Here is a 144,179-nt window from a genome sequence, read left to right on the forward strand (position 1 = left end):
AAATATCTTTGGTGATTTACAAAACTAACTTTATTTTTGTCTAATTTGTATTCAGTTTCTCTTGACTTTAGCCAATAATCAATTAATCAACAATAATTAAAAAGTAAATGACTCCAAAATATTACCTTAATTCTAACACAATTCTCAATACTTCAGACCACCAATAGACATCACTGGATTTTACACAAACCTGGCCAAATTGTTTCTTTGCTTCCAAGAATACTTTAGTTTTAAATAGGGCTTTCAAAATTTCAAAACACTTCCCACCATATCTTTCCCTTATGATGCTCCTTAGAAGCAAAGATGGTTGTTTTAATAAGAAAAAGGAACCACAAGGAGGTTGCATGTCTTGCTTGTAGTAATATATTTACTCTCAGAATTAGAATCTGTAGAATTCAATCTTACAAGAAATTTTCTTTTTTAGTTATTTTAGATTAAAAAATAAAATATTTAAAAGTACAGAAAGTAAAATGTAGAGGATAAAGCAATAATTGCCAATACCCAGCTTTATAAAATCTTAACAGTTGCCATATTTGCTTCAGTTTTTTTTAAGTGAATATTATACAAACAACTGAAGCCCAATTATCCCTTCTCAAACCGGCTCCCTTTCCTCCCATTCCAGAGCTAATTAATATCCCGAAAGCAATCACCATCCTGCATTGAGTCTTCATTTCTCTTGTGCGAGTTTTATAATTTCATGCTTGTATTACTAAATTGTATGGATTTTGTTATAATATCGTGTTATTTGTATGGTTCTGCAATTTTCATCTACATAACATAGTCTGTGAATTTTATTCAAGTTCATACATATACCTCTGTTTTCTCGTTTTAGGTAATCATAAAATTTCCTTTTACACTTATACCATTATTATCTACATTATTGTAGATGTTCTTGTTAATGGTTACTTGGCATGATTTCTGTTTTATAGAAATACTGCAACTCATATTGCTGTGAATATTTACTTGCAAACACATGTAAGAGTTTGTTCCTGCGGTTGCTTTGAGTAAATATTTAGAATTGGTATTTCTGGTTCAAAGGGTAAGTGGATTTTCTCTTTAATATATATTCCAAAATTTTTCTAAAACACATGCACTTGTATTAAACTTGCTATCATTTGATATTAGGAAGCTTAAAATCTTGTCAATGAGGTTGTTTTGTTTTAGTCATGGATTTCTTTCTTTAACTAAATACAGTTGGAAATCCAACATAAAAACTAGATGTTTTGGGGTGAGTTGTGTCCCCCCCAAAAAGATATGTTGAAGTTTTAACCCCTAGTAACTCAGAATGTGGCCTTATTTGGAAATAGGGTCGTTATAGAGGTAATTACATTAAAATGAGGTCATTGGGGTGGGATCTAATATGACTGGTGTCCTTATACAAAGCAGAAATTTCGACTTGGAGACAGACGTGCCCAGAAGGAAGAAGAGAAGATGTAAAGAGACACAGAGATAATGGTATGTGGAGATGGACAATTGGAGAGATACATCTACAAGTCAATGAATGCCAATGATTGACAGCAAACTGTCAAAAAGGAGGAGGCAAGAAAAGATTCCCCTAGAGGTTGCAGAGGGATAATGGCCCTACCAAAACCTTGATTTTGGACTTCTGGCCTCCAGAACTGCAAGACAATAAACTTCTGTTGTTCAAAACCGATAGGTTTATGGTATTTTGTTGCTACAGCCCTAGGAAACTAATAGAGTACCTGAAGTTTCCAGCTCCTTGTATACACACAGCTCCCAATTAGGCTATGGAACACTAATCCAGGGACTGCTGTAAAGGGACTTGGCAGATGTAGTTAATGCCCCAAATCAATTGACCTTAAAACAGGGAGATTATCTGGACCTAATTTATCACATGAACCCACTGTGTGAATGCACAGGATTGGAGGGGTGTGTCTACAATCCGTGGAATGCCAGAGATAGCAGACAAATCATCGGAAACTTGGAGAGAGAGGGAACGGATTCTCTCCCGCAGCCCGCCTAAGGAATCCTCTCTGCCAACATCTTCATTTCAGACTTCTAGCCTCCAGAATGGTGACCGAATAAATTTATTCATTGAAGTAATAAGTTAATAAATAAATAAAATAAATTTATTCAAAACAGTTTGTGCTACTTTGTCATAGCAGCCCTAGGAAATTAATACACTACATAGATGTGGATCTGTTTTTGCAAAAGTTTGTTCTGGGCTCAGCAGCCTAAGCACTCTTGTTCCTTCCTGTCCTCACTTCCAACCTCTGTGCTCTCAGTTTCTCAGAACTTGCATTTGAGAAACACTGTACTAAACCATGTATCTTGACAGACTTGAAATTTGGGGGGGACAAAAAGTGTTATCTTAGATGAAATATCTTTAATGAGATCCTTCATTTGTAAAGTTTCTGCTCTGGAAATCAACATGAAACACTGTAGCGCAAGAGCTTTCTATAATCTATCGTACAGCTTTACAGTGTTATCCAAACTAGATGAGCCAAAATGCTATGCAAAAAATTGTGTGTACATTAACAGAAAATATGTGTACACTTGCAAATGGTACTATGAGCCATGGTGCTGGGAAAGGGGAAAAATCAGATTATTATTTCTCAGTCTTTTTAAACATTATCTATCACTGGCAAATTACTCTCTTAGAATCATTAGTCACAGCTTCCTACACTTCCTTGCCCCAAAATTGATCAGTTGTTTGATCCAGAATGTCTTCTGTCCTGTTTGCCATTGAATTCAACATTAAAACTGGTAAAAAGGCAATATGTTTCAGTATGAAGAGCTTGGACTCAAAAATCGTACTCTGTGCAATCTTGGACAAATTACCTTAAAGTCATAAATTCCTTATTTGAAAAACGAAGGTAATATGTCTACCTCTTGGACTAAATGGCTTCACATATGTCTATACCCTAAGAAAAATCTGCAACACGTTGTTTGGTGAATATTGGTTATTTTTATTTGTGCCATGTAAACATAAAATTTATATGTTTAGTACTTTTAAACTTATATGTGGGGTCATACTACATATATATTTAACAATATATATTATTCTACAAATTTATTTCAAGTATCACTATTAGAAACTAAAATACAGCATGGTTCCCTATTTCCACAAAATTCATTTAATAATTAAAATCCTGTAAAATTTTTTCTTACTGTAAGTTTGTTACTGAAATGAAAATTGGATGAAATATATCATTAGGTATTAAAGATTATATTATAATCCTTTAAAACATGCACACACACTGGCAAATCTGTAAGAAGCTTACAGAGATAAGACATAAACTGCAGCAAATATATATTTCCAAATGGCAGAAACAGTTCTTAAAAAGGAAAGTAAAACTGAGATGAGAAATCATCTAAAAACTTGTTGTTTGAATTTTCTTATCCATAAAAAAAAAAGTAGAACCAGAGATTTTTATGCTCCTTTCCAGTTCTGAAACTCTATTTCTTTATTTCAGTGCCTAACTGAAGTTCAAAATAATTATATTCCCAACATTTATAAGTCTTTCTCTTAGTAAAGGCATATTTTATATATAATGTGTACTCTCTAATATTTGTCTTGGCTTACTAGACAAAAATATAGAAATATTTGAGTCAATATTTGTGCTAGGTTGCTCTATGATAAACACGAATAAAGCTTTATATAAAAGTTGTTGTTCTATTTCAGCCCTGAATTTAAATTTTGATATTTTTGCTATGTTTATTAACCAAACTTCTTATAGAAAGACGAAGTTTGCTCAGTTCCTCATATCTTTATCTGTCAAGAACTAGATAAGTCTCTTAAATCAGAAAGTTTATGGTCTACATCACAACACAGCTTTGGGAAATATCCAATGACAGCAAGAGGAAAGGGCCTTTTCGGGCAGAAAGGGAGATTTTCAGAGGACAAATGAGTTGAAATCCTTCTGAGAGAACCCATTGCCAAGCTCACCCGGCCCGCAGTCTCGGGGGGGAGAAAAGGAGCAGTGTAGCTGGATAGGCGGAAGGTCTGTGGAAACTAGCAAAGCTTGAGAAATAGGCAGAGAACACGCTCAGAACATCTGTCTACGTTCTGTCTCTCAGCTACATACAATTCCACACAAGCACAGACGAGGCGGGGGAGGGTTTCTAGGTGGATGATCGACCACAGAATAGTGGAATAGAAAAAGAGAAGGAAAGTTCCCCATGCCTAGAAGGAGGGGGTAGGGAAGATTTGAACTTGTTGAAAGGACTTGTAGGTTAGGAGAGGCCAGTGTTTGAAGGAAGCATCAGAGTGTAGAAAACGAGAGATTTGAGTGGACTAAGAAGTCTCTCTTTTTTTTTTTTTAGGAAGATTAGCCCTGAGTTAACTGCTGCCAATCCTCCTCTTTTTGCTGAGGAAGCCTGGCCCTGAGCTAACATCAGTGCCCATCTTCCTCTACTTTATATGTGGGATGCCTACCACAGCATGGCGTGCCAAGCGGTGCCATGTCTGCACCCGGGATCTGAACCGGCGAACCCCAGGCTGCCAAAGCGGAACGTGTGTGCTTAACCTCTGAGCCACCGGGCTGGCCCATGAGTGGACTAAAAAGTTTCAAGTCTCCACAGGAAAGTAAGATAGCAACTCCCCCTCCTCAAGCAAACAGACATTGAGGAACCAGATCACTTCAGCCTCACTTCCTCGGCATTCACAGAGGACCAAAGGATTTGTTATGTATTTGGTCTTAACACATTCATGGACATACTGCAGCTAATATCATAATATAAGTGGGGAAAATAAAATTATGCAAACCTAAGATTTGGCTGAATCAGTGTACAGTTGTTAGAACAGAATTAACTTTTGCTTCTGGATAGGAGGGCGTAGTTTCTTCAGGCCGTTGGTCCCAGAGAGAAGAAATAGAATAGGTAAATAAAATGCAAACATCATATTTTCCAATATATCATATTGCTCAGGAAGTAACAAGGGCTGAAGCGGCTAGGATTTTCAATAGACAGGACTTTTTTATGTTTGAGCTAGGAAAGCTCACCTCTTTTTTCCCCTGTGAGCAGTTTATTGATTCTTGGCGTGGCCCGAAGGCTGCAAATGGAGGCTTGAATGAGAAAAGGGCCACTGCTGGAGGGTAAAGTACCCAGAAAGCCTTCAGCCAGTTTCATGGCGCTTCGGTGACATTTTGGAAACTTCAGATGCCACAAACACATGGTCAGTTTCCACCCAAATCCTTTGCTGAAATCTGCATTTGTAGGAGGTCAGACACTAAAGAGTCAGGCTGAAAACCTCTGAAAAGTGTAGTTGATTTTCCTTCATTCCCAGTTACTGCTGTGGAAACAAGTATCTGCTGGAGAGAGGGGCCCCAGAGAGACACCACATGAGAGTTGAAAATCCTGGTAGAAAAGGTGACCCAGCTAGGAGCCTCCATAGCCATCATTCCCTGGACGTGTACTGAGAGCAGAGTCCAGGGCTTGTCCCCAGGGGGTCTGAAAGCAGCAGGGCTTCTGCTTGTGGCAGACCACGAGGGCCTGCAAAAATGACCAGTTTTCCCCTCCAGATGTTTGATGAGTTCAGAAACTACACAGAAAAGCATGAGAATTTAAAGAATAAACCTCTGAAAATCAGAGTGAAATTTCCTCCAACCTATCAATACGGAGATCTAAATAATTTGCCAGGTCCTGAACTGAAAGCCATGGAGAGTCCTACCTCAGGAACAGGGACAAACCAGAAGTGCGCTAGGGAACCAGCACGGACCCAGCTCTCACTCCTGCCTGCTGTGGTGGAAGATGCCATTGTTCTGGGGCACTCCCTGCAGTGTAATCGCAGACCATGCAAATGTACTATGAATGCTGAAAGATAGCCTCTTACAGACAAAAACCAAGACAAAACCTTAGGATAGAAGCAAGACAAGAGGTGATATACATAGTGATGTTAGTAGACAAGGGTGTTAATTAGTTAACTTAAATGTGATTAACATATTAAAAAGTATAGAGAAAGATAAAGAATATAGAGAAAAATGCAAACTACATGAAAGAATGGGGAAATTTAGCTAGATAATTGAAATTCTTAGAAATATAATGACTATTAAAAATCTGGAAGTTGCAAAATACAATATCTAAAATTGAGAAATCAGTGGATGGGCCTAACTACTGATAGTGTACTATAGAATTCAAGATCAATAAAATGGAAAGGTTATCCAGAGAAAATATCCAAACTAAGTATTGATGGAAAATATACATATATTAAATACAGATAGAAATACAGATAGAGAAAAGTACATAAAATAGACAAAAATCGTAACAGTCATGTGAGTTCCTCTGAAAAGTAATAATATAAATAAAATTGAAACCCCAGAAGAAGAAAGAATAGACCAGAAAAATAGTTGAAAAATGAATTGGTAAGAATTATCCACAACAAATGAATGACATCAACTCACCAAGTCAAAGCAAACAAACGAAAAATGTCTGAGAATTCCAGGGAGAAATATTCAAATGGTATTTCTAAAAACATAGAAAGGAAAGCAGAAAGGGAGGAAGGAGGAAGGAAGAAAGGGAAAAAGATAAAATTCTAAAAAGTAAGTAGATATTTTAAAAAAAAATAGAACTACCATATGATCCAGAAATTCTGCTTCTGGGTACAAATCCAAAGGAATTGAAATCAATCTGGAAGAGACAGCTGCATTTGCATGTTTATAGCAGCTTTATTCACAATAGCCAAGATATGGAAACAGTCTAAACATCCACTGATAAATGAATGGGTAAAGAAAATGTTATATATACATAGAGTGGAATATTTTTCAGTCTTAAAAATGATAGAGGCTGGACCAGTGGCGCAGCGGTTAATTGTGTACGTTCCGCTTTGGTGTCTTGGGTTCACCAGTTCAGACGTGGCACTGATTGGCAAGTCATGCTGTGGCAGGCATCCCACATATAGGGTGGAGGAAGATGGGCACCGATGTTAGCTCAGGGCCAGTCTTCCTCAGCAAAAGGGAGGAGGATTGGCAGTAGATATTGGCTCAGGGCTAATCTTCCTCAAAAAAAAAAAAAAAAAGAATCCAGCCATTTGGAGAAACATGGATGGATCTGGAGGACGTTATACTAAGTGAAGTAAGCCAGACAGAGAAAGACAACTACTGTGTGATCTCACCCACATATAGAATCTAAAATAGTCAAGTTCACAGAAGCAGAGAGTAGAATGATGGTTGCCAGGGGCTGGGGGAGGGGGAAATGGGGGCGTCATGGTCCAAGGGTAGAAAGTTTCGGATATACAAGATAAACTCTGAAGGCCTGCTATACAGCATAGTGCCTCTAGCTAACAATACTTTATTATATACTTCAAATTTGCTAAGATGGTAGACCTTATTTAAGCGTTCTCACCACTAACACTAATAATAATAATTAAAGGGGCAGAAGAAAACTTTGAGAAGTGATGGATATGTTTATGGCTTTGATGGTGGTTTTGGTGTCACAAGTGTGTGATTACCCCAAAATCATCAAATCATCAAGAATATACAACTTCTTATATGACAATCATACCTCAATAAAGTGGTTTAAAAAATAATCAATACCTGTGAATTTTATGATTCAACAATGTCAGACTGCTTACATCACAAAAGAAATGATAGAAGACAGAACACAGAAATATGGTAACTTTACAGTGCTGAAAGAAAACAGCTGCCAACCTAGAATTCTATGTATAACGGCTTCTTTAAAAATTAAGAGAAATATGGATATACTCTAACAAACAAAACGGAGACTATTCGTTATGAGCAGTATAGATCAAGAAATGTACAAAAGGGAATCCTGGAGGCAAAAGAAAAATGAATCCTGATGGGAGCATAAAAATTCAGGGAGGAGTAAATAGGACTAAACAGGTAACAATGTGGCAAAATATACATATATATATGAGTTATTAATTGTGAAGTTTAAAATATGTTATTCACAAAAATTATATGTAAAATTAAATGCATGGCAAAATAAATAGGAATAAGGTAAAACAAGTTAAAATGCCCAGGGTATCTATCATTATCAGGGGAAAGGTAAGATAGTAAGTCAAGGATGAATATTATAATTTATAGAGTGATCGCAAAATAATAGTGAAGGTATGTACACATAACAAGAAAGTAGAGGGAAATAGAGTAACTTTTAAAAGATTTGGTTAATCAAAAATTAAGCAAGAAAGAAGTAACAAAGCAATATAAAAGAATCCTAGAATAAAAGATAAACAGTAAAATAGTTAATAAAAATTCAAATAAATCAGTGATTGCATTACAGTTAAATGGGCTAAATTAGAGGAACAGATTTTGAGATTATATAAAAATATACTGTATGCTACTGAAAAGAGACACTTCTTTAATACAAATGCAGAAAGGGGTTGAAAGTAACAAGATGAAATAACAGATATGCAACATTAACCCAAAACAAGCTGATGTAGTTTATTAATAGCATAAAATGAAGACTTTAAGGAAGAAATTGTTATTTGAGGTAAAAATGTGTATGTCGGTGATAAAGGGATAATTAACTAGGAAATTTTCACAAGACTAAAATTACACCTTCAAAATATATAAGCAAAATATAAAGAAGACAATTAAAAGGAGAAAAATGAGATCTTCATATCTGTTAGGAAAACAAAGCAGATAGCAAATCATTGATCTAAAAACACATTTCAAAAATTTGACCTAACTACCAATAATTTCACAGTATACAATCTTTAAAATGCACGTGGACTATCTAGCTTTATCTGACATTTGTTGGTGCATAGTACAAGTATCAGTATATTTGAAAAGGCTGGAATTATTCAAAATATATTATGCTACCACTGAGTAATTAAGCTTGATAGCATAATAAAAATATCAATAGAAAATACCTGACTGTCCAGACATTAAGTAATATAGTTGTAAATAATCCTTTAATCAAAGAAAAAATGAGAAAGGAATTATAAAGTATTTTCAACTGATTGGAAATGATGATACAATTGATTAAAACTTCTGAAAAATGCAGACCAAACAGCGTTTAAAGGTTATTCGACAGCGTCATTTGCACGTGTGAAAAGAGTTCTCAATTGCCATAAAGAAGAATAGACTCTAATCTGTGTTTTTAATTAGAGATGCTCTACTTGGTTAGTAAACACAATGTTTTTACATAGAAACAAGCACTGATCCAAATTCTTCACCACTCTGCAACCACATCCTTTGCCCCGTAACGTTGACGTTCCTCCCATTAGAGGCAGAGAATTCCTGCCCCTTGACTATAAGCTTGCTCACATGACTTGCTTTAAATAATGGAATTTTAACAGTTGTGACAGGAGCAGAAGCACCAAGTGTGCTCATATGATTGAGATTGCTGTCTTGAGCGTTAGCCACTGTCAGTAGAAGGGCTTTCCTCTGACAATCACTGCTCCTTCACTCTGAGGTCCGAGTAAACACACACGAGCAGACCTGAACCCAAACCACAGCAAGAAACCAAGCTCTGGACCAGCAGCTTGAAGCATGAAGCTGCTCTGAGCCCCAGCTGACCTACAGACACATGACGAGACTAAATGAGTGTTCCTCTTCCTTACAGCCACTGAGTTTTGGGATAATTTGTTATAAGGCAAATTTGACTGATACACTCTGTAAAAAATATCTTGTAACAATAAACGTATGTGAATAATATTAGTTGATTACAAATATGTGGAAGGAGCACCAGGCAATGACCTATCTACTTTTTTGGTTCATCAATATAGTTACCAATGTATAATTTCCTTCAGTTCTAGAGCAAGTGTGAATATTTAGATTGAGGTTACATGAATAATTTATGTGTATACATTTATTGCAATCTTATTTTAAAATATTAAATAACATCTAAATTTATCTTTTTCCTTTTAGAACTAAGGGGTTTTTTTAGTGAGATATTAATAAAACATTGCACTTCCATACTTAAAATAGTCTTGAAAAATAAGGTTTGGGGCCAGCCTGGTGGTGTAGTGATTAAGTTCACACACTCTGTTTCAGTGGCCCAGTTTTTGCAGGTTCAGACCCTGGGCACAGACCTAGCACCACTCGTCAAGCCATGCTGTGGCAGCATCCCGCATAAAATAGAGGAAGCCTGCCATAGATGTTAGCTCAGGGACAATATTCCTCACAAAAAAAAAAAAAGATTCATGTGCTAACATTTTCTATGGCAAAGAATTTACACTTAAGTGAAATAATAGCTTGAATGTTTACTAAGTCCAGTAATTCATTTTAGATGCAATGGTAGCAATCTTATCATGCTGACACGAGGTCACCATTTTCTGTTATGGTCTTCAACTGAAAAGTAATTTATTTGTTTATATTTCTGGTAGTAAGTTCTGTCATTTGTCCTGCAGCACAACCTACGCCAGACAGGTTTTCAGTTTGTTTTACTAATAAGACACATTGCTGGCACGTTCTCAGATTTTGTCTGACAAATGAGCTTCGTGAGAACAGGAGCAGAACGCAGAGCCAATACTATTTTTCTTTCTTATTAGCTTCCAAACATCTCAGGATACAAACTCGAAGTCAACTGCAAACTGTTCGACATACCCCTAATTGCTTTTGTGATGCTAGTCAAGTAACGCCAGTAGGAGCTACAGCACCTGGCTTTCTTTGGCCCCTGACTGCAATTGTGTAAGGCTGGAAACCACAGAATCAATAACTGCTAGACTTGTTTTTCTTTTAAATGAAGCACAAGAGGGAGATAGAGTGCCTCTCTTCAAAAAGTGCCTTTTTTTTTCTTTTTGCTATTGTTACAATTTTTCGTTGGAAATCAACCTCTTGGACCAGCATAAGTTCAAGACGTGACCATGATCAAAATTAAGAACTTTTCATTCAGCCTTCTAAAATAAAAATAAAAGGGACACTTCATTTCTATTTAAGGCTTAAATATGAAAATTCATAAGGGTGTACGTAGTCTATGTAATCATGTCCTCCACAGAGAACAGGTTGGAAACAGATGGTCTGAATAATATTTGAGTTTTATTCTTTTGAATTATCTGAAATAGCAATTGAGTGCAAGTATTCAAAGTGAGTTTATAAAAATTGAAAAAAAAAACAGATTTAACAATAAAACAATCTAAATTTGGTCTAACTTACCATTTTGCAAAAGGAGTCTTTTAATTTCAGTGAAAAGTAGATATTACTATTCAGGGCTTTTTAAAAAAATATTTCCATTAAGCTGTTAGTTGTGTTGCGTGGAACACAATGCTTGAATTTGTTTCATATTTGAAGAACATTTTTTTTTTTTTAAGATTTTATTTTTTCCTTTTTCTCCTCAAAGCCCCCTGGTACATAGTTGTATATTCTTTGTTGTGGGTCCTTCTAGTTGTGGCATGTGGGACGCTGCCTCAGCATGGTTTGATGAGCAGTGCCATGTCTGCGCCCAGGATTCGAACCCACGAAACACTAGGCCGCCTGCAGCAGAAAGCGTGAACTTAACCACTCAGCCACAGGGCCAGCCCCATATTTGAAGAACATTTAACCTTTAAATTATTTGTCTTTTTACTTGAAAGAAAATCATAAGACCTAAAATTACTTTTATAGACGCAAATGCCACCTTAAAACTAAAAAAGTTTGGCACTCCTAAGAAAACAAAATTGTGATATATTAGTCTTATTATGGCTTTCCATCAAAATATCTGCATTATTTAAAAAATTTACTTAATACTCAAATTCTTTACAAATCTGTCACGTGTATTTTATTAAACTTTGACAATACTATGTTGTGCATTTAAAATCATTTAAGTAAGGAATTATTTTATCGTTTTATAATGTTTCAGATTTAGTATGTCTTTATGTTTTTTACATTAAATGAACCTACATTTTAAGGTATTGTATCATCATATTACATGTTCTATACTTACAGATTTCTTTTATTTTTTAACTCTTGACCATATTAGCACCACAGCCAATTGCCTGAATACAGTCCAGAGACGGTTGGGGGACGTTAGTTAACTCTATGTGCCCACATATTTAGAGAGCATAGATAACAAGTGCTTCTGCTGACTCACAACTCTTTCCTTTCCGAAACAACACTGGACAGCCTGGATCATTTTGACTTTTTAAAAGCACTGTGTAAGTGATTGCTTTAGGAGTTTTGTTGTTCTTACCACTGATTATAAATCTTCAAAGCATAGCTTCAGCCAATTTGTTTAATCTTGGAAAGAATAGATAAAAAACAAATCATTAGGTTGTCTAACAGTTAAACAATTTGCCATTCAAAAAGCCTTTTTTTAATTCTTAACAAATTCAGGATTTACTTTATCAAAATACTTAGTTTGACTCCCCTTGCTCAATTGAGAGGCCTAGTTTTCCAATATTACTCCTTCTACACGATAAGGAAGTAAGATTCCTACTTAAATGGAATTATGTGTTTCAAAGTCCAAGTAACCAATATAAATGATAAAAAATAGTCATTTCGAAGTATTATGAATCAGCTCTAGTCAAGTATTCCCCATTTAACACCCTCATCACCTGCTTTAAGGGCAGCATAGGAGTTTAAATCCCTTTTATTTGTTTAGGATCTGGAAAACTTTCTTTACTTAATGGTTATCATATTTTGGGGGTATGACCTTATGGGGGATCAGACTTTGCCACCCCAAAATGTGTCTCTTTGTCTTGATTATTTTTAAGAACAAAAGACTCTGAAATAAACTTTGACCTTCCACCTAACTGCCTAAAAGAATTTCAGATAGAAGGCTGATTCCAGAAAGAAGCTAATACCAGAAGGTAACTATAATGGAACATAAACTAGGTGTGATAGACAGGGAGGAACCTATCAAGGGCCTTTTAATCAAAGTCCTCTTCCTCTCCCATTGTCTTTACAAGACGTGGTCAACATTTGTTTATCAAACATTTGCTTTTCCATTTCCGTGTAATTTGCCTTCCTCCCCTTTGAAGTTTCAAACCAGTACCCCCAACATCCTCCTTTGTCTTTAGCTGAAGATGATATTTGAGGTTGTGGCTTCCACCATTTTGGGGAGTTACTCAGAGCTCCTGGGTTTCTCCATGTATAAATGTTATTAAACTGTGTTTGATTTCCTACTGTTATTCTGTCTCATGTCAATTTAATTCTTAGATCAGCCAGAAGGACCGAGAGGGTAGAGGAATAGTTCTTCCTTCTCTACAACGTTTTGCAAGTTCTTGGTAGATTATGGGGAGAAGCACTTTTCCCTTTGCTTTCCTTCTTCTTGTCACTGCTAGCCAAGGAGATGTGTGCATGCACACAGGAAATCTTCCTTTTCCAAGGAGAATTAAGTAGGACTGGAAGTGCCCCTAACAAGAGAGTTTCTCCAGGTATTTTTCTACTCTTTTCCCTTTTTTTGTCTTCTTTCCCTTTTTCTGAGCTTCTCTTTTCTATTGTAAATGAAGATTGAGTTGGAAACTTTGATGCCGCCTCTTGTTGAGCAAACATCTGACTTTGTGACCTGGGATGATGGCTCCACTCTATGCAGTTGGGCAAATCTCTCTTCTTTCTGTCTTGTTTCTGTCTCTTGACATTGGTGTGTGTGACTATTGTCCTTTCCTGCAAAAAGATTCAACACTTTTTTTTATATTACATTGAACATAAAAATTATAGACCTTTAGCTTGTCTTAATTTAATGTTACTTGAATGTATGTGACAGACAGTACAAAGAGCCCACTATTTGATGTGGTCCAGGCTGTTTCATTGTAGTTCTGCGCATAGAGTAGAAAGCCACTTACAGCTTTCCCTTTGAGCTCTAAACCAATTGAGAAAAAAATGAGAGTCATACAGAGTTTAAAATACCATCTTGGTTGCTGTAAAAAATGGATCAGATAACTCTACTTGTACCCAGGGTCAAAATAGACTTTTCACTCTTTGCCATCTCAATTGATCTTATTCAATGAAAGATCCAGCTAGAAGCAAAATGTTTCTCAGCTTTTTCTCTTGTGTTTAAATTTTCCCCAGGGAGTTGATTGAGAAGAGCATTTTGTCAAGGGAGTTTTGATCCATTAAAAGGACCATTATCTAAATATCATCTTCTATTACTATTATCTCATTATTAACACAAATCATTAATAACCATTTTCTTTCCTTCTAGACAACATTAGCATATTTGTCATACTATATACACAGTATATACAGAAAAGTATATACAGTATATAAGTAATTGATTTCGTGGAAATTTCTAGGTGAGCATATCTGTCCCTCTATGCCCTTTGACCCTTGGAAATGTCCTAAATAATAAAGAAGCATACTTACTAAAGATAGAGATTTAGATACTGTATTAACAAAGCATATAGTACATCACATATATCCAAAACTATGTGAGAGATTGTACACAGGCACTAAAATTTCCCAGATATTCTCAGTCTTTAAGAAACTTTCATTTTGCTATTTCATTTTACTGATATTTTTGGGTCTTAATTCAGAGTGGGTGGTGACAGCAGTATTTTTTAAAGTCAATATATAAAGCAAAAATCCCTTCTAGACAAAATTACGTTTGAAAACCTATTAAATCACCCAGAATTCATGTCACAAAATCCATCAGCTAGCAATAATTCCAAGTACTGTACAGTCAAATTTGTCTCCAGAACAGGTCATTATTTCTTTAATTAGGCCTGAATGATACACTTGACTGGGGTTTAAAGGACATATTGTACACATGGAGTTGTATTTTGTGCAATATTTTTAGACAGAGAGCAACCTTCACATTATAGGAGACAGAAAAGAAATTAAGTCCTCAGAGGTATAGTGTATTAAATTATCCATTTCTCTCTCACTTTGGGTCACGACGAACTTGAATAACCCAAAGTAATGGATTAGTCTCTCTCTCACACATGCATACACACACATACAGTGTTTTACTGGTATGTAGAGTGTGTGTGTGTATATGTGTGTGTGTAATGTGCCTGCACTGTCGGTCCTCTCCAGATTTCTGCTTTTGCTTATGTTTCAAGTACACATCCTCTTAGCTTTCCCGGAACTCAATCACATGTATTTTTCTTCATCAAGTCTATGTTGGATGTATTTTTATTGAACTATGTGCATTACTCCATTGCTACTGCTAATTAAAGGTGGAGTCTACAGAGAAACTTATAAATGTGTATGAAATTTGTTTCAGGTATATTCCAACTCAACTGCTAATTTCCCCTTACCTTTTCTGAGGACTACAGATAGAATTCATTCATGACAAATGTTCTGGGGAATCCACAGATTACAGGAATCTTGCTATACATATGTCCAGTTTTCCTTTGACTTGACATTCTCTTGTTACTGGAAGTTTTGATTAATTTCCCATGGAGAAGATAATTTGATTTCTGATGACAACCATCCCTTTTCTCTGTTCAAAAGTCATCGCTGTGACATCTATGATTTTCTTCCCATGTTTTCACATCATTCATCCAAGAAACTCTCTTAAATAAATTCTTCTCTGATATTGCCTTTCTATATGGTACATTACTAAAGTACATTCTTGAGAACAGACATGTTTTACGAGATGGTGTTCATGAAAACTTCTCATGGTGCATGAAAGCATGTGTGCATGTCTCTGTGTTGAAGAGAAGTCTAGTTTTTGACAAGCAGAACTAAATGTCAGAATAAATATCTCTTTTGAAACTGATGTGGCATAAATGATTGACATTTTGTTCTTAGAAAAGAAGAAGACTCTATCTTTTGTCACAGAATAGAAGGTTTCTCATAAATTATCATTTTTGATATGTTTGCATAGGACTTATGTATGAGAAGCTTACTGCAAATACTTGCTTTTTACCATTAATATAAGTATTAATAGAATTCTAAATCATTCCATTGATCTTTTTTCTTCTTAATTCAAATGAATTAATTCCTGAAATGCTGATCTATCTCAAACTTCCTCATCCTCCTGGGTCTCTGCAACTATATTCACTTCTATCATCAAGCAATTTAAATGACTATTAAAGAGAAAAATAACTTGGGCTTCCCATATACCAAATAATTCATAGCACAACTTGCTGTCATTTCTGTTTTATGAATTTATCTTTCAAGTTTCATAGTACATTTTAGGTGCAGACTTAATGTGGAAATACTGTAAGCTCAGCCCAGTGCATTTATTAAAATTAAATTATTATTAGAAAAGCAGTGTATAATAGAATGATTATTATTAATAAAGTAAATTAAATTCTCCAATATTATGATTAACTTTAGAATGTCTACTATCTATTAAAACCTTTGTGCCAAAAGCTGTACAAATTATCTTAATTTTCTAAATTAGCCTCTTAGGAATCCTTCAAAAATGCATTATTTACTGTGTCTTAAAGATTAGAAAACTAAGGTTCAGAGGTCACACTACTAGTAACACTTGTTAAGTGATTTAATGATGCAACATCTGCATATGTATTATTTCAATATATGACATAAGTATATATAAGTGACCTGGAGATTCTACAGATTAAACATCATTTAAAAGGATCACATTCATGTAACAATAACGACTACTGTTATTACTAACTTATAAATTTGTTGACAACAGTGAGTCTGAATCCATACTACATTCCCCAAAATAGGTATTGCATAAAGGTGTTTGGTATTTAACAATAATGGTCATTGAATAATTTGTGGGGTGGCTGGCCTGAAGATTGCAAGTCCTACACGTTACTAGCCTGGAGTGTTTCAAGAAGTAGTCACTCAACAACTTTTCTGAATTCTATTCAAAAATAAATTCTATTTATCTTTATTGTTGACAATTGTTCTATATTAAAGAAAGGGAAATCATAAACCCTACCAATGCTATAAGGCTCAATTTTCTTTCTAGAAAAATGCAAGGAAAAAATATTTACATATTATCTTCCTTCTAAAAGAAAATTAACCCTCTAAAGGCTCTTTAATGATGACCAAAAAAACTAGGAAAGCCAAGAACTCCTTTACCAGATTATGCATCACAAATGGTAAGAGCTTTACTTGAAATTATAAGCTGAGTCTCAAAAGGTGAGAAGGATTTGGCATTTGGAGCTGGACCCACCAACATCTATATCTTGTCTTCTATCAACCACCTACTAATCCACAGGAATCTCAAGTAGGGTATCCATATTCAGGACGTAGTTAGGCAAAGTTGCTGGTTGTCTCTTTGGCCCTAAATTCTCATAAAACTTTATTTCTGGTAAGCAGAGCTAGATTACCTGGAGAGAGGAGAACCTCTTTGGTCTTCATTAGATTAGTTGGCTAAACCTTTATCCCAACCTTAATTCATGGACTTATAATAAATTGGAGATGTGCACCACTTAACAACCAAGCAAATCTCCCAAACAGCATCTTCGATTTTCATGGAGGCAGGGTCAGACGATGGACGATGGCTTTCTAAATGAAAGTCACAGGTAGAAACTGTGTGAAGATTCCATTCCCAACACAAGTGACCTTATTACTGTCTTGCTATAATCAAGCTGAACCAAAATTCCTCCTACGTGAGAGTGAGCATGGGAAGCATTGGAGGAGGGTAATTTAATCTTATCATTGATGACAGTTCACCACTTTTCTTTTCTTTTAATTCAGTGAGTTTAATAGCCAAACATTAAGAGAGCAGAGACATTGATGTCTCTGAGGAGAAATGTAAGAGATGCTTTGTTACCTTTATAGAATCAATTACATAATTATCTTTACTACTCTCATGTAATTTTTCTGAGAAGAGTAAAATGGGAAGTCCTGCACCTTATTATCTTTATAAATGTCATACCGATGCTGGCCAAAGAAAGTCTGATTTCCACCTGGATGATCCTTAAATTTCTTTAAAATTATCTTGCATATAATACACCAGAAGAATAACAAATCCCATTATTTTTGTTCTTTAATCAAATTGACCTTAATTATTTTAACAGTTTTATTGGATATTTCAATGTGTAACTCATGATAGCATAGCTTACATTATTTGGTTCCTGTTAAATGTCCATATTCTGCTACTGCACTGTAACCCTTAGTAAATAAACATCCATGCATCTTTAACTAGACCCGAACTATAGAGAAATTAAAGTTCTCCATGTTATTTCCCCCCCTTCCCCTTTCATACAGGGAAATTAAAGTCCCAGTAAATATTCTTCTCTAAAGATTATATAAATGTCAGGTGAAGATTTGCTCTCAAGCTCCAAATCAGTACACATAAAAGGCCAGTAAAACCACATAGGGATGGTTAAGCTTAAGCTGTAGTGACCTGGGACTTAGACACAAAACAGTGAATTAACTCCCTTAATTCTTTCTCTAGAAGCTCACTACTGAATTCTAGATGTAACCACTTACAGGGAACATGATAGATTAAAGGTAGAAGCTAGTGATAAGAACAGAGAATAATCTCCACTACACGTTGACTTGATAGCTCTCATTATGTCTATACTACTAGAAAATTATGCTTACTATCTTAGCAATCTATTTTCCTTTTTGAAGGTTGATAAACTGAAAAGGAACTGTGACCTGTTCTATAGAATTCTCATGTACAAAAATAAATCTAGCATTGGAGTCTATCTTTGTATATACACCTAAGTATATCTACATCACAGGATGAGAGGATAAAGGACAGGACAATGATGGAAAGCAGGCTGCGGTGAGTCAACCATCAAATGTCTTGGAACGCAAGTGCAGTTGTTTGGTTATTTGAAGTCAACATTTCTTAATTGTTTAAGCATTTGTAACAAAGAGATTGATTGGCTGGACTTGATAGTTTTGTGAATTATCCTTGCAGGTTTAACATGCAATAAACATACTTTTCAGTTACAAATAATGTCTCCAAGATATGAAAACTAAAATTAGATTCAAACAAGACATCGTGCTACATCTATAAGCTAAAGTAAGTCATTTACAATAAAGGACACTTGCTTCTTCTAAAGAAAAAAATCTTGAAAATTGTCCCTGAGAGTAAAATTCTTGAAGAAGTTTCCAGAATAGATTTGAGATTAAAACTCACAAATTTCTTGTGCAATCTAAACGTAACTAAGCACTATGATTCACCCAAGCAGTGAGGCATATTACCTTTGAACGTCATACATTGCTTTGTGTTTCACATTGTATTTAACCAAATTATAGTGACAGAAATTGGCATAAAAATAACTTAAATGACGTCAACCATTGGCAAAAATTACATAAGGAAATTATTAGAAGAAAGCATATCATATTTTCTAATATTCCAAGCATGGATTCATACGATTAGGCAATGTTAGTTTCCAAAACAAGTTGATTTTTAAGACCCTTGTGAAACTCAACAGGACTGATGATAGCTGCTTTTGACCTAAAGAGCTTCTTCTAATGAGACCCCTTCTCTCTCTCCTTGTCTCTTTTCTTTCTCTCTCTCTCTGTCTCTCTCTCCTACTCTATGCACAGTGTACGAGGGGGAATATTTCTCTACCTTCCCATAAGGTTTGCTCCCAGAGGAAGACCCAGTCCTGCAAGGTGATGCCTGCAGTTCTGCAGGTAGTTTCAACTTGGCAGCAGTATATAGTGAAGCCCAAAATGACTGTACATCTAATCATATCCTGCAATCCATATTTTTATATTAGTAAATTAAAAACTAATACCCATAAGCTGATTGCCTTATCTGTTTCTCATGCAATTCTGAACTCAGAGGAAGGGATGGAAGATGCTACTAAACCCTAAAAACTCCAACACTTTCCTAAATTGTAATTTGAACCAGACTCCATTCTTGTTAAATGTTTTACATGATCTCTTGTAGCCCAAGAAAGCATAAATTGTTACTATAGGCTAAACACAGTTCAAATTATTTGACTGGATTAGTTATTATTGCAAATAAGTAAGGTAGACATAATTTTTCCAGTTTTATATATGAGGTCACTGAAGGTCATAGAAAAGGACTAAGATGTTGAGAAGCTCCAAGCCCTGCAAAGATTTGTGTATCCTTCCACATACGATTAATTGTCCCTTTGCTTGAAGCTCATTACGTGTGATCAGACCCTCAATTAGGCTGCAGCACAGGGAGGTCAGAAAGGTTAGCTAACTGGTCAGTGGCTGAGCCAAGAGTCTGAAGCCAGAGCTCAGTCTTCTGCACTCTGACATTATCGTGCTCGTTTAGCCTGAAAATTCAGTCCTGCTGTCTTCCTTGTCTCATAATTTCCTATAATGCAGGAGTTGAATTCCTTTCAAATCTCTAGACTGCACTGTTTGTTTTCATTACGACTTATCAAAGTTTTACTATAAATATACTCAGTTAGATCACTCTTTCTTGTAACATTAAAATATTCTAATAAATGATCTATATTTTCATCCCTTGGCAACCTAAAGGATTTCCCAAATGTTTGCCATCTGATTCCCATCTAAAGAAGGGAATACAATCATAGTCGTCCTACCCAGTTTGAATCCTTTCCAAAATATGTTCTCTTTTCTTAATGGTTGTCATCATTACTTCCATGTTCTTCCTAAACTTTTATTCTGTATTTTTCAGGTTTCTTCCAAGTCACTTTGGCCACTGGATGAGATGGGAATAGCATATAAAACATGGTCCCAAATATTGGAGATGAGAGACAGGCATATGATGGCAGAGTGTAGAAATGAATCTTTATTGTAATTTACCTATTTAGTTCTTCATGAGCTTTATTTTATAAAATGAGGAAAGACAAAAGTGGAAAAATTATGAGGAAAGACTTACTGCGGCAGATTTCAGTGAAGGCTGTGGTTGAATAGAGGCAAGGCTTAAATGCAGTTAACAGCATTTTTCCTTAACCTTGTCCATGACATTGAGAACAACCTAGGATATGGCTGTCAGTGCACAGTATAACACAGTATAACCCATACGTAAGTTTCCCTTGTTAAATTCTTTAATATATATGTTTTTCGTGCTTGTAACACCTTTATAGCATATATTTATGGACACCCTTATAGGCATCTTTTTCTAACAGCAAGTTGGAAGGTGCTACATAGTACTCAAACTCTCCAAGGGCCTTTGAATACCCATGAGAACAATGAGATATGTGAATGAATGGGATCTAGAACAGAGGCAGAATTACTGTTTGTTTTCGCAGTCGAGTGTCTTGTTACCATAAGCGCTATGTCTAAATGCTACATATTAGCTGTATCAGTAGTTGCCCAATACACAATGAAAGAGAAAATTTACACCAAATCATTTTGAAAGTGCCATATGTATCATTATGCTTCTGATTTTAGAAAAGCGGTAAATTAAAGGTTCATATGGAAACATCAGTTAATTAGGTAGGTAAATATCTCTTATAAAATAGCCTAGTTATAAAATAAATAGTCAATATTTTGAGTATATTTCCAAGAAGTTAAAATGCCTGAAACACTAGCTAGGATAAGAAGTAGTTGGACTAATTTTTATGCCTTTTAATTTTTAAATACAGAGCCAATAAAACATATTTTCATATCTAAAAATATTCATGTAAAAGTAATGAAAGCTATAGCTTCCATTATGAGTGGTGGTGTTTTTTTTCTAAGTGTTATTGTTTTTACTACGCTTATAGAAAATTGTGAACTGTTACCTATATTTTGTATTGCTTGCTTTCTTAAAAAATTGATTTGTATTCCAGAAATATCATACCAAATATATTTTATCAGTTTTCTCATTTTCATAAAGAGGTTTGCTATTGTTGACAGATGATAAAATATGAATATTTAAAAATTATGTAGTTTAATGGTTGAGCAAGTACTTATATGAATATAAAAATAGTAAACAAAATTAGCAAAGTATTAACAATTGTAGAATCTAGGTGGTGAGTAAACAGATATCGTTCTACCATTCTTTCAGCTTTTCTCTATGCTTAATAATATATAGTTATAAAATTATTTCATTTAATGGTTTATTGCTTAACTCTGAGTGCTTGAAAGGTAACGACTGAGTTTTTACTTCACGTTTTATCACCCAAATTCAGTAGAATGCCTAACACATGTACAGCATTCAATGGATGGATATGAAGAAAGTGAACACAAATAAAAATAAAGTTGAATAAATGAATCAATAAAGATTCTAGGGGTAGGAATTGTGAATGATTCACTATATTGTGTTTTATTTCATATTAAAGAGAATAAATGAAAGAACCCAAGGTGGACAGAAACTGATAATGAGACTGATGAAATGATAGCAGCTGGAACAGAGGGCAAGAGAAAATTAAATCAATTCACTCCACCTAATCCACCGTTGCTTACCGTTCCACAGTAAGTGCAAGTGTAAGATCTTGGCATCCTAGTGCTTTGAGCCACGTTTTGCCAATGAGGGAGCTGCAGCAGAAGGAAAGTTGAAATTACTGATCCCAGTGGAGTCTGAGTGTCTCCTTAAGTGAGAATGCTTTCAAGTTCCCGACACCGATTCTATCTCTGTCAGCACTTTCATCGTGCTTGACATGGTTACCTCTCAAAATATTTTTTTTTCTTTTGATTTGTTTATAGGTACTAAATTCTACCATGGTCCATTAACAGACTTTTTAATATGCAGATGAATAAGCACTACTACTTAGTGCTAATTGGTTAATCAATCAAAGAATTTTTTACTTATTTCCCATAGTCTCAAGATAATGAAGGTCATTTTTGTGTTTGAAAAATGCCTTTCAGTAAAGCCTGGAGCCAAGTAAAAACAGAGGAGATGAATAGCAATAATGATCTTTGTAGTATTATATAGCTCGTTTATTTTCCCATTAACAGAGCTTATTTTTGTGGGCTTATTATAAGGCAGTGAAGAAACACTACACAGACTGACATGTCATTACCACACATGAGCGTATAAAAATTAGTGTTTGAAAGTACAATTAGAGTTGCAGTTGCATTATCACTATATCCCTTGTGAATTAACTTGGTGCTAAACTACTGATACATAAATAACTGTCACTGTCCTTAATCGTATGTGTTAAAGTTTTGACTTTTATATTCAAATCATCGTTTATAAAAATAGTCTGCCAACTGAGGAACATATTCAAAATCCTGTCTATATTATGTTGCTGATTTGGTAAACTTTGTGATTTGTCCTTTACTTGGCACTTATTAAGTTCTCACTGGGCGAAGGTGCTGCATTGTGAACTGACAGGAAGAGGAGAATTCAGTGTAAGATGCTGCTGAACACAGTGCATGTAGCTATAATTTGTTTGAAAGGCAGCTGTCATCCACCAATGCCATAAATGACAAAAAGGGCCCAAGACTCGTGGTAGACGTCATGCTTCACTAGCTAGGCTACACACAGTGCCTAAGCATCTGTCTAGCACCAAACCTCCCAGAGCTTTTAGGCTAGCCTACATTCCCTGTACTTGCGACACTACAGTCAAAACACAGTCCACGTCATCTCCTCCCTGAATCTTAATATAAAATGGTCAGACGCTTAAGAGAAAACCAGCTCCCCCAGGGCCCAGTTACTTCCTTTTTAAAATGAGGGGGCTGACTTAGGTGATCTTCCCTATTCATTTTAGTGCTAATAGTATACAGACAGGTATTTTCAGAAGCATTTCATCTCTGGCTTCCCTGCTCTGATGGCTGTTACCCATAATCAAGCAGTTATTCAATAGTAAGGGGGTCAGCGTGATGGAACATCTTGTTGAGGATGTACCAGTGAGTGGACGTGAGGACAGACAAATCTGGGTGATGCTTTAATCATTTCTCCCGTTAGAAAAGACAAGGAAGGGAACGGCACTTCACTTTATCTTTCCAGTGATGTATCTTACATGGGAGTAAATGAGTGGACAAACTTTAAATATTTCATAAATATGTTTATCCTTATATACATGGAAGTGAAAAATGAACAATTTGAGTTTCTTGTGGTGCCAGGAACTGAGAATCAGAGAAAGGGAGCAAGAGTAGGAGTATATATTTAGGGCCTTTCAACAGGTTTACTTACTGACTTAGAAGGGTTGTGCTATGGGTCTGGCTGCCTCTGTAAAGTTGGCAGGTACAGATTTGAAAAGATGCAACAGCTTCATCCCAGCTCACTCAGCTCAGCACTGAGGGTTCCAAGTCACAAAGCAGCCCACCATAGAGCTGAACGAAACGGTGAAAAGGCAGGTGAACGTCATCCTATATAGTGTTCTGTTTGGGATATTGTAGCTCAGCATTTAGTGTCATGTTAGAAGGCCTAGGGTGAAGAGTGAGTTGATCCTACAAAGGATGTCAGGGGCCAAACCCACTTGCCAGCCCTGGACCTACTACATCAGGATCAGATGACTCAGGGTGGGGATGCTAGGTGCCAGAAGTCACCAGTAAGTCATGGATCCTCTTCATTTCATACACAGGGAGTACTTATTAATCCAATAAAAATTAATTGTTCTTTTTAAATGCCTAATCTGACTGGTAGCAAAGGAGGCTATGATAAACAATTATAGCCTCTAGGGGAGCCTCTATTTCAACTAAGGAAGTGTGAGATAGTTGTAGGAGAGATAACTTATTAAAATGACACTATTTCTGAGTGCTGTTCGATAACAGGAACCATTTTCACAAGTCCCGAGAGCCAATTTGTTTGATGTCTTAATGGTCAATGATAAATCCAGCATTCAATTATCAGACTTCATTTCAGCTGGCGTATGAGCAGCATTTGACATTATTGACATCTCCCTCCTGGCAGACACACTGTCTTTTCTTGGTATCCAGGATACCAAACTTTCTCTGTTTCCCTCCTCACTCATGAGTAGCCCCGTTTTTCAGTCTTGTGTGCTGATTTAACCCTTTCCATATGACCACTTAATGTTGTCCCTGCGCCAGAACTCAGTCCTTCATCTTTTTCTCATTGGTGTCTGCACTTGTATTTTTAGTGTTCTCACACAGTCTCAAGGCTTCTCACCTGTTTGTACACTATTCCTAAACATAAATCTCTGACTCCCCCTATTTTAAACTCCAGACTTGTATACCCAACTGCACACTTAACTTCTCTACTTGTAAAGGTAAAGGACGTTCAAAATTCACATGTTCAAAACTCAGCTGAACCTTCCCCAGCTCATTTGAAATTAAATTCTTATTTCCATTTGCTCAGACTAACATCCTTAGAGTTATTATTGATTCACATTTGTTTTTTATCTCCCGACCTACATATGCTTTTCCAACATGAAATCCTGCTGGCTATAGCTGTGTGTAGAATCTGATCTCTTCTTTCCGCATTAACTGCTGTAACATTGTCCCAGAGTAATATCAGCTTTTGCCATCCAAAATGTTTATAATATCAGAATATTATGAACAATTTATGAATACTATAATTATTTTTCCATGTGTGTAGTGACAATATCTGGGGTTTTTTTCTGGGACACAGCCCTTGGCACTTCTAGGAGCTCACTGATTAGATAGATAGATAGATAGATGAAATAATAAATAGAAATAATTAGTTGCTTCATATTAAGTTACAAAACTTAGATTTTAAAAAATTTAATTTGTAAAGTTGGAGAGAGAAGACAGAGTTTCTTCCGCAAAATGTAACCATAAAATTTGAGATTGATCAAGTATGGGAAGCAAATTTTAATTTTCAATCTCAGACCCATTGTAGGAGGAGAAATAATGGCCCTGCAAAGATGTGCATGTCCTAATCCTCAGGACCTGTTACATGGCAAGGGGGAACTATGGCTGCGCATGGAATTAGTTGCTAATCAGCTGACCTTAACATAAAGAAATTATCCTAGACTATCTGTGTGGGCCCAATGTCATTGCAAAGGTCCTGGAAAGTGGACTAGGGAGGCAGGGAAGGAGATCACTGACAGAGATTTGAAGATGCTAAACCCCTGACTTTGAAGGTGGAATCAGGGGCATGAGCTAAGGAATGCAGGGAGTGCCTAAAAGCTGGAAAAGAAAGAAAACAAATTTTCCCCTAGAGCCTGAAAAAAGAGACACAGCTCGGTTATTCCCTTGGTTTTAACCAAGGGAGACCCATTGCAGCCTTGCGACTTCCAGAATCGTAAGATAGTAAATTTGCGTTCTTTGAAGCCACTAAATTTGTCATCATTTATTGCAGCACTATCAGGAAATGACCTTATCCACTCAAATCCTAAAATCATACTTTTTTCTTTTTAACAATTCATCTTTTTTTTACCTGCATAAAATACGTGGATAAACTTTAAATGTTTATCTTTACGGAGCCTCACAATGTTATCTTTCACATTATTTTGATGATTTATCTTGCTTTGTAACTATTTCCTGACACTTAGTCATTTATTCTTATTACTCTGCAGTTTTGTGCACTTTATTGTCCAACATGCTGCTTCCTGCCCACTGTTTCTCCAGGGTTTTGGCTTCGTATCTCTTTTATTCCACAGCTCCTGCATTAATCTTTTGCTGACCCTGCTGGTACTGTGTCACAGATATCTTCCACTTAATGTACCTCCCACTGGCACGGTTCTCAAACAACATTTATCAGTCTTGCCTGATAGGAAGTGAAAATCAGTTTCCAGAGTCATGTGGAAATTTGACAACTATTTTACAAAGGAAAATTATCTTAGTACACTTAAGAAATATAGCCATGTATGATTACCCTTTGTATTAGAATATATTTTGAAATATGTAAGCATAAATGAGTAAATGAAAGAGAAATGTGTGCGTGTTCTGGTTTAATATAAGGAAGCTTTTAGACATCATTTTTTGATGTATCACTTCATTCACTTTGTCATGTACCTCAAGTTTTTCAGCTGTGCAACTTCTAAAACTTATTTCCCTCTTCTTAAACCCCAATTCTTGCTTTCTGGTATTACTGTAAAGCCATGTCAGTAAATATTCCTAAGTAAATAACAGTAAATTATACAAAATAATCCAAAAGCCAGATTTAGATATAGATGTATAGATATAGATATGGCTTCACTATTTTAGAAAAAATGAGTTTATTATTTTTAGAGAAATAATTCATAATGTAAAATTCCAGTAAGAAAGAACAAAAGGCTGAAAGTAAATAAATCAAAATTTATCAAAACCAATGTTAAATAATCATAAATATTAAGTGACTATAATTTAAAATCTGTCAGTCCTATATAATAGAAAAATTAAATTGATTAAATTATGGTATCAAAAAATCTTATATATATATATATATAACTAGAGTTGGTAGCATGATATTTATATTTTCCCTTAGAGAAAAATAAAACATGAAAATATTCTTTTAGAGCTGAAAGCTTTGCTAAACTTCCAGACAAATGTTTTACTGATACAAGAAATTTGTTTCTAAAGTTCTCCTCTGAATAAAGAGTACGCAAAAGTATTAGGAGGCTGAAATAACATGGATTTGTAAATGTATGCTTCAGTTGTAGGAGTCCTACAAATAGATCTTTGTCAGGCATGATGAAGTCTGCACTCCCAGGCAACATTCCACATCCATTCACTGACTAGGTGAGCGTATCATTATTTGTATTCTGTCAAGCTTTATAATATTTATAATGTGTCACAGTAATCCCCTTAGTTTATTCTTATTTCTCTAATTGATTGAATGCTCATTATATTCTATACGTATCTTCTCTATTAACAAATAATTTATTTTTATTTCTTGATGAACTGAATTTATTGCCAATAATTTATTTTTAAAAGAAGAGATTACAGGGGCTGGCCCCGTGGTGCAGTGGTTAAGTGCACGCATTCCACTTTGGTGGCCCGGGGTTCACTGATTCGGATCCTGGATGAGGACATGGCACCGCTCGGCAAACCATGCTGTGGTAGGCGTCCCACATATAAAGTAGAGGAAGATGGGCACGGATGTTAGCTCAGGGCCAGTCTTCCTCAGCAAAAAAGAGGAGGATTGGCAGCAGATATTAGCTCAGGGCTAAACTTATCCCCCCCAAAAAAAAACAAAAAACAAAAAGAAAAGAGAAGAGATCATAATTGTAATATTTCTAAGAGTTCAGGCAATTGACAATAACAGCTGATTGCTTTTACATTCGAGGGTGAAACTGGCTGGCTGTAACATTACTGTATCCCACATTCCTTCCTTTAGGACTTTGATAATTGCTCTGCCCTCTTTTTGCACTGAGATTCCTGTAGTTAATTACAGCAATTAATTTGAGCCTAGCTCAACTTCTTCCTCTTGTGGATGACTCACTTTTGCTATTTGAATCCCTAAGGATTTGTTTCTTTTTCCTAGAGGGTAAATAACTGTAAATTATAGTTGACATAATTGTTCTATATCAAATTTTCCTAGAATATGAAATGCACGTTTTCTTAAAATTCAATTATTCCTCCACTCCAGGGAATTTTTCATGAATTATATCTTTGAATATCTTTTCTCTTCCATTTGTTCAATTCTGCAAGTAGAAGCCATAAAATATCTATATGTTCAATTTTTTAAAAGTTTGTTATGTATCTCGTCATTAACAGCTATAAAATTTGTCATTTTCTTCTGTATTCAATTATTGCTAGATATTCAATTTTCATTCATGCTTATTTATTCTCTTGCTGATTCTACTAAATTTATTAAGTCTGCAAAGATGTATTTTTAATTCTCAAATTTTGTCCTCAACTCTCAAAGTCCCTTTTTTATTATTTGTAAGAAATCATTTGAAGTATAACATAAAAGATGAAAGTTTTATCTTTACCTCCATAATTTTATATTTATATTTAAAATTTAAAAACTCCTACAAATTAGTAATAAAATAGACAGAAAAATGGCTAATGTCTTGAACAGCCACTTAAAAAGGAATTCCAAATGCCCAATAAACATATGAAAAGACATTCGATTTTATTCGGCCTCAGCATTACAACCGACCGCATTTGGATTTCAGTATACTCCTATCAGGAGGGCCAAATTACGGATGGAAAAGGCCAGGTGTTGTCAAGTCTGTGGACTAACTGGAACCTAATACAGAGTTTGTGCAACTGTAAATTAATATAACCATTTGGAAAATTGTAGCAGTGTCTTTAAACATGAACATTAGCCTACGCTATGACTCAGCAACTCCACTTCACAGTAGTGTATGCATATGATTACCATGAAGCAATTTTTTACCCTCTTACTGTTCTTTTTTTTTTGAGGAAGATTAGCCCTGAGCTAACACCTGTCACCAATTCTCTTCTTTTTTTCTGAGGAAGACTGGCCCTGAGCTTACATTCTTGCCACCTTCCCCTACTTTATACATGGGACGCTTGCCATAGCATGGCTTGACAAGTAGTACATAGGTCCGCACCCGGGATCCGAACCAGCGAACCTGGGGCTGCTGAAATGGAATGTGCAAACTTAACTGGTATGCCACTGGGCCAGCCCCTGACTGTTCTTTTTAATGCTTCCTTAGCTATTCATGGTCTACTTGTTGTCAAATATTGCTGTTTACTGGAAAGTAGAATGAAAAGGGAAAAGAAAAAATAAAGGTCATGCTTCTTATCGCTGTTGCTTTTTTTTTTTTTATTAATGTTATGATGGATTACAACCTTGTGAGATTTCAGTTGTACATTTTTGTTAGTCATGTTGTGGGTACACCACTTCCCCCTCTGTGCCCTCCCCCCACTCCCCCTTTTCCCTGGTAACCACCGATCAGATCTCCATATCAATATACTAAATTCCACCTATGAGTGGAATCATATAGAGTTCGTCTTTGTCTGACTGGCTTATTTCGCTTAGCATAATACCCTCGAGGTCCATCCACGTTGTTGTGAATGGGCCAATTTTGTCTTTTTTTATGGCTGAGTAGCATTCCATTGTGTATATATACCACATCTTCTTTATCGAATCATCAGTTTCTGGGCATGTAGGCTGGTTCCACGTCTTGGCTATTGTAAATAATGCTGCGATGAACATAGGGGTGCAACGGACTCTTGAGATTTCTGATATCAGGTTCTTAGGATAGATACCCAGTAATGGGATGGCTGGGTCATAGGGTATTTCTATTTTTAACTTTTTGAGAAATCTCCATACTGTTTTCCATAGTGGTTGTACCAGTTTGCATTCCCACCAACAGTGTATGAGGGTTCCTTTTTCTCCACAACCTCTCCAACATTTGTCACTCTTGGTTTTGGATGTTTTTGCCAATCTAACGGGGGTAAGGTGATATCTTAGTGTAGTTTTGATTTGCATTTCCCTGATGATTAGCGATGATGAACATCTTTTCATGTGTCTATTGGCCATATTCATATCTTCTTTTGAGAAATGTCTGTTCATGTCCTCTGCCCATTTTTTGATCGGGTTGTTTGTTTTTTGGCTGTTAAGCCGTGTGAGTTCTTTGTATATTATGGAGATTAACCCTTTGTCGGATAAGTGGCTTGTGAATATTTTTTCCCAATTAGTGAGCTGTTTTTTTGTTTCAATCCTGTTTTCCCTTGCCTTGAAGAAGCTCTTTAGTCTGATGAAGTCCCATTTGTTTATTCTTTCTATTGTTTCCCTCAACTGAGGAGTTACAGTGTCCGAAAAGATTCTTTTGAAACTGATGTCAAAGAGTGTACTGCCTATATTCTCTTCCAAAAGACTTATTGTCTCAGGTCTAATCTTTAGGTCTTTGATCCATTTTGAGTTTATTTAGGTGTGTGGTGAAAAAGACTGGTCAATTTTCAATCTTTTGCATGTGGCTGTCCAGTTTTCCCAGCACCATTTGTTGAAGAGACTTTCTTTTCTCCATTGTAGGCCCTCTGCTCCTTTGTCGAAGATTAGCTGTCCATAGATGTGTGGTTTTATCTCTGGGCTTTCAATTCTGTTCCATTGATCTGTGGACCTGTTTTTGTACCAGCACCATGCTGTTTTGATCACTGTAGCTTTGTAGTATGTTTCGAAATCTGGGATTGTGATTCCGCCGGCTTTGTTTTTCTTGCTCAGGATTGCTTTAGCAATTCGCGGTCTTTGGTTGCCCCATATGAATTTTAGGATTGTTTGTTCAATATCTGTGAAGAATGTTCTTGGGATTCTGATTGGGATAGCATTGAATCTGTATATTGCTTTAGGTAGTATGGACATTTTAACTATGTTTATTCTTCCAATCCATGTGCAAGGAATGTCTTTCCATCTCTTTATGTCATCGTCAATTTCTTTCAAGAAAGTCTTGTAGTTTTCATTGTATAGATCCTTCACTTCCTTGGTTAAGTTTATCCCAAGGTATTTTATTCTTTTCGTTGTGATTGTGAATGGGATTGAGTTCTTGAGTTCTTTTTCTGTTAGTTCATTGTTAGTGTATAGAAATGCTACTGATTTATGCACGTTAATTTTATACCCTGCTACTTTGCTGTAGTTGTTGATTATTTCTAATAGTTTTTCTGTGGATTCTTTGGGGTTTTCTATATATAAGATCATGTCGTCTGCAAACAACGAGAGTTTTACTTCTTCGTTACCTATTTGGATTCCTTTTATTTCTTTTTCCTGCCGAATTGCTCTGGCCAGCACCTCCAGTACTATGTTGAATAGGAGTGGTGAAAGTGGGCACCCTTGTCTTGTTCCTGTCCTCAGAGGGATGGCTTTCAGTTTTTGTCCATTGAGTATGATGTTGGCTGTGGGTCTATCATATATGGCTTTTATTATGTTGAGGTACTTTCCTTCTATACCCATTTTACTGAGGGTTTTTATCATAAATGGGTGTTGGATCTTGTGGAATGCTTTCTCTGCATCTATTGAAATGATCATGTGGTTTTTGTTTTTCATTTTGTTGATGTAGTGTATCACGTTGATTGACTTGCGGATGTTGAACCATCCCTGTGTCCCTGGTATAAATCCCACTTGATCATGGTGTATAATCTTTTTGATGTATTGCTGTAATCGGTTTGCCAAAATTTTGTTGAGGATTTTTGCATCTATGTTCATCAGTGATATCGGCCTGTAGTTCTCCTTCTTTGTGTTGTCCTTGTCAGGTTTGGGGATCAGGGTGATGTTGGCTTCATAGAATGTGTTAGGGAGTTCTCCATCTTTCTCAATTTTCTGGAACAGTTTGAGGAGAATAGGTATTAAGTCTTCTTTGAATGTTTGGTAGAATTCTCCAGAGAAGCCGTCTGGTCCTGGACTCTTATTTTTGGGGAGATTTTTGATTACTGTTTCTATTTCCTTACTTGTGATTGGCCTATTCAGATTCTCCGTTTCTTCCTGATTCAGTCTGGGGAGATTGTAGGAGTCTAGGAATTTGTCCATTTCTTCCAGGTTGTTCAATTTGTTGGCATATAGTTTTTCATAGTATTCTCTTATGATCTCTTGTATTTCATTGGTATCTGTTGTGATTTCTCCTCTGTCATTCCTAATTTTATTAATTTGCGATTTCTCTCTTCTTTTCTTGGTGAGTCTGGCTAGGGGTTTGTCAATTTTGTTAATTCTTTCAAAGAACCAACTCTTTGTTTCATTGATCCTTTCTATTGTCTTTTTTGTTTCAATATCGTTTATTTCTGCTCTTATTTTTATTATTTCCCTCCTTCTACTGACTCTGGGCTTTGTTTGTTCTTCTTTTTCTAGTTCTGTTAGGTGTCGTTTGAGGTTGCTTATGTGAGCTTTTTCTTGTTTAGTGAGGTGGGCCTGTATTGCGATGAATTTCCCTCTTAGGACTGCTTTTGCTGCATCCCAAATGTTTTGGTATGTCGTGTTCTCATTTTCATTAGTCTCCAGATAAAATTTGATTTCTTCTTTAATTTCTTCAATGATCCATTGTTTGTTGAGAAGCGTGTTGTTTAGTCTCCACATTTTTGCACCTTTCTCTGCTTTTTGCTTGTAGTTGATTTCTAGTTTAATAGCATTATGATCAGAAAAGATGCTTGATATTATTTCAACTCTCTTGCATTTATTGATGTTTGCTTTGGTTCCCAAAATATGGTCAATCCTTGAGAATATTCCATGTGCACTTGAGAAGAATGTGTAACCTGCTGTTTTTGGATGAAGTGTTCTATATATATCTATTAAGTCCATCTGGTCTAATTTTTCATTTAATTCTATTATTTCCTTGTTGATTTTCTGTCTGGATGTTCTGTCCATTGGTGTTAATGGTGTGTTGAGGTCCCCTACTATTATTGTATTGTTGTTGATGTCTTCTTTTAGTTCTATTAAGAGTTGCTTTACAAATTTTGGTGCTCCTGTGTTGGGTGCGTATATATTTATAAGTGTTATGTCTTCTTGGTGGAGAGTCCCTTTTATCATTATATACTGTCCCTCTTTATCTTTCTTTATCTGTTTTGCTTTGAAATCTACCTTGTCTGATATTAGTATAGCGACACCTGCTTTCTTTTGTTCATTATTAGCTTGGAGTATTGTTCTCCATCCCTTCACTCTGAGTCTGTGTTTGTCTTTGGGGCTGAGGTGTGTTTCCTGGAGGCAGCATATTGTTGGATCTTGTTCTTTGATCCATCCTGCCACTCTGTGTCTTTTGATTGGGGAGTTCAATCCATTTACATTTAGAGTGATTATTGAGATGTGGGGGCCTACCACTACCATTTTGTGTCTTGTTTTCCGCTTTTCTTCAGTTTCTTTTGTTTCTCGTCCCATGGTTTAATCTGTTCTGATGTAGAGCTGCTACTCTCTGTTGTTGTCCTTCTACTTATCTCCTCTGCTCTTGGTTTTGTAGCCCCTTTCCTTTTTTGGATTTTTCAGGAATGAGGGTTTTCCTGAGGATTTCCTGAAGAGGAGGTTTTGTGGCAATGAACTCCCTTAATTTTTGTCTATCTGCGAAAGTTTTTACTTCTCCATCGTATTTGAAGGATATTTTCGCTGGGTAGAGAATTCTCGGCTGTAGATTTTTGTCCTTCAGATTTTTGAATATATCATTCCACTCTCTTCTAGCCTGTAAAGTTTCTGCTGAGAAATCTGCTGATAGCCTGATGGGGGTTCCTTTGTAGGTTAGTTTCTTTTGCCTGGCTGTCCTTAGTATTTTCTCCTTGTCATTGACTTTTGCTAGCTTCACTACTATATGGCGTGGAGTTGGTCTTCTTGCATTGATAAAGTTTGGAGATCTATTGGCTTCTGTCACCTGAAGATCCATCTCCCTCACCAGATTTGGGAAGTTCTCAGCCATTATTTCTTTGAATAGGTTTTCTACCCCTTTCTCCTTCTCTTCTCCCTCTGGTATACCTATAATCCTTACGTTGCATCTCCTAATTGTGTCTGATAATTCTCGGAGAGTTTCTTCATTTCCTTTTAGTCTTGCTTCTCTCTCCTCCTCTGCCTGCAGCAATTCTATATTGCCATCTTCCAAATTGCTAATTCTTTCCTCCATATTATCGGCCCTACTGTTCAGAGCATCTAGATTTTTCTTAATCTCCTCTATTGTGTTCTTCATTTCCAATATGTCTGTTTGGTTCTTCTTTATCGTATCAAACTCTTTTGTGACATAGCTCCTGAACTCGTTGAGTTGACGGTCAGAACTCTCTCTTAACTCATTGAGAATTTTAATGATGGCTGTTTTGAAGTCATCATCATTTAGGTTATATATCTCATTTTCTTTGGGATTGTTTTCTGTGTATTTGTTACTTTCTTTCTGTTCTGGAGATTTAATGTATTTTTTCATATTGCTTGATGTTGTTGATTTGTGCCTCCGCATGGAGATAGAGTTTAGTTGCTCCTTTCACTTGTTTCAGCTGCTGCGGTGGGGGAGCAGCTGTTTATACAGCACCAACCAGGAACCCTGTCTGCAGTTGCTAACTGGGCCTGGGCCCCTCCTCGTAGCCACAGTGGTCCTTTGGATTCCCTCCTCTGCTGTGGGGGCCGTCACAGGGGGGCTTCAGGCTGCTGGTGCCTACTGTTGCAGCCCACCTAGATGTGCTCTCTCCTTGGGGTCTGCAACGGTGTTATGGGCTTTTCCAGCGGCCAGGGGTGGGATCACTTATATTTGTCGCTCCATTGCTGTCGGCACCCACAAAATCTCACTTGTCCTCTATGGGTCGTAGGAGAGCTATTGGCATCTTCTACAGTCTGTGGTTAGTTCACCTAGCTATGCTGCTTTTGCCCTGGGGTCTTCCAGCCTTGTGGCTGGTGGCTGGGTGCCTTCTACTGGTGCTGTGCAGAGGCTTTCCCTAAGGCTGCTGTGAGCCTGTAGGGTTTCCCCCTAGGCTACGAAGCTGGGTCTCTGGAACTCCCCCCAGCCCCAGTCCTCTCCGAGATCTCCGGCTATCCCTAGACCCACAGGGCGGGCAACGGCAGCTGGGGGTCGCCCCGCCCTCTGGGATTCTCTCCGGGCCTCTCCCGGAGCCGTGAATGCTCGGCGTGGCCCCTCTGCTAATGGCAGACAGAGAGTTTTGTCTGCTGCCCGGGCGGAACTTTGGCACTTCCCGTCCGGGTCGCAGAGCCGGCCTTTGAAACTTCCCCCAGCCCCGGTCCTCTCCGAGATCTCTGGCAATCCCTAGTCCCACGGGGCCGGCAACGGCAGCTGGGAGACCTCCGTACCCTCAGCGACTCTCTCTGGGACCCTCCGGGCGCCGCGAATCCCCAGCGGGGACTCCCCGCCAATGGCGGGGAGAGACTCTCCCCGCTGGCTCAGGTGTGCAACTCCAAAGTTTCCCTCTGCGTTTAGGAGTAATTGCGGGGGGTTTAGGTAGGGTTCTGGTCACCTGTTTCCACCGTCGCTCCTCTGTTGTGTGCTCGCTCCTGCCCTAGATGTGTGTAGATCCTCTGGGAGCGTCCGTTGGAAGAAAGCCGCTTGCGGGTACTAGGCTGCTCGTCAGGGTCGGAGAGTTTTCACCTATTTCCACATCCTCCCAGAGGAAAGTCCATCCGCCTTCCGATGTATAGTCGCGTGGGTCTCTCAGACGTCCTGAGATGCTGTCTGGATATCCTTTGTCAAGCGATAAGTGTCCAAATAATTGTAGACTCGAAGGGGGAGAGACAAAGAGGACTATTCACGGCGCCATCTTGGATCTCCCTCAAGTACACGTCTTATCGCTGTTGCTTTTTGAGGTAAGCACATTTCTTGTGCAGTCAAAGCCTGAGGTTGTCTGTCTTTGCCGCTGCCTCCTTTTGATGCTCTTCTTCCATTCTCTCACTCATCCTCTTGCCAAAATCAAAAAGTACCCTTCAGTACTCATGCCAAGATTGTCCATAAGAAACTTACTTTCCTGAGGCCATATTCTTGAACTTTCACTTTTCTTTCAAAAATTGTATGATGATGTAATAAATCTCATTAATAAAAAAGACTTCCCTGGGGGCCAGCCTCATGGCATAATAGGTAAGTTCACTTGCTCCATTTTGGAGGCTGGGGCTTTGCTGGTTGGGATCCCGGGTGCAGACCTATGCACCACTTATCAAGCCATGCTATGTCAGGCATCTCACATATAAAGGAAGATGGACAAAGATGTAAACTCAGGGCCAATCTTCCTCAGCAAAAAGAAGAGGATTGACGGTGCCTGTTAGCTCAGGGCTAACCTTCCTGAAAAAAAACTTCCCTGATATGAAGCTTCCCGTTTTGCGTTATATTGTACCATTATCTGCTCTTGTCATTAGTGTGCCCTCGACTTCCTCTGGTTGATCATTAATGAAGATGTTTAATATGGCCAGTGTTTGCACCAAATCCTCTTGCTCTGGTACTGCCATTTATGATAATTTATTTCATTCATTGAATGGCTGTAGTTTAGTACCCCTGGGTTTATTTTTGGGCAACAAGAAGAGACTGTTACTGGATACATAGTAAAATAACAGAAAACATATTATAAGATGGCTTATTCTTTCATACGAGTTAAAATCCTTTAGCCAGTCCTCCTTTGAAATATCTGTACTATTTTCTAAGTAAATTTATCCACATTTTTCAAGTAAAAGCTTCACATTAAATCCTGTTTCCACTGTGAATTTTTGCTAAGTTTCCTGCCGCACCTTGTTAAGTCTGTTGTTCTGTCTGTGCATTGTTGTCTAGAATGTAACGTGTGATCAGCCAAGCGACTTCAATTTAGATGTTTTCTATGTACTATTTATGGAATAATAATGATCAGCATTATGTTTTAAAATATTTGCATTTGAAATATTCAATAAATCCTGAAGTATTTACTTCATCCTCTGCATATCCCATTGTTATTCTATAGAAGAAGCAAGGCATACTGATTGGGACAATGGACTGTGGTGTCTTACTGCCAGGCCTTGATTCAAGCTCTTACTGTCTGGTGGCCACAGGCAAATTAACTACCCTCCATATCTCCGCCTCTTCATGGGGAAAGGGGGGAATAATAATAGATTCCAATTTATAAGAAATGAGAAAAAATATAAAAACTTAGAAAACACACTGGTACACAGTAAGTGTTTAAATGAATAAAACTGTGTTGAATAATTTGAAGACCATACAAAATTATTGCAAGAGTCTTTTAATGTTGCTGTAATCCGGAAAACTTATCCAATAGTTCCTTATGTGAAATTTCAGGCCAATAATTTCTTATCTGATTAATTATAGGGATCCAAAAAACAATGCAATTATTTTGAACAAATAATGACGTAACTGTATGTTTCAATAACAAGTTTGCAATGGCTTCCTGAAAATCAACCTCTATTTAGCATCGTTGAGATTGTGGTAACTAGTGATGGTGGATTTGTTTTTGAAGCTGAGCCAAAGTCAGATTGTAATAGGATAGATAGAGGTGGAGTGTGAGTGGATGATGAGGAGATGAACAAACCTTTAAAGAATTTGTATATAAAGAGGATGCAAAAGAACAGTATTTGCAGAAGGAATCAGTTAAGTAGTAGATTCTTAAAAAAGAAAAACATGAGAAATATGGCCATATTTAACTCTAGATGGTTAAGAAAGAATAGAAAGTGAGGAAATTCATAGAGGAGAGAAGAGAGTGTTGATGGCTGGAGAGTGAAGAGGAGGTAAGGAGAAATGGTACACAGCACAAAGGGGGAACTTTGGTGATTCAAGGAAAGCAAAATTAGTGTGGATATTTTGGGTATGTTTTTGAGAGGCCAAAAGACTTATTACCTAATTAATTGTCTTTTCTTTATGAAGCAGAAGGTAAAATCATCAATTCTCACTCAACTAGGTCTCATTGTAATAGTTGATGCCAGCATCAATTTCTTCTTTATTTACCTATGTTGTTTCTCATTATCAAATGGGGTATATGCTTATTATAAATATAAAAGAACAATAAAGAAACATGTAGGAGCACACCATGATGAATTAGTTTCTATTAAATGTTGCTTAAGAACATAATGTTAACACTTGTTATAAAACTAAAAATATATGTTATTAAATGTTCTTAAGAATATGACTTTTAAATTACATTGGCTTACTTTGGCCCTCTGTTCACTCCGGCTATCAGACATCCATACGTGTTGGCTCTCAGATAGGATACATGTATATGTTATGAAGGAACCTTATAGGTCTTTCAAGCGGCAAAGTTATCTAATTTGGGGCATTTGTCACCACATAAACCTTTTCCTCTACCTCAGATTCTGTCACCAGAAGTTTTCCCTAGAGTCTCTTGCTGGTAGCATCCCCTCTCCCAGGGTGACTTACTCTTGAATTACCAGCAGGGCTGGAGACCAGGCACTTTGCGATGGGGAAGACTTACCCTTGGCGTGCCACTTGGTAAGACTGCAGGGCACTTTACTGTCAGGGAGAACCTCCACCACCACCGGCCACCGCCACAATAACTCTCCAATTTTCTTCCCCTTTATTCTTGTAGAACCGAGCCACACCATACAGCTCATTAAGTCCACTGCTTAATCAAAATTTGGTAGGCGAAAAAGTTATCAGTCTTCTTTTTTCATATATTGCAAGTGATTATCTTGAAGGCTCTTCTGTCAGCGATCATTGCTGGGGTGTGGGAGAATTCTTCACCAGAAACATTACCTTCTGCTTTATAAAGAAAAGAGAATTAATTAGGTAATAAGTATTTTGGCCTCTTGGAAACATACCCAAAATATCCACACTAATTTTGCTTTCCTTGAATCACCAAAGTTCCCCCTTTGTGCTGTGTACCGTTTCTCCTTACCTCCTCTTCACTCTCCAGCCATCAACACTCTCTTCTCTCCTCTATGAATTTCCTCACTTTCTTAACCATCTAGAGTTAAATATGGCCATATTTCTCATCATCGGGATGACTCTCTTCTTTCCTTTTACCCACGCTTTTGTGTAGCAAATCAATTTCAATAATTCTCCATGAATTAATACGTATACATTATATAGTCATACTTTCTTCCCATTTAAGTTGCTAGCATATTATTTACTTTTTATTTTATGATATTATGTACCAAATAGAAATATTAAATGTATATCATTAAAATTATTAATGCTTTCAATATAGGATTCGGAGTAATATATTCCCTCTCAATTTCAGACTAATAAACATTTAATTATGTTTTCTTTTATCAGTTTAGTAGAAATTAATGTATTTATTGGTTCATATATTTTGAAGCATTGATATCAATAACTAATTTATATTCTTTATCATTCTTTTTAACAGTGGAAATTATGATTCTACATTTTGAGCTCTTGTTGCATCATTTGACCCAATTGTAATTATCATCACAACATTTTTATTTAAACCATCATTTTCACTACATGAAATTTTAATAACTAAGATTGCTTTTGCTACTCTCAACCCAAACACAGGGGCAATGTTTCTGAATCATTTGTAATATCACTTTTGTGGTATTACTAAGTTTTTCTTTATGATTTTTTTCAAGCATGTGTTCTTAACAGATTTCAGAGTGCAATGATTACCATCAGCCGTTCTAATTAACACATGCATTTTCTTGGTTCAGTTTATTGTGTGTGTGTGTTTTTTTTAACACTACTTATGTTCTCTTTTCTGGGATCCTGTTGTCTGTTTAAATCTCTTTTATACAGAATATTTCCTTGTAAACCTTCCAAAGACACGGTAAATAGATAATGCAGTTGAAGAATCTTGGTGTGCCCAACAATGCTTTTTTTCAAACTACTACATAAAATATATATTTTCTGGATATACGAGTTTTGGTTTATAGACCTTTTTTGTACACATTTTATAGAGTGATTTCTGGTATCAAATAAATTCCCCGGTTGCAGTTGAAAATTATATTGTCTGCTTTTCTTTATTTTGTAAACTGTTCCCTTGATGTAAATGTGGTAAAAAAGAAGTCCTCCTTTTGAGTTCAAGTGTGTATATTTGTTTCAATTTTCTCTCATTAATTAGTCTGACTTGACACTCATTATGCTATTTCGATTGGTAGCTCCAAGTGATTATTCAGCCAAGGGATGTTTATATCTAATTTTTATTTGTTAATTGCATCTCTGCCATCTGTCTCTGTCTGTCATTCAGGTACTCATGTTTCTCACACATTAGAAATCCAGACTGTGTCACCGTTACACTCACGTTTTTCATTTATTTGTTGTCTTCTTTTGTATTGAAAGATATTGCTCTCATTTGAAGTACATTCTAGAAGATACAGTTTTCAGCCCTGTATGTTCCATTTGTCATCTTATCTGTTGATTTTTAAAAAATGCTTTACTTATTTAGACTTCAAATGCCTTAGAATAACAATTATTTTCCTGACTATATATTTATTATGCTCAGAAATTAAAATTATATAAAAAGATGTGCCATCCAATTATCTGCATCCAAAGCATCCACACATCTGGTATCACATTTATTGTTTTTTGTTTATTTCCTTATAGTAATACATATAAATATATCTTATCATTTCATAATCTTTCTGATTTAGTTTCCGCATCTTAAACTTTTCACTTAACATCATAATATGGAAATCATTCCATTCTGATATAAAGACTGTTACCTGGAAATTTATCAATATTTTCTACAGCTGCATATACATTTAAATATATATAAATATTTAATGAGCCACTCATAGGTGAACTTTATATTGTTTCCAACATTCTCCTGTCATAAACCATACTCCAAATTACAAACGTTTTATATGCTTTAGTTTAAAAGTGTACTGTCATTGAGTTGTGTGAGTTCTTTATATATTATGGATTTTAAGCATTTATCGGATAACTCACACAACTCAACAACAAAAATTCAAACAACCCAGTCAAAAAATGGGCAGGAGACATGAATAGACATTTCTCCAAAGAAGATATAGGGATGGCCAATAGGCACAAGAAAAGATGTTCATCATCGCTGATCATCAGGGAAATGCAAATCAAAACTACACTAAGATACCACCTTACACCCATTATAATGACAAAAATCACTAAAACAAATAGTTACAAATGTTGGAGAGGTTGTGGAGAAAAAGGAACCCTCATAGACTGCTGGTGGGAATGCAAACTGCTGCAGCCACTATGGAAAACAGAATGGAAATTCCTCCAAAAATTAAAAATAGAACTACCATACGATCCAGCTATCCCACTACTGGGTATCTATCCAAAGAGCTTGAAGTCAGCAATTCCAAAAGTCCCATGCACCCCAATGTTCACTGCAGCATTATTTACAATAGCCAAGACGTGGAACCAACCTAAGTGCCAATCAACAGATGATTGGATAAAGAAGATGTGGTATATATATACAATGGAATACTACTCGGCCATGAAAAAGAAAAAAATCATCCCATTTGCAGCAACATGAATGGACCTTGAGGGAATTATGTTAAGTGAAATAATCCAGATAGAGAAGGACAATCTCTGTATGACTCCACTCATATAAGGAATTTAAAAATGTAGACAAAGAGAACAGATTAGTGGCTACCAGGGGAAAGGTGTGGTGGAGGGTGGGCACAAAGGGTGAAGGGGTGCACCTACAACACGACTGACAGACAATGATGTACAACTGAAATTTCACAAGATTTTAACCTATCATTAACTCAGTGAAAAAAGAAAAAGTGTACTGTCCAGTTATACAGAATTTAATGCCAGTAGTTGGATTGCTGGGTCAAAGTACAAAACTTCCAAATGATCCCTAAAAGATTTTTTTCATTTTGCAATTCCAGCACCAACATATCCTAGCACCTGTTTCACTACAGAGTGTTGTCAACATTGAAAAGTTAGAGATGATGGCAGTATGCTTCTAATCAGCACTTATCTTATCTTCACTGGGATTGAAGATATTTTCATGTATTTAAGGCCATTTGTTTTGTTTTTCTGTGAACTCTCAGTTCATTTTTTTGCAATTACTTTTCTTTGGTGTTACCACATTTCAACCCATTCTCCAAGCTCTGTGTCTTCAAACGTTTTTCTTGTCTTTCAAGAGTCATTTTTAGAAAATACTCAAGTTTTTGTCTACATTTCTTTTTAGGTTATTCCAAGACAATATATAAGTTTTGATGCTATTTAAAATGAAATCTCTTATATTAAATGTTAACTGTTTTGTTGTTGTTTAAATATATCCTGTTGATGTATGTATTACTTTTATTTCTTACTATTGTTTTCAATTGTCTCATTGATTTCAATAATTTCGATTTGATTATTCTTATTTCCTAAGCATACAATTACATTATCTGCTATCTGCAACTAGTGATATTAATTCCAAATTATTTTAGCTATAATTCCCTCCAGTAGAATATTAATTTTAACCTTTTTTCTGACTATAGTGGGACTTCTTCCATTATGTTCCATTTAAGTTAGATGATGATATGGGATCAATATAGATTTATATACATTATTCTGTTAAGAAGTAACCATTAATTGTTATTGTATTGTGTTTTTACCAAAATTGTCTGCTAAATTTTTGAAATTCTTTTTAACATTAAGCAATTGGCTCAGATAGTTATATCCCTTAAATTTATGAGGCTGTTCATTTAAATTAATAGATTTCAGAATTACATTCTTAGGGGTCTAGGATTGAGTAAGTCTCCCTATCACATACTGTTAATGTAATACTGGATGGTGATTTTTTTAATGATTTTCACATCAATATTGATAGAGATTATTCTTTTCTCTTTTTACTCTACATATCTCTGGAGTGGGTATTAATATAGCTTTACTTCATGAACGAATTTGGAAATTTTTCTTCTGGTTTAAATAGAACATTTTAATATTCGATGTTGTCTGCCCTTTAAAAAACAGCAGATTCCATCCTTCATTGATTCCTGACTTTGGAGAAGAATAATTATTTTACATCTCTTCATTTTTTTTTCTTCTATATAGGTCAGTCTGTCTGGATTATCTATATCTGGGTTGGTTTTGAAAATTAAATATTTCTACTGAATTTTTATTTTATGTGTATTTTATTTGCATAAATAGAGTTGATAAAAGTAGTGCAAAAAGGTACAAAATTGTTCAGAGTTCTTTTGAAAACTAGATATATTAGTTATTTCTTTGTGGTTAGTCATCATAACAATTCGTACTTTATATAATTGTGATTTCTCCTTTTTTCTTTATTTAGTTAGATAAAACTTCATAAACTTTATCAAACATTACAAAGAACTATCTTATATATTGACTTATTTGGGTGGGTTACATGGATTTTTTAAATTACATTAACGTCTTATCAGTTTTGTTTTTATTAATTTCTCTTATCCATTGCTTTTGTTGCATTGATCTCTATTATTCCCATGTGCTTAATACTTTCTTTTTTTTAATAATTTTTTTATTAAGATTATGATAGATTACAACCTTGTGAGATTTCAGTTGTACATTAATGTTAGTCATGTTGTGGGTGCACCACTTCACCCTTTGTGCCCTCCCCCCACCCCCCCTTTTCCCTGGTAACCACCGATCAGTTCTCCTTGTCTATAAGTTAACTTCCACCTATGAGTGGAGTCATGTAGAGTTCGTCTTTCTCTGTCTGGCTTATTTCGCTTAACATAATACCCTCAAGGTCCATCCATGTTGATGCTAATGGAACAATTTTGTCCTTTTTTTTTTGGCTGAGTAGTATTCCATTGTGTATATATACCATGTCTTCTTTATCCAATCATCAGTTTCTGGGCATTTAGGTTGGTTCCACATCTTGGCTATTGTAAATAATGCTGCGATGAACATAGGGGTGCATTGGACTGTTGGGATTGTTGATTTCAGGTTCTTAGGAATTACTTTCATTTTTAATAATATTGAAAATTCATATTATGATTTATTTTTACTTTGTGTTCCACTTTAGCTCCATTGCATTGGTATTTTCATTAATATTGTTTAAATATTTTCTTCTTTTGTGGGAGGAATACACTTTTAAAATTTTGATATCAATTTTTTGGATTATTTATTCATTCAAATATTCAAGGAGATCCTGTTGGCTTCTAATTTTTGACAATTATGAATAAAACTGATATTAAAAAACAAACAAAAAATTGCATTATATTTCAACATGTCCTGTAATTTTTAGTCATTAATTTATTGTTGGCAATTTAAATTTTCTAATTTCTCCCTGTTTTACTTATTAATTTGATATTTATGTTCCTAAATGTTTGTATGCTTCCCTCTATTTCCTTATAATAGACATTTGAGAGTGAACTAAAACATAAACTTATGAAATTTCTTAAACTGTATTTTCAACTTGCCTTCTAAGGAAGTCAAATGCAATTTACAAGTAATACACAAGACAACCCATTTCTATAAATCCTCAGCACAATCTGATATAATCTTATAAACAGTGAGTTTATTTTTTAATTTACTGTATCTGTCTTACTTTTCTATTTTAGTGCTATTGATTTAAGAACCATTTAGATAGAAAAATTTTATCCTTTGCCTATTAATCATTCTTTTATGAGTTTCTTAATTCGTTTCATGCTTAAAATTCCATACTCCATACAATGATCTTTTGAATGTAAATTTGCATTTATCCAGTTAATTTAACTTTTCATAGAGGTCTTCATGCCTCTGGAATAAATTTTAAGTTGTAAATTAGCAAAGTCTACTGACTATAAATATATTTTTCCAAACAGTGAACTTTTCTTTAAATATTTACATCAAATGTTTAAAATTTTATTTTTTAGTTACATATACTGTAATCTATTCACTTTTCTTTTTTTAACAATTTTGGGGAAAATTTTATTTCTTTTTGTTAGACTGTTCAAAAATGTCCCCATTTTAAAAGGTATAAATTCTAAACTCCAGGAAGATATCTTATGTTTGTCATAATCTGACCTCTCATATATTTGAGTCCAAGATTTCAGCTTCATCTCCTGCTATTCACACCACTTGCACAATATAGTCATTGGACAGACTACTCATCTTTCCTATACAACTTACATATATTATATAGAGAGACACCTTTTCTTAACTTATTAGCGTTCTCATAGACTGCCTGTTTCCAAAAACTATGTGGAAAATCTGATCCTTCAATGCACAATTCAAGTGTCATTTCTGCGCAGATATTTCAATCACCAGACATTCTGGTCACACAGACTCTTTGTCAGCCCTTCAAGTTCCAGAAGAAAGGTTTATTACTCTTGTGATCCTAAAGAATTTTCTTTATATCACTAACCTGCTACTTTTCCCATTATATTATTGCTAATTCTTTGGAGAGTTTATTAATCTACTGTATTTGAGAACCTTATGACAATTCACCTTTGTATACATTTACATATAGTATTAGCATTATATCTAGTACATAAATGCATAATCAAACAATATGTGTTTAATTGAATTGAATAACATATGAACTACCTCCATTGGAAATAGATTCAAGGAAAGAACTTAGAATAAAATTTAAATACTGAGCAGTAGAATGTAGCGTAGAAAGTGTGAACTCTCTCTGAGGAATTAACAACAACAAAAAAATATATTATATCCTTCACTGAAAACCTTCACTATGAAAATACCTCATATTTAATCATTAGAGGGTTTAACTTGATAAATATACTATCATAATAAGAATCAGGGGAACTGTCATGCTCAATATACAAGGAAGTCTTTGATATCCACTTAGTGGGTAAGCAGTATCTTTGTAAATATTAGGAAGATATTGCCTTTGGGCATGTTTTTCAAATGTAATGACTGAATGTGACCTCCATTTATTAAACTTAAATGCTAAGTGATAGAAAAGTAGAAAAGAGTGACTTCACAAATATAAAGCTGAGATTCAGTTAGATTCCATTTACTTCTGTTGGTACTATGGGTAAGTAGACAGATAGAACACGTAAAGATGAATTGTCCCATCTTAATATTTGCCAAATTCGTGAGATGAAAGAAAAATGGGGTATAAAATTGACAATTCTGGCAATAAAGTGATTGAAATAATTGACTCTATAATTCAAGGCTCAGATAATTGAAAGGACTCAAAGATTCCCCTGTCAGGTAAGGCTTTAGTAAAGGTACGTGGTCAGTTGAGCAGAAGAAATAAAGCACAGGCAATCATTGAGAAACCCAAGACTTCTAAGGGCAGCCTTCCATCCTTTCTCGAACATACGGGACTCAATGTATCATCAGATTATGAACTATCAAGAAATATGTAGGTACCTTGGTTTCAAGGAAGCTAAAGCACAGTTTACTGGGGGTTCTTTATTCCTCACTAATTGCAAAGCTAAAATCAGACAGTCTAACAAGTTAAGGAGGTTCAAACCATCAGTCCATACATTTTCTCTACATAATGTAGACAAACTAGCACAAAGGGCCTGTAGAGTAGTCTGAACATTAAATAGCACATTATGAATCACTAGACAGCACATTTCATCCTTACCTTAGCCAAATGTCAAGACCATACTTTCAGAAGTCCCTGGAGATAAGCATACTGCTCCCCCACGTCAGCTGCAAGTTAACCTTATCCTTACACACCTGGATTGGGAAATAATTAGAAATCTGAGGAGGTTATTAGAGAGGGAGAAAGTTTAAGTATTTGAAGATTGTAAGAGAGCAAGGAAGCGTCAACAACTGTAAATGTCTGAGATTTTGTTCTACTTACAAGCTAGCAAGTTAGCCTGTCCTGTCTGATGGATGCTAGCAGAGGACACAAGAGGCCTGACTCAGAGACAAAGACAAAAGACAAAAGATTTATTTCTCTTTATTTATTAGTTATTGCACAGCAGATAGCATGAACTTCAAGTTTGAGTTACTTCCCCTTGTCCCCAAGTCTCTTGGGTCAATGTGGAGCATTCCAGGTGAATGCTGCATCCACCGTGGATCTGAATTATAGCTAAGAACTCCAAGTTTAGGAAGCTTTCAAGTGTAAAAGGGAGCTAGGAAGAAATGTGGAGAAAATATTATTTTTATTATACTGACATGCAAAAAATCAGCCTTCTGCCCCAAGGGAGACATAATGTCTATCCCCAATCCTGTTATACAAACATTCCTAAAGAGATAATCTGGAATAAAAATTGTCAAACACGTGCAGAAACATGAGAGACCCACAAAGAATTTTTTCCCAAGAGAAAGATGTGAAAATATGGCTAGAGAGGAGACTTTTCTATTGAAGTATTTTCCAGGTGAAGCAGTTCTCTGTAATGCTGACTTCTAGGGTGTGGCAATGGAACGAGAGGCTGAAGTGGAGTCCAGTGACAGTAGCTGGATATAAGGAGATAAAAAAATTGAGAGTCCAAGATATTAGATATGTCATGCATGTGGCCTTTGAGAGCTTTTGTATTATTGGCAGGGTGATAGTATAGACTAGAATTTAGTGCCTAAGTCTGCAATTAATAAAGGAGAGTTATAAGGAAGTGAAAAAAATGACAGTAACAAGAATAGGTAAGCTTGGCATTCCTGGATGTTCCTGTAAGGATCTTGAAGAAACAGTGTAGTATGAAGATATCCACTTCAATTCTAAATCTGTGGCTGAACAGAGTCTATTAGCTGCTGCCATAACAAATTACCACCACCACCACCCATTTATCATCTCACTGTTCTGTAAATCAAAAGTCTGGGTACAGCATGACTCAACTGAGTCCTCTGTAGTGGTTCCCACAAGGCTGAAATCAAGGTATCAATTGGCATGGCTTTCCTTCCTTCTGGAAGCTCTGAGTTTGAATCTGCCCCTAAGCTTATTCAGGGTGTTGGCCAAATGCATTTCCTTGAATTGTAGAACTGAGGTCCTCCTAGGACTGAGATCCCTATTCCTTTGCTGGTTGTTGGCAGAGGGCTAGCTTTTGCTCCTACAAGCTGCCTACATTCCTTTCCACGCTCTCCGTGTGGCTGTGGCCCCTCTAGAAGTAGTGGGTGGACTAAATGTGTGCATCAAGTCTCTCCTTTCTGCTGCATCTCTTTGATTCCACTGGAGAAAGTTCTGCCTTTAAGAGGTCATGTGATTAGACTGGGTCCACCCAGATAATCTAGGACAATCCATTTCAAGGCCCCTAATATTAACTATATCTGCAAAGTCCCTCTTTTTGTCATGTAACACAATGTATTCATGGGTTCTGGTGATTAAGATGTGACGAGCAGGAAGGGATAATGAGCAACTTTTGCTTGAGATGACTACAGGGAAAGTATTACTTTAAGAGGATGAGGGTGTATGGATAGATTTTGATCCACCACTGGGGTTTTTCGTAATGTGCAGAGCAAGGATGTGAATGGGAGGAGGGAGAAAGAATTCTGGTGTTGGAGAATGGAAACTCAGAATCATAGGGGTATATAAAACCAGGTTAGGACATAAGGGTTATCTAACTTTCTGCACTCCATTAAAATTAATATTTCACAATATTTTTTAAATTTGAAAAACATACCAATATTACAAAGTACTTAATAAATTTTGAGGTCTTGGAAAGGAAATAAAGGGAACATAATAATAAACTGAAGACTGAGTAAAGCTAATGTTAAGACAAAGAGAAGAGTTATCTTGCAGCTCTGGTGTTATATTATTCAAACTGGTGTTCCAGCATAGCAGAGCATTTCTTTTCAGCAGGTTAAATAGTTAAGAGAAATGTTCTTGGAACTGCTAATCTGATTTGCTCATGTGGTTTGTCTTTTCCAAGTTGGGGTATGTTCCACTTTCATAAGATGATTGCTCTGTAACTTTCATTCTCTTTGCCTCCATTATTTGGCATCTTGCTTGAATGGGAACAATTTGCCCTTGTATGTAGGTGTATACTGTTGAATTATTTGAGTCATATTGGAGTGCTATTCTTATTTATGATATGTCCCTCAACATAATGCCCTATCTAGAAGCTGTGAACATGTCACCTACGGGTGACGGAGAGCTCCAAATAGTCACTTTCTGAAATTGTAACTGGCACTCGCTTTCAATTGGTGTGATTATGTCTCAGCCATGCGGTTTGAAAGGATGATGCTGACATGCACAGACCCTTTCTATTGCTTTAATGTCTTTCTTCCTATCACAGATCCAAACAACATTTTTATCTCTTGACTGAATATGACAGCTGTGTGATTCCTTTTTCTCCGTGAATCCAATTAATCTGTCTATGCTTCTGGTCCTTTTAATTTTTTTGGCATGTCTTTTCTATCTTTCTTTTTTTTCTAAACAAGTTGTTTACATTCTCAGCATGTTTATCTTTAGATCTTCATGGTTGTCTGCTTTTCAAATTACCTACCCATTTATCTCAGCTTCCGGTTATGGGTTTACTTATCATCACCCTCGTCTCTCTATACTCAGCTTTGATTAGGTTCTTCTCTTCCCTCATGCACTGAAATTCTTTGAGGTGCATTCAATAGCTCCCTTAAAAGAAGCAGACAAAATAATCCTGACGAAGTCTCAACATTGATTTTGTACTCTGCAAAGGTTTACAAGAGCTTAATGTGAATGTTTTGAAGACCAAGGACTTCAGATGACTAATTGTTTCAACCAATACTTTTTAAGGAAGACAGAAAAACAGATACAAAGAAGACAATCAAAAGTCATTTGTAAGCATATAAGAAACCTACTGAGGTAGCAGTTGAAGAAAATAACTTGGTGAAACACAGAACGCTTCATCCCCATGATGAAACCCATTTACAAAAACCAAGTGAAATAATTTAGATAAGCTGACATGCAGGCAACCCCTAATAAAAGTAAATTGCACACTTACCTTTGCTTTACAAATTGAGAAATCAACCAAGTGTAACAACTATTCGTTTAGTAAAACTTTTTTGAATATTTTCTCCTTGCCACAAGATACATTTAAGTCAATTCTCCAAGTTGCATGTAATCTGATAGTTTAACCACAGTGACAATACCCTTACTTCCAATGCAGTGACATCCTTACTTCCAATGTACTCTTTACAAGAAATTTAGACATTGAACCACGTCTAGTCTGAAACGTCTCACAGGTTATGCTGAAATATCTCTTAGGGAACCATAACTCTCATTATTTCATATTAAAAATAATTAAACTAAGAACAACTACATTTTGTTGGTTAAGAATTTAATGGCATATTGTTTAGAGGTATTTCTCCCCTCCATAGTTCTGGAAATTAGTTGAGAAATAAAACATCAATAATATAATTGTATTATTGATTTCCAAGACTTTGGTATCTCATCCGAACATTCATTTACTAAAAATATGCCCTACATGTGAGAAATAGTTTATTCACTTTTCTTTTGACAATTCAAAATTAGAAAAGCATGTTTTTAAGCATTAGAAGAGTTAAAGAATGATAAATGGAGTTCCTTTATCAAAGTGTTAAGGGACTTCATCTTGCAGGAAGATGGAATACGTGCACTTTTCCCTATTCTTCCCATTAAGTATAACTAAAACTCCTGGGCATTGTATCTAAAACAAATGTAAGAAGACTCTGAAAGTTGGAGAGAAGAAGGCAGACCAGCTATGGCCTTGGAACCTGAGGAATGACACAGTGGTAAGCATTCTACCTCATATATTCCAAACCTTGAGTTGGAGAAGCCAGCAACCCAGAAATGTCAATGGGCAGAACAAAAGAATGCTTCAACAAAAGTCTACTTGTTCCAGTCAAACGACTAAGAAAGGGAAAACCTTTCAGGACAGAAACTGTAGGCAATAATTGCTCTACTCCAGTCAAATTCTATAGAAAAATTGTGACCACATCCCCCAAATTTCCTCCTATTGTGGAAATAATCAATGAAGTTTAAAATAGAACAACAAAAATACTCATCTGAACACGATACAGAAAATAGAATGGGAAAAACAAACAAACAAACATAACCTAAGGGACTGGGGATACTTTAAGAAAAGATCTAAATTCTGCTTATCAGAGTCTCAGAATAAGAGGAGAAAGAGGGAAAAATTGAAAAAGTACTTGAAGAAATAATAGCTGAAAAATTCCCTTATGTTTAAACAGATACAAACTATAGACTCAAGAAGTTAAGTAATCTTCAAACTGAATAAAACCAAGGAACGATACAGCAACTTTTAAGAAAAAGTGAGAAGGAAAAACATCTTGAAAGCAGCCAAGCAAAAATTGTATCTATAAAAGAAATACAAGTTGAATGACAGTGAACATCTCATCAGAAACCATGGAGACCAGAAGGAGTGGCACAGTACTTTTCAGGTGCTAAAAGAAAGAGTCCTGGAGATTGCCGGGAAGATGGCCACGTAGGAGGACTCTGAACTCACCTCTACCCATGGACACAAAAAATTTACTACTGTTCTCGGAACAATTACCCTGAGAGAGAACTGAACACTGGAGAAAAAGAACCCCCACAACAAGGGACGGTGCTGATTGAGGTAGAAGAGGCAGAAATTCCTTTCTAGAGAGGAAAAAGTCACCTTCTAACCATGTCACTTCAGGGATAGGAGCAATCTTAAGGTCTGAAACTTTTCCTGGAGGAGTGGGGGATGTGAGCAGGAGAACTTTACCACAATAAGCAGCTTTTGGACTCAGCACAACTAAGATGAATGTCATAATATCTGACTTTGCTGGCTATTAACAGCAGTGGGGAATACCCCCAGAAAAGACATTGGATCTAAAAGAAGGAAAATCCTGCTATTAAATGGCCCACACACAAACTCACCCATTTCGGAAAGCAACTTAAAATCACCGGAAAGTTTTGTACAGTCCTTTGGTGAAGAGAGACTCATTGATAAGCTCTGGGTGCATCTTGGCAAGAGATGAGACCTCCCCAGGCTGGGACCACCTCCCCAGGAACTGAGACATTGATGGCAGTCATTATTGTGATCTAGTACAGGGGTGCTGACACAGACACTGGCAGATGCCATTGGAGTTCTTCCCCTGGCCTGTTAGCTCAGGGGTCTGCCCCACACACTAGAACACCAATTTAATCCAGCTCAGCCAGGGCAGGCAGGCTGCCCTAGGGACTGGCCCCACCCAACAGCAAGCACTAGGGAAACTTGTAGGCCTGCATAGGTAGGGTGTGTGGGACCTGTGCAGCAGAGTGAGTAGGCCTGCCTCTGAGGGGCAGGGCGTGTGCAAGGGGCAGGGTGTGAGTGAGGGGTAAGCTTGCATTGGCAGAGTGTATGGGGCCTCTGCAGTAGGGTGAACGAGTCTGCTTCAGTGGGTCTGGGCATACACATAGGGCAGGACTGTGTTGACAGTGTATGTGGGCCTGCGGGTGGTAAGGCTTGTCAGCTACAGTAGCCTTGGGCTTCTCAAACAGCTATGCAGGGGATGGGCTACACCTTCCAATGCCTGAAACAATTGCATGCTGCCACACCTGGGGTCATCCCACCCAGCTGCACATCTGAGAGAGTTGACAACAGCCTCTCAAGCCAGAGGCCTACAGCAATTGTAAGCCCCTGAGCCTAGCAACCAACCTACTCACTTAACAGAAAAACTGGAAGAAGAATGTGCTTTTAGACCTTGCAGCCAATTGTGCTGGTGCTCCCCATGCCTGATAAAGTGACTGTAGGGACCATAGCAGCCACATACAACTGAGTATTACAACTAGGTGGCCAGGGGAACAGCTTAGCTTCACCAGCCACCTGCAACATGAGTAACCCTGCCACAACAAAAGGACACATGTAGCCCACACAGGGGACACTCTTGGAACATTCGGAACTGGTGACAAGATGGAAGCATACTGCTGGGCCTCATAAGACATCTCTTACATACGGCCACTTCACCAAGATTGGGAGATGCAGTTGATCTACCTAGTACATAGATATAAGCACAGAGAAAGAGGTAAAATGAGGAGACAAAGGAATATGTTCCAAATACGGGAACAGGAAAAATCCACAGAAAAAGAACTAAACAAAACAGACAAAAACAATCCACCTGATAAAGAGTACAAACTAATAGTTGTAAGGATGCTCACTGATCTTGCGAGAAGACTGGATGAATTCAGTGAGAACTTCAACAAAGAATTAAGAAAATATAAAAGAGAATTGATCAGAAATAAAAAATACAGTAAGGGAAGTGAAAAATTCATTCAATAGCAGACTAGATGATGCAGAAGAATGGATCAGTGAACTGGACGGAAGACTAGAGGAAAAACTGAAGCTGAACGGATAAAAGAAAAAAGAATTTAAAAGAATGAGGACAGTCTAAGGGATCTCAGGACAACATCAAGTACAAAAATGTCTGTATTATATGTGTCCCAGAAGGAGAAGAGAGAGAAAAAGGGGCAGAGAATCTATTTGAATCTATTTGAAGAAATAATAGCTTAAAACGTTCTTAACCTAAGGAAGAAAACAGACACCCAGGTACACATAGAATACCAAACAAGATAAACCCAAAGAGGCCAACCCCAAGACACATTATAATAAAATGTCAAGAATTAAAGATAAAGACAGCATCCTAAAAGCTGAAAGAGCAAGGCAACAAGTGATATACAAAGGAAACCCCATAAGACTATCAGCTGACTTTTCAGCAGAAACCTTATAGGCCAGAAGGGAGTGGCATGACATATGTAAAGTGCTGAAAGGAAAAACCCTACAGCCAAGAATACTCTACTTGGCAAGGTTAACATTCAGAATGGAAGGAGAGGGAAAGAGCTTTCCAGACAAAACTAAAGTAGTTTATCACCAAGAAACCAGACTTACAAGAAATATTACAGGAACTTATTTAAGTGGAAAAGAAAAGACCACAAATAGGAATAAGAGAATTATCAAAAAAAGAACCCCAATAAACTCACTGGTACAGTCAAATATACAGTAAAGGTAGTAAGTCAACCACCTATGAAGCTAATATGAAGATAAAAAAAACAAAAGTACTAAAGTTATCCATTTCCATGATAAAAGGGTAATGGATACACACACACAAAAAAAAGAATTTAAACACGACATCAAGAACATAAAATGTGGAAAGAGGAGAGTAAAAGAGTAGAGCTTTTAGCCAATGGTCAAACTTAAGAGACCATCAACTTAATATAGTTTGCTATATATGTAGGGTATTATACATGAACCTCAAGGTAATCACAAAACAAAACCTATAATAAATACACAAAAAATTAAGACAACGGAACCCAAACATAATACTAAAGAAAGTCATCAAACCACGAGGGAAAAGAGCAAAAGAAGAAGAAAGGAACAGAGAAGAACTACTAAAACACTCAGAAAGAAAGTAACAAAATGGCAACAAGTACATACTTATCAATAGCTACTTTCAACATCAGGGGACTAAATGCTTGATGCAAAAGGTTTAGGGTGGCTGATTGGATAGAAAACAAGACCCATATCTTGCTGCATACAAGAGACACACTTCAGACCTAAAGACACTCACGAACTGAAAGTGAAGAGATAGAAAAAGATACTCCATGCAAATGGCAATGAAATGAAAGCTGGGGTAACAATACTTAGACAAAATAGATTTAAAACAATAACTAATAAGAGACAAAGAAAGGCACTAAGTAATGATAAAGGGAACAATCCAACAAAAGGATATAATACTTGTAAATATATGTGCAACCAACATAAGAGTGCCTAAATATATAAAGCAATTAATAACAGACATAAAAGGAGAAATAGACAGTAATACAATAATAGTAAGGGACTTTAACACTCTATTTACTCCAATGGATAGATCATCCAAACAGAAGATGAATAAGGAAACACTGGACATAAATGACACATTAGACCAGATGGACGTAGTAGATATATATAGAACATTCCATTCAAAAACCACAGAATACATATGCTTTTCAAATTCACATGGAACATTCTCCCAGGATAGATCACATATTAGGCCACAAAACAAGTCTCAATAAATTTAAAAAGATTGAAATAATACCAAGCATATTTTCTGACTAGAAATGATATGATACTAGAAATCAACTACAGGAAAAAGTCAGAAAAGTTACAAATATGTGGAAATTAAACAAAAGACTACAGAACAGTGGTTGGGTCAATGAAGAAATCAAAACAGAAATAAAAAAAATACCTGGAGACATGGACAAGCCCAGTGACATAGGGGTTAAGTTCATGCCCTCCACTTTGGTGGCCTGGGGTTTGCAGGTTCAGATCTCAGGTGCAGACCTCTGCACCACTTATCAAGTCATGCTGTGGCAGGTGTCTGACATATAAAGTAGAGGAAGATAGGCAACAATGTTAGCTCAGGGACAATCTTCCTCAGCAAAAAAGAGGAGGATTGGTGGCAGATGTTAGCTCAGGGCTAATCTTCCACAAAATAAAAAATATACCTAGAGACAAATGAAAATACAACATGGCAAAATTTATTGGATACAGCAAAAGCAGTTCTAAGAGGGAAGTTTATAGCAATACAGGCCTACCTCAACAAACAACAAAAGTCTCAAATAAACAATATAACAATGCACCTAAAGGAACTGGAAAAAGAAAAACAAACAAAGCCCAAAATCAGTAGAAGGGAGGAAATAATAAAAATCAGAGCAGAAATAAATGAAATAGAGACAAAAAAAAAAAAAAAAAACCAGAAAAAATCAAGGAAATGAAGAGCTGGTTCTTTGAAAAGATAAACAAAATTGACAAACCCTTAGCTAGACTCACCATGAAAAGAAGAGAGAAGGCTGAAATAAATAAAGTCAAAAATGTCAAAATGAAAGACAAGTTACAATGGACACCTCAGTAAAACAAAAGATCATAAGAGAATACTATGAAAAACTATGTGCCAACAAACTAGATAATCTAGAAGAAATGGATAAATGCTTAGAACAATACCATCTTCCAAAACTGAATCAATAAAAAAATAGAGAATTTGAATAGACCAATCAGCAGTAAGGAGATCAAAACAGTAATCAAAAACCTCCCCCAAAATAAAAGTCCAGGACCAGGCAGCTTCCCTGGTAAATTCTACCAAACATTCAAAGAAGACTTAATATCTATCTTTCTTAAACTCTTCCAAAAAATTAAAGAGGGGAAGCTCCCTAACTAATTGTACAAGGCCAACATTACCCTGATACCAAAACCAGATAAGGACAGCACAAAAAAAGAAAATTTCAGGCCAATATCACTGATGAACATCAATGCAAAAATCCTCAACAAAATACCAGCAAACCAAATACAACAATACATTAAAAAGATCATACATCACGATCAAGTGGGATTTATTCAGGGATGCAACGATGGTTCAACATCTGCAAATCAATCAACATGATACACCACATTAACAAAATGAAGAATAAAATTCACATGATTATCTCAATAGATGCAGAGAAAGCAATTGACAAGATACAGCAGCCATTTATGATAAAAACTCTGAATAAATGGGTATAGAAGGAAAATACCTCAACATAATAAAGACCATATATGACAAACCCACAGCTAATATCATTGTCAATGGAGAAAAAACTGAAAGCTATCCCTCTAAGAACAAGAACCAAACAAGGATGCCCACTTTCACCACTCTTATTTAACGTAGTATCAGAAGTCCTAGCCAGGGCAATCAGGCAAGAAAAAGAAATAAAAGGGATCCAAATTGGAAAAGAAGAATTGAAACTGTCACTATTTGCAAATGACATAATTTTATATAGAGAAAACCCTAAAGAATTCACCAGAAAACATTTAGAAATAATAAATGAATACAGTAAAGTTGCAGGATACAAAATCAACATACAAAAATCACTTACATTTCTATACACTAACAATAAGGTAGTAGAAAGAGAAATTCAGAATACAACTCCATTTACAATTGCAACAAAAAGAATAAAATACCTAGGAATAAACTTAACCAAAGAGGTGAAAGATCTGTACACTGAAAACTATAAAACATTATTGAAAGAAATTGAAGAAGACACAAAGAAATGGAAAGATATTCCATGCTCTTAGATTGGAAAAATTAACATAGTTGAAATGTCCATACTTTCTAAAACAATCTACAGATTCAATGCACTCCCTATGAAAGTCCAAATGACATTTTTCATGGAAATAGAACAAATAATCCTAAAATTTGTATGGAACAACAAAAGACCACAAACAGCAAAGTAATCCTGAGAGAAAAGAACAAATCTGGGGGTATCACATTGCCTGATTTCAAAATACACTACAAAGCTATAGTAATCAAAACAGCACAGTACTGGCAGAAATACAGACACCCATATCGGTGGAACAGAATCAAGAAGCCAGAAATAAACCCATACTTCTATTGACAGCTAATTTTTGACAAGGGAGCCAAGAACATACAATGGAGAAAGAAAAATCTTCTTAATAAACGGTGTTGGGAAAACTGGATAGCCATAGGCAAAAGAATTAAAATAGACCATTATCTTACACCATGCACAAAAATTAACTCAAAGTGTATTAAAGACTTGAATGGAAGACCTGAAATCATACAACCTCTAGAAGAACACTCTTCCATAGTGGGCTTAATGGCATATTTTCAAGTACCATGTCTGACTAGGCAAGGGAAACAATAGAAAAAAATTAACAAATGAGACTACATCAAACTAAAAGTTTCTGCACAGCAAAGAAAACCATCAACAAAGTGAAAAGACAATTGGGAGAAGATATTTGCAAACCATATATCTGATAAGGGATTAATACCTAAAATATATAAAGAACTCATATGTCTCAACAATGAAAAATTAACAACCCAATTAAAAAATGGGCAAAAGATCTGAACAGGTATTTTTCCAAAGAAGATATACAGATGTACAACAGGCACATGAAAAGATGTTCAACATCAATAATTATTAGGGAAATGCAAATCAAAACTACCATGAGGTGTCACCTCATGCCTGTCAGAATAACTATAATTAACAAGACAAGAAATAAGTGTTGGAGAGGATGTGGAGAAAAGGGAACTCTCATACACTGCTGGTGGGAATGTAAACTTACAAAGCCACTGTTGAAACAGTATGGAGATTCCTCAAAAAAATAAGAATAAAACTACTATATGATCTGGCTATTCCACTGCTGTGTATTTATCCAAACAACAGGAAAATATGAATGCACAAAGATACATGCATCTCTATGTTCACTGCAGCAGTATTCACAATAGCCAAGACTTGGAAGCATGCTAGGTGCCCATTAAGGAACGAATGGATAAGGGAGATGTGGTACATACGCAATGGAATACTACTCAGCCATATAACAAGATGAAATCTTGCCATTTGTGACAACATGGCTGGACCTTGAGCGTATAATGCTAAGTGAAATAAGTCAGAGGGAGAAAGTCAAATACTTTATGATCTCACATAAATAGAAGACAAAAACAACAACAAACTAACAACATATAGAGACAGAGATTGGATTGGTGGTTACCAGAGGGAAAAGGAGGAGGGAAGAGGGCAAAAGGGGTGATTAGGCACATATGTATGGAGCTGGCTGGTAATTAGTCTTCGGGTGGTGAACATGATGTAATCTACACAGAAACTGAAATTGATGTACACCTGAAATTTATATAATGTTATAAACCGACATTACCTCAACTAAGAAACAAAACAGCCCCCTACACAGCTAATATATCCTTCAGAAAGAACAGGGAAATCAAGATGTTCTCTGATGAAGGAAAACTAAGATAATGTGTCACCCACAGACCCACTTTAAAACATGGCTAAATGAAATTCTCTAAACTGGAAAGAAAGGATAACAAAAGGAATCTTGGAATGCTAGGAAGGACGAAAGAACAGAGTAATAAAAATGTGAATAAATTCAACAGGCTTTCCTTCTCCTCTTGAGTTTTCTAACTTATGTTTGATGATTGAAGCAAAATCATAACACTGTCTGACATGGTTAGAAATGTATGGAGATGAAATATTTAAGAAAATTATAAGCTGGGGAGAGTAGAGAGACAAAAGGGAGATAAGATTTCTCTACTTTACTCAAACTGGTAAAAATATGAGTCTAACAGACTGTGATTGTGCAAAAGCATGACCCATAAATGGAGACATTGGAAAAATTGAATTTCATCAAAACTGAAAATGTTTGCTAGGCAAAAGTCTGTGTTAAGTGAATGAAAAGATAAGCTCCATAGCGGGTAAATATTTGCAGAGCATATACTTAACCAAGGACTAGTATATAGAGTATATGAATAACTTTCAAAACTCAACAGTAAAAATAAAAAATCCAATTAAAAAATGGGAAAAAGATATGAGAAGATATTTCACCAATATGTACAGATGGCAAATAAACACATGAAACAATGTTTAACATCATTAGCTGTTAGGAGAATGCAAGTTTTAAAACTACATTTAGATAACCCTACACACTTAGCAGAACAGCTAAAATAAAAAATGATGACAATATCATGCTGGTGAGAATACAGAGAAACTAGATCACTCACATATTATTGGCGGGAATATTAAATTATATAGCCAGTCTGGAAAACAGTTTGGCAGTTTCTTAAATAACTAAACATGCAACTATCACACAACCCATTAATTGCACCTCTGGCCATTTAATCCAGAGAAATAAAGACTTATGTTCTCACAAAAACATGTGTATGAATGTTTATAGCAGCTTGATTAATAATAACCCAAAACGTGATACAGCCCAGATGTCCTCCACTGGGTGAATGGTTAAACAAAATGGTATATTCATCATGGAACACTCCAGAGCAAGAAAAATAAACGGACTATTATTACACCCAACAACTTGGAGGAATCTCTAGAGAATTGTGTCAAGTTAACAAGTCAGTCCAAAATGTTACATACGCTATGATGCCATTTATGTAACATGTGCGATATAACTAAATTATAGAAGTGTAGAGGACATTATTGTTACAAGTAATTAATGATAGTGTGTAGTGGAAGGGAAGTAGACGTGGCTATAAAAGGGCAACATGAGGGATTCTTGAGGGGGTAGAAACGTCCTCTATCTTGACTCTATTGATGTCAGCATACTAGTTGTGATATTTACTCTAGTTAGGCAAGACTTTACCATTAAGGAGTATCGGGTAAAGGGTATAAGGTATCTCTGAGTATTAATTATTACAGCTGCCTGATAATCTACAAATATCTTCAAATAAAATTTCTAATAAAATTTATAACTCAAATAAAGAACTCGTATTTCTTTATCTCAATTTTAATGTATGGAGCGACATTTCTATTCATCATATTCACATATCCTAGATTCAGAAAATATTTAAAAATTGAAGGATAGAACATGTAGAAGAAAAAGTAAAATAAATCAATTTTGGAGCTATTTGATAAAATGAGGGGTGTGTGTGTGATAACAACAATAATAGCAATAAATAAAACTTATTGAGAACTGTTCCAAACACTTCCCACGTTATCTGAGTCCATCCTCATTGTAACCCCACAAGAACTAAAGCATAGAGTAGCCAAAGCCACCCAGTGCTGCAAATGTAGCACAAAGTAGAGGTAAGATTTATGTCTAGGCTAAATAATTGCAAATAGCAGTAATTTTAAAGTGAATCATTAGCAATTTAATTAATTTATTCTTACCTAAATTTCACAAACTTTGTTGTTTAGTTGCAAATATTCTAATTCCTCGGAAGAGATGGCTCCTGTTGAGAAAATTTCCCTTACAGTACACAATTTTAAACGAGGTAATTTAATTTCAAATGGATTTCCTCTTATACTCTAGAACAGCATTACCCTTAGAACCTTTTATGGTGAACAAAATGTTTTATAAATCTTCAGTCTCCAATATGATAGCCACTTGCTACGTGTGGCTATTGAGCACTTGAAATGTGGTATGACTGAGGAATTAAGTTTTTAACTTTACTTAGTTCAAATTAATTTAAATGTAAATAGCCACACGTGGCTGGTGGCTACCATGCTTTACGGGGTGGCTCCTTCACGTACAATCCATGAGGTCACAGCTGTTTCTATCCTATTACAGCTGGGACTCCCCCGTGCAGAATAGTGCCTGGCAGTTCACAGGATCTCAATTAATTCTTATACGCATCAAGAAAATTAGGCATTATGTGCCAAATCTGAAAACATGGAAAAATTGATCTAACTCATCAGATTTGGAAATTAAAAGCAACGGCTCTCAAAAATGTATAATAAACACATTTAAAGGGTTTCATATTTAAAGCGTGATTAGTTATTATATAGAGCTGTTCTAGAATCTTAATATTAAGCATAATCAATGACTCCCACATCCATGGACATGCTAAAACGTCAAAATACAAACATCCCCAAAGAGTAATAATTTCTTTTTTTAATTCATTCAGTTTTAAAAAACCTTAAAGATAGACACAAGTTTTAATAAATTTCTAGGCTTTATGTTTATATATGTGAGGTTAATAACGAGAGTATTTGTGGAATAAATTAAAATGTTGAATGATCTCTGATCAGGAAACTCAGGTGCATTCAGGTCTCTTCCCACCTGTCTGTCAACCTGCAATGAGGGCTGCGATAGCTGCTTCGTGCGGTCCTACCAAATTACTGACTTCTTTCCGTGACTCTCTCAGGCAGCTGTCCCTTATGCTATTTAATCATCTTTTAAACCGATGTTAAGTGTGGATCAGAAAAGGCTGACATAATAGTACTTTATCTAAGTACTTCTCCAATTTAAAATTCTCATTTTCATCTAAACTTAAGTGCATTTTTCTTTTTTATATCTAAGCTCTTTTTTGACTACAGACCCAGAGCATGGGTTCAATAAGAGACATTTATATAATAACCACATATTTTGCAGTTTTCTTTTTTGGTAGCGTTTCTTTTCCTGAATAACTATTTATTTTTTCCCGCTTAGAGGAGAAAGCATTCATTCACTCTCCCATTCATTCATTCACGTATTATTCGCAAGACTTTAGTAAATGCAAACTCTCCTTTAGGATCTATGCTAAATCTTAGGGGTTAAGAAAATTGAGTGAGCCCAATTCTTTTCAGTAGAAGAGTTTATAAACTTGCAAGGATGAAGACAAGAATTAGACTATCTGGAGGAATACTGTCTGATCTCTTCACTCTCACCTGTGTGACCAGCCCAGAACTTTGTGACTTGTACAATTTTTCTCCTAGTCATTCACATCCTGCAAACAATGAACTATTATACACTCTTGATTCTTCTTTCTCTCCAATGTCACTAATTCTGTCCTCACAGTGTCTGACCAGGACAGTTTGTGTAGCCTGTTTATTATCTATTTTGTATCAGATTTGTCCTACTCACAGTATAGTCTTCCACATTCCAGCCCTGATTGTACATTTAGCAAATAATCCATATCTTCTCTTTCCTCACCTCAAAATTCCCTCAGGCTACCCTTGGAAAACTCTAAAGCCCCCAGGCCAAAGGTAGCCCCTAGCTTATTGCAGATCCTAGGACTTAAGGATGTTTTTTACAGTCTTAAAGGGAAGAAGAAGAAAGATGAGGAGGAAGAGGGGGAGGAGGAGGAAGAGGAGATTCTACAACTTGAATTTACAAATGGAGGACCCATATGCAACTGACAAAACCTAAATTACTTACTATATGGCCTACATTTGCCTACTTAATTGTCATACAAGAACTTTTATGATTCAAGTTAGTGTATAAAGACTCTGACATCTGGCAATTTGAATTCAAACAGCGATTCTACTATTAGGGGAGACATGAAACATTTCAGCCTTTTTCCCCTACTGCAAAATGGAGTGAAGATAGGGCCTATTTCATATAGTTGTTGTTAGAATTAAAGGGGATAATGCGTGCAAACTGGGTAGCAAGGTACCTATATAAATAGGACTCGGTTGCTGTCTCCTCCTCTACCACTCACCCATCTCACCACACTCTCTTAAGCAGTGCCTGCCATCTCCCATCTCTGTGCATTTGCACACATGGCTCCTGCTGTACAGAAAACATTCCTATAATGCATGCTGCTGGAAATGCCCACACAGCTCAGATACCATTTCCTATCCATAGCCTCAATACTTTCCTTCCTTTAACCCAACATAGTGATCCTTTTCTCGTGGTCATACCAGTTTGCCCGTTCCACGTAGAAATGATCCTATTTCAGTGTGGTTGCGTTAGCAAGACTAACCACTTGACTCAAATTCTTTTGGTTAGGAATTAACTCCTTTTATATTGTGTCCTGAGTGCCAATCTGACCCACTATAAACCTAGTTAGCCCCCAAGAAGCATTTATTTATTTAATGCATTGACAGGAGGCAATACTCAATTTTAAATCTCTCTTTCTGAGAATTATCTTTCTTCTTATCAATTGTTGCATTCATTCCATCTCCAACGCCAACTAAATGTCACAGATTTAGGACATGATACGGAGCCTAGTTATTAATTTATTTTATACTTGCTTCCCAAATGTTTCCTCTTCATTTAATCACTAAATTGGTATTTGTCCCCTTGTGAACATTTTTCTGAAAATAGAGTAAGAATTTCCTGGCTTAGTAATGTTCATCTTCAGAACAATTTACTACATAAAACCAATGAAGCCATCCGATTGTGTTATGCACTAATTTTTTACTTCTCCATTTAGGTAATAAAACACAACAGCATGAGCATTAGAATCTAATAAAGACACACCTTGGTGGTTGTTAGAAAGATAAGGAAGTGTTAGTGGCCCTTAACAGCTCTGATTTGTCATTATCAGACCATAAAAAATTCCCAGGGTGAATTATTATGGGTATGAAAAATAAATATAAATGACAAAGAACATAAAAGTAATATATTTAAATGAGAATATTTATAAATGAGGGATATTATCATGAGCAGGTAATAGTTTAAAGGCCCTTAAAGGTTTTAAAAAGAATTTTTTATTTAGAAAGTTGAAAACTTTCAAGAACAACAATAAAAGATACACAGGGGCCAGAATCCTGTACTGTATCCTGGGGATTTTTTTAGATTTACAGAAAATCAACATTTTACTATCTGTTAGTGTCCCCAAAACCTTGAAGTAGTATGTCTCTGGCCCTTTGGGGAAAATCCTAGAGGGTTATTGCTTAGCATTCTTTCCCTACTCAGCCTCTTTTGCCCCTCACCAGCTATCCAGAACTTTCTGGCAAGGTCACACTCCAAGATTCTCAAGTACGGATCCTCCCAAGACTGATATGAAATCTGTAGACTATGTTGAAAAAAAAGCAAGAAAGCCACAGATAAAAGACACAGGCATGCTTGTTTATTGACAGTTGATATGTAAAGTATTTTGTTAACATTTTTATTTGATGTAGAGTAAACAAGGTCATTTTCCCCTATTGTCCCACAGAGGAAAACATAACAATTGAATTTAATTAAGGTCTTTTTCAGATGCAATTTGCATAACAAGCATCAGCATATATTTTAAAGTAAAATAGATTATAAAGTGACAATTTCATTTACTAACCAAATAGCTGATCTGTGTTTTCCTGAAGTCTTCCTTTGGAATTAGTAGTTAAAAGTTATTAACATATTCAACTACTTTGGTTCACAAAAATGACAATTTGATATGGTTTGACCTATATTGTTATTGTAGGTATTAATAGGTATTATGATAAAATCAAATTACTAAATTATAGGTTTAACATTGTGCAAGTATAAAATTCTTTCTCTTTGGTCCCAGTTAAAAACCTATTGACCTTAATGTAGGAGCTAATGTTTGCATTATAAACAGTGAAGAGGAGTAAAAAAGAGAAAAGGTCATGTAACTAAAGACACAAAACGTGGAAGAGCTGCTCGAAAAGCCCTGACTCGAAGGAATGTAGTTATCACCAGTTAACATGCACTGCACCAATCTTTGCATACTATTTATGATCTTGTTCTTATTAGCTACTTATTTTATGAATGAAATCGCAGTTTTCTACCCAGAGAAAGGCAACAGATCAAGTCTTCTTTTGGATTCTCAATACTGATAAAAGTAATAGTAATGTTACCAAGTTCTATGTGACTGGTGACTCCTAAGTCGGTCCTTTTCCCAGGAGTCACTCACACCAATAGACCAAGAATGGGTTCGGAGCAGCAGAGCAGAAACTTTATTCATTGATCAGTAACTGGAAGAGGCAGAGTTGGTGCTCTAAAATACCCTGTCCCAGGAGGTAGGGAAGGTCAGCAGGGGTCTTAAGGGATGTGAAGGGGGAGGGGTCTCTGATTCATTGTTCAGGGTGGGGCATTTGGGGCATGCAAAGTTTTTCCTTTCTTACACATGGCACCTTTTGCACATGTTTTCTTCTGTACATGGCACCCCATCACCATCTTGGAGCTTTTTTTTTTGAGGAAGATTAGCCCTGAGCTAACAGCTGCCAATCCTCCTCTTTTTGCTGAGGAAGAATGGCCCTGAGCTAACATCCGTGCCCATCTTCCTCTACTTTATATGTGGGACACCTACCACAGCATGGCTTGCCAAGCAGTGCCATGTCCGCACCTGGGATGGAACTGGTGAAACCCGGGCCGCCAAAGCAGAACGTGCACACTTAACTACTGTGCCACTGGGCAGGCCCCATCTTGGACCTTTTTGGTTTCAACTGGTTCTGTGGTTTGACTATCTAACAATGTTCTGCCTTGGTTCCTGTAAGCAAGCACAAGTTAAAAATAAAGCATTAGACATGCTAAATGTTTTAGGGACTTCCCTGGGCGACAGTACTATTATTGTAAAGTATTAGGAGGAAGATCAATGTCTTAAGTCTATTAGAGGAAACATAGTTTCAGTAAATATGTAAAGAGGATAATCTGCTCCCATGATTGCATTTCATTTCTGAACATACAATATATTTATGAAAATAAAAAAATATTGTAAAGAACATTCTCTTTACTTTCTTTTTTTTTTAATTTTTATTTTTTTCGGATGTACATCATATTTCAAATTCTGGATACATTACATCACGTTCACCACCCGAACACTAATTATAGTGCATCCCCTCACATGTGACCCTAATCACCCCTTTTGCCCTCCCCCCTTCCCAAATGGTAACCACCAGTCCAATCTCCAATGCTATGCGTTTTCCTTTTTTTGTCGTTTTTATCTTCTACTTATGAATGACATCATATGGTATTTGACTTTCTCTCTTTGACTTATTTCACTCAGCATAATACCCTCAAGGCCCATCCATGTTGTCACAATGGCTGGATTTCGTCATTTCTTATGGCTGAGTAGTAGTCTATCGTGTATAAATACCACATCTTCTTTATCCATTCGTCCCTTGATGGGCACCTAGGTTGCTTCCAAGTCTTGGCTGTTGTGTATAATGCCGCAATGAACATAGGGGTGCAAGTATCCTTATGCTTTTGTGTTATCAAGTTCTTTGGATAAATACCCAGCAGTGGAATAGCTGGATCATATGGTAGATCTATCCTTAATTTTCTGAGGATACTCCAAACTGCTTTCCATAGTGGCTGCACCAGTTTGCGCTGCCACCTTCAGTGAACAAGTGTTCCCTTCTCTCCACACCCTCTCCAACATTTGTTGTTTCCTGTCTTGTTAATTATAGCCATTCTGACTGGAGTGAGGCGATACCTCAGCAGAAAGAGAAATTAAGAATACAATCCCATTTACAATTGCAACAAAAAGAATAAAATACCTAGGAATAAACTTAATGAAAGAGGTGAAAGATCTATACACTGAAAACTATAAAACATTGTTGAAAGAAATCGAAGAAGACACAAAGAAATGGAAAGATATTCCGTGCTCTTGGATTGGAAGAATTAACATTGTTAAAATGTCCATACTTCCTAAAGCAGTCTATAGATTCAACACAATCCCTATCGAAGTTCCAACAACATTTTTTACAGAAATAGAACAAAGAATCCTAAAATTTATATGGAACAACAAAAGACCCTGAATAGCTAAAGGATTCCTGAGAAAAAAGAACAAAGCTGGAGGTATCACACTCCCCGATTTCAAATTATATTACAAAGCCATACTAACCAAAACAGCATGGTACTGGCACAAAAACAGACACACAGATCAATGGAACAGAATTGAGAGCACAGAAGTAAACCCACACGTTTACGGACAGCTAATATTCGACAAGGGAGCCATGAGCATACGATGGAGAAAGGAGAGTCTCTTCAATAAATGGTGTTGGGAAAACTGGACAGCCACATGCAAAAGAATGAAAGTAGACCATTCCCTTACACCATGCACAAAAAATCAACTCAAAATGGATTAAAGACTTGAATGTAAGACCCGAAACCATGAGACTTCTAGAAGAAAACATAGGCAGTACGCTCTATGACATTGGTCCAAGCAGCATATTTTCAAGTCCCATGTCTGACCGGGCAAGGGAAACTAAAGAAAAAATGAACAAATGGGACTACATCAAACTAAAAAGTTTCTGCACAGCAAAGGAAGCCATCAACAAAACGAAAAGACAACCTAACAATTGGGAGAAGATATTTGCAAACCACATATCAGATAAGGGGTTAATATCCAAAATATACAAAGAACTCATACAGCTCAACAACAAAAAAACCAACAATCTAATTAGAAAATGGGCAAAAGATCTGAACAGAGATTTCTCCAAAGAAGAAATACAGATGGCCAACAGGCATATGAAGAGATGCTCAACATCATTAGCCATCAGGGAAATGCAGATCAAAAATCTCTTTACTTTCATATTTAACACATGGATTTCCAAGCTATTACCTGTTTTTATTCTTTTTATATAGCTAAAAATGTCTTGATAATATTTCAAAGAACTTCTGGGTTAGAAATTAGAAGGGTAAATAGAAGGGTTAAATTCTTTCTCCACGAGAGGATGACCTTGGGCTTCCTTTTCCTGGCACTGTTTCCTTGGCAAGACTGCCTTAAGGTGAAAGTGCAATGTTGAAGGCAACCCCTGGCGATATTGATTATTGTCCTGACTAGTGCACCGAAAGGATAAAGAATGAACATATGGACCCCAACAGCCATCCTAGACTGCGTAACTGACTGTCAACAACAAAGTATGTTCTTTTTGGGGGCCTGGAAGACTCCACGGCTTTCCTCACCCAAGTCCCAAATTAGGGAGCAGACCACTGGCTCCTGGGAGTGAGAGCTCCACGGTGTCCACCCACAGTTTCCCCTCATCAACCTCTCCTCTTCCTGAGGCCCACCTGGAGGCTGTCCCAAGAGGGACTTTCCCACTTTGCCCTCTGCTCTGTGCTGTCCCTTACCTCAGCCGGACCAGGAGAGAGGGACTGGTTCCCTGGAGCTGCCTCATCCAGAGCCCAGGAACGAGAGTGATATTAGCTTGAAGGCAGACACTGTGTCCTCTCTATTGAGCAAAGTAACCACAATTGATCCCATCAAGGCCCAAGTATCACCTGGATCTTGGCTCAGTTTTTGCTCATATGTTCCTTTCCTGATGCCTGCACTGAAAGTTTAGCGCCAGCCTCCTGGCCCAGACCCTGCCTCAGCTCAAGCCCCAACTCTTAAATTTACTACAGTAACCTCCAAATTTATTTTTTTGGCCCTCAAGTTTATCCTTGGAGACTCTGGCCACACTAGAGCCCAAAGCAATTCAAAGATGTGCCTGCCAGAAGCTTCCATTTCTACTGGCACATCTTTACCTCGTTACAATGCCCATTGTGTCTGAGTGTCTGCTCACAATGAGACTATGATACTGGAGATGCTGCTCAATTGTTACACATGAAAGTGTGAAAACTTTGGGGATGAAGACAAGAAATGCCCAAGGAGGTATGGATGCATACTCTGTTATAAGGACAACAGTGCTGGAGCATAGACCTGAATGTGGACTGCAATTTCATAACGTATTTTTGGACCACTTGCAAAAGAACCATTTTCTCTGCCAAAGTGTGATCCACAATCCAGTAGCATTGGCTTGCTTGGGATTTTGTTAGAAATAACAGAATCTCAGCCCCCATCCCATAACTACCGAGGCATCATTTGTGTTATAATAATCTGCCTGCGTGATAATGTTTGAGAAGACCTGCTCTATTCCAAACGTCAGCCTAACCTTCCAAAAACCATGAGCCACAGCCCACCATGTCATAAGAACTCAGAGTTGAAACCTTTTTTGAATGCACAGAAAAATACAACAATCATCCAAGATCCCTATGTGTGAGTTTCAGAGGCTGGGTAGTCAGCAGATTTAGTGCTATTGAACAGCAACAAAGACTATGTAGGTCCTGAGCATTGTGGGGACTGGAATGGCCACCCCAAGATATGTCTCTTTGGCTTGAGGACTATTTGAGGCTGGTTTTTTTGCAGACAGGAAAGCAACTAAAAAGTAGAACTAAATCTCTATCTGTAAAGGTGCCTCCCTCTCTGTACCAGGAAGAAGAAAGGAGATGACCTTTCTCTAGAAACTCTTAATCAATGCCAAAGGCAAGGACTTAAATCTGCATTTTATTGAGCTTGTCTGCTAACCTCCTGTAACTGACTTCCCTCCCCCTCCCAACGTTGGCATTTCTTTAAGGATTAAGCATCTTTCCTTAGGCTAGAAACTGATTGCTGGGCTCACCTGTGACCACCCAGCTCAAGACAATAGACCTGCCTCCTGCTACGCCCATCGAGATAGCAGAACCACTACCTGCTGTGTCCATCAAGCGCTGTGCCGACAGGGCAATCTTGTGACTATTGTGGGAGGGACATTTCAATCATATGTGAAATATCCTGTTTGGGGGTATATAACCACTCTGTGCACCCACTTCTTCGGTGCCCTTTCTTCCTTCGGGAAGAAAGGCCGTGGGCCATGGTTCCTCATAGAGCTTTGTTTAATTTTCTCTTGCTATTCTGTCTCATGTGAATTTAATTTGTTCTCCGGCCAGACAAACCCACATTAGGTAGAGGAAAAGTCTTCCTCCCCTACAGCATCTACCTTCCTCCGCTTGTGAAGGAGGACACATCTTTATCCAATCCGGGAGAATAGGCTGGCCTCTTTGCTCTAACAGGCCCCAGCTGTCCTGAAATTAGAACTAGAGTTGAAATCATTATAAAAAATTTCCCGCAGCCCTGTGTCCCAGGAGCACAGATAGAGAAAACACAAGGAAATGGTACAACAAATCTAATGTAAAGGAGACTGCCATAAATTACAACTTGTGAAATTACCCCATGTGGCTATTAGTAGGTATAGTTTTTTCTGCCTTCTGTCAAATTTATTACTGGCTGAGTCCTTTACATTATCTGATTCCATTTACCTACTTGTAAAATGTCACATTTGAATTAGTTTTTTCAATTTTCTCAGCTCATTTTATTTCAATTTGTGTGTGTGTGAATCCAGATTATGTTGTGTGAATTATGTAGGTGACATTTTTATTATCTCCTGAGATCTCCCTGGTTCTACTTGAAAAACAAAGAAGTTCGGTTGAGATCAGTTCTTAATTCCAGCTGCATATTACAAACATCTTTTAATCTGAAAAATCACACGAATGCCTGGGCTACAACTGAGGCCAACCAAATATGAACCTCTGGGGGTGGGGAGTCAGGCACGAGTACTTTAAAAAATTTCCCAGGTGACTCCATTGTGTAGCCAGATTGAGGACCACTGGACTAGGTCTATGCCAGGTTTTTAGGCTTTGTTTGTTTGTTTCATATTTGTTGTCGAAATGCCTGATGCAGAAAAAGCTACTCCGCTGATTAAAACCAGGCTGAAGTATTTGTCTTTTTGGCCATGCTCATACTGTCTATGCCCCAGGGACGCTTAGGTCTAATCCCCAGGGCTCCACAGAGGTTGTTCAGAAATCATGCCACATTACTATTGATATTTCCTAAGTTTTAAACTTTTATGATTTTAATATTCATTAAAAAATGGTTAGCGGACGCATGAAAGACAAATATAATATTCTAATCAATTTTAAAATGAACTGAGGTGAACTATATTTCTTATATTTATTTTATTTTATTTAGCTCAATGATTTATCTGAATGACTTAAACATCACAAGAAGCAGCTATCAGTTTTGTATGTGTGTATGTAAAGCAGGTAGATTTCAATTATGGTTATTTAATAGTACCCTAAGAAATGGATGTTAATATTCTAATCATGACACACGTTTGGCAATGCCATCAATCTCCTGTTTTCAAGTTCTAGACATGACAACAGACATAAGGTACATCTTTGATGAAAGCAAGCTATTTATCACACACATTCCAAAGTACTAAGGCACGCGTTTTTCAGCAAGGCATATTTCCTGAAGGCAGCATTGCTAAATGACCATCTTTTCAACTTATCCTCCTTAAGGGAGAATCTTTTTAGAATCTTCAGAAGTAGGCCTGCCAATCTGATTCATTTTCAGAGTTTTCAAACTCAGAGTTGATGAAAGACATGAAAGGGCTCTCCAAGTAATAAGCTGTGTGATTTATGCACCTGAAAGACAAAAATAAAACCCAGTCCAACAGCAGTGTGATGACTAATTTGCCAGGAAATATTAAGCATGGTTAATCTTTCAAACATAAGGAGAAAAATTATTAAATCAAACTTTTGAGGATGATAGAGGAGCTAATTCAAATGTGACTTGAGACATACTTTTACCTAGTTAATTAATTCAGACCTCTATCTTCAAAGACATTTTAAGAGGAACACAAGTCAAAGTTTTATGATTGTTACATAAATTACAATCCTCAAAGTTTTCAAATGCTTGTTTCTAAAAGATGGTGTGTTGAGATGAAGTGAGTTTATCTCTAATTCAAATTTATTCCTTCTTAAGAAATTATGACCCCCTGCTTATTAAATCTCCTGAATTGAGTTAGTTTTAATCCTCTAAATTCTAATAAACAGAGATATCACATTTAAACCACTCATTCTTCAGATTAGTAAAAGACCATAAGGAGCAAACAGATTATGTGTTGCCAAAAATGTCATATTTTCTCAGAAAAAGAAATATGAGTAATGCACATGTGGTCTGATTATCTGATTTGATTGACTTCCCAGCTCTATGTCACCATCTAGCCATGCAGCCCTGTTTTATTTGTATTACAGATGTGCCTGTAGATTTTAACTTCCTAGGGAGTAAGACGATTTTAGGACTTATTATTTTGTGTGTGCTTATGTTTTAAACTAATTAAAGCTATAATTATTTTCTTCATCAGTAATAATTTATTTTATCGGAAATATGAATGTAAATATCTTTCTGAATTCACTTGCCTATTAAAACTTGGCGTCAGTAGTATATTAAATAATATCTCAGCCCAATATCAAATACTCAAGATGGATAATGGTCAGTTCTGCTCTCCACATAATTAACTGTTTTTGAAAGTTCTTTTATATAGATTCATTTGAATATATTCACAAGCTAAAGAGTGCATACACTCAGTTGATTACATGATATCATGAGTCCATCTCCTACTCTCCAGAATTTCTTCTATTTTTCTTTATTTTATAAGAATCCAATGCGTTAAGACACCTTATCAGTGATGATAATCAGGGGATGCACTTATAAGTGTAGATATTGACAAGAGTTTGATAAGATGCTGTGTGATGTTAAGATTTTAAATGAGAAAGTGTTTGTTCTAATAAAGGTCTTTGTTTTAACAATACCTTTTAAAGGTCTTTATATCACAAAATAACTATGAAATAGATCATTGAAGTTATTGAATATTACACATTTCCTTTTCACTTACTTGTATATGCTTTGAATTTCTTCTTCCAATTAGTCAAATACATACTTTAATTGCCCACTTAGAAAATTCCCAACTGTTAAAAAAAAGTGACTTTTTCATCAAAGTAATTTTTGCCTACTTTTTTGTTGCTTAAAAATATTCCAATTATAAAACTCATTTTTAATAATTTTGTTATAATTTGAATGTAACTTTATGTCAAGCAATTTCTTATTTTTCCAAAAATAATTGAGCATTCCAATAATAAAAATTATTTTACAGACAATTGCAAAAATCTAATAGTTATTTATTACAGTAATTGCAAGGTGCCAAACTGTTTTCAGAATTGCTAAAATTTCATTGGACCACATTTAATGTTAATTGTATTTCTGCTGAAATATCCCCTTTAGACTGCCTTTCTGAATCTTTATACTTTCCCATCCTCCTCTCAGAGGCAAGTGCCCTCTCTACCTATTCTCACTGCAGACCATTAATCCTCTGCCTAATGTCTGTATGTTGTTGGTTTAATTCTCTGTTTTTCCCCATGAAACCAGGTTGCCTTGAAATTAAGGGTCTTGTTTTTTTCCTTCTTATTCACAGCCCATAGGGCTATGTGTGTTGCATAAAAATAATGGCAAATATTTGTCGTATGAATGAATTACTTGAAAATATATGCACAATGATAGTATCTGATCTTACGTCTAGCATATCATTATTAAACTGAAATATAAACCAGTGTATCTTTATATGGAAAACACTAGATAAAAGTTTATGTAACAAACCACAGACTCGGATAATGATTAATGTACATGATAGTATTAGTATGAAAAAGTAAAAATTCCACTACTAAATGGCAAATAAATAAGTAAGCAAGTCATAGAAAAAGAGAAGTCAATACAGAAATAAGATGCTCAAAGATCAATAATGATCATGAAACTAGAAATTGAAATAGAATTTAGAAATGATATTCTTCCTGTGAAATTAACAAAAATAACAATGTTGATAATCTTCAGTCAGTCTAGGGCGGGTAGAAGGTGAATGGAAAGTCTATTCTTACTCTTTTAGTGGCTAAGATTTAACATAATTATCGTAGGGGGCCATTTGTTGTTACTTATCAAATTTTAAAATACATATATGTTTTGATTACTAATTAGAATTCTGAGCATCTTCCTGCCCAAATGTAAGTATCTATAAACATAGGTCTTCGTCTAGGGATATACAGTAAATTAAATTGGCATGAACATCATGTCCATTTATAGAGAATAACTTACAGAAATCACAATATACTCATATATGTGGAAATCACATTTGTGTAAAGCATTGGTAATAAAATGGAAAGATCTCCATGATGCTTTTTTTTTTTTTTTTAAGGATTGGCACCTGGGCTAGCAACTGATGCCAATCTTTTACTTTTTCTTTTTTCTGCTTTATCTCCCTAACCCCCCCCCCCCCCGCCCCCGTACACAGTTGTATATCTTAGTTGCAGGTCCTTCTAGTTGTAGGATGTGGGACGCCACCTCAACGTGGCCTGACAAGCAGTGCCATGTCCGCGCCCAGGATCTGAATCCTGGGCCGCCACAGCAGAGGGCGGGAACTAAACCACTCGGCCATGGAGCCGGCCACGCCATGATACATTTTTAATTAAAGATTTCAAATCATAGAAAGCTACATACGCTGTGACTCAATTTAGGTAAAAAAATCTACACTCTCAAAATACTTTTGTGTGTGTATATGTGCATTTGTCTGAGAAGATGTACAGAAAATGCTGGGAGAGTACATCATAAAATGTTAAGAGTATTTATTTCTACCAGTGAGATTGAATTGAGGGGGATATGAAATATCATTCTAATTGTTTTAAATGAGAGTACACTAAAATTAGAAAAGTAAATGAAAAGTAATAAAAATTTCCACATCACTACTGAGAAAGAAATCATGACTTTTAACCTCCAACAAAGAACATTAAAAATTTTGAACCTGTAAGTAGTCTGAATATTTCAGTATTTTAAAAAGCCGCTGTGGCTTCACAATTCCACACATGAGAGCACTGAAACGAGATAAGAAAGTACAAGCAAAGCAGCCATAAATATCTCTGCTGTATTTCAACCCTAGTACAGACTTTGCATCTTGACACATGGAGAGGCATGCATCAGTGGTCACGGTCATTTCTAAACAGAATGTTTATTGCTGACACACAGTTTGAATCAGTATGCCTTATACCCCCAAGACAATATGCTCTGGCATTATGAAGTCAAATGAATTTTATTACATTTTAACGTGAGAAGTATCTCATATAACTTTTACATGTGTAAATTTTATTTCGTATAATTTCCTCAGTGATATATTGTTTTCCTCTATTATGTAATTCAATGATACAACAGTTTGGCAGTTTCTTGCAAAACAAAATTAAACAAAACTCCTAGCTGTGATCCAGAAATTGTGCTCTTTGGTATTTAATCAAATGTTTAAAAACTTTTGTATATGAAAGCCTGTACATGGATGTGTATAGCAGCTTGATTCATAAGTGCTGAAACTGGGAAGAAATCAAGATGTGCTTCAATAGGTGAACCTATAAACTTGATCCATCCAGACAGTGGAATATTATTCAGTGTTGAAAACAAATAAGCTATCAAGTCATGAAAAGACATGGAGGAAACTTAGATGCATATCACTAAGTGAAAGAAGCCAACTGAAAAGGCTACTTACTGTATGAATCCAACCAAGTGACATTCTGGAAAAGGTAAAACTATGGAGACAGTAAAAAGATCAGGGATTTCCAGGGATTTGGTGGGAGAGAGGGATGAATAAGAGGAGTACAGGGGATTTTTAGGGCAGTGAAACTGCTCAGTATGATGTTCTGATGGTGGATACATGTCACTATTCATCTGTGAAAATTCTTAGATATGCAACACCAGGAGTGGACCCTGATGTAAATTATAGCCTTTGGTTAATAACAACGTGTCAATGTTGTTCTATCAGTTGTAAGAAATGTACCACTCTGTGCAGCATGTAGCGTGTGGTGGTGGGAGAGGGGCTGCATGTGAAGAGGAAGGGTGGAGGTATGGGAACTCTACTTTCTGCTCAATTTTGTTTTAAACCTAAAACTGTTCTAAAAAAACAAAGTCTATAAAAATATGACACACTTCTAAGTTGATGCTTTAGTTAATTCTAATGAGCTTTAGGATCCTCTGACTTTTGTATATTGGTGCTAATCCATTTGACTATAAATTTAATTTCAAAGGAAAAGGACAAAATTAAAGTTTGTGACCTATAGTAAAATATCCCTATACAAGATTTATTCACCTTTTCTTCCTTTACTAACAAAATTTTAATTTGTTCAGTGTAGCAATTTATCCATTGAAAAATGACATTCCTCAGTGTTCTTTGCAGTTTGAGGTGTTCATACTTGTAATTATAATCATGAGAAATAAGGAAGTTAGCTGTGAATTTCTGGAATTTCTTTTTTCTTTTGTGAGGTGTCATCTATTTTTCTGGTTTTTCTTCACTTTTCTTGCACTTTTCTTACAGACGTGGTGGCTGTAGCAGGCACATTGCAACCTTGAAGAAAAGGCCAGGAATGCCTCAGTGTCCTCAGCCTTGTCCACCTCCAGACTTATGACTTCATGAAGGAAAACAAATAAACAAGGACTTCTAATCATTTGGTGGAATTGACAGGATTTCTGTTACCCACAGCCAAATGCAATCCTAACTATTCAGAGAACCAGTACAAAATGCTAATAATGATCAATAAGTGGTTCTAACTGATAAGAAATGCTTGGGAGGTTGAAATATGGTAAATTTTTAGCATTCTTGGGAATATCTTCTTTCTCTTTTAACATGGAATTCCATTGTTCAACTTCAGTGTTGAAGGAATAATACAAATAGTTAGTGGATGGCCTATAAAAATCTTTTGACCCCCATTAAAGTGGATAATGCTTTCTTCCTTTCTAGAGACTATTTTCTTTATACAAATGTCACAACCCCAAATCAATTGCCTAGAATGAGGGTGAAAAACCTCCTGGGAGATTAAAAAAAATGAAGAGGACCTGATATCTGCCCAAATGTCTGCAATCTAGATAGAAGGGGAAAACTTATACAAGAAAATAAATACAACGTAAATGTGGAGATGAAGCAAGAAGGTTGTTCAATTTAGAAAGAATAACAAAGCAACATTGCAGAACTGGGAAAGGTCAAGAAAACAGAATAGTACAGTCTGAACAAGAAATACCTTTAGACCAGAAATACAGGTTGATGCAAATTCAAAGAGATGTTTGAATACAGGCTCAAGGCATTTAGACTTTATGTGAAAGGCAATAAGATATTAGTGTGTTTGGATTAAGGAAATTTTATGTTAGAGCGCAGCAATGAAATGCAGAGAGACAAACAAAAGGTGTGTTTTGGAACGAGAATTGGCAGGAATTGGGAACCATACTCACATTCACCGAATCATCTCAGTATAGTCTGTTTGCTCTTTATTGTGAGAAGTTCAACTCTGAGGAAAAATGGGGGGGAAATGAAGTGAGAAAACAGGAAACAATGTACGAGCAAAGCTAGTTTCTTGAGATTTATTTTTTGTAACAGTTTTTGGTTCTTTCCCAATTATGAGGTTCTCAAATAATCTATCAAAACAAAGATTTTCTTCTCTCACCATGCCATTCAGATAAAGAATTTTCACATAGAATGTGAAATAGAACACTTGGTTATTTTTACTTTGATTCAAGTTACAAAAGAACTGATAAATAAGTAGCAAAAATCTATGGAAATGAGAGGCAGATTTGTTTTGGAAGAAATAATAGAAAGGTTATTTCTAGCTGGTGCGGCAGCTGCTTGGTGTCATTTCTGAACAGATGAAGGGAATTTGTGAGAGAGATGCTATGGAAAGATTGTTTGATTGCTTTATTTAAAAATTTGCAAAGAATTATGGGTGTTTGTAAAAATGTTGTGAGGTACACCTGACAAATTTGAAATATTTTATTCTGATTGACAATGATTTACTGTGAACAGATCCAGTGTAGGGGAAAAAAAGATGGAAGAGTAAAACTGGTAGATTCATCTTCAAGAAGAATATAGTGGTTTAATATCTTCATCTTTTTATTATTTCCATTTTGATTAAATTGATGATAATACTTCTTATCCAACAGCACAGTGCAAATGAGCCTATATTTGTATGTATCTGGAGAGGAATATATATATATATACAGCCTTGTGTTGCTTAATGATGGGTTTATACTCTGAAGAAAGCATTGTTAGGCAATTTCATGGTTGTGCAAACATCACAGAGTGCACTTACACAAACCTAGATAATATAGCCTACCACACACCTAGGCTATATTGTGCTAATCTTATGGGACCACCGTCGTCATATATGCAGTCCGTCATTGACTGAAATGTCGTTATGCAGCATATGACTCTATATATTGAGAGAGAGAGGGAAAGAGAGAGATTCATTAAAAGAAGTTGGGTCACCTCATTATAAAGGCAGAGAAGTCCAAGATCTGCCAACTGCAAGCTGGAGAACCAGGAAAACCAGTGGTATAATTCAGTCTGAGTCCAGAGGCCTCAGAACCAGGGTGTAAGTCTCAGTCTGAGTCTGAAAGCCCAAGAACCAGGAGTGCCAATGCCTGAAGGCAGAAGATGGATGTCTCAGCTCAGCACAGAGCTCTTCTCCTGCCTTTGGATTCTATTCAAGCTCCCAAAGTATTGGATGATGCCCACCTATATTGGTAAGGGTGATCTTTACTCAGTATACCAATTCAAATGCTGATCTCTTCTGCAAATACCCTCACAGACACACTCAGAAATGTTTCCCCAGCTATCTGGGCATCCCTTACCCATTCAAGCTGACACATGAAACCAACCATCATGCTCATGTTGCCCAAGTCCTGGACACATATAAATGCTTTGGCTCTCTATCACTAGGGTCACATGTTTTATTTCTGCCTTTTTGGAATCAGAGCTTTATGAAGAGCAATATTCATATAGCCAACATGGTTTCTATCTTTATGTAATGGAAATGTGCTTTAGCAAAATATAGAAAACTGTCATCTACTGAACAGCTAGCTAAGTACTAAAAGAAAGTGGAGTAGAAAGATGTGTTAAAACAAAATGCGTAACCCGAGTCTTAAAACCACCCAATAAATATCATCTATGTTAGAAGGTTTGACATATTGTTGTTATTCTTATCATAAGTTTTGTTAAAGTTAGTAAGCTACTTAAGATCTATGCAACCTCAAGTTTCTCATGAAGTAAATGAGAATTACAGTACCAACAGCACAGATTGAAGGAGGATAAAATAAGGCACTGAATGCATATGGCATATATTCATCCATTTCTTCTAGGTGAACTTACTATTGCTACTATTTTTTTAATTAATATAATATTTGGCCAACGTTTACTTTGCCCCTAATGAGTCTACTATAGAATCTATTGATGTGGATTTTTCTTTTAAATCCTTGCGTTCAGTCAAATGTTTGTATATTTTGTTTGCTGTTTGTGTATTTGTTTTCACTCATTTCTGTATCTCAAATATCTATTAGGGCAGGCATTCAGAACACAACTAAAGAAGAGAAGGAGATTTGGTGAAGAAGAAACCAACTCATACATATAAATTAGCACAAGTATAAGGAAGTAAAAATGGTAAAAGACTAGAACAGCCTACAAGAAAAACAATCTTGAAAATGGAGTTGCACTGTGTAGTGAAACAAAACAAACAGAATCCCCACTAGTTAGAAGGCAAATCAGAGGACCTGGGTATTTTGCCAGTCAGTCTTACAAACTCTTTTAGACTCAGTTTCTTCATCTGTGAAATGTGGATAGTATCAGCTGCCTCAAAGAGCTGGTATTTGTTGATATAATGAAATGAACTGATCAACAGAGCCACAGAAATATGTGGGTTATCACTGCCCTGTACCCTCCACGACAGCAGAAGACACCATTCTCTTGTTAATAGGCTAGCTGTTTCCCAGATGTCTCACAAAACAGCTAGCCTATCATAGGAATTCCATAAGCATTTGTTACACTAATCAAGGAGTAAAGTAGGGTGATTGACAATCCGTTCTCCCTAGGAAGACATAAAAATACCCAAGCAGAGTGGAGGAGATTTAAAGAAAAATAAAAATTACCATATATTTCAGTGGTTATCTCTTGAATCCACAATCTCAGGAGATAGACAAAGATGACCACCACTTTTGCCACTTATTGCCAGGTTTTCCAACTCAGTTATCATGGTGAGGAGAGAAGCAAAGACGCATTCTGGTTATTAATATAGACTGTACTTCTCCCAGTTGTAGACAAAGACATGACAGATGGGATGCACAGTGAGAACTTAAATATTTAGACTCTTGCTAGAAATTTAAATTAATCATTCATTCAAGAAACACTTAACACCAAATTTACATAGGCAATGTGCCAGCGTTTGGGATAAAGATAGAAAGAAAAAAAGAGAGAGAAAGAAAGAAATCAATCCCACAGTCTCATGTCTTCAAGAAATTCATTGTCCATCAGGGAGAAAAAAAGCATAAATAGGCAAACAGAATCAAATACGATTAAGAGCAGAGTGTGCACAAGGCCCGAGGAAAGGGGAAATTAACACTGCCTTGGGCATTTCATTTATTAACCTACTTCTAAAGTTTATTTCCTGGTGAGTGATATTAAAAACAACATGCTTCCTGGGTACAATTAAATTCAATTTAAAATGTATTAAGTGACACTCTGTGAAAAGCACTTTACAAATAGCTCAGCTTTAGGGGACACATTGATCTTTAAGACATGGCTCTTACTCCAGAGGTCTTGGGATATCATTAGCACAGACATCCTACACACCTGTAAGTATATCACTAGGTATAAAATGAATGTCACCAGCCATAATCACTGCAGGAATTTAGAACAGAGAGAGTAATGTGATCTTGAGGAATTTCAAGGGTTTAGGGTTGATTTGGGATGTGAAATGTGGGACAAAGATAGTGCTTGTGTGACTAACATATTAATGAACCTGAAATGATTAAACAGATAGTCTGACTCCCCTCACCAGGCACAGGGAGAAATCTAATACTGTTACACAGAGGGTATCATTGAGACGTGGCTTCTGTGTAATGGTGAATGTTTTTCAAGCTGCTCTCTAGCTGAAAACTGCTTCCTGGCCAAAAGGGAGAGTGGGATGTAATTACTTCCAACATCACTTAGCAGTGATCAGAGGGAAAGAACAATAGAGCAAAGAGCTGAGCACGGCACAAATAGAAACCAGCCTTTTGTTTTTCCTGAAAATTAAAAAGAAAAATGAGAAAGGGCATACTGAAGGGCTATAAAGTTAATTTACATTTGCACGGATCTGCATAGTAGCTGCTAGACACATGGGAAGCTAGTATTTTTTAATTACTTGGCATAAATATTTTGAACATTGAGAAAGAAGACAGAACAAGGAACTGAAAATTCTCTGAAATTAATCATCACAGCCCTGAACCACGGCCAGGATACTACGAGTAAAGCAATGCTAGCCTTGTGCTACAGAACTCCCTTTACTCTTCCAAAAGTCACGAAAACTAGACTTGGAATGGAGTTCAAAAGAGTGAAAAATTTGAGTATCACTGGGCTGAAATGAGATAGTAATTACACGATGTCATCACATTCAGTATTTCAAGAACACTTGAAATAAGCCCAGGAACCAGTCAGACATTCTATCTGAATAAGATGGACAGGGGTTGAAAACGACCCGGCAGAACACAGGTGCCATTTGCTGCCATGTTTTGTGGACACCACTGGTGGACTCCAAGATTATAAATCTGGAAGATGCCATTGTAAAACTCTCATCGCATCTTCTCTTAACTCATCAGCCTTTAGCAGCAGGGTTTTTTTTTTCTTTTTCAGTCTTTAAGTTGAACTTCTGATCTACCCTAAAAATGCAATATTTTGGATTTTTAATTCAAGTTCATTTTACTTTTAAATCCTTTTAATGTAGAGATATGCTAATATCACTGAAAATAAAAGGGTAAGAGAATTATAAGTAAAATATGTCATTTGTTTTACTTCTTAATCATATAAATCCTGATTGTCATGTATCTCTATTAGGAGTACTTTATAAACATCTGCTGAAGGAATCTTCTCAGAAAAATCAGAAAGTCCTGTACCAAGAGAGCAAGCCTTGGTCTCTTCCTTTCAAATAGGGATCAAAGAAAATGTTTACTAACTGAAAATGAGACAATGATGGAATATACACTTTTTTTATTTTAAGACTTGTTAAAGTAATTAAACAAGGAGGCCTTTAGAATGAGGTGGGTCTGATGTCTTGGTAGCCTATGTAAGCAAACCAACCCCAGCTGGGGTCAATTCCTGTAAATATGCTCACAGCAGAGAAAAACAAAGTTGAGGATAACCAATCACAAACAGCCCACTAGACTTTCACAAATAAGGCAGCTACCTAAGCTGAAGCCAATCGAATCCTTCCTTGCTTTGCTTTCTCATATGCCCTGTAAGAGCCTTTCCCCTGGCTCCTGTCTAGGAGCACTCTTAACCATTGTCAGTTAAGCATAGCCCAGTTTGAATCAATATTTGCTCAAATAAACTCTTGAAAATTTTAATGTACTTCAGTTTATCTTTTAACAGATTATTGTGCTCTTCTTAATTATAATATAGAATATTATTCCATAAAAGATCTGATCATACCACACATTCAATTAAAATATAGCAATTATATAAAAATTTAGCACATTTTAGTGACTATAATTCTCAACATGGGATCAAAGAACATAAGATCAAATGCTGGTTTGACCACAAGTGACCATTGCTGTAAAAACAATCATCTTCCCTAGATACAATGCAGTTACGTTTGTGTGTATGGCAATTAATGAGACATTATGTATGATGAGACAAATATAGCTTTGAAAACTGTTACATCAACTCAAACGTGAGTAGATGCTCCAGCCAAAAGAGATTCATGATCACCCTCCCAACTTCCTCTATTCCAACCCCTATAATAACCCAAACAGTTTGTGCAGTCACATGCCACATGTTTTGGTCAATGATGGACCATATATACAAGGATACTCTCATAAGATTATAATGGACCTGAAAGATTCCTATTGCCTAGTGACATTATAGCTATTGTAACATTGTAATGCAATGCCTTACTCATGTTTGTAGGGATGCTAGTGTAAACAAACCTATTGCACTGCCAGTTGTATAAAACTATAGCACATACTATTATATACAGTACATAATACTTGATAATGATAATAAATGACTATGTTACCGGTTTGTGTATTTACTATACTGTGCTTTTATCATTATTTTAGAGTGTACTCTTTCTACTTGTAAAAAAACTTTACTGTAAAACAATATGCTGTGTTATGCCAGCAACAGACTCATACCTCTCATATTTACCATGTCCCTTGATTTCATCATTTTCTCTGGTCCTTGATTTAATCTTATATTGTTTTGTTCAGCATAGCCACTAAGCATAAAAACTCCATTGCTAATGTTGCCAATAAGAGGCCACATAGAGTATTGACCTGGAAACAAAGTTAAAATTGATTAAGGACTATGAAGGTGGAAAATCAGTGGTGGTTATTGCTTGCCAGTTGAGCATGTCCCATTTCACTTTAGGTACAATCTTGAAGAAAAAGGGCAAAGTGATGGAAGCTGTTAAAGGATCTGATTCATTGAAGGCAATGAGACTAACAAAAATTCGAGAAGGGCATGGAAAAACATGGAGAAACTTCTAATGAAATTTGTCCCATCCTCTTCAATATTTCAGAAATGTTTGAGAAGGATAGGTGTTAAATCTTCTTTGAGTGTCTGGTAGAATTCATCAGAGAAGCCATCTGGTCCTGGATTTTTGTTTTTTGGAGGTTTTTGATTACTGTTTCAATCTCTTTACTTGTGATTGGTCTATTCAGATTCTCTATTTCTCCTTGATTTAGTTTTCAGAGGTTGTCTAAGAATTTATCCATTTCTTCCAGATTATCCAATTTGGTGGGTATATAGCTTTTCATATCATTCTCTTATAATCCTTTGTATATCTGTATTTTCCTCTTTCATTTCTAATTTTAGTTATTTGAATCTTCTCTCTTTTTTTTCTTAGTGAGTCTGGATAAAGGTTTGTCAATTTCTTTTATCTTCTCAAAGAACCAGCTCTTAGTTTCATTGATCCTTTCTCATTTTTTTAGTCTCTATTTCACTTATCTCTGCTCTTATTTTTATTATTACCTCCTTCTACTGACCTAAAGAATCCACCAAAAAACTATTAGAAATAAACAACAAATACAGTAAAGTCGTAGGGTACAAAATCAACATACAAAGACCCATTGCATTCTATACACTAACAATGAACTAGAAGAAAGAGAAATTAAGAATACAATCCTATTTACTATTGCAACAAAAATAATAAAATACCTAGGAATAATTTTAATCAGGGAGGTGAAAGACCTATACACTGAAAACTATAAAACATTGTTGAAAGAAGTTGAAGAATACATAAACAAATGGAAAGATGTTCCATGCTGCTGGATTGGAAGAATAAACATAGTTTAAATATCCGTATTGCCTAAAGCAAGCTACATATTCAATACAATCAGAATCACAATCCCAATGACATTCTAATGGAAATAGAACAAAGAATCCTAAAACTTATATAGAGCAGCAAAAGACCCTGAACAGCCAAAGAAATCCTGAAAAAAAAGAACAAAGCTGGAGGTGTCACGCTGCTTGACTTCAAAATATACTGCAAAGCTATAGTAATCAAAACATCATGGTATGGGCACAAAAACAAGCATACAGATCAATGGAACAGAATTGAAAGCCCAGAAATAAACCCTCACATCTATGGACAGCTAATTTTCAAGAAAAGAGGCAAGAACATATAATGGAGAAAGTCTCTTCAATAAATGGTGTTGGGAAAACTGGACAATCATATGCAAAAGAAAGAAAGTAGATGGGGCTGGCCCCGTGGCCGAGTGGTTAAGTTCGCGTGCTCCGCTGCAGGCGGCCCAGTGTTTCGTTGGTTCGAATCCTGGGCGCGGACATGGCACTGCTCATCAGACCACGCTGAGGCAGCGTCCCACATGCCACAACTAGAAGAACCCACAACGAAGAATACACAACTATGTACCGGGGGGCTTTGGGGAGAAAAAGGAAAAAATAAAATCTTAAAAAAATAAAAAAAAAAAAAAAAAGAAAGTAGACCATTATCTTACACCATACAAAAAAATTAACTCAGAATGGATTAAAGACTTGAATGTAAGACCTGAAACCATGAAACTTGTAGAAGAAAATATAGGCAGTACTCTCTGTGACATTGGTCTTAGCAGTATCTTTTCAAATACCATGTCTACTCAAGCAAGGTAAACAAAAGAAAAAATAAACAAATGGGACTACTTGAGACCAAAGAGCTTCTGCAAGACAGAGGAAAACATGAACAAAACAAAAAGACAACCCACCAACTGGGAGAAAATATTTGCAAACCATATATCCAACAAGGGGTTAATTTCCAAAATTATAATGATCTCATACAACTCAACAATAAAAAAATGAACAACCTGATCAAAAAATGGGCAGAAGATATGAATCAACATTTTTCCAAAAAAGATATACAGATGGCCAATAGGGACATGAAAAGATGTTCAACATCACTAAGTAGCAGGGAAACGCAATTCAAAACTACCGTGAGATATCACCTGACACCTGTCAGAATGGCTATAATTAACAAGACAGCAAACAACAAGTATTGGAGAGGATGTGGAGAAAAGGGAACCCTCATCCACTGCTGGTGGGGATGGAAACTGGTGAAGGCACTATGGAAAACAGCGTGGGAGTTTCTCAAAAAATTAAAACTAGAAATACCACATGACCTAGCTATCCCACTAATGGGTATTTATCCAAAGAACACAAAATCAAAAATTCAAAAAGATATATGCACCCCTATGTTCATTGCAGCATTATTCACAATAGCCAAAAAGTGAAAGCAACACAAGTGCTCATCAATGGATGAATGGAATAAAGAAGATGTGGCATATATATACAATGGAATACTACTCAGTCAGAAAAAAGACAAAATTATGCCATTTGTAACAACATGGATGGGCCTTGAGTGTCTTATGCTGAGCAAAATAAGTCAGACAGAGAAAGACAAACACCATATGATTTCACTCACATGTGAAAGATAAAGAAATGCATAGATAAGGAGAATAGATTAGTGGTTATCAGAGGAGTAAGGGGTGAGGGGAGCATCAAAGGGATAAAGGAGCACAAGTGTGCTGACAGATGAAATTTCGACTGTTGGTAGTGAACACGATGCAGTCTATACAGAAACTGAAATATAGTGATGTTCACCTGAAATTTACACAGTGATATAAGCCAATATGACTACAATTTTTAAAAAAGCAAAAAAAAAAAAAGGAAAAGAACCCAATGGGGGGTGGGGGGAAGAACCTTGTTTAGGCTTAGGGCTGTGCCACCAAGGACTGTATGAATGTCATTTGGAAAAAGACATTCCAGAGGTTCATCCATGATGTCAAAGAATTTGCTAAGATGAGGAAGTTGCAAAAATCAACAAGGCTGTGGCTGAAATGGCAAATAACTTGAACCTGGTCGTGGACGAGGACGATACTGAGGAGCTCCTAGAGGTGGTTCCTGAGGAATTGACTGACGAGGAGTTGTTGGAACCGGAACAGGATGCATAGCTGAAGAAGAGACAAATAAAAGGAAACTGCAGAAGAAGACAAAGAAGAACTGCCAAGAAAATTCACAGTGAAGAGTTTAGCAGAAGTTTTTGCAGACCTCAATAAGCTCCTTAAAAAGCTTGAAAACACGGACCCCAATACTGAAAGATTTTCATTAATAGAGAGGAATGTTGATAGTGCATTATCTGCAAATAATCTATGATGCAAAATCTATGATGACAAAAAGATAAAAACCAAGCAAACAACCATGGACGTATTTCTAAAAAGAGTGAAACCTCTTCAAGAAGAGCCTCAGGCAGGTCCTTCAGGAGGTGTTCCAGAAGAGGGCTTTGTTATCGTAGGAGACGCCAGCTCCATGCGTATTACTGCCCCTGAAGACCTTCCAGTGGGACAAGATGTAGAGGTGGAAGACAGTGATACTGATGATCCTGACTCTGTGTAGGCCTAGGCTAATGTCTGTGTTTGTGTCTTAGTTTTTAACAAAAAAAGCTTAAAAAGTAAAAAAAATTAAAAATTTTAAAAATAGAGAAAAGCATATAGAATAAGGATATAAAGAAAGAAAATATTTTTGCACAGCTGTACAATGTGTTTGTGTTTTAAGCTAAGAGTTATTACAAAAGAGTCAAAAAGTTTAAAAGAAATTGAAAAGTTTATAAAATAAAAGTTACAGTAAGCTAAATTTAATTTATTATTGAAAAAATTTATTTTTATAATTTAGTGTGACCTAAGTGTACAGCGTTTGTAAAGTCTACAGTATTGTACAGGACTGTCCCAGTTCTTCACATTCACAGCAATCACTCACTGACTCATGCAGAGAAACTTCCAGTGCTGCAAGCTCCATTCATAGTAAGTGCCCTATACGGGCATACCATTTTTTATCTTTTATACCATATTTTTACTGTACCTTTTCTACCTTTTGATATGTTTAGATACACAAATATTTACCACTGTGTTCCAATTGCCTCCTGTATTCAGTCCAGTCACATGCTGTACAGGCTTGTAAGCTAGGAACAACAGGCTAGACCATATAGCCTAGGTGTGCAGTAGGCTATACCATCTAGATTTGTGTAAGTACAATCTGTGATGTTTGCACAACAATGAAATTGCCTTACGACACATTTCTCAGAACATATCCTTATCATTAAGTGATGCATGTACTACAGATAACTTAGCAACGAGGTCAGATATAGATTTTTCTGCCTCTGCCTTTACTGTTTATATTATATGGCTTAATCATCTAGAAATGCATGATAACTGATTCATAACTCTCGATAAAAGGCAGAGATATGTTATGTTTCAACTTCATTCCACATTACTTCATCAAAATCAACTTTTTCTATTTTTCATTTTCAGGTTCTTCGTCCAATTTTCTAAAGTATTAAAAATTTATATGCAAACATCCTTTAAAATCTATTCAAATAATAAGTTTTCATTGCTGTATTTCAAGTTCTTTTTTTGGAAGAGTAGCCCTGAGCTAACTGCTGCCAGTCCTCCTCTTTTTGCTGAGGAAGCCTGGCCCTGAGCTAACATCCGTGCCCATCTTCCTCTACTTTATGTGTGGGACGCCTATCACAGCATGGCGTGCCAAGCAGTGCTATCTCTGCACCCAGGATCCGACTCGGCGAATCCCGGGCCACGTAAGCGAAACGTGGGCACTTAAGCGCTGTGCCATGGGGCGGTTCCCCTGTTCAAAATTTTTAAAAAGCTTCATACTACTTTTGACAAAACATTGTCCAGATAATAAAAAAGTTTACAATCCTGTGCAAAGAAAAAAAGTAAACTAAAACAAATATTTTCAATGTATAATATAATTTTTTTATTATAATTAGTGATTATTATTATTGTTGGCCTTATAGTTAACTTATTTGTAATGTGATTTGAATTTGAATTCTAATGCCACATTGCTCAGACGTCAGTGAAATGCTGCACAAGAAAAATCTCTTTGGCTCTAGATTTAATTGGATCATACATTTAGCTTCTTTTCTTACACAAAAATGTGGTTATGATTATAAAATCTGCTAATCAAATCTTTGTGTATTAACTGGTGTCGTCAAAATAAATCTCTGTTAATGACTCATCGGTATGTTTCCTTTGAGTAAGAAAGGTTGATCTAGAAAAACACTCCCAAAATGGATTCTAAAGAAAATATTATTATAGTTACATAATCTATGACTAATATGTTTTTTAAAAATCTTGATCTTATTTCTATAGTATTAATGTTTTCTCTATGTCCTGAAATTTAAATCTTATTTCACAGATATTTTTTCAAATAAATTGTTCCTGGTACATTTTAGTTATTAAAAATATTTGGTATGATAACTTCCATTTGCTAAGGACCTGGTGTATGAAGTATGTGTATACACCACATACACACACACACACACACACACATATATATAATTGCCTCAGCAACTCAGCCAGATGGATATTACAGAGGAGAAACACGAGAGAGAGAGAGAGAAGGGGAGGGGACTGGAAAGAAGTGGAGGGAGCAGATAAGTAAATTAACCAACCCAAAGTTGAAGAGATAGTAAGTAATCAGGTGAAAGTTATGATCTGAATACAGGTTGAGCTAATTAAGAATTCCTGGCTTATTCACTACACTTGCCGTTTCGTTTGAGCGATATTCTTGATTGTCTGTCACATTCTTCACTGCATTCAGAAACCTAAGTTAAATCTCACTCTGCTCGCTGTGTTATTTGTTATGTTCCCCTTTAATCTACTCCACTTCTACATTAATCAAGGCCATTGCACAAGCACAAAGCAAAGCAAAGATAAAGTGATGGGAAAAGAAAAAGAGAAATAGAGATGGGTGGTGGAACAATCTATAGCAATAGATCTTTCTCTTTATGATTTCCAATAATTTTACAAATAATTAAATCATATAACTAACATATTTTAAATCTAATTCCCTTAGTTAAAATATTCACAGCCTATGTATGGACATATATATGATTCCTTTTTTAAAATGTTGTATGAAATCCATTTGTAACTTTGGCTTAATTTTTTTCTCTACTGTGATCCTACCCATAGTTATTTAATCTAATATTTAAGATCCAATGACTTCAACGTTCTTCCCTATAAATCAAATTTAAGAGCTGCTTCTTTCCTTAATATCTAACATTGAATTAGTTTTACCAAATTTTAACAAACTTCTTAATAATATCCTTTGCATTAAAAAATAGGCTACCTTAACCTGTATATTTAATAATTACTCAACATTTTTAAAGTGCCAGGCAGATTCCTAAGCATTTTACATATATTTTATTCAATTTTCACCAACCAAGGAGAGAGATTATCTTACTTTCTTCATTTTGCAAATAAGGAAACTGAGACATAGCAATGTAAATAACATACTCGAAGTCACACAGAGGGAAAGATTTTGAGATTCCCTTGTTTATTAGTAATATTCTATAAATTTCTCTACTGTGAAATGAGATAAAGATTGTAAAGGATTGAGAAATTTGCTGTAAAAAAAGAGGCCAAAAAGCAACACCATCAAGAATTCAACATCAATAATCAATGGTATCTATAGATAGTGTCAAGGGGGAGGGAAATGATATATAAAATACAGACCATAGGAAATTTTTGTTGGCTTAGTAAGATAACTTTAAGCATAGAATTACAACTAAACAGCTCTAAAACAACTCCTGATACCCACTAAGTTTTCATCATGTTGTCCAGGTCATCATGTTGTCTTACCATAACTATCTCCTGGCTTCCTTAACGTTTTTCTCACTTCTAATCTTGTCCAAGTCTAGTCTTTATCTGAGCAAAGACTTAAGTAGTCTTTTAAAAGCACAACATTACTGGGTTATTCCCATGCTTCAAACCTTTCAGTGGTCTCCTCCAACTTTTACCTTCATCCCTTTCATTCCAGTCTCCATTGTTTCACTGAATTTTAGCCACAAAACTGGTTTCTTTCCACTGTTAGGCAGGCTCGTTTCATGCCTCAAACCATCAGGTCTGCAGTTTCGTCTATCTGGCCACCTCTTTCATCCACCTCCTCACTTGGCTGGATCCCCCTTATGTGTCTCACTTCAGCTTAAATGAGACCTCCCTGGAACCCAGGATTTGTGGAGATTCTGCCACTGTTACCTCCGTTGCTTCCTTATGAGAACTGCACCTGCAGAATTAAATAAGGTATTAGTTTTGGTTTTCTCTTTGCAGGTATAGAACAGTAAGAAAGAAAGGGGCTCACAGCAATGGAGGGAGAGTTTGCTATCTTGTTGGTGTTGACGTCTTAGTCTGCTCAGCCTGCCATAACAAAATTCCACAGACTGGGTGGCTTAAACAAACGAATTTATTTTCTCACAGTTCTGGGGAATGGAAGTTCAAGATTAAGGTCTTGGCAGGTTCTGTTTCTCGTGAGGCCCCTCTCCTTGGCGTTCAGGTGGCCGCCTTCTTGCTGTGTCCTCATATCGCCTTTCCTGGGTGTTTGTGCATCCCTAGTGTCTCTGTCTGTCTCAGAACTTATCAGAATTACGTTATTTATATTATTAAATTAAACTTTATCATCTCATTACAATCTTTTAAATTATCCTGTTAATTATTTTATGCTAGCTCGTATTAACACATTTAATCTTCATAATAGCACTTAGAGGTAGAAACTAATATGAACACCCACTTTACAGATGAGAAAATGGAGGCACAAGAGCCAGTAGATGAAGCAGCTGGGGTTTAATCACAGGGAGTCTGGCCCTGGAGCTCAGGTTCAGAATCACCACACTATGCAGCGTTTCTTCTTTAATTTCAATATGGTAAGAGTCATTAAGGCAGAGACCGTGTCTACAGCCTAGTCTTTGTACAGTAGTCCCATAAAGGGTTAAGACTACAATCTTTACATAACACAGTTGCAAATCTCTGACTTTACTCTCCTGTTTCCTTGATTAACCCTTAGAACACAGCTTTTCAAAAACTCACAGCTGTCAATTAATCTCTGACACCTCACCTCTTATTATTTCTTGGTTTCCTTTTTCTGATCAAATACCAAAGTGCCAGTAACATATACATTATCTGGCAACAGCCAGAAGATGGAGACAATGTCACTCTGAAGTAAAGATTTTTTGGGGCCGGCCTGGTGGTGCAGTGGTTAAGTTTGCACGTTCCGTTTCTCAGCGGCCTGGAGTTCTCTGGTTCAGATCCCGGGTGCAGACATGGCACTGCTTGGCAGGCCATGCTGCGGTAGGCATCTCACATACAAAGTAGAAGAAGATGGGCACAAATGTTAGCTCAGGGCCAGGCTTCCTCAGCAAAAAAGGAGGACTGGCAGTAGTTAGCTCAGGGCTAATCTTCCTCAAAAAAAAAAAAAGATTTTTCTTTCTTACCTGATTTTTTGTCATCTTACTCTAGGACCTTTGACGTTCAATAAGTAATTGTGGAATGAATAAAAGCATTTAAGTTCTTCCAGTCAATGTGCTCCTCATTGTGAATGAGTTCCTGAAGGCATGGACCAAAGTGTGTGTATTTTTTTTACCCATCTTGCCTATCACAGTACTGAGCACACTATAGGTACACAGTATATATTTATAAAATGAATACAAACTTATCAGATCAGTATGATCGAATATTTTATAATTTCAGGCATGCCATAAAAAAGATATTGAAAAACCTCTCAGCAGAATGAAATATTTTTCACTGTGTTTAAAAAGAGAATGGCTTCTTTTATAATGATGTGTGTCTATTAAATATATGTAGCAGTTTTATTGAATAAACCACACTGTATAAATAGAAGTAGAAAATAACTACTATTTTCCAACACATTTTGTTAAAATCATTTTGTCAGGTTCTTCCTGTCCTTGAAAGAAATCACAGGATAAGTTCCATTGATTTCCCAGGTGTTTAAAGATGATAAAAGTCAGACTCTTGCAGTCATCATAACATTCTGATTTTTTAGCCTGACTTCACTTAGATTTCTTCTCCAATAGCAGCTGTCTTGATCAGAGAGGTATTTCCTGACCAGTCTGAGTAATAGCAAGCTTGTAGCCTCTTTATTCCCTTGGTCTGCTTTATATTTGTTCACAGTTTATTGTCTCTCTTATTTAGCTAGAATGCCAGCTCCAGAGAACAGGGATATTGGCTTTTTATTCACTTATATATCCCCAACACCCTACCAGAGAGCCTATGACATCATAGGCACTCCATAAATATCTGCCGAGTAAATGAAAATATTAATGAAGTTGGTAACATAAAAACCCCGTTCAGTAAAACTTCTCCCTCCTCCTACCCTCATCCCCATCCTCTCCAAGGGATCTTTCAGGCTTAGATACAGGCAGTGGAGACAGGATGGAACAAGGTTGATTTCTTCTTTCTTTTCTCTCTCTACTCCCTCACCTTCTTGCTATTTCAAGGCATCTCTTAGTGCTTCAGAATTAACAAGACTTCCCCACAGATTCAATTTCAGTCTGCAAGTGTAGGTGTTTGTAAAATTCTTCAGGACCTTGGCTGTAATGTGTACCCACGCTAATGGAGGTACCACCTCCATAACCAAGGTTCTGAGTTGGGCTTATGGGCGAGAGGACTAGGGGAAGTCAAACGCAGCTGTAACATAGAACTTACTCCTCAGGAGACTGTGGAGGCACAACTGCTCCATCTTTCTGCCCAGGGGCCCTTTCTGGGAGAGCTCTTCCCACTGCAGATTTCCGACGTCCATATTCTTTAGCTGCCTTTAGTGTCCTCTCTCAGCCTTGAGCATAGGCTGGCCTCCCCACGCAGACTGTCTCTGGGCCAGCACCAGCTCTTTAGGCTAGGGGTTCTCACACATTAACGAGAATCAGAATCTCCTGGAAAGTCTGTTAATCACAAGCTTCCGTTACAAAAAATCTGGGGTGGGGTCCCCAAATTCACACTTTTAGCAGGATCTCAGGCAATGCTGATGCTGCTGGTCGATGGACCACACCTAGAGAACCACTGCTTTAGGTAATTTTCTGATTAGGATTTAAGACTAACCCAATTCTACTTCCTCTCACAGGAATCTCACATATCTTGTACCAGAGCTGGTTCACAAATACAGTTTTTCTCTTCAGCAACTCAGGCCAAAATTCTAGGAAACATCTGTTAGACCCTCTAAGTATTTCTCCTGAAGATCCATCCACTTAGCCTAAAACAGAGGGAAAGTTGCCCTTTCCACCCCATGGCAGCAGGGCTTTGGGGACAGAGAACACACAGAAAACTTTTCCCAAAGAAATCCTCACCTCAATACATACTTATGTCACTAGGTGATCACTCAAGGAGTGAATCCAGATTTCCAACCTCTAGCTCCTCACCTGAGGATAAGCAGACATCAAACTGGGCGCAATGTTTTCAGTCTTTGGGACCCCACCCAAAACAGAAAGACAGCAACTCTACTAAGGTCCCTTTACATATGTATGAATAACGACTTTGAGAAAACACAAAATGAAAATAGCTTTGGGCTTTTTTAATGTCAGAATTGAATGTAGAATAGACCCTAGAAAAAGTTGTCCATATTTCCTATGAGGGGAGTGCAAGTTTTCCTTTCTGAGCTTTCATACTTCATCTCATTATAGCAGAGTAAGAACAAGGATATATCATATTTTGGTATCCAATAACATAGCATCATCTGTTTATATTCAACAGGTTAAAGAAAGTCTCAAGAATAAAGAAATTGTGTTTATTGTAGATATTCTCCAGTGTGTGGAAATTCCTCACCAAATTTCCAAGTGTTTGGTAGGCTCTGAGATGGATCTATCCCTTTGGGGACCCCAAATTTGAGAAACGGGCATCTGATGCCAAAATTTTATCTACACAATTATTCTGATACTATGTAAAAATCGTAGTCTCGGGACACATACACACAGTATACACTTATAGTCTCATAAGATCTAAAAGTTCTCTTTCATTCATAAATGGAAAATTAATATGGAATCTCTTCATGCTTTAGTTTTCATTTCCTGTATAATTTTTTACATTACTCAATGAGGTTGCTGTTGTCCCTTCCTAGCTCTTTTTCTTATAATCATATAAAATTTCAAAATTTCACATAGCATCAGATTCCAGGATTACCAACACTATTCCTCAGACATAAAGAATTAGAGTCTTTTGGGACTGGCCCCGTGGCCGAGTGGTTAAGTTCGCACGCTGGGCTGCAGGCGGCCCAGTGTTTTGTTGGTTGGAATCCTGGGTGTGGACATGGCAGTGCTCATCAAACACGGTGAGGCAGTGTCCCACATGCCACAACTAGAAGCACCCACGATGAAGAATATACAACTATGTACCGGGGGGCTTTGGGGAGAAAAAGGAATAAAAATTTAAAAAATCTTAAAAAAAAAAAAAAGAATTAGAGTCTTTCAGAAGAAGCAAGTTTGCATGTTTAAACTGAATGTTAGACTGTTATTAACATAAAACTGTCTGCAATAGTTTTTTCCACTTATCCTTAAATTCAGATGGTAAGACTATAAATTACAAATTTAAATTATATTTTTTCTATTCATTGCTTCTGCTATTTCCTAACTCACATCTACGAAGGAAAAACAACCATAAAACAGTCAGAACTAACCAAGGAGGAAAAAAGCTCATAAGATGTAATAGAGAAACTTCATTTTCCTAGTATTAAATGTAATACTAGTTACATTTCAAGATAAATTAACATCTGATAAAAGAAATCAACAAAATAATTGCCTCTGGGGCAGACAGGAGATTGACTGGAAAGGGGCTCGTGGTAAATTTCTGGGGGAATGAAAATGTTCTATATCTTCGTAGGGGTGTTGATTACATAGATACATATATTTGAAAAAAACTCATTGAACTGTTTAACATCTGTGCATTTCACTGTATCTATTTATACCTCGATAAAAAAGAAATAATCAGTTCTAAAAAAAAGAAAACTGTTATCAACAGTCTGTGTTACTCAATATTTCTTTATATGGCAAAGTAAAATCATCTATTTTTCAACAGCATTTTATGAAAGAAACACTGATAATGATTGAAGAAATACCTATCTTAATAAAAGTTTAAATGTCTCACTCCCTAGTGGCATTATGATCTGAAGAATAACCCTAAATAATTTCTTCTTGGATGAATTATTGAATTTACTTGTCATTAAAACTCATATTCATGAGAGACCACTTGTTTCTTCTATAAGATATAAAGTAATGTTTTGATTTTCTTTCCCTGCTTCATTATGACAGTTTCTAGGGAAACCAAGACACCAACATAGTAAATGAGTCTAAAGAACATTTCCAAGAAGAAAAATGTTTTTATTTATCTGACCTCTTCGTTAGTAAAAATGAACCAAATATCTAAATGTATATTGTTCTAAGAAAAGAATATAAGAAACAGAATAGATATGAACCATTACTTCCTATGATTGTTTGATATTCAATCTAAGAACTTTGAATCAAATTCTATATACATATCCAAAGGGAATAATGTAGGTATGGATTTCAGAAGAGTAACATCTGCTAAATGTAACTGTAAACATATGACATTTGTAAAAAGTTTTATTAAGGTAATTGACATACAATAAACTGTACATATTTAAAATGTACTATATAAGAAGTTTTGACACTTATATATAACCTTGAAACAAGTCAAAATAGTGTTCAAGTCCATAACCCTCAGATTTTTCCTCAGGGCTCTTTTAATCTTTCCCTCTCCATCCTTCCCTCTTCATTCTTCCCGTCTTCATTATGGTACACGCACATGTGTATGTAATAGGATTGTTATTAAATATGGTTGTCAAATGGTATTCCCTTGTGTGTATATTCCACCATTATATTACTCACTCATCTATTCATGGACATTTGAGTTGTTTCTTCCAATTCGAGGCTGTTAAAAATAGAGCAACTTTGAATAGTCATGTACAAGTCTTCACATGAACAAATGCTTTACTTTACCTAAAAATACTTAGAAGTGGAATAGTTGATCATATGTCAGATGTGGATTTAACTTTTTAAGACATCACAAAACTGTTTTCCAAAGTTTTGTACCACTTTACATTCCCATCTTCAGTGTACGAGGCTTGGAGTTGTTCTAAATTATCAACAGCACTTGGTATGGTCAGTTGGTTTTTAATTTTAGCCATTTTAAAAGATGTGAAGTAGCTCATTATGATTTTAATTCTTAATTGAGCTGATGAACAATGACTAATAATTTTTTCATGTACTCATTTGTCATCCATTTATCTTCTTTGGTGAAGTGTTTGTTCAAATCTTTTGCTCATTTTGTGTTGGGCTGTTTCTTTATTATTGAGTATTTTCAAGTAAGCTTTTTATTTTAAAATTGTTTTAGAGTTGCAGAATAATTGTAATCGCATTCCAGAGAGTTCCATATACCCTACACCCAGTTTTCCCTATTGTTAGCATTACTATGGTATGTTTGTTACAATTAATGTATCAGTATTGCTACACAATTATTAACTAAAGTACATACTTATTCAGATTCCTTAGTTTTTATCTAATGCCCTTTTTCTGTTCCCAAATGCCATGCAAGGTACCACATTACATTTACTTGTCATGTCTCCGTAGGCTCCTCTTGGCTGGGACAATTTCTCTGACTTTATTTGCTTTTGATCATCTTGAAGGTTTTCAGGAATACTGGTCAAGAGTTTTGTCCCTCAGTTGAGGTTTTACTGATCTTTTTCTCATGATTAGACTGGAGTTGTGGGTTTTGGGAGGAAGACCACAGAGGTGAAGTGCCATTCTCATCACATCATGTCAAGGAGACATGCTATCGATATGACATCACTGATGGTAGTAACCTTGACTTAGCTGAGGTAGTGTTTGTGAGGTTTCCATATTCTAAAGTTATTCTTTTTCTCTTCATTTCCATACTGTTCTTTTAGAAGGCAGTCACAATGGGCATCCCACAGTTAAGGGATGGAGAATTAAGCTCTTCCTCCCTGAGGAGGAAACATCTATATAAATGACTTGGGATCCTCTACCAGAGTTCTGTCTATTCTACCCCAATCATTTATTTATAACAGCATGGATCCAATTTTATCTTCTACTTTGGGCTACTTTCCAACTCTACTTTTTAATTCTGTTTTTGTCTTGCTCCAGCTTTGGCCATGGAGACTCTTTTGCTGGCTCCTGTATCCCTTGGACACACCTGCATTTTTTTTAGAATCCCTTTACATTTTGCCACCTCAAGATGTGAGCTTCCAGAGTTTTGTCCTTATGCAACTTACGTTTTTACTCTCCATTTCCCTCTGAGCAATCCCATTCATCTCTTGTATTTTCTTTTTTACTAATATTTGCTTATAATTTCACTCTCAAATTTATAGCAATAGCTGCCCAAGAACTTCTAATTTTGATATTCAACCGAGAACATCTTCAACCAACTGGATTCTGTAAAATTACTCCAAATATATTGTATTCCACATTAAAGTCATCGTCACTACCACCTCAAAGTAATTCTTTCTCCAATATCCAGTTACTGACAAGGACGTCCACCCAATCATCAAAATTAGAGTTTTTATTGTAACAAATCATTTCATACAACTATAATGTATCTATCCAAGGACATTCTAAAAGAAAATAACTTAGAAATGTGGATAAAAATAAGTGATAGATACCGGAAGTAAGTGCAAACATGTGGCAGATAAGAAAAAGAACAATACTCTTAGACAAAGCAGAAATTCAAGACAGAATGGAATAAAAAAAGAGAAATGAGAATGATTTAATATAGAATAAAATGTATAATCCAAAATAAAAGTAGAGCATAATGAACTTACATGTAACAAAAACAAAATCTCCAAATATTAGCATCTTCCAAAGATGACATTTAGATTTTTCCTATGATTCGCCTTATATTATATTATTACAAATATCATTGATGGAAATGAAAATCATTATAATTCATCTTATTAATTACTTAGCCTGAACTGATATAAAGGATTTGAGATTCTCCTTTTGAGTTTATATCTTCTTACATATTGGTGGCCTGAAATAGGGCAGCTCTTAAGATAGAGTTACTATAATTAAAAATATACAAAATACCAACCAAATCTTTTTGTCTCAGTTATCACTCTCCTCATGAGTTTTATATTTTCAGTCATAAACTGAGGAAGCGGGTCTTTTACATTATCCAGTTACTGTCATGAAAAAACTGAAGATACCCTGGCTTTAAAAGAATCCTGTCAATTTCAGAATTCAGAGCCTATATTTAGGACAGCTAATGTCAAAAATATGTTTTCAAAGGAGGTTATTAAGCAAATATGTGACTGTTAGTAATAGGTAACTATAGACAAAAAAAATTAAAGTTTTAGCTTTAATTAATCAGACGGGCAATATTTAAAATAAACATGAGCAAGTAACAATAATTATTGACTCAAATGTTTTTTCAGAAAAGATAAATTTTTAATATATTAATAGCATGCCAAAAATCATTATGAAAGTTTAAAAGGTGAGATGAAGCAAGAGAAGCTTTTTGGAGACAGAAGAAATTTACTTCTTGTTTAAAGTACTTCCACCATCTCAGAGACAAGTTTTCTTTTGACTTTTGGTTTTCTTATTGCTGTAATTTTCAATTTTTCTTTTAAAATTTAAAAATACCTTTATGTACTTAAACATATACAATCACCTACGTGATGAAATGACACTATTATTCAAATTTTTCAATTTTAGTTTCCCATCTCATATATTAATTGTATCCCTTTGTTGTAAGACTAAGCATCTACTGCTTTAATTTACCATTTACTTGGAGATTTACAAAGAGAAAATAAATTGTCTATGGAAAAGATAGCAAGTTAATTAGTACTTTCAGACTTATGTTTGCCTTAACCTCTTCAGAAATTACCCAAGTAATCAAAATGACTTCATTAATTCACTTGCTCTTATTATAGTCCAAGGACTTACAGTCAATTAAGGATCTCGGAAACCAAATTTAGTATTAAATTACAGAGCAACATAATCACTACAGTCACAGAGATGATATTTAAAATTTACACCCATAAAACAGGTAGAGTCTTTAAGTCCAAATGATATGCAGTGAAGCATTGCCTGAGGTTTCCAAGAGCCAGTTCTTTTAAAAGACATCAGTTATTAAAATTCAATTTCCTGGAACATTTTCATGACATCAAATAACTCATGAAACCACTGACAATACATTTGACCCATTAAATTAATATAGAAAAAAATAGAAACTTCAAAATAATCATGTTTCATGAGAGATTTAAAAACAAAACTCAAGACCTTCAAATATTAAATATTACATTCTTATATTGTTCTAAATTGGATGTGACCAGAGAGGAGACAATTAATACTTTCAAAATTCTAGACAATTATTCAATACATATAATTATTCCAAAGATTTGCCTTCACTAGTAATAGTCCACAGCTTACTTTTTATATAATTATTCTTAGTTTATTTACCAAGTAAGTAACAAAAAATGTTTGGAAGTTTTTATTAGTGTATCTTTATGCATATTCCCTGGAGCACAATTTGCTAATAAATATCAAAAGCCTTTTAAATTCATCTGCATTTTGTTTGACTCCATAATTAAACCTCTTGTAACAGATCCTCAGAAATTGTGGTTTATTATTTTTTAAAAATCCCAAATTATGCAACATTTAAAGTAAATGTTGAAATTTATTTCAACATTCATGTGAAAAATGAACAAAATGTATGTTCAAGAGCACATATTTTATTCCCTACAATTCAAATAAAAAAATTAATATGTTTAAAAAGGCATAAAGCCAAAAGAAAATACAGGAAGGAAGAGGAGACTGTTTAAAAGAAATCAGTAATTTAGAAGCTGAAAAGGAAATGGATGAGTTGTAACTAACTGTCTCAACAGGTCAGGGAAGACTGAAATTAAGTTTCTGGGAAAGTAAGTCAACAAGAAGCAGCCAGATTTCCTCTAGCGATGCCCCCCGCCTCGGGTACTGGGGATACCTGTGAAGGGAAGGATGCACCTAGGATGAAAATAGAAGCAATGGACACAATTATTTTAAAACAAAGCTAAATTTGCAGGTTTCTGTCTGTCTTTTATTTCCTCTTAGTGCCTAGGACAGCCTGTGATCTGGATGGTGTGGTTTGTGAAGATGCGTTCTGCCTGGGACTCCAGACGCCCTTGAACATGGGTGGGTGCTACAGGGAAAACACAAGGACTGGTGAAACTCATCCTACTGAATACTGATATTCTTCTCATTTCTCCCACTTGCATTTTAGAACACTGAGGGCTAAATTATATTTTTTCTCTCAGGAGATAGGAGAATTCTTGGGACTGGGAGAGGCAGGATAGCGGCATCCTGCATAAAAGAAAAGCCCACCGAAATCATGCTAGAGCGCTGCTGCAAGTGACCAGGCACCACGCATAATTTCCTATGAGCTTTGTAACGCCCGGCTCTTCAAATACGTATGATTAGCCAAGAATCAGCAGATGCTTGACAAAAGCAATCTTAGTGCATTGTGGCAGCTATCATAGAACTCCATAGACTGGGGGCTTCTAAACAGAATAAATTTATGTCTCGCAGTCCTGGAGGCTGGAAAATCCAAGACGAAGGCATCAGCGATTCGTCGTCAGGTGAGGGCTTGGTTTGTAGACAGACATCTTCTCGCCTTGTCCTCACACGCCAGAAGGGGCAAGGAGCTCTCTGAAGTCTCTTTTATCAGGGCACTAATTCTGTTCATGAAGCTGCCACCTTCATGCCCTAATCACCTCCCACAGGCCTAGGCTCCAAATACCATTGCATTGGGGGGTTCAGTTTGTATGTATGTATTTTGGGGGAACACAAACATTCAGTCTACAGCAAGCACCTAATGTGAAAGACAACCAAAGTAAACAAAGGAAAAAGAACAGGCAAGAAATAGTGTGTGTGTGTGTGTGTGTGTGTGTGTGTGTGTGTGTGTGTGTGTGTTTGCGCATGCTCACTAACACAAAGATGGAATAATCAAATCAGACTCTAACGAAGAGAGCTTACCCGGTAACAAACTTTACTAATAGCATCAAAGAAACAAAGAATCAGGAGGTTCAAGCACCCAAAGGGGGCTAGGCATTGAGTGCCGCTCCTTTTTCTCACATCCAGGCTCTGCTGGGAAGTGAAGGGAATGGGGAGAAGGGAGAAACAAGCCATGTCTGAGCCTCAGGAGCTTCCCCCTCCCTCTGTTTGACCCCCTCCCCTGCTTGAGCCTTGAGCCCAGATTGGGAGCTGAGAGGAGTTGCAGCCATCGGCATGAAACCTCCTTCGCCCTGAGCTGGGGAGGTGAGGACTAGCAGATAATCCCACTTTCCCTGAGTTGTAACTGTACCCGGACGCTGTCAGCCAGCTCAGACTTTATAAAAATGAATTTTAAAAAAACGGGACACGTGCCTTCTGTCCTGGGTCCAATGATGAGGTCCCTAATCATGGATACAGTCACCTCAGGTCAGAGGAAACATTGTAGTTAATGAAACATCTTCATTTCACATTCACATAGTCATATAGCTTACATGGCACTTTCCTTTAAGTCCATAGAATCTAGATTTGTTTACTGTAAGTGGTCTAATAAAGAAATCATCCACCTGTTAAATTAATTAAACAAGGAGGCCATTAGACTGAGGTGGCTTTAATGCCTTAGCATTAAGCAAGCAAATTAAGATATGAGCCTGTAATGCCTCCAAGTTAAGAAATAGAAACCTATGGGCAAACAAATCACAGCCAGCCAGACTTTTGCAAATAAGGCAACTGCTAAAACTACAGCCAGTCAAATAATCGTCTTGCTTTGCTTCCACCTCTTCTCGGTAGAAGTCTGTTCCCAACTCTTGTCTGCGGAGGGCTCCTAACAACTTCTGGTTTGGTGCAGACTGATTAGAATCAATTTTTGTTTAAATAAACTCTTAAATTTAATATGCTTCAGCTTATCTTTTAACACAGCTAAAATAATTCCATAGATAAGAACTCTACCTCTGCTATTATCATTAGTTTGCTTGCTGAGAAGGTGTTTATTAGCAAGTTTGCAAGGAGACTGGACAGGTCTCCCCTGTTTCCCTCATTGCTACTCACATCCTAAAGGGAGAGAGATGGATTGCAAGCCAATGATGGCAATGATAGAAGAGTGTATATACATAGATATGTATGTACACAGTTACGAACTTATGATTGTGTCATCATGGGACAAATAGATATTTTTAAGATTGAAAAAATTTAGTATTTTCTTGAAAAATAATTTATTAAGATAGATTAATATATTATATATAAAATGATAAATATGCACCATCACTGAATAGTAAAGATATATCATGTAACTCCTTAATGAAATTAATTTTCTTAACTTTAAATAGTTGAATATTATTTATCTCATCTATATGTCTTTCTTTGATATAGGCTTCTCATAAATTTAATGTTTTATATTGTGTGTAAAGAAATAATTGATAGTAAAATTCATGATTCTCTTTATATTCTAAGAGCAAAGGCAGAACGTTAATAAAGACGTTCCATGTTGTGCTTTCCTAAAATACTGATTACTGTCTGATTTCTTAAAGCATTTTCTAGTTTATAACTTCTTGAAAAGTAACCCATAAATGTGCTATTAAGATGCTAATGTGTCATGCCTAGCAATGAAATCAGCTTTTACTCCACATAGCACATACCAAGTGAAACCAATCTTATATTAACCAATTATTTCAATGTGTTATGCTTTAAACAATTTTTCATGGATTTTAAATAGGATTTAGAGATAGAATTATTTAAGCACAATTGTTCTGTTATGCAAAAAGCCTGATTTCTACTCTGTTCTTTGATAACTTCTACTTGAAGAATAACTAAACTGGTGGTATTTGCTCTTTATTCAATGATAAATAGAGATAATAGAGAGAATAGAAAGATAATGCTCTCTATTTTAACCTGGTTAACTTTATTAAGACCTAAAAAATCATGGCTACGTCAAAGCCTCTCTTAAACAAATTACAAATGTTTTGACTGTTTACTTTTATTTAACCCAACCCAGAAATTTCCCTTAAGGTGTTAAGATATGGGCAACGGGAGAAAAATGCAATCAACTGAAATAGGACAGTGTGTTACTTTTCCTGTAGTTTTGTAAGCAGAGTAACCAAATGCCACCTTTCTTAAAGACAGGTTTAAGGGGAAAGAATGCTGAGCCACATGGTAGAAGACTCGACTTCCACTATTTCTCTGCAGGCCCTGCCCATTGTCCCAACCCTGTAAGAATGGTGCGAGCAAGTAGACTGGGGAATATCCAGTACAATTTGATAAAACTTAAAGAAAAAATGTCAAAAAACGTGTTGTATGCTTTCCTTAATATGTGCATCCAAACTATGAAAGGTAGTTAATCTTTTCTTGAAGAAAAATAAAAAGATAAGAAACTATATAAGTTCTAACTGTCCTCAATAGTTTTGAAACATTTTTTAAGAGATGGCTCAACATAACACAGTTAAAAGGACAATTATGCAACAGTGTAAACACAATGGTTATTTTGTTTACTCATTTCGGAACAAGAAATAAAATTTGCAGGACATTTTACAGTGTTGGGAGAGTAAAGCAACACTGATAACTGGTCAGGAAGAGAGATGATTCATTCCAGTCCAAGGGTTTTGAGTTTTGTGTTTATTATTATTTTTTTAAATGCTCATTAAGAAAATTTAAGTTCCGTTGCTTATCAAATTCATAGACTTGAATTTCTTTGTGTGCCTGAAATATTATTTGTAACTTTTAAACAAATTTTTAATTTTATTTTCAAATAATTTTTAAATGTTTTTTTCTTGGCTGATTTATTAAACAACAGGGTATCAACACTGTGAGATGGGGCTGTTGCATGAGAACAATGCAGACGTGTTTCTCAGCCTCATGGAGCTTTCACTCCGGGCTGGGACAGAGTAAAACAAAACACAGATATAAAGTTGAAAACTCTAGTCATTTCTATGGAAGAAAATAGGAGTATTCTAAGAAAAGATATCAGGGAGATCCATTTACTTCGGAGAAGTTCAAGTAGTCTTTTCTGAGAAAGGGATATTTTAGTTGAAATTTGAAGAATCATTAAGACTTAAATAAACTAAAAGCCTGAAAGAGAGATGAGGAGCATTTCAGGAAATGGGAAAGGTTTATGTCCCTGATGCTGAAAACAGCGCTCTTCCACTAGAGAAGGGGAAGAAGGCCAGGGGGCTAGAATTTGAGTAAGATCAATAGACGAATCTGAAATGTTAGATGGGGCTACCATTATTCAGGGCTTGTATGTAAATCAAGGCTGCCTTATTTTATTCTTAGTGAAATTGGAAAACCTTTGTAATGTTTAAGAAAGGCAATGATGCGATGATTTTCAGTTCTGAAATGATTGGTTGAGTTACTGAATGGTAATTGGATTGTATGCAGGCAAAACAAGAATGAGGACTCTAGTTCAAATCCCATTATAAAAATTTAAGAAAGAGAAGCTGTCAACTCCGTCCAAAGGAGTGACAAGGGAAGGGTCAAGCAGGCTGATTTGAGATGTATGGCCCCCCTCCCATACTATCTTAAATTGTTACTAAATTTACACTTAATAAAATGCATACATTTAACATGTAAAGTTTGATGAGTTTTAGCAGTTATATAAAGTTCTGTAATCACAACACAAGATACACAATGCTTCAATCACCCTAAAATGTTCCCTTAAGGCTTTCCACAGCACATCCCTGGTCCTCAGCTACCACTGAGCTTATCTGTCACTATGCTTTGCCTTTTCTAGCATTACACAAGAATGGAATAATATAGTCTGTGTTTGACTTCTTTCTTCTTAGCACCTTGTTTTTTCAGATTCACCCATGTTGTTAAGTGAATCAATATTTAATTCTCTATTATTGCTAAGTAGTATGTAACATGAAATTAAAATAATCTGTTTACCAAATCACCTGATGATTGACATGTGGGTTTTTTCCATGTTTGAGCTATTATAAAGAATGGTACTCTGGATATGTATGTAAAAGCATTTTATGGATATATGTTTTCATTTGTCATGGGTAAATTCGAAATACTGACTCATTTTTAGATAAATGTTTTCTAAATATTTTTGTCTTAATCTGCAGCTTTTTATTTTCTCAGCTGAGTTTTTGAAGAGCAAAATTATTTTCTGTTATAATTGGTGATTTTTATGTGTGTGTGATTTAAGAAATCATTGTCTAACCTAATTCACGAAGCACTTTTCCTATATTTTCCTCAAAAGCTTTTATAGTTTTAGCTCTTACTATTAGGTTTATGACCCATTTTGAGTAAATTTTTGTGAATGGTGAAAAGTAAGGGTGAAAGCTCATTTTCCCCCTTCTTCATGCAGATATCCATTTGTTCCAGCACAATTTGCTGAGAAGACTATCCTTCCTACACTGAATTACCTTGGCACCTTGGTAGAAAACCTTTTTTACCGTGAAAGTATGAGTCTATTTCTGAAATGTCTTTTCTGATTCATTGGCTTATAGTCCTACCTCTCATAAATAAACCACTGTTTCGATTACTGTAGCTCTATATTAAATCTTTAAGTAAGATCATAGTGATTTACATTCTCCAAATTTGTGTTTTTTTACAAAGATTTTTGGCTATTCAGGGCCTTTTGCTTTTCAATATAAATTTTATAATCAATTTATAAATTTATTAAACAACCTTGTTGGTGTTTTGATTGGGTTCACATCAAAGCCAATGATGAATTTGAAGAAAATTGCTATTTTAACAATATATTGAGGATTACAATTCAACAATACATGAAGATCTTCTTTAATTGTTTTTTGTCTGTTTTGAAATATTTTGAAGTTTGAAGTGTCAGTCTTATATATGATTCTCTAACTATATTTCTCTGTATTTTGTGTATTTGATGATATTGTAAATGGTAACTTTTTAAGTTTCGCTTATACCTTGTCCATTTCTAGTATATTTGTATCCTGTGACCTTGCTAAATTTACTTATTAATTCTACCGACTTTTTGCTGATTCATTAGGAATGTCTATGTGTACAACCACATCACCTGAAGATAAAGAGTTTTACTTTTCCCTTTCAAACACGTATATCTTTTATTTCTTTCCGCTGCCTTGTCCTGGTGAGACCCTCTAGGACAGTGTGGCATAGAAGTACTGAGAGTGGCTATTCCTGTCATGTTCCTTATCTTAAACAGAAAGAATCGAATCTTCCACCACTTAGTGTAAAGCTAACTGTAGATTTTTCACAGATGTCTTTAATCAGAATGAGGAAGTTACTTCCTCCGCTTAGGTTTCATAAAAGATGAGAGTTTATTTTTTTCAAATGCCTTTTTTACATCGATTGAAATACTCATCTAGTTTTTCTCCTTCTTTCTATTTATTTGATGCTTTATATTGATTGATTTGCAAATGTTATGTTGACCTTGCATTCCTGGGTAAACGGCACTTGGTCACCATGTATAATCCCTTTTATATATTGCTAGATTTGGTTTGCTAAAACTTTGCTAAGGATTCTTGTTTGTATATTTATGAGGGATATTGATCTGTGGGCTTTTTCCCCCTTGTGATATATTTTTTCTAGTTTTATTATCAGGGCAATCCCAGCATTATGAGGTTTCTGGAAGTGTGCATTGTTATTTGTTTAATTATTTTTCAATCTGAAGTATTATTTATTATTTATTCTAGACGCTTATTACTTATTTATTAAGTATCTGATAGAATTTCCCACCGGAACCATATGAGCGTTGATGTTTTTTGAGGATATTTTAAGTTATGAACTACTTTTGTTTAATTGAGGGAGGGCTATTAAAACTTTCTATTTCTGGGGCCAGCCAGTAGGCATAATGGTTGGGTTTGCATGCTCCACTTTGGCAGCCTGGGCTTTGCAGACTTGGACCTCGGGCGCAGACCTACACACTGCCCACCAAGCCATCTGTGGCAGTGTCTCACATACAAAAATACAGAGGAATATTGGCACAGATGTTAGCTCAGGGACAGTCTTCTTCATAAAAAAAAAAGAAACCTTTCTATTTCTTCTTCAGTCAGCTTTGCTAGTTTGTGTTTTCCAAGGAATTTTGTTGGTTTCATATAATTTTTCAACTTTGATTAAGATGGAAAACTGAATGCTAAACATTTTTTTAAATTTTTGAATATTTATATTTTGCATAGTGCAAAATATTGCAATAGCAATACTCATTTCAAAGTAACAGCATAGAATCATATCATTTTTCTATTAGCTTTTTTATACAAGTAGTGTTTACTTTGAAAAAGATTATGCTGATCATCATTACATCCATAAATTCTAGATTAATATCTTTAGCGTTATTCTGTTTTTGTTTTTCACAAAAAGTCACTTTTTATTTCACTGAAATTGTCGGAATAAATTTATGTTTTGTCCAAAAGATAATTAGAATTAGGAGTAGTTCATGAGAATCAACGTAGCATATTTTGTTTCCATAAAGGTTGCTTTCCTCTCATCACCAAGACGTATTTTTTAACTCAGGAAGGGCAAAGAGGTAGCAATAGACTTCAGAAGGCTTCAATGGCTGTCTGAAAGTTACTGTCAGTCTCATGAGATTATTGTTGGTTTTATTTTGTTTTAATAATGACTGGATCATTGTAGATAAAAGAAATGTGAATAATATATACCTATGTGGATGATATCTGTAAAATTCTTTTGCTGACATTACTATGTTTGTGAAGAGAAAAGTAACAGGTTCTAATTTGCACTGTAACTTCATAATATGCCTCAATGATTTTATACATTTATTCTGAGAAATAGAAAAGCAGCCCCTGGCATCCAGGAGCTGTTCTGGCCCTCACTTCTAGATCTTGGTGTTTTCCTGTTGAAGATAACCAATCTTACAAGACCTGAACATCAGACGGCCTCCATCTGTGGCCTAAATGTCTCAAGACAAAGTAGTTTCACTCCATAATCATGTTTCAACAAAGACACAAATATGAATGTTATACAAACCATAAAATGATTAAGTGCCCCCTTATCCTGGCTAAAATGAGTGACTTCCATGTATTAATTAATTACAGCTTTAGCCTTTCTTAATTTCTCCCCTCTTACGGATAAGATTTATTAAGATTTGGAAACATAGAATTGACCCCATTTCCTGACAGCATCCAATATCATGTAAAGCTCTGGTTCCTTGAACTCTCCCCAAAATTACTTAGCATGAACACAAATCTTACAATTAGCACTTTCTAACATGCTCTTATGACGACGCCCACAGTTTCCCGTGCTATGATCTCCATTGCAATGAGTTATAAACCCAGCTTCTTCAACTATAGGTGTGTACCTCGTAGTCTTTGCGTGGAGAGCCTTGACAAATCCAATTAAACTTTAAACAGAAATGATATTTCTTTTAGCTATACATAGTATATTCTAAGGTGTTTTACTAATCCCTCTAGCCTCATCCTCAAATTCCGGTTGCTATGGTAGCAGTATATCATCTTTGACAATGAAAAGAAAACCAAGCTAATTATAGCTTTAAAGAGCTATTTGAACTCACACTGAGATAAGTCTACTTTTAACTTCTCCTTTAATGTATTTTAGTAAATTTAATTAGTGCTGTAGAACATATATAAATTCATATTTAACTGTGTTCACTTTATTTACTGCTAAAATATTAACAGTCACCACAAAATACATTAACATTGATTTCATAGTACCAGTTATAAATTAATATGAGTCCTTGGCATATAAATATGTCTACAGCCTATTAATAGCAAGATGGAATCTTTTAAATGGTTATTGCATTTACATTAAGTTAGAGATTTTAAAAAAATTGTTTGACTAACTACAGAATAGGCCACACTAGAATCAGACTTAGAAAGTGATATCAAAATTGCAAATGCCTTTATATATACTCAAAACTCATATCATATGTTTGATAACCTAATAGGTAAGATTTATGAATATATTATATTCAAGAAATCATGAAATTTTGTTGTATTAATAAATGTTTATTCAAGTACACATTTGTATAATTTTGCATCATGATTAATTTGGATACATTGTCATTATAGTTATAATTTTCAGTAAATATTGAAAGATTTTTATCAATATTTGGCTTATAGTTCACTTCCATTCCATTAGGGATGGAACTTAACATTTTAATCAACTAATCACTGAATTTTTTTTAAAAGATTGGCACCTAACATCTGTTGCCAATCTTCTTCCTTTTTTTCCCCAAAGGCCCCCAGTACATAGTTGTATATCTTAGTTGTGAGTCCTTCTAGTTGTGGCATGTGGGACTCCCCCTCAGCATGGCCTGATTAGCAGTGCCATGTCTGCACCCAGGATCTGAACTGGTGAAACCCTGGGCCACGGAAGCGGAGCATGTGAACTTAACTACTTGGCCACAGGTCTAGCCCCTAATCACTGAATTTTTAAAGCGTTGCAAAATTTTGTTTGTATTGGACATAGTATCTATTTAGACTAGGTCTATTTTAGCCTCCACTTGTTAAAATGATACGAGTATTGTCTTCTCATATCTTAATTAGTTAGCTTAGGTCTACAAAAATGTAAATTAGTTGGTCTTTTTCTGTATTTGTCTTTCTGTAATCCTGTTTTTCTTTTCATATAATTATTGTAACAATAGCAATAATTAAGGCAATCATTAAGTCTCCAGCTACTTATAATACTAAAATGTATTATAAAATGTGTTATAAAATGTATTATAGAATGGGTATAATACTCAAAATGTAAAAATACATTATTTTCTCATCTTTCTCAAAAGATGAACCTTGTCATTTGCACATGCCTACTAACCAACATATTGTTCCTATTTTCTTAACTTTAAACGTAGCCCATATTTTTAAAATTAAATATATTAATCATCTCTTTTATCATTTAATTTTTTCTTTTATTCTATAGTTTTCAATACTTTAAATATGTTCAATTGTTTTATTAGTGACAATTGTCCTATTCTAAATACTTTGTCTCATGCTCTACCAACTGAGCTATCCAGCCACCGGTTATTCTAGATACTTTACATCCTCTAAGTTTGTTGAGTGAGAAATTTATTTTACCAGAATAAGAAAATAGATTTCAGATAAAATATATCATATGTTTTTACTGAAATAATTTTATCTTCTAGTAAGTGTTCTTACCACACATGCACACAAAAATATTAATAATACAAGGGGCAGGAGGAAACTTTGGGAGGTGATGGGTATGTCTATGGCCTGGACGGTGGTGATAAGTTCAAGGGTGTATACTTATCCCCAAACTCATCTAGTTGTACACATTAAATATGTATAGCTTTTTGCATGTCAATCAGACTTTATTAAAAAGAAATAAAGAGGTTTAAAAAAACACACAGCAATCTCCAAGGTGTATTGATTTTATATCCATTCCTGTTTGAGTAAGGGATGGTAGGTACACAATTAAAAGAAATTAAACAATAAATATTTAAAACCTAACAAATTTGTAGTTCATAAGAAAAAGGCTAGTACTATTTCCAAAAACAAAACAACATTTAAAAAGACACAATGATGTCATTAATGACTTTCTCTTATTCTTCCTTCACTCTTTTTTAACAATTAAAAAATTTTCTTTGATAAAGAACCTTAGCTTTTAAGAAGGCTGCCTTGCCAAGAAACATACTCTATTTTGTTGAATTATAGTGATAAAATATCTCTTTTTACTGTAGGAAAAAAGCTCTATTTACTTTTCAGAAAGGCTAAATATATATTCTCAAATGGGATATGCTGTAAATGACAATATGCTGTACTTTTCAGTAAGGAAATATGTGTGTGGTTGTTCAGGATTGAGTATGCTATGCTGCTCTAACAAAAAGATCGAGAAATGGAGATACACAATCAAAGTAGAAGGACATTCCCTCTCATATCACTGTACTAAAGTAGACTGATAGTCCAAAATAGACAGGCAGTTATGCTCCTTAGGGTCATCATGGGAGGCACTATAGGAGCTATTTGCTTTTCTTTAAATACATCTCCAAACCCTATGGTCTCTCATACATAATTCTTGGTAAAAGGAAATTCATATTAAACAACAATGCAAACTAATTAAAGCTGTGTGACTGAGATAGTCACTGTTTTTTTGTTCCTTCTCTGAATTTAATTCCAAACTGTATATTGTAGCAGATGGAATGCTCATCAGTATTTTTGAAATGTCCCTTCCATAAAAATGTCATACTTATTTTTATAGTCATAATTGAGTAAAAGTAAACAAATGTCTTTCTACTAAAATTCAGAAAGCCTAGCTAAATGGTCCTACCTGAAAACAGTTTACTCAAATTTCAGACACAGAGTTCAAATGGGAAAAATAACCATTTCTTAACTGAATGATGACAATATAAAGCTTAGGAGTTGGAAAGAAAAGACTTGGTAATATATATGCAGCACATTTGTTCTAATGACATTCTCAGAAATTGTTCATCTGATATTTTCTGATTTTCATTGGCACTTGTCAGGAAGGGGAAAATTTTCCCCTACCCTTCTAGGTTCTTTTGGTTGGTCTAATAATTAAACTGACAGAAGACAGATTAGCAGGAGGGAAAAAAACCAAATTTGATTTGTATGTACAGAGGTCTCATAGATATGGGACCTAAAGAAATGACCAAAGCAAGCAGCTTTAGCACTTTTTAGGCAAAGAAACAAGAAATTTGTGAGGAATTGACAAGACAAAGAAACTTAGATTGGGTCATAATTAGTGAAGAAACTAAGCAGAGTTTGTTTACATAGCCTTCTCAGCGCTGAATTCCCCATCTCTGGTGATAAGGACGTCTCTCTGCCTCCTGGTGCAAGGAGGGTAGCTTTCACGTGTGAGGTTTATTTTCCACTTTCAGAGGGACAAAAGAGGGTTAGAGTGTTCTCTTTGAATTGGTTATTTCTTAAGTAACTTTTGATTCAAAATAATATGCCAAAGTGACATATTTTGGGGTGGCAAATTTTGCTCCCCTACACACTCTAAAGGGAGAGATCATGCTGATTATAACTACATAAGCATCCGATTCAACTGAATATGATGTGTCATTATGACTTACTATTTGGTCATTGTACATTACATAGCACTATTTTATCAGATTGCATTCTTTGAGTTTATATCCAAGAATCTACTCTTAGTGTCCAGATAAATATATTTTTCAATACTGCACAACTCAGGAACAAATTCAGGATCATGATGAATTTCTCTTAGAAAAAATCAGCCAAAGAATATTTACTGAATGCCATCTATGTGCCAAATATTATACAAGGGACAAAGTGAGACAACATTGAAGAAAACATACAACAATTCCTGCCTTCAAGGACATTACATCTTTTAGGTGTGAAGATGCAAATTTCAGTAAATCTATATGGTAGTCTCATTTCTTTCTAAGTCCTACTTACAAGATGGCATGTGAGAAAACACTTTGAAGAGAGAAGGCACTGGGATATACTAATACACTGGCAAAGAGCACTACGGAGAGAAAGTACAGCTTGTGCTAATGTGCTATGGTGGGAACAGGCTAAGTGTGTTCAAGGAACAGCAGAGAGACTGAGATGGCTCCAGACAGTGAATGAGGAAAGAAGAGGAGAGGAGGAAGTCAAAGAGATGAAGGAAGTAAGACAGATCATATGCCACTGTAAGGTCTTTGGTTTTTACTCTGAATGAAAAAGGATGCTGTTGGAGGGTGTTGAGAAGAAGAGTGATGTGCCTTACAAATGCTGTTCTACTGCTTTGTAGTGTATATTGTACCAGGACAAGTGGGCAAGCAGAGCAACCAGTTAGGAAGTATTATAATAATAAAGGGAAGAAATGACAACAGATGGATGATAGCTGATAGATAGATAGATGGATCCTGCTATCACTAGAGTGGCCTCTTGGAAACCTGAATAAGGGCAGCCAAAATGTACTTGAAATATGGTAAAATATTTTTTTTAATATATGCTATTCAAATCTCTCTTTTCTAATTTTTTAGTCATGTCTGGTCATCTTTTTTCTTTTGTTTCTTTCATGAGGTCTACATTAATAAAATTTTACCTTTTAGGTTTTCTATATTCTAGGAGTGTTTAGTTTCTAGAGAAGCACTGTATGATAGAACTTTCTCCAATGATGGAAATATTCTCTTTGCTGTTCAATATGGTAGCCACTAGGCACATAAGAGCCCTTAGAATGTGGCTTGTGTGATTGAAAAACTAATTTTTTTTTAAGAGAAAGATTCACCCTGAGCTAATATCTGTTGCCAACCTTCCTCTTTTTTGTTTCCTTCCCAAAGTCCCAGTGCATAGCTGTATATCCTAGTTGTAAGTTGTTCTGGCTCTATGTGAGCTGGCACCACAGTGTGGTAGCTGACAGACAGGTGGTGCGGTTCTGTGACTGGAAAGCGAACTTGAGTCACCAGAGTGGTGAGTGCTGAACTTTAACCACTAGGCCATCAGGGCTGGCTCAAAAAACTAACTTTTAAGCAATTTAATTTAATTTGTATTAAATTTAAATGCACATGCGGTTAGTGGAATCTATTAGACAGTGCAGTTCCAGAATATAATGGCTAGCTGCAATGTGGAGGGAGATTGTTATTGGAAGAGTTAGGTATTTGAAGATGAATTCTGTGCTATCAATTTTCTATTTTTAATCTGAGTAATGATTAGAAGAGTTTTCACATTATAATTATTGGGCAAATATGCCTTATGTTTCATGGATTTTTCCATGTTTTATTATTACATATAAACACAAACCAACCAAGTTGATGCAAAGAGTGAATGGATTAGAGCACATTAATTCTACAAATCCATTAACTAAAGGAAAACCAAAAGCTTTATATAATTGAATTTATTTGTATTTATTTATTATGCCCTGGGAAAGACATAACATGGTTTTTAGATCAATGTAAACTGAGTGGGCTCAGTAATGTGTGTGGTGAAAGAGATTTTGATTTTAGCTTTTTTTTGTCTTTATGTGGTAATCAGATTTGCCCACAGCTATCTCAATGATATCTAAATTACAAACTGTTATATTAGAGCACGAACTCAGAAAGCAGATAGTAGAAGAACGACAAGGAGTTAATGTTAACCACAAGTGGAAAAAAGTTGTTGTTTTGGTGAGAAGGCCATTAAATAATAGAAGAGCACAGTGACCTCTGTTATTGAAAGATTTTCTGCTTTTAATTTGAGAGGAAAATCTTTAGAAAATTATTTCACTTTTGCCCCTATTTTCTCCAAAGTTTTAATTTATTGCACCAGTATTCATCCCTTGGAGGGACGATTAAAGTGTCTCGGGTTTGGAGTTACCTGTGTAGACAGTAAGACTATAAACACATGTTGAGTCCACAGTCAGTTTTAGAATAGCATCAGCTCTCTTTCATCCCTGCACAGAAAGCGATAATTCTGAAGTCTTGGGATATGTAAAGAAGATGTTTTAGAGACTTCTGGAGATCATTTAATTCAATATGCAGACTACTGGTCAATGGAGCTTAAAGTGATTAATCAGACAACTTTATATTAAGAATTTTAAGTGGTCTAGAGAAACGTATTTTTTTCAAATTTGACAAATTAATAAAGTTAGATATCAGTTCACTCAGACATAAGTGACACTAAAGAAATGAAAAATAACAGCAACCACACAAAGCTGCTTTAGCCTGCTCATAGCACATTCTTGCCTTAGAGTTTCTTTCATTATTCATTTAATAAAATAGTTTTATTCAAATTATATTTTCTTTATATTTAAACTATGGAACTTATTAGCTACAGTAAGGGAGAAAGAACTATTCCTCTACCCTCCAGGTCCTTCTGGCTTGCCTGAGAATTAAATTGACATGAGACAGAATAACAGGACAAAATCAAACAAAGTTTAACAGCGTGTATACATGGGAGAAAACCAGGAAAACTAAGTAACTCACTTAAATGGAGGAAGCTGCTAACTTAAATACCATCTTCAGCTAAGGACAAAGGAGGCTGCTGAGGGTAGTGGTTTGAAACTTCAAAGGGTAGGAAGGCAATTTACATGGAGATGGAAAAGCAAATGTTTGATAAACAAATGTTGACCATGCCTTGTGAAGACAAAGATAGGTGGAGAGGATTTTGACTAAAAGGCCCTTGCTAGGTTCCTCCCTATCCATCACACCTAGTTCATATTATACTATGGGTATCTATGGTGTTAGCTCCTTCCTGGAACAGGCCTTATATCTTAAATTCCTTTAGGCAGTCAGGTGGAAGGTCAAACTTTGCTTCAGAGTCTTTTGTTCTTAAAAATAATCAACCCAAAGAGACACAGTTTGGAGTGGCAAATTCTGATCTCTTACACTACCCATAGTGTTTGGAAATTTTTCATTTTACAAGCTGAAATTCATATTCGTATACACTGAGGCCCAATTTGCTTTGCAATAATAACATGTGTTTTTGTGTTACACATAGTGGTGCTGCCAACACATTGTTTAATGGAATTAGCCACTGCTCTGAGAATCAGTAATGGGATAACACTCATGGCTTCTTGCATTCATATGCAGTATTACCTGAAGTAAAGCTATCAAGGTCCAGATTTGCTTTGGTTTTCTTTTTTTGTTACTCTTGTTTGTCTTTCCTTGGCAAATAAGAAATCATTTTAATTAAAGAAGCAATCACATTACTATGTGCAATGAGAATATTCTATTAAAAATTTCATTTAGTTTCAGAAGAGCTATTATGGTTTACACTGCAAGTCAGTGCTATGCAAGTAAATTACCTAAATAAAAACAGGGAAAATTCCTAGTTAACAGGCTTTATGAAAATGATTATATAGGTGTGTTTAATCTCTAGATCATATTAGGTATAATTTTCACTAGGGATGTAATAAGGTGAATAAAAAAGAAAGAAAGAATACCTCTCCACTGAAACAACTTACACACTCTGAGAATCTCTATGAATAATATCTTAATTACTGTTTATGATATGAGAACTCAATGATGTGTGAAGGCAGTGTTAACTTTAATCAATGAGATGCAAAAGTCAATTTAATTGTCACATGATACTTGCTATTACTAGCATATTGATGTGGCACATTTGCATAATGACTCTTTTAAGCAAAAACACCATTCTTTTTTAATTGAATGAAGTTGCTTCATTATTTTCTTAACCTCTATGGACTTTTAAAGGATGTACATCTAGTTTGCATGGGAACAAGTTGGAAAGATCATTGCTTATGCTTTAAGCAGTCCAGCAGAAGCCAAAATAGTTTAATATTTTTTCATTTGCTTAATCAATATTTATTTTATTTTTTCATTTATTTTATTCATTTACTCATTTATTTGACAACTATGTTGCATTGTGTCAAGTGCATTGTGGGGAAAGAGAAGTGAGCAAAACAATCTGGCTGTTAAGTATATAAAGGTCATAGTCTATTAGAGGAAAGAAGAATTTTAAAAGGCATTTTAAAAAACTATATAAGTTATCTAGTTAAAATTAGGTTAAGTTCTATGACAGAGAGCTACCATGTCAGTGAACCCACATAGCATGAAGACCTAAATTATTAAAAGGAGTTGGGGAGGTCTTTCTGAGAAAGTGATACTTAAAATGTGCCCTAAAAGATGAGATGGTATTTGGATTGTGCTGAAGAGAAATAAGGGGACACAAAGCATCCAAATTGACAAGGAATGTGGCATACGTTAAGGTGCAGTTGAAGACTAGAGATCAAAGGAAGAAGGCTGCATTGTTAGCACCTACAAACATAAGTCCCCTACTTGCCACACAAGGGGGGCCAAATGAAAACTGGACACCAGGCTTATGGCAAGGCAACTGCCTTTATTTCAGGTGATATCAGCCAGGAGATAAGAGTGAGCCCTCAAATTCATCTCATTTTGTCTTGTCTCCCAAAAAGATGGGAGGCAAGGGGTTTTTAAAGTTTGCAAAGAATGTTTCCACTTGTGATGGAAGCAAGGAGTCAATAGCCTTGCTGGTCAGAGCTTTCCCACAGCCTCTCCTTGGCCTTGGGACACTGCTTGCAGAGAGGAGAAGGAAATGGTAAGGAATCCAGGTGGCTGTCCTTGGCTGTCTCTCTCCATGGAGGATAGTGGATTCTGGAGCTAGGGATCCAGGGAGTAAGCAGGGAAAGAGTATTTTGGTTTTAACCCCATATATGCTGGGTTTAATGTAGGGGAACGGATATTAGGGCTGATATGAATTCCCCTCTATTTTATATCCGTTCCTCAATCTTGAGGGATTTGGGGCAAGGACACATCCAGCTACTTCCTGCTGAGTCAGGGCATAGGTCGTTCCATCACGTTGAACCAATCTTTTAATAAGGTGGTGATGCAGGTGGGCTCACAAAGTTAGGCCTGTCTCATTATAAGTAAGTAACCATGTATTTAATACAAAGTATTTCTAGAGCAACAAAAAAAAAAAAACAAGGTTAAGGTTTGCAGCAAACTATAAATCAGTTCCCGAGTCCAGGGGTAAGCCGATCAAGATTCTTAGAAGTCAGGATCAAAGCATATTTTGCAGTTTGAAATGTCTGTGATTGTGTCATTGGGCATTCAGGTATCTTTCTGAGTGGCTTACCTAGCAGCAGGCATGAATTTCTCTTAAGTTCATATCAATTTGTCCAGCTCCATTTTGCATGGTTTCAGGGAAAAGGGCAGGTTCAGTTCTCAGTGATTCCAAATGAAAATGATGGAAAAATCAGAAAACGTTAGTTTGGAGGTTTGTAGCCAGATATTTTAGGAGACTAGAGGAATTCAGGATCCAGTCCAGTTAACAGATATAAAACAAAAACCTCAAAGACAAGTAATGGAACCAGAATCTAATATCCATGGAAGTGGATTATAGTCTCTATTGAAACATAATTTTTCTCTCTAAAATCAGCCTCGATTTTACCAAACATAGGCAAATTAAGACTAACTGGTTTGTAAAATAAGTTTAGTTTTAATAAGCTTGGCCCAATTATTTATGTAAGTACAGCAAGAACAGCACTTGATCATATACACTCTTTTAAACCCAGTTTGCTGGAAATTTTTATAAGGAATGTCAGATTGAACCTTAAATGCCTCTCAAGGCCAGGAAAGCCACCAATAACTTATCAGATTTTGCCTGCAATAGATACAGATTTGGTGAATCCTCCCTTCTGAGTTCCCCCAAATATCCTGGGGTTCCTTGTACCTACCAGAGGGAATGACATTCTTTACTCAACCTTACCAGATTACTCGGAACCCAAAAGCAAGGTACCAAGCCAATACTTTCAAGTGGCTTTATTCCACAAAGTCAACCTTCATGCCACAAAAGCTGTCTAGTCACATCTAAGCCTGTATGTTTTTCTCAAACATGACATTCCAGTCAAAGCCTTGATAATATGACCAGTGTTTCCAATTGTATACTGTTATAAGAAGAACAGATTCTTATGGAACTTATGCAAATGACTCTATAGCTATGAAAATAAGAATACTTACTTATCAGGAGTTTTCAAAATCTGGAGAGATCAGATAGGGAAAAAAAGGTAAATGTTTCAATTTTGTTTACAAATATATAATTTATCAAATTTCTGTGTTATAGTTAGCATAAAAGAGAAAAAGATTTTCTTAAATCTGAGAAAATAAAACATGGAACATTAAAAAATCAGCACTATTTTGAACAAGAAGTCATAAAAATTTAAGCAATCTTATCAGTTCATTTAGTTTTATGTAATCAACTCTTGATCTTCTGATGGCAGTTTCATGAGGCCGTTAGTTTTTGAGTTATAGGTCTGTAATTTCTTATCCAGCTCAGTTTTAGAATCTGAAAGCTTATCAGAAACCTGCATCCTAGAGTGTTAGAGTCTTTTCCATGAATTTTTCTGAAGATGAAACATATTTGCAAAAACATCAGAGTAAAACAACTGTCTGCAAATAATAAAACACTTAAAAATGGCAGTTAACAAAGAAAATTGGCTATTTCTGTGACATATAACACTCTGAAATAACCAGAATTCTGACTGATAACAAGGACAGATCACAATTTTTGTAATGTTATACAATTTTTAGAACATATCAATAATATTTACCCATATAATATCATAGGTCCCCATGAAGCAATGTTTATTTATCCCTTTAACCATGGTGACAGTTAAAGCATTTTTGGTGAGTGTAGAGAATTAAATAGCTGTAAGAAAAATCTTAGCATCTGTGATTAAGGACCTGACAAAAACAATATAGGAAATTTATTTTGCTAAAACATAAAATCCTTATCCTTCTGGTAGACTACTCAAAGAAAAAGCAGACTAAAAGTTCAGGAAAATTATCTTTTCAAGAAAGAGATGATCAAATTTTAATTTTGTAGCAGTTTACTTTTGACATTTAAATGTATTTACTTAATTAAATTTGTCTTAATTTTAACCAACTTGAGCATGTATAAAACTCCTCAGGATTTTACCTTTATAAACCTTCTATAATTATGTTTTTTCTTTGATTCCCTCCTAGCACTTTAGGACAAACATCTTTTTTCACCCAACAAACAAAAATATTTTCATTTTTTATACCTTTTTACTGAAAGCATACATTTTATTTTCCTTGGATACAAAGACTCTTTCCTTATTAAGTTTTAGTAGCTTTAATTACATATTTTAATTAGAATCTTTAACCCTTAGAAACCTTAATTTCTGAGTAAAAACTAAGTAAGCAATTATGAACTTTCCTTTACATTAGCATTCTGTGGCTTGACAAATTCATAAATACCTTTTATAATTGTTAGAAACATGTTACTTTATAGTAATAAAACACAAGGTAGGTTTATTGACAGATCCAAACACTTTTTAGTTTCTCTGTAATAAGAAGCTAAAAGTAGATAAACATAGACATGTTTATCAATAATGTTTTATAGTGTTCCATCTTATCCAAAAATGACCCTGATATTTAACAAGTCTTTTGCATTGGGAGCTGTTTTTTTTTAAGTGTATCTACCATAAAAAATAATTATTGCTTTCAAAAACTTTTACCCCTTTTTGTCTATTTAGATAATTTTTTCCCCACAGTTAGGTTTAGATTACTTAGAAAAACTTCATGTGACATTAAAGCAGTCAGCCATCATCTCAGTTGTTTTAAATGCATACATCATAGCACATATTTATCGTTAAAAAGTTTCTCCAAAAACTTTCATCTTTTTGCATTTATTTAGTTTATCAGTTCTGAACAGCTATATTTAGCTAGTCTATAAAGACCTCATGAGACATTAAACAAAATCAGCTATCATCCTAAGTTATTACTCTTGTTGAGAAATTTTGTAACAGAGATAAACACGAGCTCATTTGACCAGTAAACCCAGGCTGTATGTCTGCATTATATCCAATGCTGATAAGTCTGAGAACATGCCTATTTTAAATTAAACCAGCAAACTTAAACAGGCTTTTATTTACCAAGGATCATTTGATATCATGTTAAATAACTTTGTCTTTCAGAAGTTTTTGCATATTAATTAAAGACTGTATTCCATTATGAGAGGTTTTGAATCCTCTCTTTTAAGGGTGACCCCTAAGGTGGAGTCATCTGAAACAGAAGTTTCCCAGAATGGCCATTAAAATTCCAAATTATCTCAAAAGTTTACTTGTTTTTACTTGCTTATTTTAGATCAGGAATTTCAGGGGAGTTGAAGTGGCGAATCTCAGCAAGAGAAGAGAGAAAAGCAGCAGATTTTGCTTTGGCCACTGGCATGTTTAATTATGGAATTATTTTCTCTTAAAGAGGCAGTAAAGTATTTCTGATTTTATTTAGAAGCCTGAAAAGATTAAAACAGGCTTCCTGCTGTTGTAGGTGGCTTTTTCCAATAGCATACATCAGTTTCGGTAAACTGAAATTGCCCCATTTTGGCCATTTTAAAGTAAGATCTCCTTTAGCATGTTTAATTAACATAGCCTGAAGGGTAGATTTAAATGCTCCTACAATATCAGGGGCAGGGGAAACGTTCCCCAGTGAGACATAATGTTTATCCCCACTACAATACCATCAGGCAAAACAGATGTAATTATTTTACATAAAGCCCATTTAAATATATCAATTTTTACAAACCTTTATCTTAATTTTTTCAAATTTTATTCTTCTAATTATGACATATAATTTCATTAAGTTTTGGTTTACAATATTGTGTAGGAGAAGCATTCCCAGCTAGATATAACATTTATTCCCAAAGAAAACATTCAGGCAAAGTTGACATAACCTGTTCATATAACATTAGCTTAAACACTTTAATCTTCACAGTCTTACTAACCTGAGCAGCCTAACTGTTGTCCCAAACAATTGTTGGTCTGGTTTCTCACTGTGATTCCTGCCTCCTGACTTTTTAAACTTTTTCAAACTGGGGTGAATAGAACAAGCCTGTCTGATGTCCTTAAATGTTGGGGGCCAAAAGGGGGTCCCCTTTAGCCCATCCAACCTTAGGCAGTGTTTTATTAAAACTTTTATTTCCACTTTGTTTATGTCTGTTCTATTCATCCCACTTTCCTTCTTAATAACTAGTTAAAGATTTCCATCCTGTTGGGGTGAATCCTTTGACTCTTCCCTTTCTGATTTCACTTTGTTAACTTAATGTGTTCATTAGCATTTGTAAGACCATGAGAAGCTGAGACCCCAAGTTTGATTAAGTTTTTAAGACTAGTCAATGTATTTTCCTTTTAATTTGGTCTTTTCATAGGTACCAATAAAAGATCTGTTTATGAGAGCTCTCTAAAAATTTTCCAACTTAAGGATTCTTTGTCTGGCCATGTTCTCTCCAGAGTTTAAAGAATATTGTGACCATGTCATGTTACAAAAGAAAATCATCCCTTTTAGACATTGGCTTATGATTGTAATTAGACCATCTACTCAGAATCAGCCCCAATGGGCTCTTCTTTGGGACAGATAACATGTTTCCAATTCCAATATACAGAGAAGACAGACATACAGATCCAGATACAGAAAAGTCAGACACCAGTGAAGTGGTTCCCAGGTTGAGAGTAGAAAGTCTTACAACTGTTCCCACTCTGAATGCTTGCCCAGATGGCCCCTCTGTGAACAGAAAGGACCCCAGATGGCCCCTCTGTGAATGGAAAGGACCCCAATGGCTCCTCCATGAATGGAAGGGACCCCAGAGGAGAGTAAGGAAGTTCACGGGCATCCCTGAGGCAACTTATCCTATTTCAGACAGAGTCTATCAGCTCACCAGAAGGAAAAACAAACAAACAAACAGAAATCTAGAACTTGTTTCCTTGCCATAAGAAAATGTGCCTAGGGTCATCAGTGCCAGGTCATATGGAAAGTACTGGGCACAGCTACTAGGGCAAAGCACCTAGCCAGCTGCTGGACTACCTCCCAGGAAATACCAGTCAGCCCAGGTCACAAAGCCACAGGCAAGAGCCTCCTGGCTGGCTTGCCAAATTCTTAGTGCCTACAAACATAGGTTCCTTACCACTCACACAAGAGGGACCAAATAAAAACTGGAACACCAGGCTTATGGCAAGGAAAGGGATTTTGTTTCAGGTGATATCAGCTGGAAGACAAGAGTGAGCCCTCAAATTCATCTTGTTTTTTCTTGTCTCCCCAAAAGATGGGAAGCCAGGGATTTGAAAGCTTTGTAAGGAATGTTGCTAATTGTAGACAGGGTGGAGTTGGTGGCTTTTCTGGTCAAAGTTTTCCCACTAGCCTGCATTCAGCCTTGGGACACTGCTTGTGGGCAAGAGGAGGAGATGGTAAGGAATCCAGGAGGCTGCCCTTGGCTGTCTGTCTCCATGGTGGATGGTGGATTCTGGAGCCAGGGAGCCAGGGAGTAAGCAGGGAAAGAGTGCTTTGGTTAACCCCATATATGCTGGGTTTAATGTAGAGGAATTGATACCAGGGCTGGTATCAGTATGATGAGGATAGGATGGAAGGCAGGGAAGGGTTTTCTACTCTATCAGTAACTTTCTTCCTGAACTTCTTTCTTTGCTTGGCTCCAAAGACTCCACATTTTTCTTGTTTTGCTGCTAATATCCCTCTTCTCATTCTCTATGCTTAACCTTCTAAATATTTAAGTTCCATGGGGCCTCATCCTCCAACAGATCCCTTCTATAAATACTTATACTCTCTAGATGATCTTCAGTGTCCTAACTTTAAATATCATCTACATTACAATTACTCTAAAAGGTATGCCTGTATCCATGACCTCTGCCCTGAATCCCAGACTACCCAGAAGTCACCTGCATTTCAACACCTAACGGGTAATTCAGATATAACAGATCCAAATGAGTAATCCAGGTTCCCCCTTCCCCTGCATTCATATTTTAGTAAATAGTGCTAAAGTTCACCAATTGCTCAGACCAATTATCTTTCATTATTCCTTAACTGTCAGGTCAACATCAAAATCCATCAGCAGATTCAGTCATTTTGACTTCTAAAATATATCTCAAATCCAATAACTGATCACCTTCTACACTACCAACACCTATGAGGACAAATAAAAATTAAAAATAAAAGGATTAATTTTCCCTGTTAAAAATAGTCTGTCACTCCTTCTCTTCTTTCTTAGAGCCTTTCTTTTGCAAATTTGTAACAGTAAATTCTTTCTCTACTCCTTTGAAATTATGTAAATCTTTTTTTTAATAGCTTCTTGTCAGGTTTACAACTTAAGACTATCTTTTTCAAGAGACTGGGTTGAAATGTAAGCATCAAGAGAGATACCATCCATATCTACAGTTTCTGTGGGATAGCAGAAGCCTATTCCAGGTGTTCAAGGCAGGTTCAATCAACATAATCCAACACATCAACAAACTAAAATAAAAGTCATTGATACAGAAAAATCACTTGACAAAATCCAACATCTGCTCATGATTAGAAAAAAAACCCTCTCAACATACAGGAATTGAGGAGGATTTCCTCAACTTGACAAAGAATATCTACAAAACACCTATACCGACCATGATACTTAATGGTCAGAAACTGTATGTAAACTCCTTAAGATCAGTTATATGGCAAGAATCTCTTCTCTCCCCTCTCCTATCCAAAATTGTGCTGGAGTACCTAGTTAATGCATTAGTATAAAAAGTGAAATAAAAATCACTTTACCTCCATGGTCTTTCTCCTAAAAGCACATAAACCCATCCAATGATGAGGAAAGTACCAGAAAAATCCTAATTGAGGCACATTCTGAAACATATCCTACCAGTACTCAAAACTATCAAGGTCAGCAAAAACAAGGAATGTGAATGACGCTGTTAGAGCTAAGAGGAGCCCAAGGAGACAGGACTACTAAATGTCGTGTTGTATCCCAGATGGGCTCCTGGACCAGGAAAAGGGCCTTAAGTAAAAACTAAGCTAATCTGAATGAAATATGGACTTCACTTAATAATAATGTATTTAGGTTGGTTTACTAACTATAGCAAATGTTCCATATTAATAGAAGATGTTAATAATAGGGGATGGTGTGGGGGGGTATATAGGAACTCTCTGTACTATCTTCACAATTTTTCTATTATTCTATATTGTTCTAAAATATTAAAAATATTTTTAAAAGGAAACAAGAATAATTATCTAAAAATGTCAATCATATATGATTCTCTCACAGTAGAAACTTTCCAATGTGAAGTATCTTCTATATATTCCCCATTCTCCTCCTACTATTTTTTCCTCCCTCATTCTGTTCCAATCTTTTGGTCTCCGTCCACTGTGTCTCAAATTCAAAACTACATCTATTCTCTCTTCCTGAAAAGAAAAACACTTTCTATATCTAATTTCATGACTTTCTCTCTCTCTTTAATCAGAACACTTCTTAGGTGCCACTTTCTCTTAGAGCTTTTCTCTGAAATAAATTAAATTTCATCTAGCCCTTTACTTCCCTCTGTTCTTGAACAAATTGAACAAGGAATTAGAAGTTCAGCAAAATATATCTATTTTTAGTTATTTCCAGGAAAATATTATGACTCATCAGCTATGGGAGTTGGAAATAATGAGATGTTAATTCCTACCCCAGGTTATTGGCACAAGTAACCAAGTGAATTAGTAAGTCATGAAATATTGAGATAGGAAGACTGGAAATAGTTTAGACTATGGAGAAATCATGAGTATAGTTTTAATGTATTCACTCAGATGTTGAAAGTGGAAATATGAATAAATATTTCAGTATGTGGATATAGAGGTAAAAATGTGATATTTGAAGCCATAGTGATAGAGTGAAATGATCTGTGGTTGGAATGCAGTTTAAGATTGAAAAAATGAAACACCTAGGATCAACCTTGAGTAACACAAATGATTAAAGGCCTTATAGATGAGGAGACACCAAAAGTAATTGCGATACAGAAGTTGAAAAGTCAGAGGGGAAAAGAAAAGGATGCAATGTCTCGTAAAGGAAATTTTTCCAAAAGAGAGTGGTCGGTTCTGTTGATACACTGGAGAGGTGAAATTAAAAAGATAAGAGATCTGAAAAGTGTCCTTAGGAACTTTCATGTGATCTTAGCAAGAGTAGGTTAATGCATGGAATAGTGAAGGCTAAACTCCTACAGACTGAGAAGCACATTTACAGATGGTCGGAAAATGGAGCCAGAATGTAGTGAAAATTGCTTCGTAAAATTTGGCCATTAAAAGCATTAGTTGACAAGAATGAAATCCGGAGAGAATATATTTATTCTTGGAATAGAAGAGATAAGAGTATGTTCTCCATGCTGATTGGAGAGATTTAATAAAGAGGACGAGATCTGGAGACAGAAAAGGAGGACTTTTTGGAGAAAGTCCCGAGCCTGAGCTTGAGTGGCTTGAAGCTTTCTTCTTCACATTGTCAAATCTGCATGCCTGAGAGGAGTGTGTTTTCTCCACTTCTTCTTTTTCAGTGCTCAGATTCAGTCCTTCCTTCTTGAGAAAGTTTGAGATACTCTTTTCCCCTATCCACACTTTTGAGTCTCAGGATGTTTAAGGGAGTGGTTCTGGGTATATAGCCCATTTTTTCAGATCCAATCTCTCCCTGGGTCAGGTTTTCATACACGCTAATTCTAGAAGAGGAAATATGAAAGCAAATTGGGGCCACTTCTAATTTGTGTTTATCAACGTAGTTTTATCATCAATAGAAGCTACTTTGTATTCTATGATTTAAATTCCTGCAGCCTGCATCTCAATTGTTTTAGTACTTGAACTACACTTCAAGGCAGGCATGATTAATCAACTTAAAACCCCACATCTTGTTGTCCCTTCCCTATGTATATACTTATCCTGCACCAGATGTAAGAGTACTAGTCTGGAAAATTGTAACCACAGGACCAGTAACAGAATTTGTCACCCCAAAATATGCCTCTTAGGCATAGGAATTATTTTAGGCTGATTATCTTTAAGAAACAGCAGACGTAGGGAAAAATTCTGAAAACCTAGTAGAAGTTACCCATTTGTAAGGGAAATTTGCAATTATAAGAGAAATCTCCACTTGTAAGGGTTCCTTCCTGCCTGTTCCAGGAAGGAGAGAATGACTAAATCTCTAGAAACTCTTATCAATAGAGAAGGAAATGATTGAAATCTACACAACTTTACCCTTGTTTGCTCTGCTGACCTCATCTTAAGAACAGAATGTTAAAGCTACTTTTCAGGGGTGGTGAGCCAGTAGGAGCATGAGCAAAAGAAAAAATTCTGATCTGTCAATTGTAACTCATCCTGCTGGCGCTTCCACGTACCAGCCCTTACCCGTACCCTGGATTTCGAAGATAGATTTGCGAGCCTGTCCTCCTGTCTCCTTGCCAATTGATTGCACAATAAATTTTCTTCCCTCAAAGACTAGTTTACATTGTATCAGCTTCTGGGTTCATGGGTAGAGACAGCCTTTGCTCAGTAATAAAATGATGAGTAAGATGATTCTGTAATACTTATAGCTATAATATTACTTGATCATTAATTTTATCCACACAATGTCTATGAATTTCATCTCTATTCAAGGTATAAAAATACCTTGGTGTAGTCATATCTATAAATAACACTAATGATTAAAGTGGAGTGTTTTATGTTCAGATTAAGCCCTAATGAGCTATCAATGACTCTTTTTTTCTGATGTAGTGACCACGAATGTAAGCAAAACCATTTATTAGTGACAGATGGCTAGATAACCTGTGTGCCCCTCTGTCTTCATTCTCCAACCTTGTGTACTGTGATATTTGTCCGGGAGCCAAATGGATGTGGAACTCCATCAATGGGCTCCTTGGCCTCTATTGTCTCCTTGGGTCCAGCCTGTAGGGAAGGAAGACAATTCTTTTATCCTCTAGGTCCTTCTGGCTGGTCTAAGAATTAAATTGATGTGACAAAGAATAACAGGAGAAAATAAAAGAAAGCTTTGCAGCATGTTTACATGGGAGAAAACCAGGAAAACTCAGTAACTAACCAGAAAGTTGTGCCAAAGTCACCACATTAAATATCATCTTCAGCTAAAGACAAAGGGGAATGTTGGGGGTAGTGGTTTGGGATTTCGAAGGGGAGGAAACCAATTCCCATGGAGATGGAAAAGCAAATGTTTGGTAGCCAGAATCTTGATAAGAGTGGGCTTAGCAAGGACCCTCACAGTCTATTGATCCCCAGAGTTATCTATGGTGATAGCTTGTCCAGGGGACAGGGCTTCTATTTTAAATTCTTTTAAGTAGTTAGGGGGAAGGTCAAAGTTTCTTTCAGTCTTTTGTCTTTAACCAAAGAGACACATTTTGGGGTGGCCAATTCTGATCCCGCAAAAGCCAATAGTCAGCACAAGCAGGAATTGGAGGGAGGGAGGTGAGTGTGGTCGGGGTACTTATTCCTTTGGTTTATTTTTGTAGAGTTGCTAGAGGATGGCTACATCACTGCACTGAAAGTCTTGGCTCCTGTCGGATGGCTTTCTCTATCCTACAACCTCCTTCTTGGTTCTAGTAACTGCTTCCTTCCCTCACACCTTCACATCTGCTTACTAGCTTGTTTCTCTTACTAGTTACAGGGTACTGCAGTATTCATTGTGGATTCCTTGCATGTTGGTCACTTTGCTCACAACTTATATGAAAAGTTATTTTTAAATACTGTCTTCAAATTACCCAATTTGAGTTTTGCCATATTGGCAAATCATAAGATATAGTTAAGGACTCAATTTTAAGAGGAAAATTTGGGGAAATTAACAGATCAACTTAGTAAACTGTGATTCTTGCTTGTTCATTTAGTAAGTATTTATGGAAAAACTACTGTATGTCAAGAACTCTTCAGGCTGCTAGGTACACATGACTAAGCAAAAAGATCATGGAATATGTGCCCTCATGGAGCTTTGCTTATAGTCTGTAGTAATACTTGACCAGAAACCTAGTAACATCGTCAAGTTTTAAATGTTATTCTCTTTATATATAAGATGAATAAAATACTAAATTTATATTTCTTATGGATAAACTCTAAATCTCTTATGAGCTTATACCATTGAAAACTTTTTTCTAATAGATGTTTTATCACAAACTTCTCTTCTAAGGTTTACTATTTAATACCATGAACAGTTAGAACATACCAACTGCTATAGCAAGTATTTCCATAGCTACATAATATCTAAAATATTATTTTTCCACATATAGCAGTGCTATGAGGTAAACAAGCCTACAGGGCAGCTCTCTCCCATGTCATCCATCTTCAACTCATGGGTTCCAAGTTTATCCTGGAAGTTGTCTTCAATCCAGCCAGCCAGAAAGGTGAAGGATCCCAGAGAAAGTTTCTGTGGGGCATCCATGAATGTGGTATGTAGCACTTCTGCTCAACTTGGATTTCAGTGATCTAGCAGTCTCTATTGTATCGCATATGGCATAGAGAGTAAACATTCACACACACACATTTGTCTTATATATTTACATATGTATGTCAAAACATATATATATGGAATATTTATGTTTGTATGGAGTAATTCTCATTATATGTACTAAGACTGATGTAATTTATCAGAAAAAGGTGCAAATGCTTCAATTTCTGTCATGATTTATCTAAAGAAGACTGTGCTCTAGAATGTTATTATTAATCAAACTAAACGGAGCTAGAAGTAATATAGATTGTATATCTGGATCTCAGGAGCTTTGGAAGATTTACTGACCTTTTCTATACCTATGCTGAGTTGATCTCAGAGAGTAAGAGCAATAATGGCATACTCCCTGAGCCTCCTTATTTAAACAGGTTTTCTTGATTTTCATGTCAACTTTATGTTCTGCATGACCTGTATTACGGTCAAGCTTACCTAAACTCATTGGAAAGAAAATAAATTCCCTCAAATATAGGAATTTATTGTGATAATATTGAGAAGTGAACCAGCACTTGAAAGAGCCTTGTGATCAAGCCTAGAGACCTGCAAAGTCTTTTAGGATATGGCAGCAGGATCAGGCGATTTCCTCAGGGGCAGGTTTTCATACACCTCACTCTGCGGAGGTGAAAGTTGAAATAGTCAACCATCAGTAAGGCACAAGCCTCAATGGATCAGAATAAAGGCTCTAGGCTTAGCACTTTGGTTCCTGATGTAGGAGAGTAGCAAGGGCAACTGGTGGTGAGGGAGAGATGCACAGGTGCCTCCAAGAAGCAGCTACTTACCCACCAGTTTGAACTTATCTCAATATTGAAGTGACAGTGGGGTCATCCCAGTGGAGGCCAGCTGAATAGCAGCCCAGCATTACTCACCAGATTATTCTTGTGACATGGTTTTTCTGTTTCTCTTCTCTGTCTACATACGATAACACTTCCAGTGGCTTCTCCTTACTATGCTTTCCCTACTTCAGGACATTTCGTCCTTACAACTTCCATAACCTCGTTGCTCATATGGTTTTTCTTTAAACTCTTATCAAGTATATCTCAGTGACGTTTGTCCAAATTCCTTAAGGAAGTTCCAGATGGGCCTAATTAGTCACAATCAAAATAAGCTCTGTCTTTTGGCAAGGGTTTCATGCCATCTTATTTAGGCTAATGAATACTGCTTTTTATTTTAAGGACCCACCCTCTAATAGTCTACTGAGACCAAAGCATCCAGGTCACAAGACTTAAAGGAAAGCATCCTACATGTAAATAATCCCTGGTGGCCACTCTTTTTAGCAGAGAGACAGAACATCAGGCACAATGAGAATCTGAGTTTCCTTTCTAGATCAAACGTGCTGTAGTGCTCTACAGATCTAAAAACCTCACCTTGTTACAATATTGTTATTTTACTTGTGAGAAATCAGCTAGAAAAATAAAATAATATTCAGAGATTTCAGCAAAAAGCATTTTATTAAGTGTCCTCTAATTCCTTTTCCAAAATTATTACCGCAACCATGTCTAGGCAGAAATGACTTTGGAGAGAGAGAGGAAAAAAAACACAAAAAACAACCAAAACAAGAACGTCACCTTCATAATCCTAAGTATGAAACTCTGTTAACCATTTTTACATTAATTATTCACTTGGGAACCAACTGAAAAAATTAATTTACTCTAAATATGACCAGTCATCTCTACTTTTCATACAATAAGGACAGTTTCATCTTTGTCTACAATATCCAACATTGTTGGAAAGCTGAAAGACACGAAAGCATTAAAACAAACCCCAAAGGATCAGTGAAATGAATTTATAGTTTATGGCTTCATGCCTACATTTTCAGATCATGGCTAATGGGACAATTACACCTAATGACCTTCCACTAAGCGGGAGCCAAAAATATAATTCAGTTTTGTATAAATTAAAACAAATGAAATGTCTTTCAATTTAGCACTGTTGACATCTCTGTTCAGAGAATGATTTTTATAGTAAAAATATTAAGATTATCTAGGAAAAAAAGTATATTCAAAGTTAATTTATGATCTGTCAGATTGCAAGAGCCAGACATTTCAAATGGAGAGATCCGTGTGAGACTCACTTCAAAGAGGTTAACTCTATCTCAAATATGAGAGTATTCAGATTCATTTTCTGTTAACTAGTTGGCATTTTATGTCTAAAGGCAGACTTCTTGAAATTAATTTAATGATTATATATTTACATATTCCCCATTTAAAAATAAAATATCTTTATATTTCATCGTAACATTAAATAAACAAATATTTATATTAGGTTTTTTATAACCTAGACATGTAGATTTTACTAGTGATATCAATAAGAAATGATGGTTTGAAGTTTTCCAGAAAGAGATTACCATTTTGACAGTACTTCCAGGAACCCAGACGCCTCTGAGTGACACAGAAGTTCTGTGAGGAAGAGCTTTAATTTTTTTACCAAATTTTTACTGTTAAATATATGAGGTCATGAGATTTTTATTCTTTGCCTTATGCTGACCCTATTTATTTAAGTATTCATTATAATTTCCTTCACAGATTTGCTACCGCATAGTTTTTTCATTCTCTTCATAAAGTTCTCATTTGGCTTCTTAGATTCCAAGCTGATCTCTCTTCTAGTAGCTTCTGCAAGAACCCTCTTTTCTTCCAAATCTTGATTTTCTTTGAGTGTTGGATCACACCTCTATTGCTCTAGTGTCTCAGGTCTTTGTTTCTCATTCTTGTGTAAAGAGAATTGTATATACAGAAGAAAAATTTAACCAAGAATATGCCTCTACGGATTTCCCTCTGTCTTATTTTATTTTAACAGTATTGGCGCATATTCTTTCTCCTAAGTTTCTGGGTATCTGCTTAATACTACACTATACTGTACTATCCCATCCTGTCCCACACCATGCCACACTGTGCTACACTATTCATATCTCTGTTAAGCTTAATTGTGGAATGGACTCACTTCCAGTAAAAATATGTGTTTGCTTGACAGTAAAACTCTTTTATGCCTTGAAAATATAGTTTCATCTGGTCACAAAAAAAAAAGACAGAATGCAAAGTGCCTAGTAAAAATGTCACTGATGTTTATATAATTAATATATTCGATATGTTTTGGTTTACACATGTGGACTACAAAGGACAAGTCATCATCATCTTTGGCCTGACTACAGATACCTCAATTCACTTTTTATTACTGACTCATCAAAAACATTGATGAAGCCCCACAGTGGCTGTGAAGACCAAGGCAAGATGAAGTTGGTGTACAATCACAGCAGGGCCTCAGTGTCTGCAAACTATAAGAACAGTGGGAGAGAAAACGATGTTAAATGTCCTGTTTGCCCTTGGCCGTTTTCCATGTGTTAAGAATTCCATCATCTATGAACATATGGAATTGGTACATTGTTCTAAGGAAAACATAGTGCAAGACCAATGATATAATGATTTCTTGAGAAATTTTCCATTATAATAAGTAAAAGAAAAAAGGGAAGACCTGAGTTGTCCTGTGATGAGAATTTTTGTGTTTACTGTTTTGTAATACCTGTGTAAGGAGTAATGAAATAATTTCTCTCAGTGCCCCAAGTAAGAAAGGAAAGGTTGTAAAATATCAATCTTCTTAGAAATGAAAGAGGCAGGTCAATGAGAGGAAGAGAAGCAGGGACTAGGCTTTGCCCAAAAGGCTGGATAATTGAAATAAAAAAATCAGGGGCCGGCCCATGGCCAAGTGGTTAAGTTCGCCCGCTGAGCTTTGGCGGCCCAGGGTTTCACCAGGTTCCGATCCTGGGCGCCGACATGGTACCGATCGTCAGGCCACGGTGAGGTGGCGTCTCACATGCCACAACTGGAGGGACCTACAACTAAAATACACAACTATATACTGGGGGGATTTGGGGAGAAAAAAGCAGAAAAGAAAGAAATAAATCATTTTTGTCTACCATTGAACAATTAGGATGGAGGCACTTGAGAGAGGAGGGTGTATCTCAGATATTTTAAACAGATTCAGGAGAGATGTCTTATCAGTAGAGGATGGTCATTTCTACTTAATTCTTTATTTTTGTTGCTAATATTATCTAATTGTTACTTATGTTATCAAGGGTAGAAAAACATGGACTCTGCTGAAATTCCCTCAGGCTGATATCTGAAACTTGGAGTTCTGAATCTTTCTTTTACCTTCTTAAAAACATAATTAAACCCACCTTGGTCTGAGGCTCTGAGGCCTGAGCTTTACTTCCCACCTTGTGCTTTCTGGGACTTCGACATAGGATTTATAACACCAGCTGACTGGAGCAGCTGCCAGGACTGGGAGGGCACCTGTCCCGCTGAGCACTGCCCAAGAGCCAGGCACTAACTGTGCGCTGAGGCCTATAAACAGGACCCCAGGCTCAGGGGGCAGGGACATTGGCCCAAAATCCCAGAGCCAGGTTCACCCCACGTTGGTCTAATTCGAGAGCCCAAGTTCTTATCCAGTTAAGTCCTTAACCACTGGGTTTGTGGTTTAAAAAGGGAAGCAGGAGAGAAGAGGATGGGCAGGCACAGATCGGGACCTCAGCCTAGGAACAGCGAGGCCTATAAAAGTGAGATTTTACCTCACAGCTGCTTAAAGACTGAGGGTGCCATGAAAAACATATAACTAGCCCCGGAAATGGCAACTCCACCACTAAACTGTCTTCCTGTAAAACAAACAAACGAACAAAAAAAACTAACAATGAATTTAAGATCTGTCAAGGAGAAGCTGTCTCTCCTGGTATTTACACCAGATTCTCCTGAAACATTTGGAAAAAAACAGTATTTTTGACTGATATATACAGATTTAATGAGCTCTCTATATTATTCAAATACCCTGAGTAATTTAAGGAAACAAGAAGGCAAAGTTCCAACTGTGAAAGATATATATTACATATTTTATTTTTATTATATATGTGTGTATTATTTCTTCTATATTTATATTATGTGTATTTGTTGTGTATTATTTAGAAATAATTTAAGGAGACATGAATATTCTCATTTCACCATCAAATCTGCAGAATTATTTTTATTCTCTTCCTTCCTGTGTTGTAAGGAAAGTGACCCATATCTTATCAGTGCTTCACTCTTTCCAGTATACTCTGTCCAGCCCATTCCATCTTTCCAGTGACCTCTTTCAATTGCTTATTCTTTCCTTCACAGTCAACTTTCTCTTTCTATCGGATCTTTCCCATGAGCATTTACTACAGCTTTTGTAAATCTAAATAGTTTTAAGTCCTTGCTTTGTTCCCAAATCTCCTTAAACTACCCCCTACCTCTCTAATTCCTTCCACTGGCAACTTCTTTCTGTTCTTCATAACTTCCATTTACTTTCAATCTGCTCCGTTCCACATTCTATTTCGACAGCTCTATTGAAACTGTTCTTGTTACCGGCTCTTAGTTAATATCAGCTCTGACATTGGTTCCCCTACAGTGAACCCAGCATATATGAGGTTAAAACCAAAAGTACACTTTCCCAGTTCCCTGCTTCTCTAGTTACACTCAGATGTAAATGTTTGTTTCTTTAACCTCTGACTCGCTGAGTTTTAAAACCAAATAGAAGTTACAAATTGTTAAAGCCCAGATGGCCTCAAGTTGGGCTCCCACTAAAATTGTGGCTAATCACAGGGACTTGGAGTTCTTTTACAGAGAAACTAATGTCCAGAGAATATCAAGAAACTGAGGATTCTCAGGCCCAACTCCTCGGCTTCCTGATGCCACAGAGATAAACCATAGACACAAACAGCCAAGGATATTCATCTGAGAAATCCTTTGTCTCCTCTGCTGGACGCACAGGCCAGACACAGGTCAATGGGAAAACACTGACCAAGAAGGCCATGGCCCCTCTTCCCTACCTGAAACCCCAAATAAAAACCCCTATCCATTTCTTAATGGGGAGCTAGCAATTTTTGAGGCACGAGCCCTTGCTTTGCTCTCTTTGCCCAGGAAAGAAAATAAAGCCTTTCCTTTTCCACTCAAGACTCTGCTCCCATTATTTGGATTGGCATTGAGTTCAGAGACTGAGCTTTCATTAACATCCTTGCTTTCTTTACTAATTACATGCACCTTATCAAATCCAATAAGGAAGTTTTAGCCCTCATTATTTGAATCCTCAGCATCATACCATGAAATTAGTAAGAAATTCCTTGAAGCATATTTATTGGCTTCGATGTCACTACATAGAATGTGCATTTTCTAGCTCTTTCAACTCCTTTTCAGTTTTTGCTGACTTCTGCTCAACTTAATGATAATTAGTGGAGTTTTCAAAACTAGATTTTTTGCCTCTTTTCTCATGCCTAACTTTCTCTTTATTTGTTTAAATGCCATCTATATTCCAATTGATATTTCCATATGTAACTGCAAATTGATATCACTATTGGTATATCTCAAAGAAAACTCAAAGCTAACATGGCCAGAACTAAACTCTTGCTTTTGCTTCTGAGATCTCTTTCAGTTTTGCCCAATAAAGTGCATTTTACCTTTATCCTCTGAAATGTTCATATCCCTAAACTGGCCATCTTCCTTCACACTTTTCTCACCTGCTACTACTGTCTCTCCCCACCCCCACTATCTAATCCAAAAACAAGTCCAACAGTGTATATAGTTAAGATATATCATGAATCTTTCATTTTCATCCGCATCTATGGCATTATCCTTGTTTAAATCAATACCATCTGCCTAGACTCCCATAAGGGCAACTTTCCTGGTGTTCCCAGTTTCATTCTTGCCTCCACTTTCCTCCTTTATCTTAAATTATTCATCCAGAGAACCTAAAGTAAGATTTTAATATAAAAAGTAAATCATAAAACTCCCCTCTTGAAATCTTTCAATCACTTCTCTTTTTCCTTAAAATAAAATACAAAGTTGTTAATACGGTCAACAAGATTGTGTATCTTCTTGTCTTGCCCAATCAGCCTCTCCAACATCCTATTGTGCAACTCACATCCCATCAGCCACCCTGAACTCCTTTCTGTTTCTTAAATAATTCAACTTTTGACATCCCCATGATTTTTGAACATTTTTCTTCTTGTTGAAAGTATTTCTCACAGATATTCTCTGTCTCAGTTCTACTCAATTCCATGTCTCATAAATTTCACTTAATGCGACTGCTCTGAGTTTTCATCTAATTTAAGTCCTGTTAAGAGTGTCTATTGCATTCTATGATTTTCCTTCACAGTACTTGCTAACACTTTTTATTTTTTTCTAACTATCTAATTTTGTGGATATCTTAAAAAAACATTTTCAAGGCGGCCCCAAGGCCAAGCAGCTAATTTCACGCACTCTGCTTCGGTGGCAGAGGGTTTGCCAGTTCACATCCTGGGCACCAACCTATGTATCACTCATCAGGCCATGCTGTGGGCATCCCACATAGAAGAACTAGAATGACCTGCAACTAGGATATACAACTGTGTACTGGGGCTTTGGGGAGAAAAAAAAGAGGATGATTGGGAACAGATGTTAGCCCAGAGCCAATCAAAAATACAATAAAATTTCTCTTGGTTTATTTGCTTCAAATGTCAGGGACTAGGGGATTTTGTTGTTGTTCATCATGGCGTAATCTCAGCAAGTGTTCAGAACCTTGATGTATAGATGGAGATTTGTGACCAAAAAGTACTTACCTGAATAAAGACACACATGGTGATGATTAGGTCTACGTCTGCTCTTAGATAACTCAGTAGTTATCTAAGACTATAGTAAATCTAAGACTATATATCTAAGACTCTAAATAGTAAAGTAGGATGGGAGTCCCTGGAAAAGATGAGACCAGAACATATTACATAAGCAATATCAAAAGGCATTTTTTTCGGTATGAATGTCAGCAACGTTTTCTTTTTCCCCTAAATATCTCTAAGTATAATGTTATAAAATACAAGCAACAAAGAACAAATGAAATATTAGAATATATTTAGCCACATTCAATATTAATAGTTTTCTTTTTCTGCAATCAAAAGTACTATCATTAGCAAGGTATTTCTTCAACAGTCATCATTATCTTACTACTGTTGACTGTTACAACTTACTTACTGTTGTATACTGTTATAACACAAAGAGTACACAGCCTCTCAAAAGGTGAAGGTTGTTAAACAAAACTGTTTTCTTTCCTACTACAATTTCTACATTGAGATTCCTATGTTCTGTATTCAATACTGATCCTTTAACGTCTATGAAAGCTGTGCTTCCTGATTTTTATATATCAACATTTACATTGTAAAAAATTATGATGTAGGAAAACATATATATGATATATACATGTACATATAATATTTATATAAATATATTATATTTCTCCCCTGCCCTCTCCAGGCCCCCTGACAGGCACTCAAGAGTCACAACATGGTGGCACCTGGGCAGCTCTGGCTCAAAGGCTGTGAGAGGAGGGTTGGCCCAAGGCCAGAACAGGAAGTAAACTGCACATGCACCAGTGCAAATCGGAGTGCAAGGCCTTCCAGCAGCCATGCTGGCTTCTGGCAAGGATTCCTGGGGCACCAGTTGATGTCTGCCAAGGTCCAGCCTGAAGCATCCTTTCAGCATCATCCCATTGCACATCTTTGGGCCCTGTTTTCCTCCTGGTAGCTGTGAGGTGGCTAGAATTCATCCCAGAAGACCATCGCTGCCTGTTCCTTTGGCCTTTCCCCTGGAGAACAGCCCAAGGGCTTTCGTCTCTCTTTCTGACCCAGCGCAACTGCCAGCACCCTGACACAGGGGAGCTGGCCCCTCTACCCAAGCCCTTCCATCGGGAAATGTTCTCCTCTTTTGAACACCGTGGGGGATGCCCAGGGCCTGAGGCCAGGGCCTGGTCCTGGTGGGTGGAGTGTACGGCTTCCCAGGGAGGCAAATAGTGTGCATTTGGAGCCCGAAGGTGTCTTTGGGTGTGTCTGGGAAGTAAGTGCGTGTTCTGATGGAAAGGCACGAAGAGGATGAGGAAGAAGGGCAGGATGGCCTGGGGCGTACGGAACCAGGCCCAAGGCACTGCTGCCTCTGCCACTCTTCCCAAAGGAAGCCAGATGTCACGGGATCTCAGGAGTCCTATCACGCCCTTGTCCCCCCATCTCCCTCCCCGCTATATGTAGAGAGAATGATAAATTTGTCTAGGTAATAAACATAAAATATACTTTAAATAATTAATAGTAAAATGAATTAAACTTAAAAAAAGGTAGCACGTTTTCATCTGTTATAACAGGATGTGTGTTTTATATTTGGTAATGTGAAGGATGCTACGCTATTGGCATTACAAATTCCATTACTCCATTCCTTCTTCCATAAATTTCCTATGTATTTATTGAATTCCTTCTGTAAGTAGAGCTTGGGAACACGTTGAGACAAGTTTTTGCACTTAAGTATTTACATTCTGGAAAGAGTATTATAGATTACCACTTTACGGAAAGGAATTTGGCAGTATATGAAGTGAACTTTAAAAGTAGTCACAAGTAATTCTATTTGTCACAGTACATCCTATGAAAGAATGTGAAAATGATTTAAATATGTGGATTTTGTCATTATATATGAGAGGAATTTTGAAAAAACGAAGTTAAAAATACTTTATAAGAGAATGGATTAAAGACACTTTATCAAATGTTCTGCCAAAACGACCACAGCAATTAATGGGGCTGCAAGCTGAATCATGCACACACTTTGTAGGCATTATGACGTTTATGCACAATGTTAATGTTTAGGAAATGCTTATGAAATAAAGTATATATTTGATGCAGAATTATCATGAAAAAATAAAAACTATAAAACAATACTAGAAGGAAACAGCAAGATATTTTCTGATGTTAGAAGTGGGTGATTTATTTATAAGATTTTCTGTATTAAAATAAGGCAAGATAATATTTCTAAAATTCCTCACCTCTAAAAATAACATATCTTGCTTGTGTTTTCTATTATGAGAATACATAACATTGTCTCTGTTTTAAACTTTCAATATTTTTTCGTTTAATAAGATCTTATTTGAATTATAAAGTATTAACAAGACCAAGACAAAGAAGTCAATTCATAAATAGAAATTATTGAGTATTCACTACTTATAATGTACAATGTAAAACTTAAAGAATTAGGGATACTTTGATATGGTTTTCATTTTGAAGAAAGATTTTATAAACAAAAACCCCACTCGTCCTCAAAGCAGTGTTAGCAATCTACTTCAAAATGGGCTTTTGTTGTAAATACATTTGCTGTTTGTGGACCTGAAGTTAATTTCAAAGAATGTTAAAGAATTTTACAAGCACAGCATGAAATGTGATTTTTCTTGAATAACCTTTTCTTTTCTGGGAGGTAAAACAAGATTGATACATTGATTACTGTAATTTTTATGTCAGTCACAGTAATTCCATATTTCTTGACTTTTTCATCTATTTATTGGTCATAAATAATTTATTCTTAAGCAATGAAAGAATACACTTTTATCTTTAAACACACAAAACTAATGGAAATGTGTTAGAATTGTCTACCTATTTTGTGTTTACACTTTTATATTTTACTGAAAGCCCCATGCTCCCTTTATGAAGTTATCAAAATCGTAAGGCATCATTTTTATAGATTCTCCTTACAATATGCCTTAAAGCTTGGTTAAATAAGACTTTACTTTCTTGTTAATAAAAACTCCTAGACTGAAAGAACCTGAATGCACCCAGGCCCCTGTAACTTCTAGATTTCCACAGCCTGAAATATTAAATTACCCCACACAGTGGGCTCTGGGCAGGCCCTGTCCAGCAGACAATTCCGAAGCTCTTTGCGGTACTGGCTGTGGTGCTCCTCTGACCACGTGCAAGATTTGTTCTAACTGGCTTCTTCAATAATTCCTTGTCACCAAATCTTTTGACCACTTTTCCCTGCAGCTGTGGTAACTGCAGCTTTCTTTGGGTTTTCTTTTATTTTTGTTGGTAGAAAAATGCAGATGCCTAGACCCCTCCTGCTAAAATCTGATGGATACCAAAGTTTGAAAGTCATTGCTTTAATCCCACTGTGATTAAAGGAAATATAATTGCCAAATTAATTGCCTTCCCTGTTCAGTCTAGGTAGGTAAATTTTTTTGTGATTAAAATCCTACGTTGTTTCAGAGATTACCTGATTGCCAATGAGCTGACCACTAGAACATGATTTTTATAAAAAGATACTTTTAAAAAATATTTGTTTATATACTAGTATTCCGAAAGATTATTCAACAACAGAGATTTAGTTATCGAAGCAATTGTTAACGTAGTGAGGTTTGTCCCCAGGAACCAACATGAGGAAATAATGGTTCAAAATTGTAGTCTAAGTTCTATTTTTCAACAACATACATAGTTTAATTTAGGAAAATGCAATCTAATTAATTTGATTTAGCAAAATTTCATATTACGTATATTATAAATATTCCATGTAGTAAAAATTTCTGCAATTTAACTAAACCAAACAGAATCTATGCAAAAAATATGTATTGAAGTTTAGTTACTGTGGCTAAGAAAATTAAATGCAATAAAGATTCAGAATAAAGGATGACCGCTATTTTCCCACTTTGTGTAGATAAACAGTAGTCATATAGTTCTTGCACACTGGGACTTGAATGACTCCTTTATGATTTTTTTAAATTAGTATCAAATTAGTCAATTAAAAGACTATTCAGCAGTTATCTGTTTACTTGATATTGGCTAAAATGATGATTCTAAAATATTGCAATGGTAATTCAATATTTTATGACTGATATTTAATTAATGGGATGTAGAACTCATTACATGTCATTAATACAGTTACATAATTTTAATTTACTTTCTTGCAGCAGTTCCAAAATTGGTACCCCAGATCATAATGCACCTATAAAATAATATCTCACAACCTGAAATTGTAAAGATTAAAAGATACACAGAAAAAGGCAACACAAGAAAATGAAGCAAACCTATAAGTGCTTATCCATCATGTTATTTTTCCATTATGGTTTATCAAAGAAAGCGTACTAATCCGCAGAGGATAATATGTTAATATAACAATATTTTGTACATAGTAATCCATCATTTTAAATGTTACACAAGTATTTATTATTGCTTAAATATAATCATTGTACACTTCTACCTAGAAATAACAGTAAATAATATAATATTAAAAAAGATAAGAACTCTTTTTTTATCTATTTGCTCAACTTAACCTAAGTTTTTTCATTTTTTTTCTACTGGTTCTAGAAAATTGATTTGATATTTAGCAGTTAGCCTGTAAACAAGTGTAACTTTTCATATTCTAATTTTAGTTTTGTAATGAGTCAGATAGCAGAAACAATTCATAAAAAGATAGAATTTGAAATATTAAGGTATATGGCCCTAATGTGTGTTAGTATCAACCTCAAACATAATCAATGTACCTTCAAAACACCTTCTTTACCCAATATGTGACTGCTATCTACACAATTGTTTAAACTACCTTATAATCTGTCATTTTATTCATTTCTATATTTTGATATAATAAAATCCATTAATTGCTCTATGCTTAATGCAATGTAAGTTTTTCTATTTGTATTAAACATAATTTTCACAATGTTAAATGGTTCATCTTCATTTTGATATGATTTGTGAAATTTTAATGAAATTCTTCATTATGCAGTTGGTACTGATTCCAGTCCCCCCAATAACTTTTAATCACTGTTTTTTTAAATTGTGAACTCAATTGCGAACACACTTGACAGATACCACACCCAAATTTCTGTTCTCATGGATTATTTTTCTTGCAAAAAATTCTAGTCAGAAAATGCAGTGAGTAGGCTGTGACTCAGGTAATAATCTATATACATTATCTAAGGGAAATAAATATACTATGCTTTACTTCCAAAATGATTCTTGATAAACATACTCTTGTATTTTTACATACACATACACAAATGCACATACATTTCCTTCTAATTATATATTAGGCCTATTTATTTATATATTAATTGTATCTACATATTAATATACTTTTCCATATTATTAATAGTTCAGAAACATAACATTTTTGACACCCATGTTCATAAATTTCCCCACTGTTATTGAAATCAATGTCCTTGTTTTTGCATAATCATATAACTTTTGGGATGTTATTTAAATGTATTCATTATAACCTTGATATTTTATGACCCATAAATCTTACAGTTATGTAAAATCTCAATTATTTAATTGTGAGTTTTCTTTTCTATTTAAAAAAATACTAAAATATGACTAGTTATGTCCGTAGGAAACATCGTTATTTACACAACTTCTTCAAAGTAAGAATAAGTTTACTGACATCTCTAATGATGTTTCTCTATCCCAAATTCAAGAAGTTGATAAACATCTTTCATTATTTCACCATGAGTGAGTTTTAAACACACACACACACACACACATACGCCTAGATAGATGAAAGGATAGATAGATGAAGATGATAGATAGATAGATAGATAGATAGATGAATATATATAGATATTCTGGAGAGCAATCTCTTTGAGTACTTTTCAAAATTTCACATGGATCATATAATTTCACTATATGTTGTTTTTCTTTCAGCCACTTGCACATATACTATTTCAAATAGATATAAAAGAGGAGTTGGACGTGGTATCACCTTATAAAATTATCTTGTTGTGGGATGACTAAAGGCAGAAGCTGTTATAATTCCTGGTTAACACAAAATATTGACCATTTTAACATCGGTTGACATGCTATTCTTTCATATTATGTGGAAGCTTGCTAAATTTGTATTTCCCAACATAAGTAATTTGATTATCTGAAAGTGCAGTTATAAAAAAGCAACAACTTATATAGGTATTTGCTTAGGTTTTAATTGATTTTTAAAATCATATGAAAACCCAAACTAAAATCTAATATATAAAGGTCATGTATATTAATAAGCTGAGGAATATATGGAATGTTAAAGCTTAAAGAGAGACTTAAAAATAATTGTTTTAAAGAAATACTAATGACATCCAAATAAGAGTAGGACTAACTAAAAAATTACGTAATTGATTTCAGGGTTTAGAGATCAGAAGGAAATTATTTTCTTTTGTGAATCAAACTGAATCGTGCCGTGCTTTTTCTCATTCAGTGCATTGATATTATTCTTCTGGTGTTTATTCTACATATCTTTGTATATTTTCTTTTTTTTTTTTTTTGAGGAAGATTAGCCCTGAGCTAACTACTGCCAATGCTCCTCTTTTTGCTGAGGATGCCTGGCCCTGAGGTAACATCCATGCCCATCTTCCTCTACTTTATATGTGGGACGGCTACCACAGCATGGCTTGCCAAGCAGTGCCATGTCCACACCTGGGATCCGAACCGGCGAACCCTGGGCCACTAAAGTGGAACGTGCGAGCTTAACTGCTGCACCACCGGGCAGGCCCTTGTATATTTTTAAAAAAGAACACTCCTATATTACTCTATTGAGTAACATACAACTGGCTCTTCTCTTTACCTAGTGATAAAAAGTTACAATTTGGATACATTATTTTTTCTAATTCTAAATAATTTTCAAAATTACTAATAAGTCCTTGATTTCAAATTACTTTCAATTTATCATCCCCCTGTAAAAAGATATCTATATATATATGTGCATGTGAACACATATTGAGAGATTTTTTTGAGGTTAAATATAGGGAATACCAAATTCCCTATATTTGGAGAATCATTACAATATTTTAATAAGAAATTTCAATGTTTGAAAATTTAAATATAGGATGTTGTGATAGATTTTATGACTTGTGAATTTAAACATATATAACATTTAATTAACTATATTCTGAGTTTGAATTCAGAGTTAATTTAGGGAGTGAAATTGTAGGAGAAGGCTCAGGGAATCATTTAATTAAAAACTGATTTTTTTCCTTTAATAGAAATATATATGTATGTATATAAACTGAATACAGTTTTGAGTTAGACCTTATTATTTTACTTAGTAACATAAAAAAGAATTAACCTATACTTTATTTTATATAGTCTTATCCTTTACCTGGTCAGAGTAAAAGTCATGGAAAGATATGATACAGTATAGTTTTACTATAGTTTTACCGTGTATAAGTTTTACACAGACATGATATTAATTTTGGTTAGGAGGAATGCTAAACGAGATACTTGCACTGACAAAATCTTTTCGGAAGATGTTATTTACACCTTATATTGATTCTTCTAAGACTTACATAGAAGAATAGTGTAACACTGCTAAATGAAGATAGTTTAACTAAAAGCCAATAAAAGTTACAGTTATTTTAACTGCAAAATCACCCAAGCTTTAATTAATGCTAAGTCATCAGATCACTGAAAATGCTAACAGAAATCAAGATTTTTTTGTCAATATTTATGTGGTATAATAGGTATTTAAAAATCTATCTAGATATGCTTTTAATAATACTTAAAACGCAGATGAGTTTCTGGAGGGCTATTGTATTATTGAGAGCATACTTAAACAGTGCTATTAGAAAATCCTGCTGCCGGTGGGCTATCATTCACTATGTCTCATTACTGTTATCTATTTTCATTATAATTTGGAGAAAGCTAATCCAGCGTTTTCCCTAACTAAACAAACAACTTAGATCAGACTGCATTTCTCCTTCTGAACAATTTACTATCCTTCCAGGATAGCGAATGGGTCTTTAAACTTCAAATAGAGGTCACACAGGAAGGTCGGTCTTTATCGATTTAGCCTGATCTTCCAGACAGTCCTCTTATTTACCAAATAAGCTTCCTAAATTGGTAAAGATAGGGCTTACACATTCTGTGAACTATCAGTAACGTGTGTATTTTTTAAGTGAAATAAAGTCTGTGTGGTATGTTATGGGGAAAATCAACTTGATCCAAGCGTGTTTTGGTTTCCTTAGACTAACTGAATCTAATCAGGAATTTTTGTTTTTCAGGCATCTTTCAGACCATAGTCAATAAGAACTCTCCTACTCTGGACTTCAATAAAAAGTGTGTATGAATTTTTTTGCCGCAGAGCAAGACTGTGGTCAAAGACGATCTAAATAGTCTAGCATTGTTGACACTTCTTTTTCTCTGAATGCAGTTTTATTTTGTCAAGGCCTCTCCTTCATGCCCAATATCAGCTAGTATTTTGTATG

General features: G+C 35.8%; 1 long non-coding RNA gene across 1 annotated transcript; it reads left to right on the forward strand.

Moving 5' to 3' along the window:
* Positions 1-7,581: 7,581 nt before the first annotated feature.
* On the forward strand, positions 7,582-75,959 carry LOC111774569 (uncharacterized). Its single transcript, XR_002809566.2, has 5 exons — positions 7,582-7,799; positions 18,291-18,447; positions 21,887-22,019; positions 27,050-27,134; positions 75,549-75,959. It is a non-coding gene; the product is annotated as an uncharacterized lncRNA (long non-coding RNA).
* The last annotated feature ends 68,220 nt before the right edge of the window (positions 75,960-144,179 follow it).

This window comes from Equus caballus, chromosome 8, assembly GCF_041296265.1.
Source record: "Equus caballus isolate H_3958 breed thoroughbred chromosome 8, TB-T2T, whole genome shotgun sequence".
NCBI classification, from domain to species: Eukaryota; Metazoa; Chordata; class Mammalia; order Perissodactyla; family Equidae; genus Equus; species Equus caballus.